This window comes from Oncorhynchus masou, chromosome 20, assembly GCF_036934945.1.
Source record: "Oncorhynchus masou masou isolate Uvic2021 chromosome 20, UVic_Omas_1.1, whole genome shotgun sequence".
NCBI classification, from domain to species: domain Eukaryota; kingdom Metazoa; phylum Chordata; class Actinopteri; order Salmoniformes; family Salmonidae; genus Oncorhynchus; species Oncorhynchus masou.
The window spans coordinates 16402569-16546747 of NC_088231.1; the positions used below are offsets into that span (position 1 = coordinate 16402569).

The 144179-nt window shown below is 46.2% G+C and overlaps 3 protein-coding genes across 12 annotated transcripts in view; all 3 read right to left on the reverse strand.

The window, feature by feature from the left end:
* Positions 1 to 3863: 3863 nt before the first annotated feature.
* Positions 3864 to 64548, reverse strand: sh3gl2a (SH3 domain containing GRB2 like 2a, endophilin A1). Of its 9 annotated transcripts, XM_064926560.1 has the most exons (13): positions 64291 to 64546; positions 24393 to 24461; positions 21126 to 21198; positions 20714 to 20857; positions 19919 to 20052; positions 13488 to 13646; positions 9660 to 9763; positions 9061 to 9173; positions 8669 to 8683; positions 8450 to 8461; positions 8204 to 8215; positions 7285 to 7296; positions 3864 to 6912 (listed from the first exon to the last, which is right to left on the reverse strand). In XM_064926560.1, exons 1-13 carry the CDS (start codon positions 64333 to 64335, stop codon positions 6719 to 6721), a joined length of 1086 nt encoding a protein of 361 aa, XP_064782632.1. In that variant the 5' UTR covers positions 64336 to 64546; the 3' UTR covers positions 3864 to 6718. The 9 variants fall into 9 exon arrangements, 5 of the variants coding, with proteins under 5 accessions (XP_064782632.1, XP_064782633.1, XP_064782635.1 ...); XM_064926561.1 differs by lacking the exon at positions 8669 to 8683 and having other exon boundaries at positions 9660 to 9766; XR_010450594.1 differs by having other exon boundaries at positions 6825 to 6912; positions 7285 to 8215; positions 64291 to 64548.
* On the reverse strand, positions 51618 to 52610 carry LOC135506430 (uncharacterized protein YqbO-like). Its single transcript, XM_064925824.1, has 2 exons — positions 52302 to 52610; positions 51618 to 52254 (listed from the first exon to the last, which is right to left on the reverse strand). Exons 1-2 carry the CDS (start codon positions 52608 to 52610, stop codon positions 51658 to 51660), a joined length of 906 nt encoding a protein of 301 aa, XP_064781896.1. The 3' UTR covers positions 51618 to 51657.
* A 16440-nt stretch (positions 64549 to 80988) lies between the features above and the next one.
* Positions 80989 to 144179, reverse strand: part of cntln (centlein, centrosomal protein) — a 155972-nt gene continuing 92781 nt past the window's right edge. Inside the window, exons 17-27 of one of the 2 annotated variants that reach the window (XM_064926566.1) lie at positions 135340 to 135382; positions 134372 to 134447; positions 133791 to 134044; positions 125996 to 126169; positions 124480 to 124577; positions 119164 to 119290; positions 118650 to 118787; positions 118049 to 118234; positions 113936 to 114133; positions 104115 to 104192; positions 80989 to 82105 (exon numbers count right to left, since the gene is read on the reverse strand). In XM_064926566.1, coding sequence (XP_064782638.1) covers positions 81995 to 82105; positions 104115 to 104192; positions 113936 to 114133; positions 118049 to 118234; positions 118650 to 118787; positions 119164 to 119290; positions 124480 to 124577; positions 125996 to 126169; positions 133791 to 134044; positions 134372 to 134447; positions 135340 to 135382 — 1483 coding nt within the window. In that variant the 3' untranslated portion in view covers positions 80989 to 81994. Of the gene's footprint in view, positions 82106 to 104114; positions 104193 to 113935; positions 114134 to 118048; positions 118235 to 118649; positions 118788 to 119163; positions 119291 to 124479; positions 124578 to 125995; positions 126173 to 133790; positions 134045 to 134371; positions 134448 to 135339; positions 135383 to 144179 lie in introns of both variants that reach the window. The other variant, XM_064926565.1, reaches the window with a different exon arrangement.

A 144179-nucleotide genomic window follows, 5' to 3' on the forward strand; every position in this document is an offset into this window, starting at 1 on the left:
TCAAGGTTTTAATTGCTGACCTATTAAGCATTACATGGTCCTGCTCCTACCTATCTTTCCGATTTGGTCCTGCCGTACATACCTACACGTACGCTACGGTCACAAGATGCAGGCCTGCTTTTTGACCCTTGAATTTCTAAGCAAACAGCTGGAGGCAGGGCTTTCTCCTATAGAGCTCCATTTTTATGGAATGGTCTGCCTATCCACGTGAGAGAAGCAGACTTGAAGATCTTCGTGGGCTATACTCTGCCTTGTCTCAGCGTAGTAGGTTGGTGGTTGAAGATATCCCTCTAGTGGTGTGGGGACTGTGCTTTGGCAAAGTGGGTGGGATTATATCCTGCCTGTTTGGCCCTGTCCGGGGGTATCGGACAGGGCCACAGTGTCTCCCGACCCCTCCGGTTTCAGCCTCCTGTATTTATGCTGCAATAGTTTATGTGTCTGGGGGCTAGGGTAGGTCTGTTATATCTGGAGTATTTATCCTGTCTTATCCAGTGTCCTGTGTGAATTTAAGTATGCTTCCCTCTAATTCTCTCTCTTTCTCTCTCTCTTTTCTCAGAGGACCTGAGCCATCGGACCATGGCTCAGGACTACCTGTCCTGATGACTCCTTGCTGTCCCCAGTCCACCTGGTCATGCTGCTGCTCCAGTTTCAATTGTTCTGTCTGCAGCTATGGAACCCTGACCTGTTCACTGGATGTGCTACCTTGTCCCGGACCTGCTGTTTGGACTCTCTCTCTCTACCGAACCTGCTGTCTCTAACTCTGAATGAGAGGCTGAAAAGCCAACTGACATTTACTTCTGAGGTGCTGACCTGTTGCACCGTCTACAACCACTGTGCTTATTATTATCTGATCCTGCTGGTCATCTATGAACATTTGAACATCTTGGCCATGTTCTGTTATCTCCACCCTGCACAGCCAGAAGAGGACTGACCAGAGCCTGGACTCGGAGCCTGGTTCCTCTCTACGGTTCTTCCTAAGTTCTGGACTTTCTAGGGAGTTTTTCCTAGCCACCATGCTTCAACATCTGCAGTGCTTGCTGTTTGGGGTTTTAGGCTGGGTTTCTGTACAGCACGTTGTGACATCAGCTGATGTAAAAAAAAAGGGCTTTATAAATACATTTGATTGATTGTTCAAAGTTAGAAAAGGGACGTTTTCAACCAGATTTATGCAGTTTTCTCTCTATGCCTATTCTGACCTTGAACTATGCGGGTTTCTGCTATCGTCAGTCAACGTTTGACCGGATTGAATCTAGGCCTTAATTCCACCACCGTTAGATGTGAGGAAACCATGAATAAGGTCGGGCGATCCTGCCGGTTCCAAATGGAAAAAGCATCTACTTTCTTCTTCCCTATAGAAATAACAGCATTCTCCATGCACTGTCATTTATACATGTATAAATTATACATTTATAAATTAATACACATAGCAATTGTTTTAGAGAAATTTTCCTTATGATCCCTGGAGACTAATGCGAAACCTGTCATATGGAAGCAAATTGAAAATCATATCAACATGACATGTATGGCGGCACCTTTTCCACAGTGAAGTAGGCTATGAATAGCTGTGCTGATATTCCGAATTTTTATCAAAATTTGCGTGTATGATATTTGGAGACCCTAGGTAAAGGTTTCTGTAGGGCTGAACCTGCTGAGTTGATGTATGTGCTTGAGAATTGTTTTATTATATGCCCGGGATCTTCTCCGTTTTATCTTACAATTTGTATCATGTTAAATATTAGCCACTATCGGGAGCCACCATCAGTAATACCCACGTACAATTATAACTGTCATTTTAGTGCTGGTTTTCTTCAATTTGTAGCCTACATTTTGCATCATTCCATTTCGTTTACCTTTCTTTTCTCAAGCCCCTGTAGTTGTTCCTGAGGGTCGTTAGCATTAGTGGATCATATTAGGATAACATTGTGCGATAACTTGGGACAAGTAGCCTATTTGAATCATTATGAAACTCAGACCACACGTAGAACGTTTAACCTGGAATCTGGCGCACGGTTCACGACGACTGGACTGTTCTCGTAGAATTCCATGATTAGTAAGGATTAGAGTAGATTTATAGATGTATTGTTCAAACCTGATTGTACACTTTCCACCTTCCAATATTTCAGGGTTTGAACTTGAATATGACAACTTTCAGGATGAATCAAACCACTGTATTTTTGATTTATCAATATATTTAGTGCGTAAAGTCTCTCCAAAACGTTACGTTGTATGATTAATAGGTCCATTCCAAACCATAAAATGTGCCTAAATAATCAACAAGACCAGAGTATTTGTAAATCTACCAGTTGGTGCTGAAGCAACATATATATTTAGATGGCTTTCTTTTATTGATCCGTATATTCTGAACCCGTCCTCTCAAAGTATTCTCGTGAGTCTGTCAACAAAATTCTAATTAAAGGTACACCGTGTTTAAAGGGATTGCTTAAGATAAATGTACTGAAAACCCTATTGAATGAAAGCACCAATAGAAAATGTTTTGGCCAGCAAGTGGGAGGCTTTTCAGCGGTTTAATTAAATGTATTCAGCGCCCGCAAGGGAACCACACCCCCAAAGCCCTAATCATCTGCATTAGATCAATCTGAACACTAACTACTGAGAAGTGCGGTAGAAAGACGTACATTTCCTAAATCGGAATTGGCCCCAAAGTTAATACATTACAAGTTGGGTAAGGTTGGAAAACAAGTTGCAATCGGGATTCAAACTGGCATCCGTGCGGGTCGCAACCCATGTGTAACGCCCACCTCCAACCTACCACCTCTAAGCAGTGATGTGCCGTATTTAAATTCTGAGTATTTACTCATTTGTATTATACTGGTCAGAACGCAAATATATTTTGTAACAAAATACTTTTCTATACCATTTTGAGGCCCCCTTTCACCCTGCATTGGTATCAGAAGTCTGACGGCACTATGGTGTGATAAGAGCGTCTGCTAAATCAACTACATATACATGTGTATGGAAAATGGACAAATCAGTATTATAATGGCTACGGCCCCAAAACAATGTTTTGTCTAGACATGATACAGCTTTTGTCAAAATGGACTAATTCGTAGCAGGTTTAGGAAACTTTGTACAACAGGTTAGGATAATTAACTAGCAGGTTGGGAGAATTCGGTTAAACTGTATCCCTTTTAGACATGACCCTGAAACAAGGCCAATAATAATACCCAGTGTGCTTTGTTGTTCATTTTCACATATACATTTAGGTAATTGAGCAGACACTCTTATCCAGAGGGACTTACAGTCAGTGCATTAAGGTAGATAACATCACAGTCATAGTGAGTTAAACGTTTCTGTGACCGTTACTGAGACTGTTGATGCTGTTCGGGCCAGCTACTTGCAAATGTATTTCTGTATTTTAAAATATGTATTTTAATTAAATAGATATCAAAATACAAGTATTTTGTAGTTTATGTTGATACATTGACCTTTATGGTATTTTGTATTTTTTTGCCCATCCCTGCCTTTACTCCACCATGTCGCCACCCACTCTTTACGCTCACACACGCACAATAACGCCATAAGTCAAATCTGTGCATCATTTTGATGGTTGTCTGCACCATCTAGTGGTAATCAGCTGTTAAAGTATGTGTGAGGCCTTGGCCACAGCTATATCCTCTTCCTGACGCTTTCCCCAGGACTGGACCATCACCGCACCACCTGGCGGCACTGGTGGAGATTGCAATTGTTATTGATCTTTCTCAAGGTCTTTCTTACATTGATCCTCTCTCCTTGCCGCCTTCTCAAAACGCATTGGAGGAGAATATCCTTCAGATCTTCTATAGAAAGAGACGTTCCTTCCAGACCAACTTCTCCATCTCAACAGAGAGACAACAACAACAAACAACTCTAACCTTGTTGTTTATTTGAATAAATTACATTGAGATATTTCAGTCATTTTTAACATCAAGCATATTGTCTTGTAATCCGGTGCAAGGGATGAAACCAAAACAAACAAAGAATCCAAAAACGACAATTGTGTGCAGCACAAACAATCCCTCGAATCACAATAGTTCTATATAATACTGTATATATATGCATATACTTTATCACAGTTACAAAAATAAAATACGATACCGTAGATGCGCTACTACACACACACACGGTGAAAACAAATCACTGAAAAGCTGTACAGTCCTCATTGAGGGCAAAGATACACACGATAATTGTTTTAAAAAAGATAGAGAAAAGAAAATGAAGGAAATATGTAGCCTTTTAAAACACTTGAACGCACAGCCAGTTCCAATCTGAATCTGCTTATTCTGCCAACAAACGAGACCGTTTCAAGTTGCGCTTCCCTTTAAAAAAAAAAGAACGCTATAGATGGGTTTTCGGTCGGTTCAGCTTCATCAATAGTATCATTGCGCTATACTGTATCGGTCCTTTATCAAATAGACATCCAGGAGGATTTCAATGAAGGAAAAATAATACTGACAGAAAAAAATAGAAAATGTACACTTCATAGATACAAACCACAGTAGACCAAACCACCTGTGGCGCATACAACCCCTTCTCCCTTCACAAAACACATACCAACCTCGGCCCAACCAAACCACACCCACCCAGTCACACTACAATGATAAATGGGTGAAACACTTATTGCCCTGTCTGTTACACACATACAGTTTCACATTGGATTTGCAGAAGGGAAAACCACTAAGAATGAAGTCCTCAAAATGCTGGAGAAAACCTAGATAGATCCAGAGGCCAGAATTTGGAGTGTACAGTAGTATCCAATTGCTTTAGTAGACTGGCCCTGACCCCACTCTCCCAGGGCGTTTCAGGGAGAGTGGGATATGTAAAAACACATTTCCAACTCACACATGCATATTAATACACACTTGTTTCCACCAAATGATGCTTATTGTTATATGCAACAGTCTGTTGCTTTGGTACCTTATATTGTGTATTGTTACATGTGCGGCCATTCATTCCTGGGATATGACAAGGGAAGGACAATCGACAAGGGACAGGGACTAAGGATCCCCAGAACCTCCAGTAAACAGAAATACAGTATGGCCCAGTAAGAGCAACACATACCGTATTAATGGGTTATTTCAGACCGAGACTCCTGACAGAGAGAAGTTGCCTAGATTGCCTGACAACATTTAGACAAAGTGTAAGATACAAAGAGGGGTAGGTGAATTTGCATCTGGTTATTGATGTTAGTATCCTTGAATTAAATATGCTGCCGTGTTCACTTTTTATAAAATGTTCCCTTTTCTGATTGAGACAGCATTGCTTGTGTATTCCATTGGCCTCGTAATACAGTATTTGTCTGTGAGCATGATCAGCTAAAGCTAGTCAGATTCCATGACTTATAGTCTTCAATATAGTGTTATTTGTTTATCTGACTAAAGGACATTCTGATACAGTGAAAACAACTTCGCCAACGGTTGAAGAAAATAAGGCTAAATCCGATAAGCGGTAAACTCCTATATGAAATAGCACAATACAGCAACCATTTTCACAAATATTTCCACGTCATTGGTAAAATACACACTGAGAAGATTTTTTTAAACATTATTTCATATTATGGAAACGGTTCCAGTTTTTGCTTATACGCCACTTAGAAAACAATTGAACTACACAATTTAGTATTTTGTTTCCGTAAATATTCATCGCCAATTTATAACCATTGACTCAAATACACTAGATGTAATCATGAGGCATACCTAAATCACACAGAGGACTTGTGTGATATAGAATGCCAACAAAACAATGTAGATCGCAAACGAACTACACCCTCGGATAGAAAAGCGAGTAGATCTGCCAATGACACCACTCAGCCCTGCTGTAGGTCTACCCTCCTGCATAGGTGGCCAGTTTGGTCTAACTATGGTGCCTTGATTAAATCACACTGAATCCTTGCATACCTCACTCTCAGTTTAGGTCTGTATGAAAAGACACATCAAACGATATCCCCTCCGTCATAAACATAAATCTGTTGTTTAGCATGAAATGGACTCGGTCTCTCTAGGAAACAATCCATGCATGCAAACAGAAGGCTACCCTTTTCAAAACGGGAAAAACATATATTTAGCTTGAACGTACTTAGAAGAAGTAAATCTGATAAGATAAAACACTAAAACATGCCTGAACTACAGTGTCTAACAAAGTGTGAAACATGACCTAAACGTGTTCTAACGGACCAGATAACCGCCCATAAATAGTAGCCTACAATATGTGACGATGATGAAATGATGCTAGTCTAGAAGTTTCCACAGTACAGAGAAGGATAGTAACGGCCATTTTGAAAGACACACAGCCAATGTAAACCTAGATGAAGCCAGGAAAGACAAGGATTGAGGAACTGCAGAAGCTCCTGAAGGAAAAAAAAAACTTGGGACAAAACCGAGAAACACTTTTTGGAAACAAGAAAAAACAACCATAGCATTTTATTGGTTTGATGGTAAATGTCCACGATGGCATTCAAAACGGCATCATTGCTTATTTTTCGTATTTTTTTTTCAAAAGTCTGTTTCATTAGCACTCGTTTGCGTGACACCATGCTGTTGTTGATCTCGCCACAGCCGATTTCGTCGTCATATCTTCATTGTAGTTAGATCTCCTTTTTAGCGGAGTGAAAGGGAGGGTTTCCGGGAATGTTTGGGGGTGGCGGGAGCTGGGGATGCAGGGATTAAGATTTGTCGCCTGGGAAAACTGCTGATGCTGATTCGCCGTTGCCTTGGCAACGACTTTAGGGCAGGGGCACCAGGATATCCACGTAGTTGACGGGGAAGAATCCAGAGCTGCCGTGGATCATGCCCTCGTACCAGTTGTCGTCGATCTTGTTGGTGAGAGTGATAATGTCCCCCTCCTTGAAGCCCAGCTCGCCCTCGTTCTCGGGGTCGAAGTCATACAGCGCCCTGCAGGATGGCTGGTCTAGGGGAGCTGGAATGAGAGAGAGAGAGTGCGATGGATGGAGAGATGGTGAGAGAGAGAGAAAGAAAGGAGGAGGGATGGGGAGAGTGTGAAAGAGAGAGAGAGAGATTGAGCGGTGGACCGATGGAAAGGGATAGATGGAGAGAAGAGAAGAGAAAGCAGAGTTATAATGTATGGCTGGAGAGTTCTATGGTATAGACAGAAAGATGGGGGTGAATCCTAACTTCCACAAGGTCAAATCTTCACTTAGACTCCAATCGACATTAATGGATGAGCGAAAATGAAGTTAATTCAACTAAGCGAAAATTAGACTTAAATAGAAGTTAGGGTTATTCCTATAGTAAAAGAAAGATAAGATTATCTCTGGAGTAAAGCGCTTACCTGGAGACCTTGCTGAAAGGGGGGATGGAAGGCAGATGGAGGAGGAAGAAAGAGAGGGAGGGGGAGACAAGGTAAAGAAGAGAGGAATGCATAAAAATTAATGTGTATTTAGGTGATCGATTGATAGACATATTGAACAGTAGTGTTGTCACGATACCAGAATTTTGACAACGATACCAGGTTTAGTACTGTATCACGAAAACTCAATACCATCACAATACTTGATATCAAAATGATACCATGGCAAAAAAAGAAGGCATATTAGCCAAAGCCACAGAATGGACCTTGATCCAAACAGATAAACTTAGCTACTGATCTGTTCAATTGTTGGGCATCTTTTGAGTTCAATATCATTACATTCTAACTTTTTTAAGTTAACAATTTTCAGAGACAGCCATGTATCCATTAATGGATCAATTATACAATCAATTTGACTTAGTTGTTTTGCCTGGTGAACGACATCATTACTGGTTAAAGAGAGAGCACATTTTTATTAAAGAGGCCACTTCTATGCAAATATCGAACCGTTTTTCATGTTCTAGTATGGATAAAGTATTGAAGTTTCGGTATATCGTGCAACACTAACAGACAGAAAGACAGACAAAGGGAGACAAGGCCAATCAGAGGAGAGAAAGACGTACAAATGTTGCTTTGTGTTGTCGATTGATTGATAAACAAATCGAAAAGACAAACGCACAGACAGAAAGGCAGAGAGAGAGAAACAAAGACCGGAATACTGACAACAAAACCTTGGAATACAAACAGAGAGAGAGAGACAGGAGAGAAATCAGGAAACAGACTGGAGCCAGAAAGACAGTCCAAGAAAGAGCAAGAGACAGACCGTTCATATGGACACACAGACAGAGTGATAAAGTAGAGATATTCTGTCGTATCTCTCCAGAATTCACTCTAGGCTCACCTGGAGACCTTGCTGCAAAGAGGAAGAAAGAGAGAGAGCAAATGTGGGAGAAAGAGAAGAGGTATTTATGTTTAACTGCAATTGACATAGTTGTATAAATGGATGGATGGGTGGGTTATGGCAGTGAACAGATGGACAATCACAAGACAGATGGACGGAGACGGACGGACAGATAGATAGAAAGACAGTGATAGAAATAGACAGAGTAATATTATGGTCCCTCTCTAGGGTTCACTCTTGGTTTACCTGGAGACCTTGCTGCAAAGAGGAGAGAAATCCAAACCCAAAGCAAGCCACACAGGTAGAACAAATACATTTGTGATTTATAGCATTTGGAAGTGGATGGATGGAGAGATGGAGAAATGAAACTATGGAGAGATGACGAGATTGAGAAATGAAGAGATATGAAGATATGATGATCAGCCAGCCAGCCAGATAGATGGACAGACAGATGACTTAGCTCACCTGGAGACCTTGTTGCTGGATGGAATAACAGAAAGGAAAAGAGAAGAAAGAGTAGACAGGTATACATTTCCATTTGCCTGATAAGTGGATGAACGTAGAGACGGGAAGATAGATAGACGATGGGAAGACAGACAGAGAGACAGAAATAGACATAAGGAAAAGAGAGAGAAGAGAGAGACATTGATAGTGATGGAGAGAGAGAGGGATGGATTGTATTTATTATGGATCCCCCATTAGTTTCTGCCAAGGCAGCAGCTACTCTTCCTGGGGTCCAGCAACATAAGACAGTTACATACAGTTTAAAATACTACATAACATTACATTTCATAACACCTAGTGATGTAGAGAGAGAGAGAGATGTCGGGGTTCATGGTAGGAGTGGAGAGTCTCACCTGGGGACCTGGATCCTTGGATGGCTCCATTGTGGTTTTCACTAGAGAGGTCCAAGGACTGACGCGGCTTAGGTATGAACTCTTTCTTGGGCTTGTTGGAGGAATCCCTTATCCTATGGATAATACATTGCAGAAACAAGCCCATATAGTGAAGAGGGTGCTGATCCCAATCCCCCACCCTCCCCCACCCCCTGCCGCATCGCTCGTTGAAAGAATTAATAGAATCTATTCATTCTATTTCTGCGGCATACCTAAGGTTTGGGGTCAAGGGTTATTGGGATCAATTCCATCTCACTTCTGACGAATTCAGAGAATTCAGGAAAGGTATAATCAGGCGGTTTCAATTCTTGATCCGAAGACGATTGGCATGGTATGGTATCGCCCCCGTACTCTCTACTAGGGTTGCGAAAATTACGGAAACTTTCTCAACATTCCCAGGTTTTTCTCCAACCAGGTTTTCAAAATAAAAAACCTGTGAACTTTGGGTAAATTTCAGTAATTTCGCAAAAATCCTCCGTACCTCCAGCCGGTACTGACCGGTCATGGGGACACAGATTATAATGATATATAATGATATATATATTATTATAAATACTGACCGGTCCTCCATCTTGGACTGCAGCTGGGTGAGGATCTCAGCACACTGACGATGGTACTCCACCTGGGCTTGGACCAGCGCGGCTAGCTGGCTCACCTGTTCAATCTGCTGACGCAAACACAAAAGGCCCAACGGGACGACTGTTACATATGGGCGGCGTGGCCCAAGTCCTACCGTATACATCCGGACTCACTGGTCTGGCGAACATACAGAAACTACAGTGTGATACTGCGAGGTCAACACAGAACACCTTACTGTGTGACGACCCTCCCACTCGGTCTGCCGAATTCTCTCTCTTTGCTCTTGTTTTCCTTATTAGGATGTCGGTGGGCTCCGGTGTGTCCTGGGATAAATACACCTTTCCCACATTCATTGGGGAGACTCTCCCCATGCAGACACACTGTTGGGTGTGCTATTTTTGTGGCTGTTTTGTTTGTTTGCTTTGGCACCTTTCAACACCCCTCATTATCACATTTATGCACACAACCACACTCACACTACTGACTACACACACCATTGTTACTTGTTTAGTTTACTTTAGTTCATCAACATATTTTTGCTATTCCTTGATCTCCATGTTCTCTCCCTTTTTGTTACGGGCTACTCGTCGGTTCGGGACAACTGGTTAACGTACAGACACTTTGATATGACAACACAAGGTCAAGAAAGACTGGATGGATCGATAGATGGGTGGAGGAGCCATTATAGAACATAGAGCTCAACTGTTATTATAATTATTTATATCTCTATAGAAGTCATGTTCATCTGATATCTGAGGCTCTAGGTTCCCTGATACTGCCTTGATGAGAACCTCCAGTCCAACATTACATGCAGACAATACACAGTGAGTCAAAGTCAGCCTGTGATGCTCTTCCACTGACAGAGGTAGAACACGAGCTTTGAATCATGACCCCCTCTGTTGCCGTGGTTGCAGCTGGCCAGAGGGGGAGGTGACTTGGACTAGAGACTGGGAGAGAGAGAAGAGGACAGAGACTAGAGAAGAGAGACACAGTTTGCTGAGAAAAAATAAAACTATTGAACATCATTGAACATGTGCTCAGTGATGGACAGAAGATGCAGTATAAAGACATGATGACTACTACTACCACTGCTGCTACTACCACTGCTGCTACTACCACTGCTGCTACTATTACCTGCTGCTACTATTACCTGCTGCTACTATTACCTGCTGCTGCTATTACCTGCTGCTGCTATTACCTGCTGCTGCTACTACTATTACCTGCTGCTGCTACTACTACCTGCTGCTGCTACTATTACCTGCTGCTACTACCACTGCTGCTACTACCACTGCTGCTACTATTACCTGCTGCTACTATTACCTGCTGCTACTATTACCTGCTGCTGCTACTACTACTACCTGCTGCTGCTATTACCTGCTGCTGCTACTACTACCTGCTGCTACTACTACCTGCTGCTACTACTACCTGCTGCTACTACTACCTGCTGCTACTATTACCTGCTGCTACTACCACTGCTGCTACTATTACCTGCTGCTACTACTATTACCTGCTGCTACTACTATTACCTGCTGCTACTACCACTGCTGCTACTATTACCTGCTGCTACTACCACTGCTGCTACTATTACCTGCTGCTACTACCCGCTGCTGCTACTATTACCTGCTGCTACTACTACCTGCTGCTACTATTACCTGCTGCTACTACCACTGCTGCTACTACTACTACTACTACTACCTGCTACTGCTACTATTACCTGCTGCTAATACCACTGCTGCTGCTATTACCTGCTGCTACTATTACCGCTGCTACTATTGCTACTATTACTACTATTACTACTATTACCTGCTGCTAATACCACTGCTGCTACTATTACCTGCTGCTACTACCACTGCTGCTACTATTACCTGCTGCTACTACTACTACCTGCTGCTACTACTACCTGCTGCTACTACTACCTGCTGCTACTACCACTGCTGCTACTACTACTACTACTACCTGCTACTGCTACTATTACCTGCTGCTAATACCACTGCTGCTGCTAATACCACTGCTGCTACTATTACCTGCTGCTACTATTACCCGCTGCTACTATTACCACTGCTGCTACTATTACCTGCTACTATTACTATTACCTGCAGCTACTATTACCTGCAGCTACTATTACCTGCTGCTACTATTACCTGCTGCTGCTACTACCACTGCTGCTACTATTATCTGCTACTACTACCTGCTGCTACTATAACCTGCTGCTACTACTACTACTACTACCTGCTGCTATTACCTGCTGCTGCTACTACTACTACTACCTGCTGCTGCTACTATTACCTGCTGCTACTACCACTGCTGCTACTACTATTACCTGCTGCTACAACCACTGCTGCTACTACTATTACCTGCTGCTACAACCACTGCTGCTACTACTATTACCTGCTGCTACTACCACTGCTGCTACTATCACTGCTGCTACTACCACTGCTGCTTCTACCACTGCTACTACTACTACTACTATTACTACCACTGCTACTACCACTGCTGCTACTATTACCCGCTGCTACCTATTACCCGCTGCTATTACCACTGCTGCTACTACCACTGCTGCTACTATTACCCGCTGCTACAACCACTGCTGCTACTATTACCTGCTGCTACTATTAACTACCACTGCTACTACTACTACCCTGCTGCTACTACCACTGCTACTACTACTATTACCTGCTACTACTACCTGCTACATTACCTGCTGCTACTACCACTGCTGCTACTATTACCTGCTGCTGCTACTATTACCTGCTGCTACTATTACCGCTGCTACTACCTGCTACTATTACCCGCTGCTATTACCCTGCTGCTACTATTACCCGCTGCTGCTACTACCACTGCTGCTACTATTACCTGCTGCTTACCTGCTGCTACTATTACCTGCTGCTACTACCACCTGCTGCTACTATTACCTGCTGCTACTACCATTACCTGCTGCTACATTACACTGCTACTACTATTACCCGCCGCTACCATTACCTGCTGCTTGCTGCTATTACCCTGCCGCTGCTACTATTACCTGCTGCTACTACCACTGCTGCTACTACTACTACTACTACTGCTACTACTACCCGCTACTACCACCTGCTGCTACTACTACTACCACCACTACCACTGCTGCTACTATTACCTGCTGCTACTACCACTGCTGCTACTACTATTACCACTGCTGCTACTACCACTGCTGCTACTACCACGCTATTACCCTGCTGCTACTATTACCGCTGCTGCTACTACTATTACCTGCTGCTACTACCACTGCTGCTACTATTATTACTATTGCTGCTACTACCACCACTGCTACTACTATTACCCGCTGCTACTACCACCTGCTGCTACTACCACTGCTGCTACTATTACCTGCTGCTACTACCACTGCTGCTACTATTACCTGCTGCTACTACCACTGCTGCTACTACCACTGCTGCTACTATTACCTGCTGCTACTACCACTGCTGCTACTATTACCTGCTGCTACTACCACTGCTGCTACTACCACTGCTGCTACTACCACTGCTGCTACTACCACTGCTGCTTCTACCACTGCTGCTACTACCACTGCTGCTACTACCACTGCTGCTACTACCACTGCTGCTTCTACCACTGCTGCTACTACCACTGCTGCTACTACCACTGCTGCTACTACCACCTGCTGCTACTACCACTGCTGCTACTACCACTGCTGCTACTACCCTGCTGCTACTACCACTGCTGCTACTACCACTGCTGCTACTACTACCTGCTGCTACTACCACTGCTGCTACTATTACCTGCTGTAGTAGGAGTAACGGTAGAAACATATTCCTTACATCACTCTCCAACAGGTTGAACATGCTGAGCTCAGCGATCTCCTTGGTATCGTCAAACTTCTCCAGAGCCTGTTTGATCTCGTCGTCCGTCACCTTGCCCTGACGCTTCTTCTTGTAGTCGAAGTCCAGACGGCGGCCTTCCAGTTTCTTCAGGTGATGCTGCGAGGAGAGGAGAGGAAGGAAGAAAGGGTGATAAGAGTGACAGGTTAGACAGGGATCACTCCAAATGGTTAGACAACTTCATCCTTTTCGTACCAACCCAAACTGTACTGTGCTGGTCCAGCTCAGCTTGGCCCAGTTCAACTCATGGCCCAGTCCTGAAACAACCCCTGACCTCAGATTGGACAGGCATATGCCAGCAACATGACCGGAGCTCCCGGCCACATCAGATCAAATTTTATTTGTCACATACACATGGTTAGCAGATGTTAATGCGAGTGTAGTGAAATGCTTGTGCTTCGAGTTCCGACAATGCAGTAATAACCAACGAGTAATCTAACTTAACAATTTCACAACAACTACCTTATACACCTAAGTGTAAAGGAATGAAGAATATGTACATAAAAATATATGAATGAGTGATGGTACAGAACGGCATAGGCAAGATGCAGTAGATGGTATCGAGTACAGTATATACATATGAGATGAGTAATATAGGCTATGTAAACATATAAAAGGGCCATTGTTTAAAGTGGCTAGTGATACATTGTGCATCTGTAAAAGTTTGTGAGTGCTTTTGGTGACAAGCCGAATTTCTTCAGCCTCCTGAGGTTGAAGAGGCGCTGTTGCACCTTCTTCACCACGCTGTCTGTGTGAGTGGACCAATTCAGTCTGTCCATGATGTGTACGCAGAGGAACTTAAAACTTACTACCCTCTCCACTCCTGTCCCGTCGATGTGGATGGGGGGGGGGGGGGGGTGTTTCCTGAAGTCCACAATCATCTCCTTTGTTTAGTTGACATTGAGTGTGAGGTTATTTTCCTGACACCACACTCAGAGGGCCCTCACCTCCTCCCTGTAGGCTGTCACGTCGTTGTTGGTAATCAAGCCTACCACTGTAGTATCATCTGCAAACTTGATGATTTAGTTGGAGGCGTGCATGGTCACGCAGTCGTGGGTGAACAGGGAGTACAGGAGAGGGCTCAGAGCGCACCCTTGTGGGGCCCCAGTGTTGAGGATCAGCGGGGTGGAGATGTTGTTACCTACCCTCACTACCTGGGGGAGGCCCGTCAGGAAGTCCAGTACCCAGTTGCACAGGGCGGGGTCGGGACCCAGGGTCTCGAGCTTGATGACGAGTTTGGAGGGTACTACGGTGTTGAATGCTGAGCTGTAGTCGATGAACAGCATTCTCACATAGGTATTCTTCTTGTCCAGATGGGTTAGGGCAGTGTGGTTGCGATTGCGTTGTCTGTGGACCTATTGGGGTGGTAAGCAAATTGGAGTGGGTCTAGGATGTCAGGTAGGGTGGAGGTGATATGGTCCTTGACTAGTCTCTCAAAGCACTTCATTATGACGGAAGTGAGTGCTACGGGGCGGTAGTTGTTCAGCTCAGTTACCTTAGCTTTCTTGGGAACAGGAACAATGGTGGCCCTCTTGAAGCATGTGGGAACAGCAGACTGGGATAAGGATTGATTGAATATGTCCGTAAACATACCAGCCAGCTGGTCTGCGCATGCTCTGAGAACGCGGCTGGGGATGCCGTCTGAGCCTGCAGACTTGCGAGGTTTAACACGTTTAAATGTTTTACTCACGTCGACTGCAGTGAAGGACAGTCCGCCGGTTTTGGTAGCGGTCCGTGTCAGTGGCACTGTATTGTCCTCAAAGCGAGCAAAGAAGTTGTTTAGTCTGTCTGGGAGCAAGACATCCTGGTCTGCGACGGGGCTGGTTTTATTTTTGTAATCTGTGATTGACTGTAGACCCTGCCACATACCTTGTGTCTGAGCCGTTGAATTGCGACTCCACTTTGTCTCTATACTGACGCTTAGCTTGTTTGATTGCCTTCCGTAAGGAATAGCTACACTGTTTGTATTCGGTCATGTTTCCGGTCACCTTGCCCTGATTAAAAGCAGTGGTTCGCGTTTTCAGTTTCGCGCGAATATTGCCATCAATCCATGGTTTCTGGTTTGTGAATGTTTTAATAGTTGCTTTGGGTACGACATCGTCGATGCACTTTCTAATGAACTCGTTCAGCGAATCAGCGTATTCGTCAATGTTGTTGTTTGAAGCAATGCGGAACATGTCCCAATCCACGTGACCGACGCAATCTTGAAGTGTGGAATCATATTGGTCGGACCAGCGTTGAAAAGATCTGATCGAGGGAGCTTCTTGTTTTAGTTTCTGTCTATAGGCTGGGAGCAACAAAATTGAGTCGTGGTCAGATTTTCCAAAATAATCTGAAGGTGGTGCCATCACCAATGCTTACCTGTATCAGACACCTTCAGGCATATGATTATTCAGAGTTAATTATAAACTTTTAGTATGCCAGAGTTGATTTCCCCTCTGCCCTTAGAACAAAAAAGTCTAAATGAAGCTCTCCGAGAATGTAAACTTTACCAGCTGAGTATTGATTCTGTGGTCTGGCAGGGAGACGGATGTAATTGTATTGGGCAACTCCAACGAGAGAGTAAACATGCTGCTTCTCCCTCCAGGGCAGTAAACATTGACTGAGCATTAGGAGGTATCCAACTGATGTCAATGTCTAGATGAAGTGATTGTTACTCCACTTATTTATGTGCATATAAAAGGTGCAACGTTGGCATTAACGTTACATTTTTTAAATTAACATTTTCCTGGTCTGCTTTCAACGTGACTAGGATTTGAGTTGTATGTTGTAATGTATGCAATGACTTTCAATGTGTCTCATTAAGGACATAGACAATTAACGGTACATCGGTCTAGCTTACCATGTTATGTCTAGCTTGCCATGTTGTTATTACGGTGGTGTCTAGCTTGCCGTTTTGTTATTAGGGTGGTGTGTCTAGCTTGCCGTGTTGTTATTAGGGTGGTGTGTCTAGCTTGCCGTGTTGTTACTATGGTGTTGTGTCTAGCTTGCCGTGTTGTTACTATGGTGTTGTGTCTAGCTTGCCGTGTTGTTACTATGGTGTTGTGTCTAGCTTGCCGTGTTGTTATTAAGGTGGTGTGTCTAGCTTGCCGTGTTGTTACTATGGTGTTGTGTCTAGCTTGCCGTGTTGTTACTATGGTGTTGTGTCTAGCTTGCCGTGTTGTTACTATGGTGTTGTGTCTAGCTTGCCGTGTTGTTACTATGGTGTGTAGCTTGCTGTGTTGTTATTGGTGTTGTGTCTAGCTTGCCGTGTTGTTATTATGGTGTGTGTCTAGCTTGCCGTGTTGTTACTATGGTGTTGTGTCTAGCTTGCCGTGTTGTTATTGGTGTGTGTCTAGCTTGCCGTGTTGTTACTATGGTGGTGTGTCTAGCTTGCCGTGTTGTTACTATGGTGGTGTGTCTAGCTTGCCGTGTTGTTACTATGGTGTGTGTCTAGCTTCGTGTTGTTACTATGGTGTTGTGTCTAGCTTGCCGTGTTGTTATTAGGGTGGTGTGTCTAGCTTGCCGTGTTGTTACTATGGTGGTGTGTCTAGCTTGCCGTGTTGTTACTATGGTGGTGTGTCTAGCTTGCCGTGTTGTTATTAGGGTGGTGTGTCTAGCTTGCCGTGTTGTTACTATGGTGTGTGTCTAGCTTGCCGTGTTGTTACTATGGTGGTGTGTCTAGCTTGCCGTGTTGTTACTATGGTGTTGTGTTAGCTTGCCGTGTTGTTATTAGGGTGGTGTGTCTAGCTTGCCGTGTTGTTACTATGGTGTTGTGTCTAGCTTGCCGTGTTGTTATTATGGTGGTGTGTCTAGCTTGCCGTGTTGTTACTATGGTGGTGTGTCTAGCTTGCCGTGTTGTTATTAGGTGGTGTGTCTAGCTTGTCGTGTTGTTACTATGGTGGTGTGTCTAGCTTGCCGTGTTGTTACTATGGTGTTGTGTCTAGCTTGCCGTGTTGTTACTATGGTGTTGTGTCTAGCTTGCCGTGTTGTTACTATGGTGTTGTGTCTAGCTTGCCGTGTTGTTACTATGGTGGTGTGTCTAGCTTGCCGTGTTGTTATTAGGGTGGTGTGTCTAGCTTGCCGTGTTGTTACTATGGTGTTGTGTCTAGCTTGCCGTGTTGTTACTATGGTGGTGTGTCTAGCTTGCCGTGTTGTTACTATGGTGGTGTGTCTAGCTTGCCGTGTTGTTATTAGGGTGGTGTGTCTAGCTTACCATGTTGTTACTATGGTGGTGTGTCTAGCTTGCCGTGTTGTTACTATGGTGGTGTGTCTAGCTTGCCGTGTTGTTACTATGGTGGTGTGTCTAGCGTGTTGTTACTATGGTGGTGTGTCTAGCTTGCCGTGTTGTTATTAGGGTGGTGTGTCTAGCTTGCCGTGTTGTTACTATGGTGTTGTGTCTAGCTTGCCGTGTTGTTATTAGGGTGGTGTGTCTAGCTTGCCGTGTTGTTACTATGGTGTTGTGTCTAGCTTGCCGTGTTGTTATTAGGGTGGTGTGTCTAGCTTGCCGTGTTGTTACTATGGTGTTGTGTCTAGCTTGCCGTGTTGTTACTATGGTGTTGTGTCTAGCTTGCCGTGTTGTTACTATGGTGTTGTGTCTAGCTTGCCGTGTTGTTATTAGGGTGGTGTGTCTAGCTTGCCGTGTTGTTACTATGGTGTTGTGTCTAGCTTGCCGTGTTGTTATTAGGGTGGTGTGTCTAGCTTGCCGTGTTGTTACTATGGTGTTGTGTCTAGCTTGCCGTGTTGTTACTATGGTGTTGTGTCTAGCTTGCCGTGTTGTTACTATGGTGTTGTGTCTAGCTTGCCGTGTTGTTTATTGGTGGTGTGTCTAGCTTGCCGTGTTGTTACTATGGTGTTGTGTCTAGCTTGCTGTGTTGTTATTAGGGTGGTGTGTCTAGCTTGCCGTGTTGTTACTATGGTGGTGTGTCTAGCTTGCCGTGTTGTTATTAGGGTGGTGTGTCTAGCTTGCCGTGTTGTTACTATGGTGTTGTGTCTAGCTTGCCGTGTTGTTACTATGGTGTTGTGTCTAGCTTGCCGTGTTGTTACTATGGTGTTGTGTCTAGCTTGCCGTGTTGTTACTATGGTGGTGTGTCTAGCTTGCCGTGTTGTTACTATGGTGTTGTGTCTGCTTGCTATGCTGTTATTGTGTTTTAAGTCTGTTTTGCAGTTTTGTTATTATGTCTGTCTTGTGATGTCATGCGAGTGCACTGTTCTTGTTATCCTTGTATTTTGTATGTAGGGCTTTTTTTCAATGCAGTACTCACTCAAAAAAGAGACCTGGGTCCAGGGGTGAAAGTAGACTTAATTTCTTACCGGTACGAGACACCTATACTACAAAAATTGCAGGGTAGCCTACTCTGCTGACACTGACAAACATATCAATAAAAACGATGTTGTCTGATCCATCTAATCGGCCTATGGGAAGGGGAGACACAAATACAACCTGAAGGCGGAAATGTTTGTCCAAAAACAACAAAAAAGTGGTACTGACCTAATGACAAAGACTGTGAATATGCACATTCACCAGGGATGTGGCTGATGTTCTCGCTACTGTTCACTCAATTAAGTTAGGAATTTTGATAACTAAAAGACAGGTGAGTATTTTCATTGTCATCTCTTTACAGCAATAGCCATCTGCTTTCCAAACAGTTTTTCTGCAATTGTATTTTTAAATATTGCGATATGCCTGGCTGGGTCTCTCTTCTTCTCACTGATAGTCGCAACTCAACAATCATCTATTTGGTATTTGCCCAAATTGCGGGCCCTTCGACTGTGGGCTCTGCGATTTCAAACAATCTAGTTAAAAAAAAAGGAAAAAGAAGCTACTTCAAATGTACTTTAGGGAAAGCTTAGATTCCCCAGCCTTATGGACATGCCACATATGCCTTCTAATTGTGGCAGAAACACAACCAGTCATGATGTTTTCATCTGATTGTCAAAGAATCACTTAACCAAGGCGCTCCTGTAGCCTACCTGCACACATTCGTCCAAATCCCAACAGTGCTCTGTGCACCTGCAATTTGATGAATTGAAAGAGACATCTGTTACAAAAACACCTGTGTGTATTGTAAAGACATTCTGACATTGTCATTTGGCCTTCACTTGTAGCCTGAATTGATTAATCCACTGTTGCCCATGCGCACCTCGGTTTCGGCCACTCATCTCCGTCTTGACAAAATGTAAGTAAGTGTTCTCCTCAAACCACAAAGCAATTTGGAGGATAAACCACCCGGTTTCCAGTCAATTCGCTGCTGACATGCAGCAATGTTAAATAGTGGTGTAGTAGCCTATAGTTTCTGGGCATGTTGTATTACCAGACAGCCTTACTTTCCCCCAGTCTGGGTCTCAATGTTGCATAAAATATCAAATAAAATTAATAAATCCAGTCTCACCGCAATCTCCTTGAGGTCTTTGTCGTGGAGGGTCTGCAGCGGGTCCAGGAAGTTCTGCTTGACCTCCATGTCTAGAGCGTCCTTCACCTCCCCCAGCTCACGCATGGACTCCCCAGCATCAATCAGAGCCAGGCCTGGAACACACAGGGGCATAATATAACATGTACTCCTCCATCTCCTTCAGACAAGTTGAGGAGTTTGCACATCAATGTTGTTTATGAGCGCTAAGCTAGCCCGCTCCGTTGTTTGTTTGGGCTTATGAGTCGGCAAGGCCGCACAGACAAATCTGGGGGAAGTCTAGCAATCAGCACCATTATAAATAGACAATGGCGGTGATCGAAATCGGTCTTGCCTACTACTAACTAAAACTACATACTGGGTACTAATAGTACTACATACTGTTTAGAACATACTGTTTAGTAGAAAGGTACGCAGTAAGCAACCATTATCATTTCAACATAGTACTCATCCATACTGAGAAGGCATCATCAAATGCGCAATCGCATTTGTTCCCCGTCATTCGTACATTTTTGTAGAGCGAGTCCCCTATTCTGATTATGAGCTGTTGTCAAACATGTTCAAACAAGTGCAAAAAGATGATTCTCTTCAATAGTGTGCAGCGAATTCTACTTGATGAAAAGACTACATGAGTATAACATCCTGGCATTTAAAACATACAACATTTTAGAAATGTTACATCCTATACAACGTTATATTTCCGTATACCCAAAAACCTACTATTTAGAATATTTAGAAGGCAAGTATGGATATTCTGACACGGCCATAGTGACTTACCAAAGTTGGACTCTTCCCCGAGCTCCCTGCCAAACTTCTGCATGGACTCTCCCAGGACGGTCTCGGTCTGGATGTAGCCCAGACCCTTCTCCTGGCCACGCATCTTAGACATGGAGTTGATCATGGTCATCTTGGCTCTGGAGGCTGTACACGCAAACAATTCATTCATGAATCACTCAATCAATTAAATCAAATCAAACTTGCCGTACAAGTTTACTTTTTAAACATGTGCTTGATTATGGTGTATTGTCATGCGTATCATTTATTCAATTAAATAAAAATCTATCAAAAAGGGTTGACCAAAACACGGTGCATTTATTTTCAGCAGGGTCCATAGGGCTCAGGTCAAATGTAGTGCACTCTATAGGGGATAGGGTGCCATTTGAGACCAGCCATGGCATGTGTCTCTCACCTGGGTTGGGCTGCAGATACTCAGTGGTCTTGGTCATAATGTCCATCACCGCCCTACTGGTGGTGTCCACCTTCTACAACCCACACAGAGAGAGATATATTTAAAAAAGGAGAGAGAGATTATGACAGAGACAGGGGTAAGAGAGAAGAAAGAGATTAAGACAGAAAAGAGAGATAGAGGTGAGGGAGGAGGAGAGAGAAGCAGGAGATTGAGGCAGAAAGACAGAAGAGAGAGCTGGGGTGTAGGGGAGGAAGAGAGAAGAAGGAGAAAAGATGGAGAGAATGAGAGAAAACACAGAAGGAGGAGGAAGGCTTTGGTTCCTGTAGTGTGGAGCGAGAGATAACACGCCTGGACAGAACATGAAGGGGCTTTACTCTGTAGTGTGGAGGTGGAGGGAGAGACTACATGCCTGGACAGAACATGAAGGGGCTTTACTCTGTAGTGTGGAGGGAGAGACAACATGCCTGGACAGAACATGAAGGGGCTTTACTCTGTAGTGTGGAGGTGGAGGGAGAGACAACATGCCTGGACAGAACATGAAGGGGCTTTACTCTGTAGTGTGGAGGTGGAGGGAGAGACAACATGCCTGGACAGAACATGAAGGGGCTTTACTCTGTAGTGTGGAGGGAGAGACAACATGCCTGGACAGAACATGAAGGGGCTTTACTCTGTAGTGTGGAGGTGGAGGGAGAGACTACATGCCTGGACAGAACATGAAGGGCTTTACTCAGTGTGGAAGGGAGAGACAACATGCCTGGACAGAACATGAAGGGGCTGTACTCTGTGTGTGGAGGTGGAGGGAGAGACAACATGCCTGGACACAGAACATGGAAGGGAGACAACATGCCTGGACAGAACATGAAGGGGCTTTACTCTGTAGTGTGGAGGGAGAGACAACATGCCTGGACAGAACATGAAGGGGCTTTACTCTGTAGTGTGGAGGTGGAGGGAGAGACAACATGCCTGGACAGAACATGAAGGGACTTTACTCTTGGAGGGAGAGACAACATGCCTGGACAGAACATCTACTCTAGTGTGGAGGTGGAGGGAGAGACAACATGCCTGGACAGAACATGAAGAACTGAAGGGTACTCTGTAGTGTGGAGGTGGAGGGAGAGACAACATGCCTGGACAGAACATGACTCTGTAGTGTGTGGACAGAACATGAAGGGACTGTACTCTGATGTGTGGAGGGAGAGACAACATGCCTGGACAGAACATGAAGGGACTGTACTCTGAGTGTGGAGGTGGAGAGACAACATGCCTGGACAGAACATGAAGGGACTGTACTCTGTGGAGGGAGAGACAACATGCCTGTGGAGGTGGAGGGAGAGACAACATGCCTGGACAGAACATGAGGGACTGTACTCTGATGTGTGGAGGTGGAGGGAGAGACAACATGCCTGGACAGAACATGAAGGGACTGTACTCTGATGTGTGGAGGTGGAGGGAGAGACAACATGCCTGGACAGAACATGAAGGGACTGTACTCTGATGTGTGGAGGTGGAGGGAGAGACAACATGCCTGGACAGAACATGAAGGGGCTTTACTCTGTAGTGTGGAGGTGGAGGGAGAGACAACATGCCTGGACAGAACATGATGGGACTGTACTCTGATGTGTGGAGGTGGAGGGAGAGACAACATGCCTGGACAGAACATGATGGGACTGTACTCTGTAGTGTGGAGGTGGAGGGAGAGACAACATGCCTGGACAGAACATGAAGGGACTGTACTCTGATGTGTGGAGGTGGAGGGAGAGACAACATGCCTGGACAGAACATGAAGGGACTGTACTCTGATGTGTGGAGGTGGAGGGAGAGACACATGCCTGGACAGAACATGAAGGGACTGTACTCTGATGTGTGGAGGTGGAGGGAGAGACAACATGCCTGGACAGAACATGAAGGGACTGTACTCTGATGTGTGGAGGTGGAGGGAGAGACAACATGCCTGGACAGAACATGAAGGGACTGTGGAGGGAGAGACAACATGCCTGGACATGAAGGGACTCTGATGTGTGGAGGTGGAGGGAGAGACAACATGCCTGGACAGAACATGAAGGGACTGTACTCTGATGTGTGGAGGTGGAGGGAGAGACAACATGCCTGGACAGAACATGAAGGGACTGTACTCTGATGTGTGGAGGTGGAGGGAGAGACAACATGCCTGGACAGAACATGAAGGGACTGTACTCTGATGTGTGGAGGTGGAGGGAGAGACAACATACAAAGCTGACAGCTGGTGAAGATTGCTTTTGTGTTCCCACTTGACGCTGGTCAGATATGCCAGCTCTCTGCCTTCTTCAACACAGACCTCACACTACTATTCGCCAGAGCCCTATATTTAAATACATGGCTCTGCTATGCACTCCTCAGCCTCCCCAGCTGTCTAGAATAAGACACTACACTACAGAATGATGGTTTTGGCTTGGTCTCTCCCCAATCACAACGCACACACACTTCATTTTCCCATTTTCTAGAAGCAATTTCATAAGAATTTTTCCAAGACATTTAAATTGAGATAAATGTCTCTCTTTTATGGAAAAAAAGTACATGTACAGTGCACCGCACAATGTAATACAATAGGACTATGGGGATAACCCCTTGGAGTGAATAGAAAATGGAGTGGTGAGGATATAGTTTCTAACACAAATTAACAAGGCTTGGGAGAATGGGCTCATTCATGACAAGATTGTAATATTGAAGAAGAGAGAGAGGATTCTTAGAGAAATAGAAGAGAGGATTCTTAGAGAAATAGAAAGAGAGGATTCTTAGGGAAATAGAAAGAGAGGATTCTTAGGGAAATAGAAAGAGGATTCTTAGGGAAATAGAAAGAGGATTCTTAGGGAAATAGAAAGAGAGGATTCTTAGGGAAATAGAAAGAGAGGATTCTTAGGGAAATAGAAAGAGAGGATTCTTAGGGAAATAGAAAGAGAGGATTCTTAGGGAAATAGAAAGAGAGGATTCTTAGGGAAATAGAAAGAGAGGATTCTTAGGGAAATAGAAAGAGAGGATTCTTAGGGAAATAGAAAGAGGATTCTTAGGGAAATAGAAAGAGAGGATTCTTAGAAATAGGGAAAAAGAGGATTCTTAGGGAAATAGAAAGAGGATTCTTAGGGAAATAGAAAGAGAGGATTCTTAGAGAAATAGAAAGAGAAGATTCTTAGAGAAATAGAAAGAGAAGATTCTTAGAGAAATAGAAAGAGAAGATTCTTAGAGAAATAGAAAGAGAGGATTCTTAGAGAAATAGAAAGACAGAATTCTTGCCTTCTCCATTTCAGTGAAGTCATCATCATGTTTAGTCCCCTCTGCTCCGCCAACCTTCTCACTCACCCTCTGCAAGAAGACACAAACATGTCAAGGTTAATATCATTTAAAAGCTTTCTGCACCTCAAGAAAGACGATAGGTGAATGTAACAAAGGTGGAATCAAATGTCAAAGATACCAAAACCAGAATATACGGCAAATTCATTTTCTATTTCAGTCAATATAGCTTCCACGTTGGACCCTGAAATGGAAAACTCCCCAGGGTGTACAATTCAATTCACAACTAATTTAATTATTAATCAAGTCTTACTATTCAAGTGCTGGACAAAAGCACATTCGTTTCATTTTCAGCTACCTTTGTAATCAGCCAGTCTCTCAAAACATGCAGTGAATAAATTCCAGACATTGAACTATTTGAACAGAAATTGTTCTCCTAGCTACAGTTATTTACCCTCCTGGTTACCCCCCTCCTGTTGTTTTGTGTTGCGTCTATATGAGCCAGTGTCTTGCATGTTGTTGCTGTCTCATGTCTGCTCTGTCATCAGTGTACACTAACACTAAGGTTGTGACCCCTGTTCATATTCTAATTAAGATGACACCACGAAGAGAGACATATCAGATTAACCTGGTCAGTTTACAGTTCCACACACACACACACACACACACACACACCAAAAAGACTCGTTAGAGGAGGTGTCTTATTCAAGGCTTTGTGATATAAAGTCAATCACCACAACCACAGCCTGTGACATAACCTGGTGCCCAGGAGGCCTACAATCTGACACATCCAGGCCAGACGAGCAGCTCACAGAGGGCAGGATGAGAGATGAGAGGGAATTAAGGAGAAGTACATTTTGTGACTGAAGGATCAATTGCTGTGAGCAAGCTTGTTTAGGGAGAGTGGGAATTTGCAGTGCTCCTACGAGACTGTAACATACCAGATGAAAAATGACTAACAAGATAGAAAGATTACTAGAGAGAGACGGTAATATGACTTGTATTAAGAGAGGAACTAATTCATTGAAGGCACAAGGGCTCTAAAAATCAGCTTTTATCCTACTCATGAGGAGATGGTGAAAACGACACAAAATTCCTCCTGCTATGCAGAGAACACGCACAGAGACAGAGGAAGTGAGCAAAGACCTTCTCCTGTCATCAGTTTCTGCTTAACATCACTCAGAAATCTTTAAGTCCTCCGTGATACAGTTGCCGGTTGTTGCCATGGAGACAGGCACCTGCCTGGTTCGGCTCGTTGGCTATGTGTCTCCTGCTCCCAAATCTCTCCCCCTTCCTCACTCCTTCCCCCACTCCCGTTTCCTCTCCCGCTGCTACTTCCTGGAATACCAGACACATCCACAACGATCAAAGGCCAAACCCAGGAGAGACAGGGAGGGAGGAAGAGAGAAAGAAAGAGAGAGAGCCTCTGACTCTTTCGCAGTGCGGTTGTGTCATTATCATCTCTGGATAGAGGACCGTGATGCTGACAGTGATGCTGACAGTGATGCTGACAGTGATGCCAGCCCAGTGACGCTGTGAGTCCTAAAATGGAGGTCAATGATATGTAATAATATGTGGCAGTGTGTCACATCACGGAGGCTGAGAGCAGGGTACAGACAGGGCGGGCATCAGAACATTAAGCCCTCCATAACAGGGCATGTGTGTGTGTGTGTGTGCGCGTCAGGCCAGACAGACATCATGTACCAATCTCATATTTCATTACTACAAGGACAATCCTACAGCACGATTCACAGAACATCACCAATTCAATCATGGTCAGAACAACATTTGCCGACCCTTGTCATAGATTTTGCAAATCTATTGGAGTTTAAGGGCTTTTAAGATAGAAAAGTTGGTTTCGGCAGAGAGCGAGAGCGAGAAAGAAAGGAGAGAAAGTGAGAGACAGAAAGAGAGCGAGAGAGACGCCACTTGCATTTCTCCACAGGACTATAAATAGGTGAAGTAACTCTGTACCTTAATGCATTCCTCCTTAACTACGTCATGTACCGTATTGAGAGGCATCACAAGACGGGATACAGATATGGTGTGTGTATGGATTGTCTGCCACCCCAGTGCTGTGACTACCCATGACTGCACATTGCAGCCTTCATCGCTTCCCCTGCTGGACACACACACAAAAAAAGCAGATAATCAAATGTTCCCCTCGATAGAAACATCCCGTTGATTGAAATATCAGTTAAGCACACATTGGGAGCACACTTTGGGAGCACACATTGGGAGCACACGTTGGGAGCACACGTTGGGAGCACACGTTGGGAGCACACGTTGGGAGCACACGTTGGGAGCACACGTTGGGAGCACACGTTGGGAGCACACGTTGGGAGCACACATTGGGAGCACACATTGACAGATGGTTAATAGAGATAGGCATACGACGATGATGTGTGTCCAAACCCAACTCATGAAGTGTTTATGATTAAGATGCAGGGGAGAGGAGACACGGGAAATGGAGCATAGCTTTAGCTAACAGTGACTGGCACAATAGGGGCTCTGCCCGGCAAAGCAGGAAGTCTGGCCGTTAGAACCTAATTAGATGAAAAGCGACTAGATCACGCAGAACCAATGGGGACCCATTGCTTCTCTGAGGAGACACAGGATGAGTCGCTTTGAGTGTAATGTTTCAGTGGGCTGGAGAAACTGTGTATACTGTCTGCTTGTGTCCCCGTCACTGCAGCACTTTCCTGATCTACACTGTAGAATGGAGTGTCTGCTGCAGGACAGAGCCAAAATGGAGGATGGTGTGCAAGTGGCCCTGACCCAAGATAGCACTTGGCAAGGATAGGGGACGGCTGGAGTGCCCCTGAGAGCAGAGATGCATGAGAGAGAGAGAGGGAGAGTGAGAGGAAGAGAAAGACAGGATAATTAGAGAGATGGGAGAAAGAGGGAGAGACAAAACAAAAATAGGTAGTGTTATCAGTACAGAAAGAGATCCAGAGATGGAGAACAGAGAAAAAAGAGAAACAGAGAATTAGAGGAAACGAAAGTGCATGTTGGGGTGAGGGACATACAGTAACAACACCAGGACATGGAATGAAGTGGAGCTGGTCGACGCAGATTTGAAAAATCTGATTTTAAACCGACCTCTAACCTTAATTTAGGGTTAGCAGTGCGTTAAGACTAAAATGCATTTCTTGTTTTCAGGAATTTTTACAATATAGACAATTTTGACATTGCAGCTGGCCTATCTGAGGGGAAATCGCTCAGTTCTACCCCCTGGACAAGATCATGACAGTAAACGTGAAAAAAGCCTGAAATGAAGACGAGAGCCAATGACTTGAAGTGGCCTTGAAGCAGTCACCTGGAGGTGCAAGCAGTGACGTCACTAGTGACGGCAGTGTTGTGGATAGGACTTCACACAGTGAGCACACAGAATAGGTAAAAGTACACAACTGACTCACAGCACCCCAGGGCATAGCAGCATGACATACTGTAGAATAGCTTCCACAGGAATCTCTGGGTGTTCAAGACACACAATATTCACCTGGAGGGTGAATCCTAACATCCACTTAAGTATATATATATATATATATATATATATATATTTTACTTCGTCGCCCATTCATCTCAATACATGACTAAGTGAAAGAGGAAGTTAGGATTTAACCCGATATTTATAGAAACTCTGCCAAGTCAAGTATGTTTGGTTCAATGGAGGACACCTCGGCTCATATGTCACCTGATATATCCTCCTCATTCGTGTTACATCATCACTGTGGGTCAAACAGACTGGCATGACCTTGTTTACCTTCTGACCAGAGCAGGGACATCCGATGCTTAATTAGATGAGTGTCCAGATTCTCAGACACCGCCTCGTCCTCGACTAAAAAGCTACAATATTTCAATTGAGAGTTTCCATTGAAAATGCTTTTTAGTCCAGGCTTACTGTGTGTCCGGGAAACTAGCCCCTAGGGGTGCATCTCGATCGTCTAAAGTTGCTTCCTCTCCCTCACCTGTATTGATCTGACAACACAGGCACGGTAGACGCCACTTAGGAATGGGTGCTGGCTGGGAATTTATTTACACCAGTCCAATTCTGTAACATCAGCTGCAGATGAAGAAAAGGAGCATTTTCATTCACTTGAATCACCTACACGAATGAAATGGATTTGATTCCCGGTTGCAGTTGATGAATATGGTACTGGGTAGTGTGTAGGCCCTACTATGCTGTTGGGGATATATCGTCTTGTTCTCATAGTCACTCACTGCTGTAGATCTTGGGACAGCTGCACTGTACTGTCCCACATGAGTGAGCAGCCACAGTAACCTAATCACTGAAAGCTCAGGGACAAAACCCATATCAATACATCTCCCGTCACAAATGAGTAAAACCCCTTTCTCCTCAACAGTCCATTTCATCTGACTGTGCGCCCAGGTGGTGAAAGGCAGGGAGGTTGTTTTTCTAGCAGGGATTTTTAGTTGAAGCTCCATTCTGGGCTTTGGGTTCTTCGTAGTTATTAAATGATGGTTGAAGTTATGAATGAAGTAGAATTATTATTATGATTCGTTCATATGAATTGCTGCTTTTCTTAACGTGAAAAAGAGATGTCAATCTCACTGTGACTTACCTGGTTAAAAAAGGTTGAAAAAAACAATATGAATGATGGTTAGATACAACAAGCGCTTATAACCTAAACAATTAAAGAGTATTTACCTGAATGTCAGCACCATTAGTCTATTAGAGGTTAGAGGGACTCATTCCCCCCCCCAATAAACTAAATACCTCGGAGGCTCAAAACAGCCGATAGTAATTAGCCCACAGAGTGGTGACATCGCATTCCCCCTCCTGTGACCTTTATAACTGTCACCCGCTCCAATGGGTGACAGAGTGAGGGAGGGAGGGACCTTTCCTTCAGGCATCAACACCCTTTTTCCCCTACACCACCCTCTCTTTCTTTTCAAGGTGAAACAACATTCCAACAACAAAATCCCATTTAGTTGTTTCACAAGAGTTTTCTTCAACAAAGCTCAGGGCCAGATGTTAATCCAACACGCTTGTGTCTTTCTCCGAGAAATGACGCACTCTCATTTAAAACTATACTGATACAATAGACCCAGAAGATCCTTTGTTTCATTTTAAAAGCATCTTTGAGACCCTTCGTGTAATGAAAAGCGCTATATAAATTAAACTTATGATTATGATTATTATTAACACCCAAAGAAACCAAAACAACTGTTAACCCCTCCAGAGTGGATCAAGCTCCATTGTTCCACTGTGTGAATTAAATAACAGATGAGAGAGCGAGAGAGCGAGAGAGAGAGAGAGAGAGAGAGAGAGAGAGAGAGAGAGAGCACTCAGCCAATTCATTCTACTGTGTGCCCACAAACGGTCTCCCTTCTGCAGCGCTCTAGCACATCCACTTCCTCCTCTATAAATACACATCCAGCCAGTCAGATTACTAGAAAGGCTGCTGGCCTGGCCACCATGTGAGAGTGTTAAGCTCAAGGCCCAGTGTCCTGCCTAAAAGTCCATCAACAGGTGTGGCGAGACAAACGTCCTGGATGAAATCCTCATACACAGTAAGATCTTAAGAGAGGAGAGGATGCTTGGTGCTCTCACACTACCAGTCAATCCAACAGCAGTGGTGGAAGCTACCCTTAACCACAGATCTAGGATCAGATTCCCTACTCCCAATTCTAACCATTACACACTAACCAATTGTTAGGTTCTGAACAAGTAGAGTAAAAAATCAGATTCCCTACTCCCAATATTCAACCTTAACCATTAGACACTAACCTAACCACAGATCTAGAAAAAGCTCAAAGCAAGTTTATTCAACCCACTGGGTGCTTCAGCTGCAAACACAACATACAAGTCACACAAACACATCTTTCTACCTCCCTACTAGGAGTCGTCATCTCCTTGTATGACTAAGATAGACACTCCTTCTGTTGTTAGGCAGAAACACAGTAGGTTCCTCTTACTGATATTGTCATGGCCCTGCTTAAGTCTAGGACCCTCATGGGTGTGGAAGTGTGTGTGTGTGTGTGTGTGTGAGAGACAGGACGGTAATCAGATGTTCTTCTAGTTCCTCTTTACCCCTTTTATACAGTAATTACTAAGTTCTGGTAACATGAATAAGTATATTTCAAGCTGGAATCCAACACTACCCACAGATCTAGGATCAGATTCCATACTCCCAATAATCAACCTTAACCTGCCCATAGACATTCCACATGTATGGACAGTTTGAAGATGTGTAGATATATCACTGAATGTAGGATATGGTGTGTGTGTGTGTGTGTTCTATTATCTAATTGGAATATGTGGTGTAATTACTTTGGCTCGTGCTCTGGTTAGCAGCTCTGCCTGAAATAACCTCCTCTCCTATCTTTCCACTCTCTCTCTCTCCATTGGTGTAAATCTCTGGGCAGGGTGACAGGGATCAATGACAATCCTCAAAGATAGCCCCCACTGTACCCAAACTCCCTCTAGCCATCCATCCATCCCCTCTGTCCTCTCAGCAGTGTTCCAAAATAACATGCTACGGATCATTAGTGGGTGTTACTGTACTATACAACATTAGCTTTAGTGCTAGGTAGCATCAGGGCCGGCAGCGTCACATGGAGCCCCATGTGAGACACACATGGAGAGGCTACTGCTGTTGCTCCACACTCCCTTCCATCTCTCCTCCCCTCTCCTCTTCTTCCTCCCTCCATCCATCCCAGCAGATCCTCTCCTCCCTGGTTCTAATCCGGCCTGGGCACATTGAGGCCCCTGCTTTAAATACGTGTGTCAGTGGGCAGGGATTAAAAACTACAGTAGGCCAGATTAGGAGGTTATAAAGAGACTGGAGCGTCCCGGCCAGGCGCTGGGCTGGACACAGACCTAACTGTCACTTCCTCTCAGATTTACTGCTCCTTTTCATCCCTCCTCCCTTTGTGGGGGAGAATAGAGGGGGCAGGGGATCTCCCGATGTGCAATCATGGAGTAGGAGGAGGTTATTCCTCCCTTCCTCTGACTACTCTTTCATTCCACTGTCGAGCAGCATAAGCTTCAAAATATTCCCCTCTTTCCTCCCGCTCTCCCTCAGTCTCTCCTAGTCCCTCTCTACCCCACGCTCGCTCTCTCCCTCAGTCTCTCGCTCTCTGTCCAGATGGTTGAGTGGGAGGGTGGATGGGGAGATGGGAGAGGGGTGTGACTATGCCAAATGTTGTGGTTAGGAAAACACTTGCGTAACAAATGCCCAGAAGAGCTTCTTTCTTTCTTTCTCCCCCCACCCACTGTATCGGTCTCTGTCCCTTTCCCTCTCCCTCCCTCTCCCTCTCTGACTCCTCCCTCACTTACTCCCTTCGCTCCCTCCCTCTCGCTCTCTCCTTCTCCCCCCCAAAGTCCTTGGGGGTCTGTGTGTCCTCATCAACACTTTGGTGGGGAGAGCAGGCAGCTCTCTTCTCATGCTACGATTCAGCTCTCCTCTCTGCTGGACCGGACGGCACTGTGACTCAGCAGAAACCAAAGTACATTAATTTAGGATGCGTCCCAAATGGCACCCTATTCCCTATGGGCTCTGGTCAAAAGTAGTGCACTATAGAAGGGAATAGAGTGTCAGTTTGGATGCACACTTAGATGCGTGTCAAGAATCTACTAACACAGATATACACTGAATCGAGAGAACGCGACAAGTAATTACAATTTAAAAAGAGCTTCATCTAAATTTAGACTGATATTAATGCAATTTCAATGCAGCGGAAAAACAAATCTATACCCTCATTGTCTTTCCTTCGTTTCGACCACAGACGCTCTCGCTCCAGGAAAATCATGATTGTGGTGATCCTCAAATCCCGAAGAGCACATGGGTGGTGGTCGGCCCCCTCTTCCACTTTACAGTAGTAATGATCCCAATAGCAGCAGAGACAACACAGCGGCATTGAAAGCCTGTGACGTGGACAAGACCACAGAGACAACGGATCAACACGCATCAACAGCCTCCCACCCGATGGATGACATCATCAACTCTGCATCCTAAATGGCACCATATATGGTGTGGTACTGTTGACCAGGGAACATAGGGTCCAGGCCAAAAGTAGTACACTATATAGGGAACAGGGTGTCATTTAAGTCAGCCTACAAAAACAAGTCTTCAGCCGCTAGAGTCTAGATCCCTAATCCCAAGACAAACCTTGATATACCTCTCGATGAAGCAGTGCCTTCCAGCACAGGAGTAGAGCATCCATCTTTCTATAGATCTGAGTGAGAGAGACTCCATACATAATGTTGAATGGAGCATCCACACAGAGGAGGTCAAGCCTCATGTCCAAACCCATGTCTGGGCCTCAGGCTTTGGCAGGCTGTGCTGCGTCACCAACCCGTGTGTGTGTGTGTGTTGTGTTGTGTATAGGGCCCCTGGCTGCTCTAATCTGATCTGTAAGCCTTTGCATGGCTCTTACGTAACAGTGGGAGGATGACGGCGTGCGAGGCGAGATGTGTCCATTCCTCCCCATCCATGTGCTGCTGGAGAGACAGGGGAGGGAAAGAGCACCAGCTGGCGCTGTTCGTGTGTGAGTTTGAGTACAAAAGATATTGTGCTTTTGTACTCATAAGTGTGCAAATGTGCGTGAGTGATGACAGTACACCGACTGAGAATGTCTATGCTGTGTGCATGTCAAGGTGAGTCATGCGAATGAGACGGATTCATTCTTATTACATTTGTGATTTCATGCTTTTGACTATTATTTGTGTACTTGTTTGACATTTTTGCTGCACTGCTAAGAGCTGGTAACACAAGCACATCGCTGCACCCACTATGACATCTGCTAAACTGTTTTATTGTGTGTGTCTCAGCCTCCAGTATTTATGCTGCAGTAGTTTATGTGTCGGGGGGCTGGGGTCAGTTTGTTATATCTGGAGTACTTCTCCTGTCCAATTCAGTGTTCTGTGTGAATCTAAGTGTGCGTTCTCTAATTCTCTCCTTCTCTCTCTCGGAGGACCTGAGCCCTAGGACCATGCCCCAGGACTACCTGACATGACTCCTCCTTGCTGTCCCCAGTCCACCTGGCCGTGCTGCTGCTCCAGTTTCAACTGTTCTGCCTTATTATTATTCGACCATGCTTAAACTAATAACACACATTATTGTATTTTTCTTGTCTATATTGAATACATCATTTAAACATTCACAGTGTTGGTTGGAAAAAGTATGTGAACCCCAAGGCTAATGACTTCTCCAAAAGCTAATTGGAGTCAGGAGTCAGCTAACCTGGAGTCCAATCAATGAGACGAGATTGGAGACGTTGTTTAGAGCTGCACATTGCCCAATGTGAACCATGCCTCAAACAAAAGAGATCTCAGAACATTAAGAAGTGTTAACTTTCATAAAGATGGAAAGGGTTACAAAAGTATTTCTAAAAGCCTTGATGTTCATCAGTCCATGGGTAGACAAATTGTCTATAAATGGAGAAAGTTCAGCACCGTTGCTACTCTCCCTAGGAGTGGCCATCCTGCAACAATGACTGCAAGAGCACAGCGCAGAATGCTCAATGAGGTTAAGAAGAATCCTAGAGTTTCAGCTAAAGACTTACAGAAATCTCTGGAACATGCTAACATCTCTATTGACGAGTCTACGATACGTAAAACACTAAACAAGAATGGTGGTCATGGGAGGACAACAGGGAAGAAGACACTGCTGTACAAAAAAAACATTGCTGCACGTCTGAAGTTCTCAAAAGATCCCCTGGATGTTCCACAGCGCTACTGGCAAAATATTCTGTGGAGATGAAACTAAGTTGAGTTGTTTGGAAGGAACACACACCTCTGTGTGGAGAAAAAAGGCCCAGTACACCAACATCAAAACCTCATCCCAACTGTAAAGTATGGTGGAGGGAGCACCATGATTTGGGGCTGCTTTGCTGCCTCAGGGCCTGGACAGCTTGCTATCGTTGGCGGAAAAATGAATTCCCAACTTTATCAAGACATTTTGCAGGAGAATGTAAGGCTATCTGTCCTTCTGGAGTGGCCCAGTCGGAGTCATGACCTCAACCCGATTGAGATGCTGTGGCATGACCTCGAGAGAGCAGTTCACACCAGACATCAAGAATATTGCTGAACTGAAACAGTTTTGTAAAGACGAATGGTCCAAAACATCTCCTGACCATTGTGCAGAAAACTACCGAAAACGTTTGGTTGAGGTTATTGCTGCCAAAGGAGGTTCAACCAGTTATTAAATTCAAGGATTCACATACTTTTCCCACCCTGCACTGTGAATGTTTACACAGTGTGTTCAATAAAGACATGAAAACGCATAAATGTTTGTGCATTAGTGTAAACAGACTGTGTCTATTGTTGAGATGAAGATCAGATCAAATTGTATGACCAATTAATGCAGAAATCCAGGTAATTTACAAAGGGTTCACATGCTTTTTCTTGCCACTGTATATGAAGAGAATGAAAATGGAGGTATTGTCATTCCACAGCCACACATCTCATTAGAACATGTTCTCTCCATTTTCAGTCACCGTTCAAGGAGAAATTAGCTAAATGTGTGAATAACAGAACAATCTACTCCCTGCCTTTCTCGACTTCTCTACCTGTCATTTTCTCTCCAACTTCCACGCTTTTCTCCTCCTCTCTCAACAGCTACATGGCAGTAGGCATCTCTCCCTCTCTTTACCTCTCCCTCTCTCATACGGCAGAAGGCGTCTTAGCCCCAGAAGGGCCCTTGGGAGTTATGTAAATGAACGGCTCTGGGTGACGACTATTCTGCCAGCGCCGGATTTAGTGAGGAGGGTCCAAGGCTTTCATCCTGGTTAGAAAGCCTCGCATCATGAGTTTGAAGAGAGAGAGAGAGAGAGAGAGAGAGAGAGAGAAAGCGAGAGATATGAGGGTGGAGAGAAATTTGTCACGACTCGGAGGAGTGCAGAGGCTCCATCATCCACACTACTGCTGCTGCCACGACGACCAGTGACTCACCCCTTCTCTTTTCCAGCATCGTAGTCATGCCAACAATGCATCACGAGCCCGAGCCCCAGCCTGAGCCGGAATCTCCATTTCAAAGGGGACGAGGAATGAGAGGGATAATGACATGGAATAATAAGAGGGATTTGACTGTAGATGGCCTTGACTTCCTACAACATGACACCACGCAGGGAGATGGATTGCCCTTGAGGGGTTGTCTAATGTTATTATAATGTTGTGAGGATGTGATTAGGGTGTTAACACAGTGACTAACAGCTTGTCAGTGGTGATTCTGCTTATTACTCGGGGGCTTCAGGCATGGCGTACTGGACAGAGTGTAGATACCAGCATCCGCCATCTTGTTGGTATGAATACCATAAGATCATTGGCATTAGTACTCTGCTGGGAAAAATGCTTTTCTACGAATGCGTCTATACAGATCTCACAATATGTAGCCTAATTCTGTTACCATCTGGTTGATATCTCAATGATATGTTTGAATTAAACAGTAAATGCTCTCGGTCTGTTTTGATGTGACTTGACATTCAAAACCAATTCCTTTGACACAGACATTTCTGACAGCTTAAGATGCCTTTAGTGACGTATGTGTGGGTCCTCATCCTTGGATCCATGAGGCCCATTTATCCGAAAGATCCGTGAAAAGCCTCTCCTACAACTCACTAGCTCACCGTCAGAGCGCTCCTGAATGCCCCATCTAAATACATTCAGCCGGAGCTCCAACAAGAAGGTGCATCCTCAGCGACATCAAAAATAATAAACCAATCATTATTTATCTAAACGGAAGACAGCAAAACAATATTATTTTTTTAAATAAATGTGATGAATTACTTTACAAACATAATCAAGACTATAATATATTTGCTCTTGAGGCACACTTCATTTCCTCATTACAAACAGACAGACACGACATGGCAGACTAAAACAGATTCGGTACAACTAAACTGTATTGACTGAATAGGGTTGTAAAACATCAAACTGTTGCTGGCCACATAAGAATCGAGGATTGTACTGTAGACACTGGGAATGTAAAGAGACCATGGTGTCTCCAGAGGTCATGAAGTCCTATGACATCTGGAACCTGATCAAACCTGACACTGTCCAGATAAAACATGGGTCTGGAGCAATTTCTGTCTCGGGTGAAAGAGCTCAGATTATATGGAGTCTTTGGAGGGTGTGTGTGTAGACATAAACTGTAAACACACACACCATCCAGCATCTCCGTCTCCAGTGGTTGTGGAGGCAGTAATGGCCTTTCTGGTAGGTGAAGCCATCGCCAGTCCTCTCTGTGTCAGTATGGTCTGGACGACTGGTGTCCATGTCAAGGGAGAAATCCCCTACCCTAACACAGTCAAAGATCCACCACATCAATGGTGGGCCATTAGAATCCCAGCCTAGAATCCCAACGGATACGTTCCGTTTCACCTAGTAACACCAAACAGAACCTATCAGTTGTGGATTCCAGGCTATTAGAAGCCCTCACCCAGACTACACAGTCACGACAAACTGACAGGATGAACTGCTAGAACACGCAAAGTCAAGAGGTCAGAGCCCCAGGTCAACGGCACCACTTGGAATCACCATTTTCACTAAGTACTTTTAATCTGCTATAGTAGAAGGTGAAACTGCTCTGTGGTGGTTTAACGACGCATGAACACTACACCACGTTGAAAATATGTCAATCTGGGAGAGAATATGTGAAGCAGAGGCCACGTAGCCGCAGTCGCTAACGTCGCTTCAGGGAAGAGTAGCGGCAGGGGACATACAAGAACCTGACTGTTACTGACAGCTTCCTATAGGGTGCTAGTATGTGGTGGGCTGTATTTATGGTGCTATAATGTATAGCTCCGGGAGGTAATACAAGGAAATATAGAGGCTATTCATTACATTCTGGAAGCAGAGAAGAGGAGGAGTGACTGTATGGCAGTTCATTCTCAGGGTCTCTCTCAGGAGCTGGTGATAAACCACCTCGGGTCTGTAGGTATAGAGGGGGGGGGGGGGGCAGGGATGAAAGTGAAAAAATTGATAAAATATGCTAAAAGAGAAGAAGGAGCAGGAAGGGCTGGGTGAGAGAGGGAGGGAGAGAAAAGCGTGGGAGGAGAGAGGAAAAGTCATGGAAAGGTAGAACGAGAGGTATGTGACAGATGCTATGACAGCATGTCAATGAGGGTGGGGTAGTCAGGAGGGCTGGGGCCCAGCCAGAGGACCATGGGTTACCTCCTACCTAGGGGCTTCTGAATCACTACAGCCTGCAGCAGGTGTCAGGTTTCACCGAGTCATGGGGTGTATTCACTAGGAACCAAACGGAACAAAAACGGGGAGGGACCTACCTGAATGTGTCCAATAGAAACATGTTTGCACTAATGATTACACTCATGGTCAATGGTTTCTGTTTCTTACAACTCACTATACATGACATACAGTCTTTATCCTTAGCCACTTTCTTACTGCACAGTATTCACACTGCACATTAACTTAGTGATATCCTATACCACCTCTACTCTGTACATTGATACGGCCATTTCTAATATTCATGGCATAAATAAAAAAGGTGTTTATAAATTTGGTCTACGTTACTTGAAAAACTGTACCTTCCAGATGAATCTTATAAAACAAGATGAAAATAAATGGAGACGAGCTCAAATGAACATTCGCTACATTTCAGTCTGATAAAGACAAATGTGAGTGGTTCCCTCTCCGTCTCACGACAGCGACAAACCAACGAGGGCAGTAGTGTTATTCACGGCTTGCCTGGGAGCTGGGAAAGACAAGCAGTCGGCTGTGGACGCCTAAATCAATACTGCAGTAGAAACCCATTCCTCATCCTCACAGACCTAAGCAAACGCTCCTGCAGACCGTCAATCAGACAGCACCGGCCGAGCCCAGAAATATATTTTTTTCTAAACACACAAAAAAACAGATATGCCTAATATTGACATTGGTGACTCGCTGTGAGTAATTACAAAGCCCCTTTAAAGACTCACATGTCGTTCCATTACATTGAGCACAGGGTTTATTTGATTGAATTTCCTCTGTGTTGATAAGGTCGTGACTGGGAGGGAAAGGAGATCCAGGATTGTAACGATATATCCAGACCTCAGGGCTCAGACTGTCATCAAGCCAACTGAATACAGAGTAGGAGAGACAAGGGCTGCATCTCAATAAGACAGTGGTTCCCCCCCTTTCCTCTCCTTCACCTGGGCAGTTCTGAGAACACAGCACAGGCGACAGCCATATGGAGACCCTCTACCATACATGTTCTTTCACCTGTCCCGTCCCTTCCACTCAGTGCAACTGAAGGAGAGACGAAGAGAGGAAGCCCCCGTAGACTATGAAGACAGCACAACCTTTCTCTATACTGTAGGGCTGAGATAGAGGCTACATTACATCAGTGGAGGCTGCTGAGGGAAGGACGGCTCATAATAATGGCTGGAACGGAGTCATCGGAATGGAATCAAAGACATGGAAACAACGTGTTTGATCTGATTGATTCCATTCCATTGACTCCATTCCAGCCATTATTATGAGCTGTCCTCCCCTCAGCAGCCTCCACTGCATTACAGTGCCTTGCAAAAGTATTCGGCCCCCTTGAACTTTGCGAACTTTTGCCACATTTCAGGCTTCAAACATAAAGATATAAAACTGTATTTTTTTGTGAAGAATCAACAACAAGTGGGACACAATCATGAAGTGGAACAACATTTATTGGATATTTCAAACTTTTTTAACAAATCAAAAACTGAAAAATTGGGCGTGCAAAATTATTCAGCCCCTTTACATTCAGTGCAGCAAACTCTCTCCAGAAGTTCAGTGAGGATCTCTGAATGATCCAATGTTGACCTAAATGACTAATGATGATAAATACAATCCACCTGTGTGTAATCAAGTCTCCGTATAAATGCACCTGCACTTTGATAGTCTCAGAGGTCCGTTAAAAGCGCAGAGAGCATCATGAAGAACAAGGAACACACCAGGCAGGTCCGAGATACTGTCGTGAAGAAGTTTAAAGCTGGATTTGGATACAAAAAGATTTCCCAAGCTTTAAACATCCCAAGGAGCACTGTGCAAGCGATAATATTGAAATGGAAGGAGTATCAGACCACTGCAAATCTACCAAGACCTGGCCGTCCCTCTAAACTTTCAGCTCATACAAGGAGAAGACTGATCAGAGATGCAGCCAAGAGGCTCATGATCACTCTGGATGAACTGCAGAGATCTACAGCTGAGGTGGGAGACTCTGTCCATAGGACAACAATCAGTCATATATTGCACAAATCTGGCCTTTATGGAAGAGTGGCAAGAAGAAAGCCATTTCATAAAGATATCCATAAAAAGTATTGTTTAAAGTTTGCCACAAGCCACCTGGGAGACACACCAAACATGTGGAAGAAGGTGCTCTGGTCAGATGAAACCAAAATTGAACTTTTTGGCAACAATGCAAAACGTTATGTTTGGCGTAAAAGCAACACAGCTCATCACCCTGAACACACCATCCCCACTGTCAAACATGGTGGTGGCAGCATCATGGTTTGGGTCTGCTTTTCTTCAGCAGGGACAGGGAAGATGGTTAAAATTGATGGGAAGATGGATGGAGCCAAATACAGGATCATTCTGGAAGAAAACCTGATGGAGTCTGCAAAAGACCTGAGACTGGGACGGAGATTTGTCTTCCAACAAGACAATGATCCAAAACATAAAGCAAAATCTACAATGGAATGGTTCAAAAATAAACATATCCAGGTGGCCAAGTCAAAGTCCAGACCTGAATCCAATTGAGAATCTGTGGAAAGAACTGAAAACTGCTGTTCACAAATGCTCTCCATCCAACCTCACTGAGCTCGAGCTGTTTTGCAAGGAGGAATGGGAAAAGTCTCTCAATGTGCAAAACTGATAGAGACATACCCCAAGCGACTTACAGCTGTAATCGCAGCAAAAGGTGGCGCTACAAAGTCTTAATTTAAGGGGGCTGAATAATTTTGCACGCCCAATTTTTCAGTTTTTGATTTGTTAAAAAAGTTTGAAATATCCAATAAATGTCGTTCCACTTCATGATTGTGTCCCACTTGTTGTTGATTCTTCACAAAAAAATACAGTTTTATATCTTTGTTTGAAGCCTGAAATGTGGCAAAAGGTCGCAAAGTTCAAGGGGGCCGAATACTTTCGCAAGGCACTGTATATTATATTAGCATTCCAGTGGTCTATTCCTAGCTGAATCCCTTCAGGGCTCAACACATGAACAGTGATGATACCACACATGATATCATTATCATCAATGCACAGCAGGAGAATCAATTCCATGCTTATTTCCACACGAACATCCATTACACGGTGTATTCTCTTGGTATTCTGAACATCATCGGGTCTCAATATTGTCCCACAGATAAACTATAAACAAGCAAGTCTGAACAGATATCAACCAGCTTCAGACAGCACTGAGACAGCTTCAGATGAGACGGCCCATAGGGAGGAGACACGGCCTATAGGGAGGAGACACGGCCTATAGGGAGGAGACACGGCCTATAGGGAGGAGACACGGCCTATAGGGAGGAGACACGGCCTAAAGGGGGGAGAGACGACCTATAGGGAGGAGAGACTACCTAAAGGGAGGTGGCTTTCAGAATTGGCAGTGTGGTGCCAGAACAACAACCTCTCCCTCAATGTGAGCAAGACAAAGGAGCTGATCGTGGACTACAGGAAAAGGAGGGCCGAACAGGCTCCCATTAACATGGGGCTGTAGTGGGGTGGGTCGAGAGTTTCAAGTTCCTTGGTGTCCACATCACCAACAAACTATCATGGTCCAAACACACCAAGACAGTCATGAAGAGGCACGACAACGCCTTTTTCTCTTCAGGAGACCCCAGATCCTCAAAAGGTTCTACAGCTGCACCATCAAGAGCATCCTGACCGGTTGCATCACCGCCTGGTATGGCAACTGCTCGGCATCTGAACGTAAGGTGCTACAGAGGGTAGTGTGTACAGCCCAATACATCCCTGGGCCAAACTTCCTGTCATCCAGGACCTATTTACTAGGCGCTGTCAGAGGAAAGCCCATAAAATTGTCAGAGACTCCAGTCACCCAAGTCATAGACTGTTTTCTCTGCTCCCACACGACAAGCGGTACAGGAGCATCAAGTCTAGGACCAAAAAGCTTCTTTAACAGCTTCTACCTCCAAGCCATATGACCGCTGAACAATTAATAAAATCTCCATCAGACAATTTACATTGACCCCCCCCCCTTTTGTACACTGCTGCTACTCACTGTTTATTATGTATACATAGTCACTTCACCCCCACCTACATGTACAGATTACCTCAACTAACCTGGACCCCCGCACACCGACTCAGTACCACCTGTATATAGCCTCGTTATTGTGTTACTTTTTATTATTATTTTTTACTTTAGTCTACTTGGTAAATATTTTCTGCCCTCGCCTCTCCTACTGCCCTCGCCTCTCCTACTGCCCTCGCCTCTCCTACTGCCCTCGCCTCTCCTACTGCCCTCGCCTCTCCTACTGCCCCGCCTCCTACTCGCCTCTCCTACTGCCCTCGCCTCTCCTACTGCCCTCGCCTCTCCTACTGCCCTCGCCTCTCCTACTGCCCCCGCCTCTCCTACTGCCCCCGCCTCTCCTACTGCCCCCGCCTCTCCTACTGCCCCCGCCTCTCCTACTGCCCCCTCTCCTACTGCCCCCGCCTCTCCTACTGCCCCCGCCTCTCCTACTGCCCCTGCTCCTACTGCCCGCCTCTCCTACTGCCCCCGCCTCTCCTACTGCCCCCGCCTCTCCTACTGCCCTCGCCTCTCCTACTGCCCCCGCCTCTCCTACTGCCCTCGCCTCTCCTACTGCCCTCGCCTCTCCCTCGCCTCTCCTACTGCCCTCCTCCTACTGCCCTCGCCTCTCCTCTCCTCCTACTGCCCTCGCCTCTCCTACTGCCCCCTCTCCTACTGCCCCCGCCTCTCCTACTGCCCCCGCCTCTCCTACTGCCCCCGCCTCTCCTACCGCCCTACTGCCCTCTCCTACTGCCCTCGCCTCTCCTACTGCCCTCCTACTGCCCCCTGCCCTACTGCCCTCGCCTCTCCTACTGCCCTCGCCTCTCCTACTGCCCTCGCCTCCTACTGCCCTCGCCTCTCCTACTGCCCTCTCTCCTACTGCCCTCGCCTCTCCTACTGCCCTCGCCTCTCCTACTGCCCTCGCCTCTCCTACTGCCCTCGCCTCTCCTACTGACCTCGCCTCTCCTACTGCCCTCGCCTCTCCTACTGTATTCAGTTGGCTTGATGACAGTCTGAGCCCTGAGGTCTGGGTATATCGTTACAATCCTGGATCTACTACACCAACCACACTGTTGGTTAAGGGCTTTTAAGTAAGTATTTCACGGTAAAGTCTACGCTTGTTGTATTCGGCACGTGACAAATAAAGTTTGATTTGAGAAAGCACTGAGACAGCTTCCCCCATTGACATAATACACATCCAGGCTTTGGTTATAAAGCTAAGATAGCACAGGGGGAGGGAGGGAGGGGAGAAAAACACAAAACCGCATGTGTGTGCACGACGTGTGTGTGCACGACGTGTGTGTGCACGACGTGTATATGTGTGTGTGTGTGGGTATGTACTGTGTGTGTAAGTGTGTGTATGTATGAATGAATGAAGCATACGTGGGTGGTGTGTGTGTGTGTGTGTGATGTGTGTGTGTGTGTACTCATCCATATTTAACGACTACTGCATGCGATAACGGGAATAAGCAATTGCTGGTTCTCAAAGCCTTTCTAAGGCAAACAATTCAGGGTGACGGGGCTGATGGGAATTGGAATTGTGCTCAAGGAGTCATTCAGAAACACACAACTGGGGAATCCCTAGGAATGACTGGAGAAAGGCCCTTTGAGGATTTCATATATTAACATATCCAAAGGTGTTTCTGTACAAGTTGGGAGACTGTGGACACACACACACACACACACAACCAAGGCTGCCGGAACCGCAGTCAACTTCCTCCTCTTAGCGTTGCCATACCAACCAACTCTCAAGTCTCTGACCTCTTCCCCCTTTTCTCTGTCTTTGTTCTACCTCTCTCAATCATTCATTTCTTTTTCCACAAGTGTTCTCCACAGTCCCCCCCCCCCCACACACACACACACACACACACGATTCAGTGAGGGGGAAACACAGTCGTGACACAACGGCATTATCCACAGGTATTAACCAGGTGTCTAACATGTCCAACAGATGACCAATGTGAAACCAACACTTCCAGCTAAGTGACTCACACAGTAATTACAAATACCTAAATCCTTTCTTTATTTTCTCGTTTAATCTAAACTCTCTAATCCCTCGTTCATTGGGGTGATTGTCACAGCCACAGGGAAGCACAACATTAGATAGTGTTTACCCATAATGCACAGATGTTTGTTTCTGCAGGTGCATTTTGGATAATAAATAGTCTTTATGTGTGTACACAATTCAAAGCATGGAGCTAATTTAGGAAGATGGGATTTAAACTGCTGGATAACTAGTATGGAATAGCAAATACACATAATGGGAGACTAATGTGAAGAGATCTCAACTGGCTTGCCATAACACAAGATAATGTGGTTGCTAGATTGCAATGATGATTTCAGGAGTGGGTCAAACATCTAACAGACAACAAGTTGCTTTCTTTCCTTGAGCCAGCATTTATAATTAGTGACATCAGAGATTAGCGCTAGCCACATGGCTTTCACCTATTAAGTCACGTCAGATCTGTGACGTACTTCAAGGAAGATAGGAAGGAAGGAAAAAAATAATTATTAGTATTTTAAAAGTATTAGGGTTAGGGGTTAGGTTTATGGCTACAATTAGGGTTAGGGGTTAGGGTAAGGAGTTAAGTTTGGGAAAATATAATTTTGAATGGGAATCAATTGTTTGGTCCCCTCAAGGATAGTAAAACAAATGTGTGGTGGGGGGGATCCTGTTCTGGTAATAAAGCTGGATGATCTGGATGTGCCACATGCGTAAAAACACAGTGGAATGTGTGTGTGTGTGTGTGTGTGCGTGCGTATGTATGTACAGTGGGGCAAAAAAGTATTTAGTCAGCCACCAATTGTGCAAGTTCTCCCACTTAAAGATGAGAGAGGCCTGTAATTGTCATCATAGGTACACTTCAACTATGACAGACAAAATGAGAAAACAAAATCCAGAAAATCACATTGTAGGATTTTTTATGAATTTATTTGCAAATTATGGTGGAAAATAAGTATTTGGTCAATAACAAAAGTTTCTCAATACTTTGTTATATACCCTTTGTTGGCAATGACAGAGGTCAAACGTTTTCTGTAAGTCCTCACGAGGTTCTCACACACTGTTGCTGGTATTTTGGCCCATTCCTCCATGCAGATCTCCTCTAGAGCAGTGATGTTTTGGGACTGTTGCTGGGCAACACGGACTTTCAACTCCCTCCAAAGATTTTCTATGGGGTTGAGATCTGGAGACTGGCTAGGCCACTCCAGGACTTTGAAATGCTTCTTACGAAGCCACTTCTTCATTGCCCGGGCAGTGTGTTTGGGATCATTGTCATGCTGAAAGACCCAGCCACGTTTCATCTTCAATGCCCTTGCTGATGGAAGGAGGTTTTCACTCAAAATCTCACGATACATGGCCCCATTCATTCTTTCCTTTGCACGGATCAGTTGTCCTGGTCCCTTTGGAGAAAAACAGCCCCAAAGCATGATGTTTCCACCCCCATGCTTCACAGTAGGTATGGTGTTCTTTGGCTGCAACTCAGCATTCTTTGTCCTCCAAACACGACGAGTTGAGTTTTTACCAAAAAGTTATATTTTGGTTTCATCTGACCATATGACATTCTCCCAATCTTCTTCTGGATCATCCAAATGCTCTCTAGCAAACTTCAGACGGGCCTGGACATGTACTGGCTTAAGCAGGGGGACACGTCTGGCACTGCAGGATTTGAGTCCCTGGCGGCGTAGTGTGTTACTGATGGTAGGCTTTGTTACTTTGGTCCCAGCTCTCTGCAGGTCATTCACTAGGTCCCCCGTGTGGTTCTGGGATTTTTGCTCACCGTTCTTGTGATCATTTTGACCCCACGGTGTGAGATCTTGCGTGGAGCCCCAGATCGAGGGAGATTATCAGTGGTCTTGTATGTCTTCCATTTCCTAATAATTGCTCCCACAGTTGATTTCTTCAAACCAAGCTGCTTACCTATTGCAGATTCAGTCTTCCCAGCCTGGTGTAGGTCTACAATTTTGTTTCTGGTGTCCTTTGACAGCTCTTTGGTCTTGGCCATAGTGGAGTTTGGAGTGTGACTGTTTGAGGTTGTGGACAGGTGTCTTTTATACTGATAAGTTCAAACAGGTGCCATTAATACAGGTAACGAGTGGAGGACAGAGGAGCCTCTTAAAGAAGAAGTTACAGGTCTGTGAGAGCCAGAAATCTTGCTTGTTTGTAGGTGACCAAATACTTATTTTCCACCATAATTAGATTTTTTTTTTTTTCTGTATGTGTATTCTGTATTGTATGTGTTACCATACAATGACCTTCTCCTCCAAGGAGAGAGAAAAGAGGACGTGAGGAGTATGCAATTGAGATCTGGAACACCCAGATGAGGACTGGCCACGCCTCAGAGCCTGGCTCCTCTCAAGGTTTCCTCCTAGCCACTGTGCTTCTTCATCTGCATTGTTTGCTGTTTGGGGTTTGAGGCTGGGTTTCTGTATAAGCACTTTGTGACAACTGCTGTGTAAAAAGGGCTTTATAAATACATTTGATTTATTGATTGATCTTCCCCAAGACCTTAAAGGAATCAAGCGTAGGGACACACAAAACACACTTCAAGCACACAGCCCACACCCACAATCACACTCCAATACTGCATACACACATGAATACCACACACACCTCTCTGGTTTCTCAAGGGGGGTTTGTGCGGTGGAGCACTTGTTAGTGCTAAGGCCAGCTGGTGAATTAATGACACGCTCCACTGTGGCGTCTATGAGTCATCGGTCGACCCGATTGGTCCATGGGAATGAACGGATGCTCACCGACACACACACACACACACACACACACACACACACACACACACACACACACACACACACACACACACACACACACACACACACACACACAGTGCCCCAGAGTTGGGCCCCTGTCTCTGTAGTCACCATTAAATTGCATTAAGGCAGTTTGAAAGCATTCACACCCCTTGACTTATTCCACATTTTGTTGTGTTACAACCTGAATTTAAAATGGATTAAATTGCGATGTTTTTATCAATGGCCTACACAAAATACCCCATCATGTGAAAGTGGAATTATGTTTTTCGTAATGTTTACAAATTGATCAAAAATGAAAAGTTTAAATGTCTTAGTCAATAAGTATTCAACCCCTTTGTTATGGCAAATTACGTTCAGGAGTAAAAATGTGATTAACAAGTCCCATGAAAGGTTGCATGAACTCGCTGTGTGCAATAATAGTGTTAAACATGATTTTTGAATGACTACCTCATCTCTGTACCCCACACATACAGATAATTGTAAGGTCCCTCAGTCGAACAGTGAATTCCAAACACAGATTCAACCACAAAGACCACAGAGGTTTTCCAATGCCTCACAAAGAAGGGCACCTATTGCTAGATAGGTATAAATAAAAAACAAACAGATATTGAATATCCGTTTGAGCATAATGCAGTCATTAATTACACTTTGGACGGTGTTTCAAAATGCCCAGTCACTACAAAGATACAGGCGTCCTTCCTAACTCAGTTGCCGGAGAGGAAGGAAACCGCTCAGAGATTTCACCTTGAGGCCAATGGGGACAGTTCAATAGCTGTGATAGGAGAAACCTGAGGATGGATCAACAACATTGTAGTTACTCCACAATACGAACCTAAATGACAGAGTGAAAAGAAGGAAGCCCGTACAGAATACATGCAGCCTGTTTGCAACAAGGCACTGAAGTAAAACTGCAAAAAATGTGGCAAAGCAATTAACTTTTTGTCCTGAATACACAGTGTTAAGTATGAGGAGAAATCCATTACAACACATTACTGAGTACCACTCAGTTTAAAGCATAGTGGTCACTGCATCCCTTACATTTGAGTCATTTGCAAGCACCATGCTCTACCACCTGAGCCAGACGTGACCACCATGTTATGGGTATGCATGAAATTGTTAAACACCTAGAAAAATCCTAGAAGAAAACCTGGTCCAGTCTGGTTTCCCCCAGACACTGGGAGATGAATTCACCTTTCAGCAGGACAACCTAAAACACAAGCCCAAATCTACACTGGTGTTGCTTAACAAGAAGACAGTGAATGTTCCTGAATGGCCGAGTTACAGTTTGGTAAGACTTGAAAGTGGTTTTCTAGCAATGATCAACAACACATTTGACAGAGCTTGAAGAATTTAGAAAATAACAAAATGGGTAAATATTGTACAATCCAGGTGTGTAAAGCTCTTAGAGACTTGCCCAGAAAAACTTACAGCTGTAATCTCTGCCAATGGTGATTCTAACATGTATTGACTCAGGGATGTAAATACGTCCATTTCTACATTTCATTTTCAACAAAGTGCCAACATTTTTTTAAATATATGTTTTCACTTTGTCAGTATGGGGTATTGTGTGTAGATGGGTGAGAAACAAAATCGATTTATTTCATTTTAAATTCAGGCTGGAACAAAATGTGGAACAAGTCAAGGTGAATGAATACTTTCTGAAGGTCCTGTATGTACCTACATGTTAAGGGAATTTTTATCAAGGATGACTAATTATGTATACATTTCAATCAGGACTGACTAGTCCAAATGCTTATGTACTGTACATGTATGGATTTTCTCTCTTGCTCCCATTCCCAATTGTATATAATATAGTCAGGAGTTTAGAACAGCGCCTTGGTACAAATGAATGAACTATCTCCAGATGGCAGGGACGGACTATCTCTACACTGACTGACTGACCTTGGCTTCAGGCGAGGAGGGAAGGCTCGAGAACTATAGGGCCTCTCTACCAGTGTCATGAAGAGATAGAACATTTAGAAAACGCTGACATCATTTTCAGTTTATAACCTGTGGAAAAATGTGTATGTACCAGTACTCTCTTGAATTAAACGCTGTTACCTGACTTTTAAGACCGGGGCTCTGTCCATTATTATAAAAATATAGGGTCTTACAAACCCTTCGAATGCATTGACAGAGTATTTAATTCTGATTGGGAAACAATACAGAGGAATTTAGAATTCCTTCAACACTACAGCAATCTATAATCACCATCCATAACTCAGGTGTGTGTGGTCTGGTCTCCAGACACGCTGTGTGTGTGTGTGTGTGTGTGTGTGTGTGTGTGTGTGTGTGTGTGTGAGAGGTAGGGGGAATCCTATCTCTAATAGGATTCTGGTAATAAAGCTGTGTGGCCTGGATGCTCCGCATGTTTAAACACAGAGAAAGTGTATGTGTGTTTGTGAGTGTGCATGTGTGTGTTCTCCTGGGCCGTGTCACCATGTGTGTGTTCTCCTGGGCCGTGTCAACATGTGCATGTGTGTGTTCTCCTGGGCCGTGTCACCATGTGCATGTGTGTGTTCTCCTGGGCCGTGTCACCATGTGTGTGTTCTCCTGGGCCGTGTCAACATGTGCATGTGTGTGTGTCTGCCTGGGCCGTGTCAACATGTGCATGTGTGTGTTCTCCTGGGCCGTGTCAACATGTGCATGTGTGTGTTCTCCTGGGCCGTGTCAACATGTGCATGTGTGTGTTCTCCTGGGCCGTGTCACCATGTGCATGTGTGTGTTCTCCTGGGCCGTGTCACCATGTGCATGTGTGTGTTCTCCTGGGCCGTGTCACCATGTGCATGTGTGTGTTCTCCTGGGCCGTGTCAACATGTGTGTGTTCTCCTGGGCCGTGTCAACATGTGCATGTGTGTGTTCTCCTGGGCCGTGTCACCATGTGCATGTGTGTGTTCTCCTGGGCCGTGTCACCATGTGCATGTGTGTGTTCTCCTGTGCATGTGTGTGTTCTCCTGGGCCGTGTTCTCCTGGGCCGTGTCACCATGTGTGTGTGTTCTCCTGGGCCGTGTCAACATGTGTGTGTGTTCTCCTGGGCCGTGCATGTGTGTGTTCTCCTGGGCCGTGTCACCATGTGTGTGTTCTCCTGGGCCGTGTCACCATGTGTGTGTTCTCCTGGGCCGTGTCAACATGTGTGTGTTCTCCTGGGCCGTGTCAACATGTGTGTGTTCTCCTGGGCCGTGTCAACATGTGCATGTGTGTGTTCTCCTGGGCCGTGTCAACATGTGCATGTGTGTGTTCTCCTGGGCCGTGTCAACATGTGCATGTGTGTGTTCTCCTGGGCCGTGTCAACATATGTGTGTGTTCTCCTGGGCCGTGTCAACATATGTGTGTGTTCTCCTGGGCCGTGTCAACATATGTGTGTGTTCTCCTGGGCCGTGTCAACATGTTCTCCTGCATGTGTGTGTTCTCCTGGGCCGTGTCATGTTCTCCCATGTGTGTGTGTTCTCCTGGGCCGTGTCAACATATGTGTGTTCTCCTGGGCCGTGTCAACATATGTGTGTTCTCCTGGGCCGTGTCCATGTGCATGTGTGTGTTCTCCTGGGCCGTGTCAACATATGTGTGTGTCTCCTGGGCCGTGTCAACATATGTGTGTTCTCCTGGGCCGTGTCACCATGTGTGTGTTCTCCTGGGCCGTGTCAACATGTGCATGTGTGTGTTCTCCTGGGCCGTGTGTCACCATGTGCATGTGTGTGTTCTCCTGGGCCGTGTCAACATGTGCATGTGTGTGTTCTCCTGGGCCGTGTCACCATGTTCTCCTGGGCCGTGTCAACATGTGTGTGTTCTCCTGGGCCGTGTCAACATGTGCATGTGTGTGTTCTCCTGGGCCGTGTCAACATGTGTGTGTTCTCCTGGGCCGTGTCAACATGTGTGTGTTCTCCTGGGCCGTGTCAACATGTGCATGTGTGTGTTCTCCTGGGCCGTGTCAACATGTGCATGTGTGTGTTCTCCTGGGCCGTGTCAACATGTGCATGTGTGTGTTCTCCTGGGCCGTGTCAACATGTGCATGTGTGTGTTCTCCTGGGCCGTGTCACATGTGCATGTGTGTGTTCTCCTGGGCCGTGCATGTGTGTGTTCTCCTGGGCCGTGTCACCATGTGTGTGTTCTCCTGGGCCGTGTCAACATGTGCATGTGTGTGTTCTCCTGGGCCGTGTCAACATGTGCAGGTATGTGTTCTCCTGGGCCGTGTCAACATGTGCAGGTGTGCCTTACTAGCCACAGATGTAGCACTGACGACACCTATTGAATCCATCCGATTTGTGACGCCCCTAATACTGCCTCCATCTTGGACCGGGCCAATGCTGAACATGAAACAGCCCATCATCAACACATAACACCAATAACAATATTTAGATTTTAGAATACCATTGTGTTAAGGAACCCCTCACCTGTCTTCCTTCTGGAGGCTTCTGGAACTTCCCCTCCCAGTCCATCCTCTCAGCCCCAGCCTTCCTGTGTTTCCCAGCCGCAGTAGGTGATGCCCAGAATATGTAATATCTCCTGAATAAAACATCTTTCATGGCCTGAATACTGATGTTATGGGGGAGGTAAGGAGGGAGAGACGGAGGAGAAAGAGAGAGCTGCTATATCTGCCTCCGACCAAACTGCCTAGTTTATTGTCCAGGCGTCATCACTCTCCAAGACAGGGACGGGGAAATACAAACGCTGAGATAGGAATGAATGAGTGATGACTGGCCGTGACTGTGCCGTTAGCACATAGAACTACACTCTCCGGTAACATTTTCAGCCTACAGTCATTATGACGAGAGAGGATAGTTAAAAAAAAAAAATCTCCTCAATGCATTGCCTCTCGAGAGTCCCTTTCAATGGTCAATCATTCACAAACACAGAGACTTTAGAACGGTAGGCTAATTAGTGAAATAATCAGTGTCCATGTCACCATTCATTGTCTCTCTCTAGGCATTAGTTGCCTAGCTACGGGGCGTTCTAACCCAGGGCAAAGGGATTAGGATTATCGGGAGTGGTTCTGTGGATGTCATCTATTAACCTCTATAATACTGATCCAGAGTCAGCCCAGCGCACTACCCGTTCTCTGTATTTGACAAGCTCAGCTCACTCAATACCCTAATGGACTGGGCCCGTACTCACAAAGCGTTTCAGAGTACGAGTGCTGATCCAGGATCTAGGCTGATTTCTGGGATGTCTCCTGATCTGACAAACAGTGCTGTAGCTCTGCTACTTTCCAATCGGAGGATGCAGTGGATTGAGACGCAGCCAATTAAGAAAAAAACATATATCTAGCTAAACTGACAGATTCATTTTTATTAGGTTACTTAGGATGTACTCTAGGGGGTTTTAAACAGATCATTACACAGCTGCACATTGTGTTGGGACAATAAAAGGCTGCTTCCAACGTTGTTTTGGAGAATTTGGCAGTACATCCAACTGGCCTCACAACCCCAGACCATATAATCACGCCAGTCCAGGACCTCCACAACTGGCTTCTTCACCTCAGACCATGTGTAACCACGCCAGTCCAGGACCTCCACATCTGGCTTCTTCACCTCAGACCATGTGTAACCACGCCAGTCCAGGACCTCCACATCTGGCTTCTTCACCTCAGACCACGTGTAACCACGCCAGTCCAGGACCTCCACATCTGGCTTCTTCACCTCAGACCATGTGTAACCACGCCAGCCCAGGACCTCCACATCTGGCTTCTTCACCTCAGACCATGTGTAACCACGCCAGTCCAGGACCTCCACATCTGGCTTCTTCACCTCAGACCATGTGTAACCACGCCAGTCCAGGACCTCCACATCTGGCTTCTTCACCTCAGACCACGTGTAACCACGCCAGTCCAGGACCTCCACAACTGGCTTCTTCACCTCAGACCACGTGTAACCACGCCAGTCCAGGACCTCCACATCTGGCTTCTTCACCTCAGACCCGTGTAACCACGCCAGCCCAGGACATCCGGCTTCTTCACCTCAGACCACGTGTAACCACGCCAGTCCAGGACCTCCACATCTGGCTTCTTCACCCCAGACCACGTGTAACCACGCCAGTCCAGGACCTCCACATCTGGCTTCTTCACCTCAGACCATGTGTAACCACGCCAGTCCAGGACCTCCACATCTGGCTTCTTCACCCCAGACCATGTGTAACCACGCCAGTCCAGGACCTCCACATCTGGCTTCTTCACCTCAGACCATGTGTAACCACGCCAGTCCAGGACCTCCACATCTGGCTTCTTCACCAGACCACGTGTAACCACGCCAGCCCAGGACCTCCACATCTGGCTTCTTCACCCCAGACCACGTGTCCAGGACCTCCACATCTGGCTTCTTCACCCCAGACCATGTGTAACCACGCCAGTCCAGGACCTCCACAGCTTCTTCCAGGACCTCCACATCTGGCTTCTTCACCTCAGACCATGTGTAACCACGCCAGTCCAGGACCTCCACATCTGGCTTCTTCACCTCAGACCATGTGTAACCACGCCAGTCCAGGACCTCCACATCTGGCTTCTTCACCTCAGACCCCATGTAACCACGCCAGTCCAGGACCTCCACATCTGGCTTCTTCACCTCAGACCCCATGTAACCATGCCAGCCCAGGACATCCGGCTTCTTCACCTCAGACCACGTGTAACCACGCCAGCCCAGGACCTCCACATCTGGCTTCTTCACCTCAGACCCCATGTAACCACGCCAGCCCAGGACATCCGGCTTCTTCACCTGCGGGATCGTCTGAGACCAGCCACCCGGACAGCTGATGAAACTGTGGGTTTGCACAACCAAAGAATTTCTGCACACAAACATCTCAGGGAAGCTCATCTGTGCACCCGTCAACAACCAAAGTACTTTGAGAAAATACACTCCAAGAAGTGGTACTGTAAGTAAAAACACTACATCCTGAGGGGAGGATAGCAGGCAAATATCCAGAGTAATACAGAGGTACTTAGAAGAAGAAAATAAAGCTCAGATGAAAAGGAGGGGTAAGAAATATGTTCAGGTACTAGAATGATGAGAGGATCCAGTGTACAGCACCACTTCTGCTGCACTGCAGAACTACATTTAAATTGGCCAGGACTACCCTCACACACACCCACGCACCAAGGAACGAACACACACACCAAGGAACGAACACACACACATTTGTCGGCTAGTCCATTCTAAGACAATTCAATTAACAAATCTACCATTCTCCACTCCTAACAGAACAAGATCCATGCATCCTTGGTCTTCGGGTGCTTTAGCCCAAGAGTATTCACAGAAGCGCAGTACAGGAAGTAAAGGCAGCATTGGAGATTCATAGCTACTCGCCACCATCTCTCACTATAACAGTCTTTTCCCAAATCAATACAACCGCTGTAAAGGCATTTACTCCACCCATCAATAACTGAGTAATGGACTTTTGCCAGTGGTGCAAATAAACAATATCTTCCTTTGAGCTCAGAAGAAAAACAAAATCAACCAGGAAATAGACCAAGATTGATGGGTGAGAAAGTGTTAGTCGTTGCGTAACGTCTCATTGATGAAGGTATATTGAACTGGTTACAGGAGCAATACAGATTTCTTCATGAGGCAGTTCTAGTGTAAGACTATTAGGCAGTGTGTGTGTGTGTGTGTGTGTGTGTGTGTGTGTGTGTGTGTGTGTGTGTGCGCGCGTTAGCTTATTAGGGCAGCGCTGAAGTGAGAATCCAGTCAGTGAAAGATGACTGTAGAGATTGTGCTGTGTGTGTAGGTACATTGGGTGTTTGGGACTTGATCCTCTCAGCTACTGTTCTCTTCTTTGTTCCCCTGCCTACAGTATTTTGGCATGAGTCCTGCCTTTCCCACCATCTCCCTTTATTTCTCTCTCTCCACCCCTCTCGCCCTATCCCTCCCTCCTCTCTTATCTCCCAGATGGATCGGTTCTCCCCTGCACTGCAGTATACATGACTAGGAGCAGCAGAATGAGAAAGAGGAAGGAGAGGCAGACCAGATGACTCACCCTCTCCTCTCACAATCTGCGGCCCTACAGGCCCCTAGGCAGGCTGCAGCCACATCCAGGGAGTCAAACGCTGCTGCCCCATACACACAACTACTAAATCAGCCATCACAATGGATGCACACATGAACATGTATTGACCAAGCACACAGCACACAGAACACTACTAAATCCATCACAACGGATGCACCATTCCTGAAGTAGACATATCCTAATGCCTCTCCCCACAACGCCTCTCTCTCCTCAACACAAAGACTCCAACTACATCCATCCCAAAGACACCCTGCTAAATGTTATACGTTGATGCATTACTATGGTCAGGTGGATTATACCATGGTCCTGAATACATACTAAATATTACACATGAAATCTCTAAAAAACATGATTTCCATGAGAACAAAAGGGCAGAAGGTATCCAATGGCATCCTGGGAATCCACAGCTGCATCTTCCTGAGCTGAAAGGGATTCCCATGTACTGAGTGACCCTGGTCTGCAGTGCTAGAGGCAGCCTCTGGACTGTTCTAATGATGACAGCTAATGACGCGTGTCCTCCAGACACTGTTGATGTACATGGTGTTGTACCCTCTTCCAACTCGGCACAGACACCGCAAACACACGCAGGCTGAATATGATTGTGTTTGTTTGTGTGTGGCCTTGCTGCAGGGACTGCTTGCTACTACAGTGGATGGATTCTCTCCCTCTCCAACAAGCCATGGAAAGGGGATTTTCAAGTGAACCGAAGTAAAGAGCAGTCGCGGATGTTTTGTCTCGCTGGCCTCTTGGAGACGGGCCCTTTATACTCTAATCAGACGGCACCAAACGTTCTGGAAACACCAGCCTGAGAGGCTGAGAGGAAGACAACAGCTGCTACAGAGTCACAATGTCAGAGACATTATCAGTGTGCCCTCCGCTCAGGGTGGCGTCTACCTGTCGCCATAACATTCCACACTGGCAGACGCTTGATACGGGCAGTTCAACAGGTCAAAGGTAGAACATCAGTACTTTGTTTCCCTTGTATTTGATTTACTGTAACAATCATTCAATTACAATCATGCCTTTTTCATCTCTCCCATCTATGGTAAACAGCACTCAGATTCATCTTCTTCCTTTAAATAACCACTTTACACCAATCAGCAAGAGATCAATGACACTACCAATCTTCTGATTGGCAGGGAAATGTGAGTGACAGGAGGCAGAGCAAATGCCTTTAAGGGACACCTGTCACAATGCCCAACGTTATAAGCGCTGCAAGTGTCTATATGCCGGGGAGCGAGGGTCATTCTGTTATCTGGTGGAATTCTCCCGTCTTATCTGGTGTCCTGTGTGAATTTAAGTAAGCCCCCTCTAATTCTCTCTCTCTCCCCCTCCCCTCCCGGCAGGACCATGCCTCAGGACTACCTGGCCTGATGACTCCTTGCTGTCCCCAGTCAACCTGGTCATGCTGCTGCTCCAGTTTCAACTGTTCTGCCTGCGGCGATAGAACCCTGAACTGTTCACCGGAAGCCCTACCTTGTTCCGCACCGGCTGTTTAGGACTCGCTCTCTACCGCACCTGCTCTTTAGGACTCGCTCTCTACCGCACCTGCTGTTTAGGACTCGCTCTCTACCGCACCTGCTGTTTAGGACTCGCTCTCTGTTTAGGACTCGCTCTCTACCGCACCTGCTGTCTTGACCTCTGAATGCTCGGGTATGAAAAGCCAACTGACATTTACTCCTGAGGTGCTGACCTGTTACACCCTCTACAACCACTGTGATTATTATTTGACCCTGCTGGTCATCTTTGAACATCTTGAAGAACAATCTGGCCTAAATGGTCATGTACTCTTATAATCTCCACCTGGCACAGCCAGAAGAGGACTGGCTACCCCTCATGGTCTGGTTCCTCTCTAGGTTTCTTCCTAGGTTCAGACCTTTCTAGGGAGTTTTTCCTAACCACCGTGCTTCTACATCTACTTCATTATTAAAGATTAGTGCAGAGGTAATCTTAAGTGTACAAAAGTCATGCAAGACCGAAAAGTTTTAAAAATGCTGCACACACTTCAGAAAGAAAGAGAGAGGAGGCAGAGAGAGAGAGAGAGAGAGAGAGGAGGCAGAGAGAGAGAGAGGAGGCAGAGAGAGAGAGAAAGGAGACAGAGAGAGAGAGGAGACTTCTCTTCTAATAGACTACTGTCCATCTCTAATTAGGAGAATAGCGGCTAGATGGGACCGACTTATTATTTTCTCCTGAAGGGGGAACTACTGTACAACACAAAAGAGACAGAAGAAGAAGATGAAGTAGGAAAGAACCACTGCTGTAGTTTCTCAATTCCTCTTGCACTTGTGATGTGCACATAACCTTGCCTCATGTGTTCATGCTGTTCTGATACCATATCTGCATGATGATGACAGCTGTAGTCTAGAACAGATAGTATTCAGTTATACAGCCCTTCCCACGCTGGACTGACCGAGATAAGAGGTTGAATGCACCTCCACGTATTATGGAGAGATGTCTCTGTCTCGGTCACACACACACACACACCAACCTTTCCAAAACAAAACCCCCACACGTTGCTTCATGCTGGTACCACAGCTGTTGCGGAACAAAGCAGAGCAGTGGAAACCCTGTTCTCCACCCTGGGATAAACACGGCCATGTTTTACACCTGTCCATAGGAGTTACAGAAACACCACCCATCGGGCCTTTATTTGGAGATGTGGAGTTAGTCATTTTGATGATGGCTTTTTACTATCAATCTCTCTACTCATCATCATTGTCTTGAAGTTGTCGTCTATGCTATTCTGATAACTACCATGTGATGGGGGAGCATAGAAATAGAACCTGTCATAGATATGAATTCTGTCATTCAATTTCTATGTGGGGAAACATGTCTGATGTCTTCCACTGACCTGGTTTAGTAGCTCTTAGTGCCACCTGATATCCATAGAGAAACTGCAGAATCATATCTCAGGAATACACACACACACAGACCAGACAGACACATCTGCTCGCTCGCTGTCTTGCTGCGGTCTATCTGTGCCACAGTAGCTGTCAGAAGAAGAAAGCACAAGAGGACTGAATCATTTATCAGACACAGCAGTGGAGTGAAAAAAACGCTGCTTCATTAAGAAGAGTGACTTAACACACAACGTTCACAGCGCTCCACTTTAACCTCTACTGAACAGAGACCTCCATGTTATTTTACTCCTGTTCTCACCCATGTATCTCAGCCAACCATATCAGCCAGTGGAATAACCTGGCATGTAATAGGGCATAAGAAGATTACAGGAGCCATATAGCTTAGAATCACCAATCGACAGCATTAAAATCAACTCAACGTGTCGGCGGCCCGACTTTCCCTTCTGACATTTATCTAAAACATCCATTTCTGTACAGTCAAAGACCCTGCAGACACTTTCTGAAGCTCCCTATTTCCTCTCCTCCTTCCCCCTCTCTCTTTCTCCCTCCCCCAGCAGTAGATGTTTCTGAAGGTATTTTTAGTCACCTGTCGGCAGACTGTTAGTCTGGCTAAGACCTAACTCTCAAAGTCCTCCTTCGGATGTTAGAGCTTGGAGTGGCTCTTTGATGTTGTCAGCACGATGTGTTTATAATGAAGGAGGTCTGTGATTTTACTGGTTGGTTCTCCTCCATGTCTTTCTGACTTATGGACAACAACACAGGCCCCGAGCTCCGCCCCCTTCCATTACTACTGTTGGATTTTCATATCCATACATTTGAGAGAACCAATCAAACACATCACTCAAATTCTGAGACAAAATTGCATTAACAAACGGCCTCTAGACCAGTGTGTCACAGCTCTCCCCATGCTGTGATTCACGTGGGTCGCATCAGCCAGGCTAGTGTCAGACAGGCTAGCGTCAGCCAGGCTAGTGTCAGCCAGGCTAATGTCAGCCAGGCTAGCAGACTATTACCATTAGATGCAATGTACTACGGAGCTACCCTGGGCTAAAAACAGAACGTCACAACCAATGTTCTGAGGAGGCATGTTCTGGTGAAGAAGAGGGTTTCCCCTCTAGCATAACAGAACATGGGGTAGATCAGGGGCTCCCCTTGCAGCATTGGGGAACATCCAGCATGCGCCACATCTATTTCTATGGGTACAAGCACTGGTCATGACACAAACTGTTCACACTCTTCTTGGTGGTGGAGAGAATTTTGCAAGTTTAAAGCTAATTTTCTTGCAATTCTATACATTTTGCCATGTCCAATGTGTATTCATGTGATATTTGAGTGACTAAAAAATGACAACAATATCTACGGGCTAAAAACCTAAATAAAAAAAACAGCTGATATGGTGGACTTGATCTGGACATTTCTGACATTTATAAATAGCTCTCGAAGTAATGACATGACTGACATGACAAGAGGAAGTGATGATGCACTACCCAATTTAGAAATTGCACCTTGTGCATTCTACTAATCTACTAGCCTAGTTCATGTGTTTTCCCCACAACAAACGTTAGCCTAGTTCATGTGTTTTCCCACAACAAACGTTAGCCTAGTTCATGTGTTTTCCCCACAACAAACGTTAGCCTAGTTCATGTGTTTGCCCATAACAAACGTTAGCCTAGTTCATGTGTTTGCCCCACAACAAACGTTAGCCTAGTTCATGTGTTTGCCCCACAACAAACGTTAGCCTAGTTCATGTGTTTGCCCATAACAAACGTTAGCCTAGTTCATGTGTTTGCCCCACAACAAACGTTAGCCTAGTTCATGTGTTTGCCCCACAACCAACGTTAGCCTAGTTCATGTGGGTAGCTGTGGATCAGCAGTAGTCTATGACGTGTGAGAGTCAATCATGCCATGGCTAACATTCAGTATGGGGCCTCTCATCCTACCATGGGAATATAAGCCTGGCATTTGGAGAGCATCTGTTCTCCTCCACACTAACTGATGCTTCTGACTCATGGCTCTCTTTCTCTGTCCCTCTATCCCTCTCTCCATTTCCTTCTTCCTCTTTCACTAAGGGCAAAGTCAGCGGATGACGTAACACACACACACACACACACACACACTTTACTCTAGAAATACTCTAAATAACACAACCAATTCAGAGAAAAACATCCTAGGCGTTAGTCATCCTAATTGCTTCCCAAATCAAAGACATAATACAGTCATGTTTCCCAGTGAGCAGGAGAGACCATTCCTCATTGCACCTTATTAAACTTCTATAGAGAAATGTCTCATTTCAATTTATAAAGCTTCTCTAGGAAGAGATCATGGATGGATTCGTGTCCAGTGAAGGGATGGAGGGAGACTTGGTTGCTTTAACCTTCATGCCCCGTGCTTCCCTCTCCTCTCTCACCAATATTAAATGGACTGCATTGCAGTTGCCCTTGTACAGTGCGTGCGAGAGAGATTGTATAAGAGAGTGAACAGTGTGTGTGAGAACACAACTGTTTAAGTGTGTGTACTAAATCCCTCAGTGAAACCAGCAGCTTTTTATGGCCAGCTGTTCCCCACAGAGCCCTGGCCCATAAAGCCTGAGTGAAGAAGGGATAATGCACAGCGTGCAGGAGGGAAATGGAACATAAAATATACACCGCAAAGCATCTGCTACATAATCACACAGGCAAGGCAGGGTCTGATGGGTAATTAGCCATTAGCATTAGCTCTGGTCAATGTCGGGTCAGTTGAGATTCTCGGGACATTCAGTACAATAATGTTCTGGATCATTGCATCTGTTAGAACTGATTTCCGATCAGGTCACTGGACCTTAACCACTATGAGCCAAAGCCACAAAAGGTGACACTGGATCAGATGTAAACCTTCAAAGGAACAACATACACTTTTGACCTTTTAGAGATGGATGCTTTGTCTTGTAACCAGAACGACCACATATTAAAAACTTATACCAAATCAAATGACATCTTATTGGTGACATACACATGGTTAGCAGGTGGTGATGCAAGTGTAGCGAAATGCTTCTAGTTCCGACAGTGCAGTAATAACTAACAAGTAATCTAACAATTCCACAACAACTACCTAATACACACATATGTAAAGGGGTGAATGAGAATATTTACATATAAATATATGGATGAGCGATGGCTGAGCGGCATAGGCAAGGTGCAATAGATGGTAGAAAGTAGCAGTGTGAATAGGCAGTGGCTCGGGTGGTTGTTGTCCTTGATGATCTTTTTGGCCTTCCTGTGACATCGGGTGCTGTAGGTGTCCTGGAGGGCAGGTAGTTTGCCCCCGGTGATGCGTTGTACAGACCTCACTACCCTCTGGAGAGCCTTACAGTTGTGGGCGGAGCAGTTGCCGTACCAGGCTGTGATAGCAGTTGCTGTACCAGGCTGTGATACAGCCCGACAGGATGTTCTCGATTGTGCATCTAAAAGTTTGTAAGGGTTTTGGGTGACAAGCCAAATTTATTCAGCCTCCGAGGTTGAAGAGGTGCTGTTGTGTCTTCTTCACCACGCTGTCTGTGGGGGTGGAACATTTCAGTTTGTCTGTGATGTGTATGCCGAGGAACTTTAAAAAAAACTTTCCACCTTCTCCACTGCTGTCCCATTGATGTGGATAGGGTGATGCTCCCTCTGCTGTTTCCTGAAGTCCACGATAATCTCCTTTGTTTTGTTGTTGTTGAGTGAGAGGTTGTTTTCCTGACACCACACTCCGAGTGCCCTCACCTCCTCCCTGTCGGCCGTCTCATCGTTATTGGTAATCAAGCCCTGCTGTTGTGTCGTCTGCAAACTTGATGAATGAGTTGGAGGCGTGAGTGGCCACGTAGTCGTGGGTGAACAGGGACTACAGGAGGGGTTCTGAGCACGCACCCTTGTGGGGTCCCAGTGTTAAGGGTCAGCCAAGTGGAGACCCCACCCATAAGCCCCTCCCCCCTCCTTAGGCCTGTTCATCCACCCATCTTCCCCACTGATCTCCTCTGTCAGGGGACAGGCATAACATTTGCTCTCAGATGAATAGAGGAAGCCCTGCTGTCACTGCATGGGAGACTGAGTGCAGCATGCAGAGTGTGTGTGTGTGTAAAGGCAGATAGCAGGAGAGAGCTCCTCCTATACATCCTGGGGTTTATACACTCATACACTTATACACTCATATTGGCCAGCAGCATACCACCCTGCATCCCACTGCTGGCTTGCTTCTGAAGCTAAGCAGGGTTGGTCCCTGGATGGGAGAACAGATGCTGCTGGAAGTGGTGTTGGAGGGCCAGTAGGAGGCACTCTTTCCTCAGGTCTAAGAAATATCCCAATGCCCCAGGGCAGTGATTGGGGACATTGCCCTGTGTAGGGTGCCATCTTTTGGATGGGATATTAAACTTCTGTCCTGACTCTCTGTGGTCACTAAAGATCTCCGGTGTCCTGGCTACAATCCCAATCTGTCCCTCATACCATCATGGCCATCTAATCATCCCCAGCTTTCAATTGGCTCATTCATCCCCCTCCTCTCCCCTGTAACTATTCTCCAGTTCGTTGCTGTAAATGAGAATGTGTTCTCAGGCAACTTAGTAGTCAACTCAGTAGAACATATACTCTGACAGGTTGAAACGGCCTTATGATACATTAGAAACCATTAACTTGCATCATTCATCGGTAACACATTGCATGTGGCGTAACAGTTATGGGACACAATGTTCAAAGTGTATTGAACATGAACTGAATGTTGAGATCGAAGCAGCTGACATTCAATGACCTGTTGCTGTGCATTTGGCAGTATGAGTTGACTGTATGATTCAGTCATTGTCTTTGCTTGTCTCTTAACAAGTGACTGCACATACAATAACTGAATTGACTGTCAGCTGATAACTAATGTCATGGGGTGTGTGTAGTGTACTAAACCAGTGTGAGAGGACAGAGGCCTTGTTTAGACTTGACAGTTCATGCCGTTTTCGTGTTCTGATCATAGAGTTCTGATCATGGAGTTCAGAACGCGTCATGTCTACCGTGTCCACAGTGTGTCTGGATTCCCTTTTCCAGCGCTATATTCAAATGCCACTATTCACTCTACAAAACGGTGGAATAGGCTAAATATGATAACACAACAACTGATGTCAGTAGCTAACTACCGCAGCAAACTAGCCAGCTAACCTCTGTAGCTAGCCTGCAAGCTAGCAAACAAACACTACAGGGATTGCAAACAAGTTAGCAGAACTACCAAACAAAAAATAGTTTTTAGCTGGCTAGCATTTATAAGGCCAGCAAACATGTTCCTCACATGCTAGAAACGCATTTCCTCCAATGTTATAACGAAAAGGTGCCTCTCGGTCCCAAAACACAAGTTTTCTGGAGACTTGTGGAAGAAGTGCTGATGACGCCGCCCGCTGTGTGCGCTTTCGGTAGCCTGACTGTGTCCAGACTGAGGAGAAATCCACACACAATGCAGCCCTGACCACCTCCTGAAGTGGTCAGCCAGATCTGAACACAATCAGACAACAAAGACACTTGTGTGTGTCTAGGCCCGTCTTTTCAATGCGACCTTCGCATTCTGATAGCAGATGCTTGTTCTGATCATGGAGTTCAGAGTTCCCCTTTCGCGTCAAAACAAGTGATAGCCAGCTAACCTCTGTTAGCCTGCAAGCTGCACATACAATAGTTTTTACTAGCATTTATAAGGCCAGAAGTAACATGCAAGTGTCAAGTGTAGACATGGCCAGAGTGACAGGGTGACTCAGCCCTGTTCTAGGTCCTCCTGCTGCGTGTGGCCCAGAGCGCATGTCAGCCTGCATTCCAACACAACACCCCCGCGAACTCTCCAGGGAGGTTAAACCCAACTTGAAGATAAAATGTAAGCCCTTCAGTTAGAGACACTCAGGGCTGGTGCAGAACACGTCTTTGGACTGGGGACAGGCCAATGGGGTGCACAGACACTTCCCAAAGGTGTCTTAAATCCGTCCAAAGTGATTAAAACAGCATTAGCTATAGTCTATTTTTAAACCAGTAAAAACACTAAACATAGATTGTGATGGCCCTAAACCATGTTGCAGTGTGTAGATGCGTCCACCGGGATGCATTACAATTATACTTAAATGACGGATCATTTCACACATTGTACGGTTTTCTGCATCGTCAGCAAGTTGGAGAAAGCACCCTGGGAGGAATTAGATTCAGTAGGCCGAACTCTAGACAGTTTGTCAGGACAGTTAGAGGCCGGTCGTGAGATGCCCGGTTTTAGAGGGCGGCGAGGTCAACCTGCGCAACCGCGTTGGGAGGATTTCAACCAGGACGCATTTAACGGTTACATAAAGGCGATTTAATAACGTACTGGTCTAGCCCTTATGGTAGAAAAACCAGATAATAACATTATTCGTTGTTCCAAGCTGGAGTCTTTCTCCGGTACAGGCGGAACGTCATGTGAAGTGGAGAAGGTGTACCCGTCATCACATTTTGAGACCATCTGTCCTGTACCGACGGTCTGTGATGTAGACGGTCAGTGCTATCCGGTATCCTTGGGACGTCCCTACACTAAACCCTAATCTTAACCATTTAAAACATGGCATTTTCCAATCCGCTAGGGACATCCCAAGGATCCCGGATAGCACGGACCGTAGAGCAAAGGGATTATCGTGAAAACAATCCCCATTTTGTTCTTTTGACCTGAAATCACTCTCTGCATAGAATGTCAAAGGTTAATTTATCATTCTCTCTGCACGTTTCAGAGGGATAAGAATGATGCGGCCCGTGGCGCATTGCTGCGTCGCGCCAGTCCTTTTAATGTCATTCATTTAGGGGATTTGAGCGCCATTGAAGGGATACATGCAGTGCAGTTGGGATAGGAAGATCAATTTCCTCACAATAAACCGTATTAGCCATGATGCAACCGCGAATATGCAAACCGTCTACCACGGAAAAACGCTGCGCATAACTAATGAGGCAGATACCGTTATGTTATCCTTTCAACACCAACCCCACACAGCATTAACCAGCAATCACGAAACCCCGTGACATTCAATGCATCTATACGATTAGGCTACTATATCCAAAAGGCACGACAATGTCCTGTATTATTTGAATTAACAATGCGGCTTACCTGAGTAGCTTTGTGGAACTGCTTCTTAAACCCAGCTACAGACATGGCTCCTACTGCTGCTATACACGACGATTCGAGATGGATTACGAGCTGATGTGGGATTGTTTTGCAGGAATCTCGGCTCCTAATTGCGTGGGATGATATTGCTTCCGAGGAAAACCCCTCTGTATTGCTCTTAACTATTGGGAATCTCCTTTGAGCGGGGGCCGTGATCAGTGATCAGCATAGTCTACCGAATGTCAAACCCACATGTACGACACGCCAGTGACGTCAGCGCTCCGCAACCAGGCTCTTTTTTTAAAGCAGCAGCGTCGGCTACAGAGTTGGCCAGTCTATCTACCACTGCACGACACGGCATGTTTAAACGGCCATACGCTGTAATCACGCCATTTTAGAGGAGAGTGTGGCGAATAAGGGGATATAAGCGCTAAATCGGGACGTGACATGGCAGACAAGTATGAAAAAACAAATTGGCACGAAGGGAATTACATCACTTGAAGCTAGAATCAAGAATCGGCCTTTCATTCCTATTTTAATAGTCTACGAAATCCAAATAGAACAATGTGCATTACAACCTTGTCAAGACATTGATATACACCACAGATTAAAAAGGCATATGGGGAGGCAGGGTAGCCTAGTGGTTAGAGCGTTGGACCGAAAGGTTGCAAGTTCAAATCCCCGAGCTGACAAGGTACAAATCTGTCGTTCTGCCCCTGAATAGGCAATTAACCTACTGTTCCTAGGCCGTCATTGAAAATAAGAATTCGTTCTTAACTGACTTGCCTAGTTAAATAAAGGTTTAAAAAAGGAGCCTACCAGACATTGTATCCGCGGTAGCTATGAGTTGGGAGTTTCAGCACCACGTACGTAGCCGGTTCTAGCACCATGGACAGCAACCAGCATGGGCGCTCGAGCAGGAACGATTGGGCACACAGAGCTAAAGGTTCTTTCCTGGTTAACACATTAAATAGATTCGACACTTATGACTACAATCCAACTGAAGTCGTAAAGGTCCAGATTAAGAACAACAATGAATACACATAAAACATACATGAGCTCAAAAGTTGAGCCTATTCAATCTAAACTTAATTCCAATAATTATACGACTAAAACATCAAATGTGTTCACACATATTGAATAGCCTAACACACCTAGCCTACACACCATCCGGCCATCACATTATTCTTGGCCTGCTTACTATCAAAAAGTAGCCTAGCTATGGTCCTTAAATTAACACTGAGCTGAAGAAGCTTCACTTTTTTGCAGCTCAGCCCTTAGGCGCCAGACAGCAGGCCGATAGTTTCATTTTGGCAAACAGTTTGAGATGCATCCAATATGGACACTATTACAGCCATGGAAGAGGGCCCAAGCTAAATGTCGATATCTAGCTATACAATTACACACGGTGTGGCTGGAGGCCCTGTGATAGGTAACTTCTGAAATATATATTGGTGGAAATTAAAGACTTGGCTTATATGCCTGCCCTGGAAATGAGTAGCCTTCATTATTGTGTAACTATATAACGTCAGTTCAATTTACTCATTACTATAGGCTACATGTGTACCACCCTGTTCATTGACTATCCCTAATACAGAACTCAAGTAGATCTATGGTTGTTGGTGAACAGCCTCAATGTGCAACAATAACATTGTATTACTGATTAATTGCTCATTTCTTTGCAAGCTGAAGCCATATGATGTATTTTCTGGGTCGGTGGTGGGAGGTCGAGGATATGATCGCAGTGTGTGTGTGTGTGTGTGTGTGTGTGTGTGTGTGTGTGTGAGAGAGAGAGAGAGTCATATTGAGTGTGATAAACACTATTACTCACACATATGGTTAACACTAATAAACAACATGGGGTATGATTCATGGTGATACGTGTGAATAATGCAGAAGCAGGTAATTAGTGCATTATGGTGATATGGCATGGAGGCGGCGGTGTGACTCAAATCAATTTAATTCGTCCAGCAAATGTGAACACAACATTCGACTCGCTTGTAGGTTTAGGCCCAAACCGGCATACAAAGTAGTTTGTCAATGCCAGTGCAGGCAGGCCAGTCGTTCATATGGGAAATAGGGCCATCATGTGGACAACAACCCAAAGTGCATCTATTAAAAAAACATGACTGTCTGGCACTATGTATTTCTTTCAGAACTACTGTATAACACTGTAATGCCGCCACCTTGTGGTCAAATGGTATACGCAGCACGTAAGGCCCAAACGCTAAAATACATGTTTGCCTGAATGATAAAGTACATTGTCTTGGCGACACCTTGTGGTCAAATAGTAGACCTAGGCGCACAGCGAATGAACAATGGACAGAAGAAGCATCTACGCTTTAATTAACATGCCACTGGGGCAGTGGCGATTTTAGCATGTAAATCTTGTTGGGGCAAACTCAACATATATTTTTTAGATGTATGCCAGCAAAGCCACTATACAATACAACACTAAACAATGCATTAATGGTGACAAAGGTGCCCACAAACTGTTAAGGCCAACAGAAATCTGTCCCAACAGCAGAGCTTTCTTTTCAACACAATGGAGTGAATACTTACCATGCTACACCTGGCTATCAACAGAGCCATGTTTGGCCTCGAAACAGTTTATTCAGCCTCATTTACTGGCTTAAAAATAAATAAATACATAGCTGATATGGCTGACTTGCTTAAACAAATGTGGTTTCTACTGACAATTGAGATGTACAAACTGTGGCGTAAGGGAACAATGAGCGGATAAGAGGCAATCCGTAACTTTGATTAAGACATTAAGGAGCGAGCTACGACGGACGTAGTCAACATAACTATTTGTTCAGCACTTTTGAAGTGTACAGTGCCAGAATTCAGAACATGGGCCGTTCTTACAGTATTGTCCCTATACACCAAGTCAGAACCGTATGATAAATAAAGGGGGCATATAAGGAGACAATGAAAGCTCCTACAATATTCAATGATGACATTTCTCTAAAACAGGCTATAGGCTACATGTGTACCACCAAGTCAGAACAGTAGGCTAAGTTATGAGGGGGAAAGGGACCAAACTATTAGGTTGGGGCACATGGGCTACTAACAGCTTACTACACAACATACACTAAGTATTACTTTCTTAGCCTCAGTATACATATTTCCCTGACATATTACATAATTTATTCATCAGCATACCATACATATTTGGACTCGACGTGCTGTGCCAACTTGAACAGGAAGGTGGTGCGGCGGTCCTTCTTGTGGGAAAATTTGGCAGTCTGGCATTCTATGGATTTATGGTGCTTTCAAGACTACTGGGAACCCAGAAAAAAACAAGATCAAATCATGACATCAATGACCTTCAGGTCGAAACTCTAGGAAGTGGCTGAGTTCCCAACTTGAAATTCCGAGATGGATGACTGTTCAAAACTTATTTTCCTAGTCGGAGTTCCCAGTTGTCTTGAACTCACTGAAGTCTGAGATTTCCCAGTTCCGAGTTTCCAGTTGTTTTGAACAGGGCAGAAGTCATGATGGATTGACAGCATGGCCAATGTATTCAACCTTTTCTGGCCCAGGGTGTTGCGTGTGAATATTTATCCTTTTAAGCTTGGAAAAGAGACCCTGAAACCCAGACTTGGACCACACACCCTCTCCACCCAATAGCAGGGAGGGGAAGCAAAATAGTGATTACTTTGCAATGCTTGCAATTAGCCACCGATTCCTTCCAAACCACTCATTGTTGAATTTGCGATTTACAACTTGTGTAGTGTTTATGTCCAATGGCCGATGAGCACCGATACGCTTTATCTACAATTTTTCTTCAAATGACAAGGATTGAAAATAATTTGCCAGTAGACTGTTGACATGATTCATGATGATGACTGTTAGCTAAGACTTTGAAACTAAGGTGTTGACGTGATCAGTCCAAAGAAAGCTACTGTAGATATAACGTGATTTGACGTCATTTTATCTGTGGCCAATGACCTTGAGCCTTCTTGGATGGGCGCTTCTAATGTAAATCTATGGCAGCACCTAAGGGGGCTTTAACTTTCTGCTCTCCCTGTAGACTGAGGTTGCGGTGACGTAGCGTTCCCATGAGTGACAGAACACTGAGCCAATTACGGCGCAATCAGAGAAGATTACCAACACCTACACTCTGTATTTTTTGGGCTGTCCCACCGCTGCAGAAAGCACTGAGCTAGGCTGAAACAACTGCATTTGGAGCTGCCTTACTCCAGAAAGCCAAAAAGAGACCATGTTTGTATGCGGGTTTATTAACTCAAAATTATATATTTTAAATTGTTTGAAAATTGATATGTGACACGTATTAATGCCAAAATAATATGCAAAACAGGCAAAAAAATAAATATAATAATAAATATACACTGCTCAAAAAAATAAAGGGAACACGAAAACAACACAATGTAACTCCAAGTCAATCACACTTCTGTGAAATGAAACTGTCCACTGAGGAAGCAACACTGATTGACAATACATTTCACATGCTGTTGTGCAAATGGAATAGACAACAGGTGGAAATTATAGGCAATTAGCAAGACACCCCCAATAAAGGAGTGGTTCTGCAGGTGGTGACCACAGACCACTTCTCAGTTCCTATGCTTCCTGGCTGATGTTTTGGTCACTTTTGAATGCTGGCGGTGCTTTCACTCTAGTGGTAGCATGAGACAGAGTCTACAACCCACACAGGTAGTGCAGCTCATCCAGGATGGAACATCAATGCGAGCTGTGGCAAGAAGGTTTGCTGTGTCTGTCAGCGTAGTGTCCAGAGCAAGGAGGCGCTACCAGGAGACAGGCCAGTACATCAGGAGATGTGGAGGAGACCGTAGGAGGGCAACAACCCAGCAGCAGGACCGCTACCTCCGCCTTTGTGCAAGGAGGAGCAGGAGGAGCACTGCCAGAGCCCTGCAAAATGACCTCCAGCAGGCCACAAATTTGCATGTGTCTGCTCAAACGGTCAGAAACAGACTCCATGAGGGTGGTATGAGGGCCCGACGTCCACAGGTGGGGGTTGTACTTACAGCCCAACACGTGCAGGATGTTTGGCATTTGCCAGAGAACACCAAGATTGGCAAATTCACCACTGGAGCCCTCTGCTCTTCACAGATGAAAGCAGGTTCACACTGAGCACGTGACAGACGTGACAGAGTCTGGAGACGCTGTGGAGAACATTCTGCTGCCTGCAACATCCTCCAGCATGACCGGTTTGGCGGTGGGTCAGTCATGGTGTGGGGTGGCATTTCTTTGGGGGCCGCAGAGCCCTCCATGTGCTCGCCAGAGGTAGCCTGACCTTTATTTATTTTTTAGGTACCGAGATGAGATCCTCAGACCCCTTGTGAGACCATATGCTGGTGCGGTTGGCCCTGGGTTCCTCCTAATGCAAGACAATGCTAGACCTCATGTGGCTGGAGTGTGTCAGCAGTTCCTGCAAGAGGAAGGCATTGATGCTATGGACTGGCCCGCCCGCTCCCCAGACCTGAATCCAATTGAGTACATCTGGGACATCATGTCTCACTCCATCCACCAATGCCACGTTGCACCACAGACTGTCCAGGACCTCCATGGGTTGATAAATTTGTCTATTGATCTATTTTCTATTGATCATTTTTCTGTGATTTTGTTGTCAGCACATTCAACTATGTAAAGAAAAAAGTATTTAATAAGAATATTTCATTCATTCAGATCTAGGATGTGTTATTTTAGTGTTCCCTTTATTTTTTTGAGCAGTATGTATATATATATTTTTTTTATCTAAACGTGTGGGGCTCAAAACAGGTGGGGCTCTGCCCTGAATGACAGGTCACCACTGCACTGGAGTATAAACTCAGATCCAGTCACCTCTGCCCTGAACGACGGGTCACCACTGCACTGGCAGATCCTGAACGACGGGTCACCACTGCACTGGAATATAAACTCAGATCCAGTCACCTCTGCCCTGAACGACGGGTCACCACTGCACTGGAGTATAAACTCAGATCCAGTGACCTCTGCCCTGAACGACGGGTCACCACTGCACTGGAGTATAAACTCAGATCCAGTGACCTCTGCCCTGAACGACGGGTCACCACTGCACTGGAGTATAAACTCAGATCCAGTCACCTCTGCCCTGAACGACGGGTCACCACTGCACTGGACTCAGATCCAGTGACCTCTGCCCTGAACGACGGGTCACCACTGCACTGGAGTATAAACTCAGATCCAGTGACCTCTGCCCTGAACGACGGGTCACCACTGCACTGGAGTATAAACTCAGATCCAGTGACCTCTGCCCTGAACGACGGGTCACCACTGCACTGGAGTATAAACTCAGATCCAGTGACCTCTGCCCTGAACGACGGGTCACCACTGCACTGGAGTATAAACTCAGATCCAGTGACCTCTGCCCTGAACGACGGGTCACCACTGCACTGGAGTATAAACTCAGATCCAGTGACCTCTGCCCTGAACGACGGGTCACCACTGCACTGGAGTATAAACTCAGAAACCTCTGCCCAGACGGGTCACCACTGCACTGACCAGATCCAGTGACGGGTCACCACTGCCCTGAACGACGGGTCACCACTGCACTGGAGTATAAATTCAGATCCAGTGACCTCTGCCCTGAACGACGGGTCACCACTGCACTGGAGTATAAACTCAGATCCAGTGACCTCTGCCCTGAACGACGGGTCACCACTGCACTGGAGTATAAACTCAGATCCAGTGACCTCTGCCCTGACCTCTGCCCTGAACGACGGGTCACCACTGCACTGGAGTATAAACTCAGATCCAGGTCACCACTGCACTGGAGTATAAACTCAGATCCAGTGACCTCTGCCCTGAACGACGGGTCACCACTGCACTGGAGTATAAACTCAGATCCAGTGACCTCTGCCCTGAACGACGGGTCACCACTGCACTGGAGTATAAACTCAGATCCAGTCACCTCTGCCCTGAACGACGGGTCACCACTGCACTGGAGTATAAACTCAGATCCAGTGAACGACGGGTCACCTCTGCCCTGAACCTCTGCCCTGAATGACGGCTCACCACTGCACTGGAGTATAAACTCAGATCCAGTGACCTCTGCCCTGAACGACGGGTCACCACTGCACTGGAGTATAAACTCAGATCCAGGCAAAGTAGTTACTAATCCTTCAATAGAAAAGCATACTATACTACATCACTACATTACAGCTGAAAATGACATCACAGAACTAAACAACAGCTCAAAGAGAGACAGTATCAGTGATATATCAACCTCATCTGTCAGCCACCTGAATGTAGTTGTCCTGAATGAGTAGTACTGGTCAGTGGCTTCAGCTCTGATAAAGTGCTGTATCCCACGGCTGAGTGAGCAGTGTGTGTGTGTGTGTGTGTGTGTGTGTGTGTGTGTGTGTGTGTGTGTCTCCCAGACCTCCAGTGGAGGTCTCTTTCCGTTTGTCATCTCGAGCCCATAAATCTTACCTGCACCATGGAGACAGATGGAGAGAGGCCAGGCCAAAGTGAAAAGGTTGATACTTTCTTCTCTCCACACAACTGACCAATTGCAGTGGCTATAACTCTATCATCTAAGAGAGGAAAAGGTGGAAATAAACGACAGAGACAAAAACATCTCCTTTAATAACAGGAGGGACCAGCTGTGGGTGTGTTTAGTCTGTATGGAGCAGTGATCAGCAGTCACACTCACCTTATCGGGAAAAAACTTTCTTAAAACATCCAACACACCACATGGAGAGGTTATACCACTCTAAGAGGTTAATCATTGCACACCTTAATGTTCCACCCCTCTCAAACATGCTGATGTACCTTGGTCAAGACAAGAGGGTGTGGTTTATCATGAGCATACACATCTTACCCCTCCCCCTCTATCCCACTCAAACATGCTAATGTACCTTGAGGTTAATTATTAAGCCTTACACACCTTACACCCCTTCTCCCCTCCCCTCCCCTCTCCTCACCCCCCACCCCACTCAAACATGCTAATGTACCTGTGCTCATCTAATTGGTCCCACAGATGCTTGGCTGCTCCACCTGTGTTCACGGGAAGCCTCCAGTCAGTCCTGCGGTCGGCCCTGCCATTGTGTGTACGCACCCCCTAATGTTATGCAAACAAACAATCCTTTGTTGTTTGGGCTCCTCGTGCTCTTTGCCCACCACTGAGCGAAACAGGGGGAGCGAGAGAGAACGAAAGAAAGATGGAGAGAGAGATGGGGGCCTGAATTCATTACCATGATTACCTGAGGTGTGTGTGTGTGAGTGTGTGTGTGGGCACCGTTACCCCCTGTAACAATAACTTCAGCCATTCGCTAATGAGGGCTAGGGAAAGTTAGTGAAGGTGGAGGGATGCTTTGAGGTGCTTCAGCCCCAGACCAAAGTGTACGCTGCACAAGAGACAGGAGAAAACAAAGGAAAATATGTATATATATGCTTATATTTGTGCTGGAAATGTGTTGTTTGCATATCCCAACTCCCCCTGAGACACCTACAGGGCCCCCGGAGCAATTGGGGTTAAGTGCCTTGCTCAAGCGCACAGCGGCAAATTTCACCAGGATTCGAACCAGCGACCTTTAGGTTCCAATGATCTAACCTGGAGATTATACCTGCTGCCCCAAGCAGCTATGATCAATGAAGAACCAAGTAGCAAGAATGTTATTATGTGTGTGGGCCATCACCCGCAAGAAAGAAAGACAATAGACAAAGTTAGGTTAGGGGTCTTATAGCCTGGTTAAACCAGACTGAATCTTGCACTTACCACTGAAGTGAAACAATGAGCACAGTGTTCAATATGATTTAACCAGGCTAGGAATGTTAGGCTTAGTCAGACAGAAATACAGTACAGTGCATTTGGAAAGTATTCAGACCCCTTGACTTTTTCCACGTTACAGCCTTACTCTAAAATTGATTAAATAGTTTTCCACCCCCAGTTACCAATCTACACACATTACCCCATAATGACAAAGCAAAAACAGTTAACATTTTTTTGTGCAAAATTTATAGTAAAATAAACAGAAAATAAGTAATTACAAGTATTCAGATCCTTTACTCAGTACTTTGTTGAAGCACCTTTAGCAGCGATTTGTCGTGGTAATTTCCTGTATTACTAAATGAGGAGAGTTTACAAACCACAGATCAGTCAGAGTTATACTTAAACTTCATCTGTAATTATATGAGCTTCACCATAGCCCTTTGACTCTCAGATCAATTCAGTGTCTGTAAATGAATTCTGAGAGTGCTTACAAAAGAATACTAGTATCTTTTATAGCCAAGATACACCCCTCTCAACTCACATGATGAACCACAGATCTCAGGAACTTTACAAAGGGCCTTTTACTTGAGAGAGGAGTATCCCATAGCCAGATAGCATTCGCTATAAACTATCATTCAGTTTGGTCTCTAAGACGAGGTTCTAATCTCATTCTTGGTATTTCATAGTACCAAAACATTACCCCATCCAATGGCATATATCAATTGTCAACTCTAGATACGCCCATCTCAAATACACCCCCTCTTCTCCCCACTCCTGGACAAGCTCACTGAGGAGAGTGACTTGTGCACAGACATTGTGGAGCCAAGAGATAATTGGTTCCCCCTTAATCATCCCTTCACATGGTTTAACAGATACATTCACATATGAAGACAAGCCTGACCTCTCCCCTCTCTGGGCCCCAAGTGACTTTTCCCTAGCTGAGAAGGGAAAAGTGCAACTGCCGACAGTATAGTCCAAAAGGAGACATTCTAATGACAAGTATGTCACATAAGCATATTATGAAAGTAAATAAAACATCTTATTTATATGTTACCCAACTAATTCTGATTCATCCCCAACAGATGAATCTGTCGAGGCAGCTGAGGCATGGGAACTTGTCGAGGCAGCTGAGGCATGGGAACCTGTCGAGGCAGCTGAGGCATGGGAGCCCGACGAGCCGGCTGAGGCATGGGATCCCGACGAGCCAGCTGAGGCATGGAAGCCTAACGAGCAAGCGGAGGCATCCCCTGTTGCTTCGGCAGCCGCCCTTGGACCTGACTTTACCAGTAAAAAAGCTTTTAAAAATCCCTGTTGCTTCCCTTGGTGAGGCTTTATTCTGTAACGTGTAAACTAATAATAAGGAAGCAAGTACAGGGAGTGAATTTAATAAATAAATTAACATGGAACAAAACAAGATACACAAATCCTCCAAACATGACTCTTGGCATTCAGGCCAAAGAGTTCAATCTTGATTTCATCAGACAAGAGAATCTTGATTCTCATGGTCTGAGAGTCTTTAGATGCCTTTTGGTAAACTCCCAGCAGGCTGTCATTTGCCTTTTATTGAGGAGTGGCTTCCGTCTGGCCACTCTACCATAAAGGCCTGATTGGTGAAGTGCTGCAGAGATGGTTGTCCTTCTGGAAGGTTTTCCCCATCTCCACAGAGGAACTCTGGAGCTCTGTCTGAGTGACCCTCGGGTTCTTGGTCATGTCCCTGACCAACGCCCTTCTCCTCTGATTGTTCAGTTTGGTGGCCAGCTCTAGGAACAGTCTTGGTTGTTCCAAACTTCTTCCATTTAAGCTTGTTACACACATTGGAACCTTGTTACGCAAAAGAAAAGGGCTGGGTTTGAGTGAAAGAGTGGGAAGACTGAGGAACAAAGGGCGAAGCTGTGCTATCGTAAATACAGTATCTTATGCATTCTACATTACCGCCCATTTGGAAAAGGAAAATGCAATAAATATTTACTCTGAGCTGCGCTTCGGTAGGTTGGTGGTAGATGGAAGGCCGTGTTGCCCAACCCAGTCCTTTGAAGAATGTCTCTGGTTGTCAATTGGATACGTTGTAGTGACGTCGTTGTGTGATAGACAAGATACTCTGTCTGTTCCTTCCATACCCTCGTTTGCAGCGGCTGTTGCTTACTCAACGGCTAGGAGGTATCACTTCTGTAGTGAATAAGAGTTCAAAGTTCATACCATTCGCAACCAAAGCTCACGCTGATGTTGGCTTCGTTCTGTAGTTATTATCTGAAACATTCTGACATCGGACCGTCGTCCTCACATACTCGGAACAGGAGGTTATATTGTCGTCAAGGCTTTATATAGGAAGGGAGAGGAGGGCGTGTTTGAAAAGTTTTATAGCCCATGTCCCTTCACAGGGACGGGCCAATAATTGAGCAGAGCCCTACCTTATGAAAACCCAAATCTCACATTTTAGAAGCTAAAATCACATTTCATCCCATCACGAATAATTTTATATTCAAAAATTTAAATTGAACAACAATTCCATGTGAATCCGATAACTCTGATGTGTAGATTTTCCACTGTAGAGTTTATGTCAATGTATGTCATCTTATCATTGATGAGAATGTCTCAGATGACAACCGAGCTGACATCATATTCATTAAATATGTTCAATTGGTCGAATTACCCCCCACCTTCTGATGTTCCCAGAATCTATATGTTAACTAAAGGTTTTGCAAATGTAACATCAGTAGGGTAGAGAGAGGAAAAGGGGGGAAGAGGTATTTATGTCTGTCATAACCCTACCCCCAGGCCAACGTCATGACACAGGTGTGTGCCTTTCCAAATCATGTCCAATCAATTGAATTTACCAAAGGTGGACTCCAATCAAGTTGTAGAAACATCTCAAGGATGATAAATGGAAACAGGATGCACCTGAGCTCAATTTCGAGTATCATAGCAAAGGGTCTGCATACTTAAGTAAATAAGGTATTTCAGGTTTTATTTTTAATAAATTAGAATAAAACAAATAAAAAAACATATTGTGTAGATTGATGAGTAAAAACATTTATTTAATCAATTTTAGAATAAGGCTGTAACATAACAAAATGTGGAAAAAGTCAAGGGGTCTGAATACATTCCGAATGCACTGTACATGGTACTATATACAAATATTGCTCAATAATCAATCATACTTAAACAAAACATCAGCAATATATTTCCATTGTACAGATATCATAACGAAAGACTGGTGAAGTAGCTATCAGAGTCACTCACTAAGATGAGACCCACGGAGAATGTCTCCAGCCAAACCAAGACCAGTCCAGGGGTGCATCTCATTCTCAACAGTTCCTCTCCTCCTCTCCTCTCTTTCATCTACAGCAATCTAGAACCCCACAGAGCCAATAAAATGAAAGGAAACCAGTTTTGGAAGCCAAGTTGGCCTTCTGATATCTCTCCAATAGGAGGAAACCCCAAGAGGGATTTGATCGTGCTCTCCAGATGAAACATCATGATCAGTATCTCTTCTAGTAGAGAGGTCATATAAACTCATTACTGATCTAATAGTTGAGTCTATCCACTCCACAGACAACAGACAACATAAAAAGCGTTAGATTATCTGTGGATGTGGTCCTTTTCAAAAAACAAAAAAGCAAAAGACAGGCGAGCAGACTGTTTCTGGGGAGAGTTCCACGGCCTTATCCTCTAAGGATTCCTAGTACAGCCACTGGAGCCTCTGGGCCACTCTCGTTCACTCTGCATCTCCGGTTAGTCTTCCTCTCAGTCTCTACTACTCTCTTTCTTTCTCTGCTCCTCCTTTCTCTCTCATCCCTCTCTCTTCCCAGGCTGGACTAAGCCCTGCTCAGCGCTGCCCTGCCTCTGATGTCCTGGGCTGCCTTTGTTGACTGAGCTCCCGGGGAGAAAAGAGAAGAGACAGTAGAGAGCTGATCTGGCCATCTAATCCACCTCCTCAGAGGACCAGAGGGAAGCTGCAGTCCTCCTGTCCTCCTCTTCACCATAGAGAGAGAAAGAGAGGTGACATTGAACATGACTTGATACTGTGGAGCCTGGTCCTAATATGAGCTGGGGTGCATCTCAATAGTTTTAAAATGGCTCCCTCCCTCTTGACGGTCAGTGTAGTGTTGACGGTCAGTGTACATCTTTATCGTACGGTAGCAATTATTTTCATTGGATCGCGATCTAAATCCAAAAAGTAGAAAAAGAAAACCCAACGCGACACTTCCTTTTCTCCAAGGTAGAATCAACAGTACAGTAAACATGCTGCATTATACATTTGACAATGCATTTGGCTGAGAGTCACAGACACACCTATTACTTTAAACAGTGAGCCAAGTCTGTCTGGTTGTCTGTCATATCAAAGCCAGACCATCTCCTGGTGCTGAGAGAAGCAGGGAGAGAAACTGTGTCAGGGAGAAAAGGGGAAGTCAGTCAACTCACCGGAGGCTGTTTCTCTCAGGCTCCTGGTTCCTGTTACACTAGTGTCGAAATGAGAAGGAGAGGGAGGCAGAGAGGAGGAGAGGGAGGCAGAGAGGAGGAGAGGGAGGGAGGCAGAGAAGAGGCAGAGAGGGGGAGAGGGAGGGAGGCAGAGAGGGGGAGAGGGAGGGAGGCAGAGAGGAGGAGAGGGAGGGAGGCAGAGGCAGAGGAGAGAGGGAGGGAGGAGGCAGAGAGGAGGGAGGAGGGAGGAGAGGGAGGCAGAGAGAGAGAGAGGAGGGAGGCAGAGAGGAGGAGAGGGAGGGAGGGAGGAGAGGGAGGGAGGCAGAGAGGGGGGAGGGAGGGAGGAGGGAGGGAGGCAGGAGGAGATGGAGGGGAGGCAGAGAGGAGGAGAGGGAGGAAGGCAGAGAGGAGGAGAGGGGGAGGCAGAGAGGAGGAGAGGGAGGCAGAGAGGAGAGGGAGGGAGGCAGAGGAGAGGGAGGGAGGCAGAGAGGGAGGGAGGAGGCAGAGAGGAGGAGAGGGAGGAGAGAGGAGGGAGGGAGGAAGGCAGAGGAGGAGAGAGGAAGGGAGGAGGAGGAGGGAGGCAGAGAGGAGGAGGGAGGGAGGCGGAGAGGGAGGGAGGCAGAGAGGAGGAGAGGGAGGGAGGCAGAGAGGAGAGAGGGAGGGAGGCAGAGAGGAGAGGGAGGCAGAGAGGAGGAGAGGGAGGCAGAGAGGAGGAGTAGGGAGGCAGAGAGGAGGAGAGGGAGGCAGAGAGGAGGAAGAGAGGAGGGGAGTGAGGCAGAGAGGAGGAGTAGGGAGGCAGAGAGGAGGAGAGTGAGCAGAGAGGAGGAGAGTGAGGCAGTGAGGAGTAGGGAGGCAGAGAGGAGGACGAGAGGAGGGGAGTGAGGCAGATAGGAGGAGTAGGGAGGCAGAGAGGAGGAGAGTGAGCAGAGAGGAAGAGAGTGAGGCAGTGAGGAGTAGGGAGGCAGAGAGGAGGAGTAGGGAGGCAGTGAGGAGGAGAGGGAGGCAGTGAGGAGGAGAGGGAGGCAGTGAGGAGGAGAGGGAGGCAGTGAGGAGGAGTAGGGAGGCAGAGAGGAGGAGTAAGGAGGCAGAGAGGAGAGTGAGGCAGTGAGGAGTAGGGAGGCAGAGAGGAGGAGTAGGGAGGCAGAGAGGAGGAGAGTGAGGCAGTGAGGAGTAGGGAGGCAGAGAGGAGGAGTAGGGAGGCAGTGAGGAGGAGAGGGAGGCAGTGAGGAGGAGAGGGAGGCAGTGAGGAGGAGAGGGAGGCAGTGAGGAGGAGAGGAGGCAGTGAGGAGGAGAGGGAGGAGGAGGGCTAATTGTGATGGGCTGGAGGCTGCAGCGATTGGCAGCTGAGATCCACCTCTGTCTTTGTACTCCTTGGCCCCCCTGCTCTCTCCCAGCGCTCCCCACCCAAGTGACATAGGGGGGCTTTCGTAATCACACCAGGGGTGCCCCGAGACACTACCACACCCCTCAACCCCTATCATTGATCGGCCTCCCAGTCAACTCCTGACCCTGGCCCCCTCTTACCCCATCCAGGAGAGGAGCAACCCCAGAGGAAAGCTCTGCAGAAAAAATAACTGTGACAGGTGGATTAAATAAAGAAAGGGCAAAGAAAAAGAAATGCCACAGAGTTGATCACGTGGGGAGGAATAAAAGACAGAGGAAGGAGATGGAAAACTTCGCAACTGGAACTAGTGATCAAAGTAATTCCCCTCGGAGACCTGCCCTTAATGAGAGTTGTACAAGAGAGAGAAAGAGGGGAGGAAGACAGAGAAAGCGAGAGAGGGAGGGGAAAAACGACAAGTGGATGGCTCTAATTCTCCATTCCTATAGAGCGAAGGATGGGGGGAGCGTGTGGACGTGGTACGGGGACTAGCACAGGGGAAGGCAGGAGTGTGAAGGGTGCGTTCAGGATCTGTTAACGTCTTCACGGGAGGGGGGGGGGGCACAGAGAGCCAAGGCCAGGTTAATTAAACCCAAGAGGTTTCTGGGTAGTCATTTGAATATGTCACATAAATAGAGGCTGAGTGTCAAGCAGACAGGGCCGGATGGTGCGGGTATAAGCAAACATGTTGACTATGCATTAAAACACAGAGAGAGAGAAAGGGAGAGAGAATAAAAGGGGGCTCCATGCTAATTTGTGCGACTCTACACTACACGCGCCCCCCCCCCTCCCTCCTCCTTCCTCTGTTCTTGTATCATCCCCACAGCACGCGGGATTTCTCAGTTATTAATGTTTGTCATTAGCAGCATTATGCCAGAGGACAGTGACTAGGGAGAGAAACCAAGCACAAATTTATATGGGACAAATATTGACAATAGCTCGCTCCTGGGTATTCGACGGAGAATAAAAGATGCAAACTATGTTAATGAATGGTAATTAACCACTGGGGCATAGTGCTCCCCGGGATCACAGCTAAATTGGTCCCTGTGTTGCTGGAGAGACAGTCCTGGGCTAATCCACCCTTTATTACAGAAAGATAAAGGAAAAAACACATCATTAGCATATATTTGAAAGGGGGGTGGGATAAAAAGTTGAATTATTTCTTGTTAATTCCTGAATGGATGATTTTACATAAGGTTGTTAATTGTACTTTAAAAAAAAGAGGGAGAAGGAATAATTTAAAACAAAGGGATGAGAAAGGAGAGGAAGACATGATCAGAGAGAGAAGTGTGGTGGTCTCGGGTGTGGGACTCCTGCTCAAGGACAGAGGAGACCCAGATCACGGTTTGATATTCACTATGAATAATGAAAGAAGAGAAAGAGAGAGGGAAGAGAAACATAAAAGGGCTGGTGAGGTACGTCAAGGGTGAGACTGCTCCCTCTCTCTACCACTGGGCTGCTTGTGTGTGTGGCCCACTGAAGACCCTCGTTAATGAAGTCAACAGTGGGGGTCGCTCATTACCGTCGGAAACCATGCTGATGGTCTACCAGTCGCCTGTCAATCATCTGGGAGACAGGGAGCCCCGCCTCCGCCCGTCCAATGGAGGAACTGAATCAGGGTCCATCACTGTCAACAAGGCAGGACAGAGTCTGGATACACTACTGTCTTTCCAATAGCCTCAGTTCTAATGAGACGAGCCTGGATATAAAAATGATTTGGTCTTAACTTTAACCACTGACCCAACAGTACATTCTGGCCATGAAAACATTGCAGCACATGATGCATCAAGAAAATAATCATTGTTTTAAAGTGGCAATAGGTAACTTTTCGTGCAATAGAAATGTGAGTTATAGATCTATCATTCCACTTGAAAGCAAGTCTAGTGGTAAATCCGTTCTGTGTGCTGTTCTATGCTTCCCGTTCTTAAGTTTTGTTTTTGTGTATTTTACTTTCGGTTTTGTACATTAGCTTTAAACAGCTGAAAAAACAATATTTTTGGTTATGGAAAATATATTTCATGGCAGTTTAGATGGTACAATGATTCTCTACACTATATTATCTTATTTTGTTACATAAACTGACATTTAGGAAAACAATTTGAGTTTTAGCAACCAGGAAATGGTGGAGAGATTTCTGCATAGTGCAACTTTAATGTGACAAATCCATAATCTTGACTCCATAGTGTAAAAATAAAACAATTGGCAACGCACTTTTATTTAAATTCCGTTTCAATCAATTAATAACATAACATAATTACCTATTGCAAAATACAGTATGAAGTGAACACACAAATGTCTCGTAGTATCCTGAAATAAAACACATTTCAGAATATACCTAGACATAACAAACAAAACACACAACATGTATATTTTATGATATCATTCACATTGAGAGCATTTGGTCACTGAAACGTGAATGGAACAATGGAATCCAACCGGTCCAAATGGGACATGGAATCCAACCGGTCCAAATGGGACATGGAATCCAACCGGTCCAAATGGGACATGGAATGCATGTGTCGTTTAAGTCCAGTATATCCTAAGAGGAGAGAGAGAATGTCTGCTTCTTACTTTAAGAGGATACTTTTTCTTTCGTTGAGTCTGCACTGTTGGGTCAGGTCCCACTCCGAGCACCCTGGGGGGTCCTTGAGATCCACAATAAATTACTGAAAATATCAAAATAAAAAAAACACAACAAATCATGTCTAACTTGAAGTAAAAACGTAAGCATAATGTTATCATCACCTCAGGATGGCGTTTGGAGTAGGGAGAGAAAGAGAGACAGAGCGTTTGTCTCTGTACTGTAAATTAGCCTGACGCTAAAGGGCCCTGTCTCGCAGATGGAGCGCGCTAACCACTAACGCAGATGTTGGGGGCTCATTTACAAAGGCTGGGCCCCGGCACGGCACTAGACCGCTGCGTGAGCGAGTGGCTCGGAGTGAGTCGACAGCGCTTTTCTCGTAAATATTGGTTCTGGAAGCGCGGCGTGGAGGCAACTTCATACACGTGCGCGCTCACGCACACACACACACACACACACACAGAGAGCAACTTCAGGTTGACTTGGCCAACTCAGCCCCCGCTGAGAAAGAAAGGCCTGGGCACGACGGAGGGATGGAGAGAGAAGAGGAGGAGGAGAGTGAGAGGATGACAGCGTTTCCCAGCCGCAGCCCTCAGCCCCGGAGTGGGAGTCAGGCGATTTCGCTGACTGGTGTTGTGAGCGCGGCCAGCGCTTCTGTCAGCACTTTCCTCTCCTTCATCTTCACACACAGCACCTCCATTAGGAGAGCAGCAGAGGGGATCTGTGGAGGGGGAGGGGAGAGGGGGGGGGAGAGGGGAGAGAAAGAAGACAGAAAAAACACACAACAGTTCAAGTGTGCTTTTTGACACTGGGCATCTTTTCAGAGGGCAGGTTTGTTGTTATTGTGGTACAGTATTGAGAGGAGAGAGAGGTTGGGCCTGAGAGGGGCAGTAGAGAGACAGGTTGGGCCTGAGAGGGGCAGTAGAGAGGTTGGGCCTGAGAGGGGCAGTTGGGCCTGAGAGGGGCAGTAGAGAGAGAGGTTGGGCCTGAGAGGGGCAGTAGAGAGAGAGGTTGGGCTTGAGAGGGGCAGTAGAGAGAGAGGTTGGGCCTGAGAGGGGCAGTAGAGAGAGGTTGGGCCTGAGAGGGGCAGTAGAGAGAGAGGTTGGGCCTGAGAGGGGCAGTAGAGAGAGAGGTTGGGCCTGAGAGGGGCAGTAGAGAGACAGGTTGGGCCTGAGAGGGGCAGTAGAGAGAGAGGTTGGGCCTGAGAGGGGCAGTAGAGAGAGGTTGGGCCTGAGAGGGGCAGTAGAGAGAGAGGTTGGGCCTGAGAGGGGCAGTAGAGAGAGGTTGGGCCTGAGAGGGGCAGTAGAGAGAGGGGTTGGGCCTGAGAGGGGCAGTAGAGAGAGGTTGGGCCTGAGAGGGGCAGTAGAGAGAGAGGTTGGGCCTGAGAGGGGCAGTGAGAGGGGCAGAGAGAGGTTGGGCCTGAGAGGGGCAGTAGAGAGAGAGGTTGGGCTGAGAGGGGCAGTAGAGAGAGAGGTTGGGCTGAGAGGGGCTGGGCCTGAGAGGGGCAGTAGAGAGAGAGGTTGGGCCTGAGAGGGGCAGTAGAGAGAGAGGTTGGGCCTGAGAGGGGCAGTAGAGAGAGGTTGGGCCTGAGAGGGGCAGTAGAGAGAGGTTGGGCCTGAGAGGGGCAGTAGAGAGAGGTTGGGCCTGAGAGGGGCAGTAGAGAGAGGTTGGGCCTGAGAGGGGCAGTAGAGAGAGAGGTTGGGCCTGAGAGGGGCAGTAGAGAGAGGTTGGGCCTGAGAGGGGCAGTAGAGAGAGAGGTTGGGCTTGAGAGGGGCAGTAGAGAGAGAGGTTGGGCCTGAGAGGGGCAGTAGAGAGAGAGGTTGGGCCTGAGAGGGGCAGTAGAGAGAGGTGGGCCTTGAGAGGGGCAGTAGAGAGACAGGTTGGGCCTGAGAGGGGCAGTAGAGAGAGAGGTTGGGCTTGAGAGAGAGAGAGGTTGGGCCTTGAGAGGGGCAGTAGAGAGAGGTTGGGCCTGAGAGGGGCAGTAGAGAGAGGTTGGGCCTGAGAGGGGCAGTAGAGAGAGGTGGGCCTTGAGAGGGGCAGTAGAGAGAGAGGTTGGGCCTGAGAGGGGCAGTAGAGAGAGAGGTTGGGCCTGAGAGGGGCAGTAGAGAGGTTGGGCCTGAGAGGGGCAGTAGAGAGAGAGAGGTTGGGCCTGAGAGGGGCAGTAGAGAGAGAGGTTGGGCCTGAGAGGGGCAGTAGAGAGAGAGGTTGGGCCTGAGAGGGGCAGTAGAGAGAGAGGTTGGGCCTGAGAGGGGCAGTAGAGAGAGAGGTTGGGCCATGAGAGGGCAGTAGAAAGGTTTCTTAAAAAGAGATTGGGCTTGAGAATAATGAAAAAGGTTGGGCTGAGCACAGTAGGTTTTTAGGATGTCCTGGGCCTGAGAGGGGCAGTAGAGAGAGGTTGGGCCTGAGAGGGGCAGTAGAGAGAGAGGTTGGGCCTGAGAGGGGCAGAGAGAGAGGTTGGGCCTGAGAGGGGCAGTAGAGAGAGGTTGGGCCTGAGAGGGGCAGTAGAAAGGTTGGGCACAGAGCCATGCAGTCTCCAGAGAGACAAACACTGGCAGTAAAATGGGCCTGAGCTCTGGGCAGTAGAGAGACAGGTTGGCCACCTTTGCAAGGGGCAAGGAAGGTTGGGCCTGAGAGGGGCAATAATGGTCTGGGGGGGCATGGTTCAGGTTGGGCCTTGAGAGGGGCAGTAGAGAGAAGGTTGGGCCTACAGCAGTACAGAGACAGGTTGGGCGATTCTGAGGGGCTTGAGACTTTGGGCAACAGAGAGAGAGGTTGGGCCTGAGAGGGGCAGTAGAGACAATGAGGTTGGGCCTGAGAGGGGCAGTAGAGAGGAGGTTGGGCCTGAGAGGGGCAGTAGAGAGAGAGGTTGGGCCTGAGAGGGGCAGTAGAGAGAGGGGTTGGTCCATGTTTAGTGTTTTCCACAAAGCATTTCTTAAAAACAGATTACTTCGCAATAATGAAAAAGGAACAGCTGAGCACTTTGTTATTTTAGGATGTCCTGAGGTACAATATACATACAAAAGTATGTGGACACCTCTTCAAATTAGTGGATTTGGCTATTCCAGCCACACCACACGGGTGTATAAAATCGAGCACACAGCCATGCAATCTCCATAGACAAACACTGGCAGTAAAATAGCCTGTACTGAAGAGCTCTGTGACTTTCACCGTGGCAACGTCATATGATGCCACCTTTGCAACAAGGAAATAATAAAAGGAATAATGGTCTGGGGCTGTTTTTCATGGTTCAGGCCCCTTAGTTCCAGTGAAGGGAAATCTATACGCTACAGCATACAATGACATTCTAGGCGATTCTGTGCTTCCAACTTTGTGGCAACAGTTTGGGGGAGGCCCTTTCCTGTTTCAGCATGACAATGCCCCCGTGCACAAAGCAAGTTCCATACGGAAATGGTTTGTCGAGATCGGTGTGGAAGAACTTGACTGGCCTGCACAGAGCCCTGACCTCAACCCCATTGGCCTAATCACCCAAAATCAGCACACATCCTCACTGATGCGCTTGTGGCTGAATGGAAGCAAGTCCCCGCAGCAATGTTCCAACATCTAGTGGAAAGCCTTCACACTCAAGAAGAGTGGAGGCTGTTATAGCAGCAAAAAGGGGGAGGGGTTAAACTCCATATTAATGCCCATGATTTTGGAATGAGATGTTGGATGAGCAGGTGTCCACATACTTATGGTTCTGTAATGTACATACTGGCTGTTCTGCTAGTCAGCATGCTCTCTGAGTGAACGTTCAGTGTTGTATAAGAAAGGAGAGGAGGACACTCTAGACTAATGAGAGTTGCACTCAGTGTTAAAGTTGAGAGGAATAGTTTGGGTTTCTCTCACTGTGTATGTGTGTGTGGTTTCCTTGCTGCAGGCGAGGGAGACCTCTCTGAGGGGGCAGTCTTAACCTCTGCCACTGCGGCTAATTTTGTTTTTCCTCTTGCCTCTCAAAACCGACACAAGGACTTTATGGAAATCAGGCGATCAAAGGCAGATATACCACACATAAATATTCACATTAACTCCGTGCATCCGCTCTGAAACGCTGGGAAACCTATTCATTCCTGTAGTGGGGTTTTAAAGTCTCGCTGTGGCCAGGTTTGAGTAGTAGTGGACTGAAGCTGGCTTAGCTCTGAAACTCATAAAAAGTTGTATTATGCTTTAATCATAGAACATATCTCCATAACATATGTAAACCAGATCAGCACTAAGTACTGGTGCTTAAAGGTTCTCTTCACACAGATCTTGAAAGTGAATTGAAGTGGCTTACTGGAGGAATTGTACAGAAGTTAAACATTCAGGATGTTTATTTTGCTCTTTCTTTAGTCTTCTCTACCACTGCTGTCTGTCTGTTCTCTGAGTCTCCTCTACCACTGCTGAGACACCTCTCTGTTCCTCTGAGTCTCCTCTACCACTGCTGAGACACCTCTCTGTTCCTCTGAGTCTCCTCTACCACTGCTGAGACACCTCTCTGTTCCTCTGAGTCTCCTCTACCACTGCTGAGACACCTCTCTGTTCCTCTGAGTCTCCTCTACCACTGCTGAGACACCTCTCTGTTCCTCTTAGTCTCCTCTACCACTGCTGAGACACCTCTCTGTTCCTCTGAGTCTCCTCTACCACTGCTGAGACACCTCTCTGTTCCTCTGAGTCTCCTCTACCACTGCTGAGACACCTCTCTGTTCCTCTGAGTCTCCTCTACCACTGCTGAGACACCTCTCTGTTCCGCTGAGTCTCCTCTACCACTGCTGAGACACCTCTCTGTTCCTCTGAGTCTCCTCTACCACTGCTGAGACACCTCTCTGTTCCGCTGAGTCTCCTCTACCACTGCTGAGACACCTCTCTGTTCCTCTGAGTCTCCTCTACCACTGCTGAGACACCTCTCTGTTCCTCTGAGTCTCCTCTACCACTGCTGAGACACCTCTCTGTTCCTCTGAGTCTCCTCTACCACTGCTGAGACACCTCTCTGTTCCGCTGAGTCTCCTCTACCACTGCTGAGACACTACCACTGCTGAGACACCTCTCTGTTGCTGAGTCTCCTCTACCACTGCTGAGACACCTCTCTGTTCCTCTGAGTCTCCTCTACCACTGCTGAGACACCTCTCTGTTCCTCTGAGTCTCCTCTACCACTGCTGAGACACTCTGTTCCTCTGAGTCTCCTCTACCACTGCTGAGACACCTCTCTGTTCCTCTGAGTCTCCTCTACCACTGCTGAGACACCTCTCTGTTCCTCTGAGTCTCCTCTACCACTGCTGAGACACCTCTCTATTCCTCTGAGTCTCCTCTACCACTGCTGAGACACCTCTCTGTTCCTCTGAGTCTCCTCTACCACTGCTGAGACACCTCTCTGTTCCTCTGAGTCTCCTCTACCACTGCTGAGACACCTCTCTGTTCCTCTGAGTCTCCTCTACCACTGCTGAGACACCTCTCTGTTCCGCTGAGTCTCCTCTACCACTGCTGAGACACCTCTCTGTTCCTCTGAGTCTCCTCTACCACTGCTGAGTCTGTTCCTCTGAGTCTCCTCTACCACTGCTGAGACACCTCTCTGTTCCTCTGAGTCTCCTCTACCACTGCTGAGACACCTCTCTGTTCCTCTGAGTCTCCTCTACCACTGCTGAGACACCTCTCTGTTCCGCTGAGTCTCCTCTACCACTGCTGAGACACCTCTCTGTTCCGCTGAGTCTCCTCTACCACTGCTGAGACACCTCTCTGTTCCTCTGAGTCTCCTCTACCACTGCTGAGACACCTCTCTGTTCCTCTCTGCAGAGACAACACTACACACACAATCACAGCTCAGCTCCTCACCACTGCTCTAATCAGCTAACTACAGTACACGTACAGCCACTAACTAAGCAAACAAACAACTACACAGTCAAATACAGTATAAAGAGATGCCACAGCACAGGGCTATGGGAGAGGAGACCGACAGGGTCATAATGATGATAATAATAATATATGTTATTTAGGAGATGCTTTTTATCCAAAGAGACTTACAGTCATGAGTGTTTACATTTGATGTATGGGTGGTCCTGGAATTCTGGCATTGCAAGGACCATGCTCTACCAACTGAGTTACAGAGGACCACATAATGATAATTATGATTGATATGGCTAAATCAAGGTAAACATACTGATTGAGAAGTGTACCTCAGTCTATTCTGGTTTAAGTGTAACTCATAGTGTACATAAACACAACCTTGGTTGTTCACAGAGGTGACCTATCTGGTTTGTATGCTGTGTGTATTCTGACAAAAGGGCCTCTGTACTTCTGCACGGAGCGATTTCTTTCAGTAGCCATATGGGTTACATTTGTGACAGTCAGTGAGATCAAACACAGAGCTTGCTACCTGGGGCAGGTGAACACACAGGCCCTGGAGCGACACACACACTGTACCCATGTCTCTGTCTGCTCTCTCTAATGGCACCAGAGGGACCGCTAGGACCTGTCTTTACTATGTAACCGCTGCTTTACAGGGGCCCCGGGCCCCTAGGGCAGATCGCACCTTTTCAGTGGACTCCCCCATGAATGTCTTTCAGAACCCCTCCGGGAACCTGTTTTGTTCCTTGTCAGTGACTCTTTGTTAGTTCCACCTTCTGTTTGAGTGGCAATTTTTGGTTTCTTGCTGGGGAACGTACCAAATTGTTAACGAGCAACTAACAACTGGGCCCTAAAAGACACCCACCAGAAGAGGCAAACAAAATAAAACCCAAACCAAACAAAGTCAGGAAGCAAACCAAAAAGTGGAGCAAAACGAAAATAGGGAAGATCAGATACATTACATTTTTTTTTAGATATCAACATGGGCCAGCACAGGTGAAACACCTTCTGACTAACGAGGTGACACCAATCGGTGCGCCCAACAGGCTAACGTCCAACCCCAAATATAAATGGAAACACCAAAGCCTGTAACACCTTCCCCCTAGCCCCCATCACTATCCAATAGGCCCCGCGGACCAGAGCGATTGTCTGGATATGTTCTCATTAACATGGCCCGGTGTGTTAGCGTTGACGTGCTAAGCTACCCGCGTTGAGTGTGTTGAGATACTGACAAGAGACAATATAAGGTGGCCGGGGGCGCGACATAAAGGTGGTTTTACCAGACCAATTAAATGACACTGTTACTCCAGTGCCTGGGGCGCCGCTGGAGGCGGGGAGCCGTTTGCGGTACAACACCGGGGCTCCCGTTGTGCGTTAGACGCCATTACGTGAAACAACACCTCCCTTAACCGATCGATCATTCACACGCTTTCTGTTCTCCCTCGGAACAGGTTAGCAGGTTTCGAGGGCCTAATTTGTGTGAGGAGAGGTAGACATGCATGGAAGTCTAGATAGAAATGGAAAGAGGGAGGGGGATGACAGAGACAAAGGAGCGGGAACAACACATTTTTTATTTGTTGTATTGCAGCAAAGTTCTCTTGCAACGGGGTGATCAAATGAAGATCCTGCATCTGCACCTCTTAGAAATGTGATTGACTGATTTATTGATTTAAAAATGCTTTAGATTCAATGCTTGTTCTCCAGTGCCCTTGCATACACCACTGAAATGGTACAATATGTTTTACCGTCATCTATAAAGCGTCGATAAGACACCTCCAATCTAGGCCACCGCGGGGAAGGGAAGGAGATACTTTACATGATCACAGGGAAATACTTTATGATCTTTGATCTGCTCACTTTTGTTTGAAATAAAAGTTATCAAACAGGGAATAAACAACAAGGAACAAAACAAAAGCACCCAAGACCTACTAAAAAAAGTCTGCATTTGATTATCCCGATAATGAATATGTCACATGCAGATTAAAAAAGACGAAAAAAAACTCAGGTGAGTAAAAGGAAAAAAATCCCCAAAGTCTATTCTTCTTCTCCTTCTTTCTCCTTGGTAATTACGGTTCTCTCTCGTTCTCTCTCTCGTTGCCGTGTTCCTTTCTATTCTCCCCTTTAGGGCCCCGGGAGACTGATATGAAAGGGAATTGGACACTTGGGGCCATAGATACTGTAATTAAAAATCTTTGCCTTATTTTGGAGTTGATATTTAGTTGGGAAACATCATCAGGTCTGTGCAACCTGTGTTATTAGAGCTGACCTAAATACAACCCAGATTAAACGCTTCAGCAATGCTACGGCAGGCCTTTGTTTTTCACTCATTAGGAGTGGAAATGAGGTGATCATCACAGACACAATTCAGGTATAAATACATTAAGGTTATATCCACACAAAAGGATACTGCAACGCTGCTGAAACCCTTTTGTACCTGTTGGCAGAAACATACCGTACTGTACAGTATACTGAAGTGTGTAATCCTATCACAAACATACCATACTGTACAGTATACTGAAGTGTGTAATCCTATGACAAACATACCATACTGTACAGTATACTGAAGTGTGTAATCCTATCACAAACATACCATACTGTACAGTATACTGAAGTGTGACAAACATAATCCTATCACAAACATACCATACTGTACAGTATACTGAAGTGTGTAATCCTATCACAAATCAGAAACATACCATACTGTACAGTATACTGAAGTGTGTAATCCTATCACAAATCAGAAACATACCATACTGTACAGTATACTGAAGTGTGTAATTCTATCACAAATCATGATGACTTGACTGTTATGGTGCTGTTTCACAGTAGTTTGACTTTCTTCAGCAATGAGCCCTCATAACAGGCTAACTGCTCAATGAACCATAATAACAGGCAAACATTACTCAATGAGACATAATAACAGGCTAACATTACTCAATGAGACATTATAACAGGCTAACATTACTCAATGAAACATTATAACAGGCTAACATTACTCAATGAACCATAATAACAGGCTAACGTTACTCAATGAGACATTATAACAGGCTAACATTACTCAATGAACCATAATAACAGGCTAACGTTACTCAATGAGACATAATAACAGGCTAACATTACTCAATGAACCATAATAACAGGCTAACATTACTCAATGAGACATTATAACAGGCTAACGTTACTCAATGAGACATAATAACAGGCTAACATTACTCAATGAACCATAATAACAGGCTAACATTACTCAATGAGACATTATAACAGGCTAACATTACTCAATGAGACATTATAACAGGCTAACATTACTCAATGAACCATAATAACAGGCTAACATTATTCAATGAGACATTATAACAGGCTAACGTTACTCAATGAGCCATAATAACAGGCTAACATTATTCAATGAGACATTATAACAGGTTAACGTTAATCAATGAGCCCTCATAACAGGCTAAAATTACTCAATGAGACATTATAACAGGCTAACGTTACTCAATGAGACATTATAACAGGCTAACGTTAAGCAATGAGCCCTCATAACAGGCTAACATTACTCAATGAGACATTATAACAGGCTAACATTACTCAATGAGACATTATAACAGGTTAACGTTAATCAATGAGCCCTCATAACAGGCTAACATTACTCAATGAGACATTATAACAGGCTAACATTACTCAATGAGACATTATAACAGGTTAACGTTAATCAATGAAACATAATAACAGGCTAACATTACTCAATGAGACATTATAACAGGCTAACATTACTCAATGAACCATAATAACAGGCTAACGTTACTCAATGAGACATTATAACAGGCTAACATTACTCAATGAGACATTATAACAGGCTAACATTATTCAATGAGACATTATAACAGGCTAACGTTACTCAATGAACCATAATAACAGGCTAACATTATTCAATGAGACATTATAACAGGTTAACGTTAATCAATGAGCCCTCATAACAGGCTAACATTACTCAATGAGACATTATAACAGGCTAACGTTACTCAATGAGACATTATAACAGGCTAACATTACTCAATGAGACATTATAACAGGCTAACGTTAAGCAATGAGCCCTCATAACAGGCTAACATTACTCAATGAGACATTATAACAGGCTAACGTTACTCAATGAGACATTATAACAGGCTAACATTACTCAATAAGACATTATAACAGGCTAACGTTAATCAGTGAGCCATAATAACAAGCTAACCACAGGAGGTTGGTGGCAATTTAAGTGGGGAGGATGGGCACGTAGTAATGGCTGGAGCAGAATAGGTGGAAAGGTATCAACAACATCAAACACATGGTTTGATGCCATTCCATTCGCTCCGTTCCAGCCATTATTATGAGCCGTCCTCCACTCAGCAGCCTCCTCTGAGGCTAACATTATCCAATGAGCCATTATAACAGGCTAACATTATCCAATGGGCCATTATAACAGGCTAACATTATCCAATGAGACATAATATCAGACTAATGTTATCCAATGAGCCATTAGAACAGGCTAACATTATCCAATGAGCCATTATAACAGGCTAACATTGTCCAATGAGCCATTATAACAGGCTAACATTATCCAATGAGCCATCTTAACAGGCTAACATTATCCAATGGGCCATTATAACAGGCTAACATTATCCAATGAGACATAATATCAGACTAATGTTATCCAATGAGCCATTATAACAGGCTAACATTATCCAATGAGCCATCTTAACAGACTAACGTTATCCAATGAGCCATCATAACAGACTAACGTTATCCAATGAGCCATCATAACAGACTAACGTTATCCAATGAGCCATCATAACAGACTAACGTTATCCAATGAGCCATCATAACAGGCTAACATTACTCAATGAGGCCCAAACCCTGTCCAACAGCCAAGCTATATGCTAACTCACTTTAGAATGTCCACTATCAGCATCAATTCACTTCTGTGTGCCTACTTCAACAAAGTCAGCCAGTGTAGAGGAGCATTGAGGAAAATAATGAATGAATGCAGTTCCAGAATAATCTTGACTGGCCAACTTAAACCAAACTCTATTAGTGTACAGCGTCTTTGTCTGAATAAATTATGTAGCTTGTGATCACAGTAAACACAGAGAGGAAGGTTATAGTCTACTTTGGTCTCTACTCGTCACACAAACCCAGTTGCCCACCTCCCCTAGGGCCCCTAGTCCCCACAATCTCTGCCTTGGCACATTTACAGTACAAAGTCTGAGAATAACCCCCCCTTCACACAGCACAGTCACTGCTGATTTAATTAGCCCAATCATTAAACAAGGCTTAATTAGAGTCCCTTCTTTCTGAAGGAACAACACTAGCTGGAGCTCATCGCTGTTCCTTGTCATTACTGCAGAATAATTACCAACTGCAGAATAATTGCAGATGATATCCGCCATCACTATGCCAGCGTTGACAACAAACAAACACGTTTGAGAAGTTGGTAATATTGTTGTTTGGACATGGTGGTGCTTGACTCAAAAGTTACAATGGTTTTGGTTGAGTATGTAAGTAAGTAGCCTTGTACATGCCTTGGCTTGGGTGAGCTGGAACTGTTCACAGGAGCAGGAGCCTGTCTGCTGTATCTGTAGCATGAGGCAGCTTGATGTACAAGTACACACTCTGGACAGGACGCTAGTCTATCTGCTGTATCTGTAGCATGAGGCAGCTTGATGTACAAGCCATACACACTCTGGACAGGACGCTAGTCTATCTCCTGTTTCTGTAGCATGAGGCAGCTTGATGTACAAGTAACACACTCTGGACAGGACGCTAGTCTATCTCCTGTATCTGTAGCATGAGGCAGCTTGATGTACAAGTAACACACTCTGGACAGGACGCTAACAGTCTATCTCCTGTTTCTGTAGCATGAGGCAGCTTGATGTACAAGTACACACTCTGGACAGGACGCTAGTCTATCTCCTGTATCTGTTAGCATGAGGCAGATTGATGTACAAGTACACACTCTGGACAGGACGCTAGTCTATCTCCTGTATCTGTAGCATGAGGCAGCTTGATGTACAAGTACACACTCTGGACAGGACGCTAGTCTATCTCCTGTTTCTGTAGCATGAGGCAGCTTGATGTACAAGTACACACTCTGGACAGGACGCTAGTCTATCTCCTGTATCTGTAGCATGAGGCAGCTTGATGTACAAGTACACACTCTGGACAGGACGCTAGTCTATCTCCTGTTTCTGTAGCATGAGGCAGCTTGATGTACAAGTACAACACTCTGGACAGGACGCTAGTCTATCTCCTGTATCTGTAGCATGAGGCAGCTTGATGTACAAGTACAAACACTCTGGACAGGACATGCTAGTCTATCTCCTGTTTCTGTAGCATGAGGCAGCTTGATGCCTTACAAGTACACACTCTGGACAGGACAGCTAGTCTATCTCCTGTATCTGTAGCATGAGGCAGCTTGATGTACAAGTACACACTCTGGACAGGACGCTAGTCTATCTCCTGTTTCTGTAGCATGAGGCAGCTTGATGTACAAGTACACACTCTGGACAGGACGCTAGTCTATCTCCTGTTTCTGTAGCATGAGGCAGATTGATGTACAAGTACACCCCCTGGACAGGACGCTAGTCTATCTCCTGTTTCTGTAGCATGAGGCAGCTTGATGTACAAGTACACACTCTGGACAGGACGCTAGTCTATCTCCTGTATCTGTAGCATGAGGCAGCTTGATGTACAAGTACACACTCTGGACAGGACGCTAGTCTATCTCCTGTTTCTGTAGCATGAGGCAGCTTGATGTACAAGTACACACTCTGGACAGGACGCTAGTCTATCTCCTGTTTCTGTAGCATGAGGCAGCTTGATGTACAAGTACACACCCTGGACAGGACGCTAGTCTATCTGCTCTGTCTGTAGCATGAGGCAGCTTGATGTACAAGTACACACTCTGGACAGGACGCTAGTCTATCTCCTGTTTCTGTAGCATGAGGCAGCTTGATGTACAAGTACACACCCTGGACAGGACGCTAGTCTATCTGCTCTGTCTGTAGCATGAGGCAGATTGATGTACAAGTACACACTCTGGACAGGACGCTAGTCTATCTGCTGTGTCTGTAGCATGAGGCAGCTTGATGTACAAGTACACACCCTGGACAGGACGCTAGTCTATCTGCTCTGTCTGTAGCATGAGGCAGCTTGATGTACAAGTACACACCCTGGACAGGACGCTAGTCTGCTGTTTCTGTAGCATGAGGCAGCTTGATGTACAAGTACACACCCTGGACAGGACGCTAGTCTATCTCCTGTTTCTGTAGCATGAGGCAGCTTGATGTACAAGTACACACCCTGGACAGGACGCTAGTCTATCTCCTGTTTCTGTAGCATGAGGCAGCTTGATGTACAAGTACACACCCTGGACAGGACGCTAGTCTATCTCTCTGTTTCTGTAGCATGAGGCAGCTTGATGTACAAGTACACACCCTGGACAGGACGCTAGTCTATCTCCTGTTTCTGTAGCATGAGGCAGCTTGATGTACAAGTACACACCCTGGACAGGACGCTAGTCTATCTCCTGTTTCTGTAGCATGAGGCAGCTTGATGTACAAGTACACACCCTGGACAGGACGCTAGTCTATCTCCTGTCTGTAGCATGAGGCAGCTTGATGTACAAGTACACACCCTGGACAGGACGCTAGTCTATCTCCTGTTTCTGTAGCATGAGGCAGCTTGATGTACAAGTACACACCCTGGACAGGACACTATCTGCTGTATCTGGACATTGATGACAAGTACACACTCTGGACAGGTCTAGTCTATCTGCTTTCTGTAGCATGAGGCAGCTTGATGTACAAGTACACACTCTGGACAGGACGCTAGTCTATCTGCTGTTTCTGTAGCATGAGGCAGCTTGATGTACAAGTACACACCCTGGACAGGACGCTAGTCTATCTCCTGTTTCTGTAGCATGAGGCAGCTTGATGTACAAGTACACACCCTGGACAGGACGCTAGTCTATCTCCTGTTTCTGTAGCATGAGGCAGCTTGATGTACAAGTACACACCCTGGACAGGACGCTAGTCTATCTCCTGTTTCTGTAGCATGAGGCAGCTTGATGTACAAGTACACACCCTGGACAGGACGCTAGTCTATCTCCTGTTTCTGTAGCATGAGGCAGCTTGATGTACAAGTACACACCCTGGACAGGACGCTAGTCTATCTCCTGTTTCTGTAGCATGAGGCAGCTTGATGTACAAGTACACACCCTGGACAGGACACTAGTCTATCTCCTGTTTCTGCATGAGGCAGCTTGATGTACAAGTACACACCCTATCTCCTGTTTCTGTAGCATGAGGCAGCTTGATGTACAAGTACACACCCTGGACAGGACACTAGTCTATCTCCTGTTTCTGTAGCATGAGGCAGCTTGATGTACAAGTACACACCCTGGACAGGACACTAGTCTATCTCCTGTTTCTGTAGCATGAGGCAGCTTGATGTACAAGTACACACCCTGGACAGGACACTAGTCTATCTCCTGTTTCTGTAGCATGAGGCAGCTTGATGTACAAGTACATACCCTGGACAGGACGCTAGTCTATCTCCTGTTTCTGTAGCATGAGGCAGCTTGATGTACAAGTACATACCCTGGACAGGACGCTAGTCTATCTCCTGTTTCTGTAGCATGAGGCAGCTTGATGTACAAGTACACACCCTGGACAGGACACTAGTCTATCTCCTGTTTCTGTAGCATGAGGCAGCTTGATGTACAAGTACACACCCTGGACAGGACGCTAGTCTATCTCCTGTTTCTGTAGCATGAGGCAGCTTGATGTACAAGTACATACCCTGGACAGGACGCTAGTCTATCTCCTGTTTCTGTAGCATGAGGCAACTTGATGTACAAGTACATACCCTGGACAGGATGCTAGTCTATCTCCTGTTTCTGTAGCATGAGGCAACTTGATGTACAAGTACACACCCTGGACAGGACACTAGTCTATCTCCTGTTTCTGTAGCATGAGGCAGCTTGATGTACAAGTACACACCCTGGACAGGACGCTAGTCTATCTCCTGTTTCTGTAGCATGAGGCAGCTTGATGTACAAGTACATACCCTGGACAGGACGCTAGTCTATCTCCTGTTTCTGTAGCATGAGGCAACTTGATGTACAAGTACACACCCTGGACAGGATGCTAGTCTATCTCCTGTTTCTGTAGCATGAGGCAACTTGATGTACAAGTACACACCCTGGACAGGACACTAGTCTATCTCCTGTTTCTGTAGCGTGAGGCAGCTCGATGTAGAAGTACCTACCCTGGACAGGACACTAGTCTGGGTCACATGACAACCTCCACAAACAGCCATGTTTACAGGTAGACTCAGCCATGCACAAGTAAACAGGAATATCGGGTCGAATACCGCAACAACTAGGAGCGTTGAAACGCGAGGCTAAACTTCTCCCCTGTTTTGGTCCCGTAGCGATCACCTTGTAGCAATGTGTGGCGCCCCCACACATTGGGCCAGTAACCGAAAGGTTGCTACATCGAATCCCCGAGCTGACAAGGTTAAAAATCTGTCGTTCTGCCCCTGAACAAGGCGGTATACCCACTGTTCCTAGGCTGTCATTGTAAATAAGAATTTGTTCTTAACTGACTTGCCTAGTTAAATAAAGGTTAAATAAAAAATAAAATGCTCAGATACACTGTGTGAGAGCAGTCTTGCATCACGCTCATCTGAGGTGCTGCTCGTGGCAACGTCATATCGCTGAGTCTCAGTTAAAGTAGTGTTGTCTAAGGGCTCTTGATTGAAATACAGGCCCAGATATGTAGAGTACACTACAGTAAAGATATTAAGTTAATCTTCTCTTAATGGACCCTGGGTTGACACAGTGCAGTGCCTATAGCAACCAAACTCCTCCCCCGAGGGTACTGAAGGGTAAATATTACCGCTCAATATCACACCAGCTTCCTCCATCCTCTAGTAAAACTGGAGCGTCCTCCCAATCGGCGGTCGTAAAGGGCAGTGCGCCGACGACTTTTCAAATGCTTTTTTTTGGGGGGGGGGGGCTGTCAGTAGGGTTGAGTAGAAGGTTAAAGCTACAGTCTGTGATCTGGGACTCTGTTCAATGGTCATTTCAATTCAACAGGGCTTCTGTTGTGTTGTTTTTCAAATCCCAGAATGTAGCTTTAAAATGAGTGTGAAAGAGGATCTAGGGAGGGACGGGGAGCAGTTCATTATGGGCCAAACAAACTGCAGATTGAAGGCCATATGCGTGTCCCAAATCACACCCTATTCTCTATTTTCAATAGGGCAGTGGCCAAAAGTAGTGCACTAAATAGAGCATAGGGTGCTATTTGGGAGGAAGAAGACCATATATGCAGTCATTTCCCCGTGTTCATAAAGCCAGGCCCATTAAACTCAGCTCCAGTCAATAATTAGGATGCCACAAATAAACCAAGGCAATTAAATCAATATGGGCCTGGGCCATTTCAACCCCATTCTCCCTGGGCTGGTGATTGGCTAGACACCCTGTGGCACAGGGCACGTCTTCAGACACTACATCTTGGTGCTGTGTTATTCATGGTGGGGTGTAGTGGCTGGTGTGGGTCCGGGGCCCCTGGCTAGTAAATTATTATGAGAGGAGGGGAACACCAGTGGAGCTGGGTAGGTGTGTGTGTATACAGTAGGAGCCTAAGACGCTGTTCTACTGAGAGATATTGGGCTTTATTTCATTAAAAGCCACCGGGTGGAGAGCAGAGGAGTGAGAGAGAGCGAGAGAGAGAGCGGGAGAGAGAAGGAAAGGGAGTGAGAGAGGGGGAAAGAGAGAGAGGGAGAGAGGGGGAAAGAGAGAGGGAAAGAGGGGGAGAGAAAGAGAGCAGCAAATAAAGAGAGAGAGAGGAGGAAATGAGAAGCAATGTTTTATTTGTCTGTGAGAGGATGTTTACAGTCGTGGCCAAAAGTATTGAGAATGACACGAATATACATTTTCACAAAGTCTGCTGCCTCAGTTTGTATGATGACAATTTGCATATACTCCAGAATGTTATGAAGAGTGATCAGATGAATTGCAATTAATTGCAAAGTCCCTCTTTGCCATGCAAATCAACTGAATCCCCAAAAACATTTCCACTGCATTTCAGCCCTGCCACAAAATGACCAGCTGACATCATTGCAGTGATTCTTTCGTTAACACAGGTGTGAGTGTTGATGAGGACAAGGCTGGAGATCACTCTGTCATGCTGATTGAGTTTGAATAACAGACTGGAAGCTTCAAAAGGAGGGTGGTGCTTGGAATCATTGTTCTTCCTCTGTCAACCACTTGCTGCCAGTAAGATTGCACCTAATTCAACCATTTATCGGATCATCAAGAACTTCAAGGAGAGCGGTTCAATTGTTGTGAAGAAGGCTTCAGGCCACCCAAGAAAGTTCAGCAAGAGCCAGGACCGTCTCCTGAAGTTGATTCAGCTGCGGGATCGGGGCACCACCAGTACAGAGCTTGCTCAGGAATGGCAGCAGGCAGGTGTGAGAGCATCTGCACGCACAGTGAGGCGAAGACTTTTGGAGGATGGCCTGGTTGTCTAGAAGGGCAGCAAAGAAGCCACTTCTCTCCGGGAAAAAAATCAGGGACAGACTGATATTCTGCAAAAGGTCCAGGGATTGGACTGCTGAGGACTGGGGTAAAGTCATTTTCTCTGATGAATCCCCTTTCCGATTGTTTGGGGCATCCGGAAAAAAGCTTGTCCGGAGAAGACAAGGTGAGTGCTACCATCAGTCCTGTGTCATGCCAACTGTAAAGCATCCTGAGACCATTCATGTGTGGGGTTGCTTCTCGGCCAAGGGAGTGGGCTCACTCACAATTTTGCCTAAGAACACAGCTATGAATAAAGAATGGTACCAATACATCCTCCGAGAGCAACTTCTCCCAACCATCCAGGAACAGTCTGGTGACAAACAATGCCTTTTCCAGCATGATGGAGCACCTTGCCATAAGGCAAAAGTGATAACTAAGTGGCTCGGGGAACAAAACATCTATATTTTGGGTCCATGGCCAGGAAACTCCTCAGACCTTAATCCCATTGAGAATTTGTGGTCAATCCTCAAGAGGCGGGTGAACAAACAAAAACCCACAAATTCTGACAAACTCCAAGCATTGATTATACAAGAATGGGGCACCATCATTCAGGATGTGGCTCAAAAGTGAATTGACAGCATGCCAGGGCAGATTGCAGAGGTCTTGAAAAAGAAGGCTCAACACTGCAAATATTGACTCTTTGCATCAACTTCATGTAATTGTCAATAAAAGCCTTTGACACTTATGAAATGCTTGTAATTATACTTCAGTATTCCATAGTAACATCTGACAGAAATATCTAAAGACACTGAAGCAGCAACGTTGTGGAAATTAATATTTGTGTCATTCTCAATACTTTTGGCCACAACTGTAGGGCAGTAGCGAGGGGTGACAAGATAATAAAGATCACTTTTCCTAAAAATAACTAAGTGTGCTTGTACTGTAGCTACCAGTAGAGAGATGTCTTATTAAAATATTCACATGAACACACTACCAGTAGAGACTAGTCTTATTAAAGTATTCACATGAACACACTACCAGTAGAGAGATGTCTTATTAAAGTATTCACATGAACACACTACCAGTAGGATGGTCTTATTAAAGTATTCACATGAACACACTACCAGTAGAGAGATGTCTTATTAAATTATTCACATGAACACACTACCAGTAGAGAGATGTCTTATTAAAGTATTCACATGAACACACTACCAGTAGAGATGGTCTTATTAAAGTATTCACATGAACACACTACCAGTAGAGAGATGTCTTATTAAAGTATTCACATGAACACACTACCTTATTAAAGTACCAGTAGAGATGTCTTATTAAGATGTCTTATTAAAGTATTCACATGAACACACTACCAGTAGAGAGTGGTCTTATTAAAGTATTCACATGAACACACTACCAGTAGAGAGATGTCTTATTAAAGTATTCACAGCTTTCAAACACCATCACCCATACACAGTACATCAACACTGAAAATACAATAGTTCCACACTCAAAACACACACCTCTTCAATCAATTCCTCACTCTCTGTCACACACACACTAAAGTAGCCACTGTGTCAGGGCCTCTCCCTCTGTCCTTGTTATGTTGACGTGTGGCTGGCTGGTGTGGTGTTGACAGTGAGCCTGGCGGGGCAGTGGGTGGTGGTGGCTGTGGTCCAGAGCCAGACACAGTAGACAGACGGACAGCCCGGTGACTGATGGTTCTGCTATTGACAGTGCCACTGAGATAATAAAGTGCTGTCCCACAGGCAGCTCCATTAGGGCCTGACAGTGACAGGACTGGGCTGCTGCAGGAGTCAGGACACACACACACACACACACACACACACACACACACACACACACACACACACACACACACACACACACACACACACACACAACACACACACACACACACACACACACCACACCACACACACACACACACACACACACACACACACACACACACACACACACACACACACACACACACACACACACCAAGTGACAGCCAGCCAGCTAAGGACATGGATCTCTCTTTCCTGCCCTCTTTCTCTCTCTCTGTCTATTTCTGTCTCTTCTCCTTTTTAACTGTGGTGACAGGGCAGTGTGGAGGAACAGGGCAGATCATATCCCTGTTAAGGAAGCCTTGTTATTAGTGCGACTGCCACAGGCAGCAGGGTGACAGACAGGCCATAGTGTTCACTGTTTCACATTCTCCTGCTCACTGAGCAACTCAAATGGATGACAGGAAGACAGAACAGTTGTACTGTGGAGACGAGTGCTGCCTGCTTTCTAGAAAATTGTCATTTCTATTGATGTACAGTTCAATCGGAAGTTTACATACACCTTCACCAAATACATTTAATCTCAGTTTTTCACAATTCCTGACATTTAATCCTAATAAAAATACCCTGTCTTAGGTCAGTTAGGATCATCACCTTATTTTAAGAATGTGAAATGTCAGAGTAATAGTAGAGAGAATGATTTATTTCAGCTTTTATTTCTTTCATCACATTCCCAGTGGGTCAGAAGTTTACATACACTCAATTAGTATTTGGTAGCATTGCCTTTAAATAGTTTAACTTGGGTCAAACGTTTCGGGTAGGTTCCCACAATAAGTAGGGTGAATTTTGGCCCATTCCTCCTGACAGCTGGTGTAACTGAGTTAGGTTTGTAGGCCTCCTTGATCGCACACGCTTTTTCAGTTCTGCCCACACATTTTCTATAGGATCAGGGCTTTGTGATGGCCTTGACTTTGTTGTCCTTAATCCATTTTTCACAACTTTGGAAGTATGCTTGGGGTCATTGTCCATTTGGAAGACCCATTTTTGACCAAGCTTTAACTTCCTGACTGATGTCTTGAGATGTTGCTTCAATATAGCCCCATAATTTTCTTTCCTCATGATGCCATCTATTTTGTGAAGTGTACAAGTCCCTCCTGCAGCAAAGCAACACCACAACATGATGCTGCTACCCCCGTGCTTCACGGTTGGGATGGTGTTCTTCGGCATGCAAGCCTCCCCCTTTTTCCTCCAAACATAACAATGGTTATTAAGGCCAAACAGTTCTATTTTCTTCAGAAAGTACGATCTTTGTCCCCATGTGCAGTTGCAAACCGTAGTCTGGCATTTTTATGGCGGTTTTGGAGCAGTGGCTTCTTCCTTGCTGAGCGGCATTTCAGGTTATGTCGATATAGGTTTTCCTGTGGATATAGATACTTTTGTACCTGTTTCCTCCACCAAAGTATGTTAATCTCTAGGAGACAGAACGCGTCTCCTTCCTGAGCGGTATGACGGCTGCGTGGTCCCATGGTGTTAATACTTGTGTACTATTGTTTGTACAGATGAACGTGGTACCTTCAGGCGTTTGGAAATTGCTCCCAAGGATGAACCAGACTTGTGGAGGTCTAGAATTTTTTTTCTGAGGTCTTGGCTGATTTATTTTGATTTTCCCATGATGTCAAGCAAAGAGGCACTGAATGTGAACGTAGGCCTTGAAATACATCCACAGGTACACCTCCAATTGTCTCAAAATGATGTCAATTAGCCTATCAGAATCTTCTAAAGCCATGATATAATTTTCTGGAATTTTCCAAGCTGTTTAAAGGCACTGTCAACCTAGTGTATGTAAACTTCTGACCCACTGGATTTGTGATACAGTGAATTATAAGTGAAATAATCTGTCTGTAAACAATTGTTGGAAACATGACTTGTGTCATGCACAAAGTAGATGTCCTAACCAACTTGACAAAACTATAGTTTGTTAACAAGAAATTTGTGGAGTGGTTGAAAAACTACTTTTAATGACTCCAACCTAAGTTTATGTAAACCTCCGACTTCAACTATATCTATTATGTCTTCTTAGTTCTCTAAAGACAACGTGTCAGTGTGTGAAGATAGGATGCACACTGACAAGGAACAACTGCCTGTGGTCTCCACTGTCTGTCTCCACCTTACGAAAATGACATGCACCTGCAGTCACACAGAGAGACAGAGACACAGAAACAAAGACACACAGGCATAGACACAGAGACATATATAGAGACAAAGAGACATATACACAGAAATAGAGACACAAAGACAGAAACACAGACACGTAGATACAGATAGAGACAAAGAGACAGACACAGAGACAGAAACAGAGAGAAAGACACAGAGACACAGAGATAGGGAAACTGAGATAGAGACACAGAGACACACAGAAACAGAGACAGAGACATATGCTGTAGAGTACAGTACACACCACTAGCACAACTAAGCACAGTCACAGTCGGCTTCCTTTTTCTAAAAGCTCACCTGCCAACAAACTCCCCTTGATGTTTGTGTGTCCCTCTAGAGTTACTGTGAGTTTATTAAGCCAGGCACAGAGAGAGAGAGAGAGAGAGAGAGAGAGAGAGAGAGAGAGCGAGAAGACTTGAAAGGGGATGGATATAAAAAGTCTGGCGTGAGAGAGCGAGGGATAGAAAAAAAAGAGATAGAGAGAGAGGGGGGTCACCACGGCAGTGTCTGAGGCCCCCTCCGGGACCCGGGGGCTAGTCTCAGCTTTGTCATCCCCCTCTCCTCCCTCTCTCTCTCCTCTGCCCGCGGAAAACGTCGATAGCAGCCTGCCGGTGGACCGTCTCTGGTGGACGCTCGCTCATTCTCCCGGCATCGACAGCAACGCCAAATCAATATTTAGTTCCCCACTAACAAGCTGCCTTGGGGTCTGAGCCAGAGAGAGCGAGAGAGAGAAAAAGAGAGAGAGAGAGTGAAAGAAAGCGAGAGTGCGAGAGAGACAATGAGAGAACAAGAGAGAAAGGAAGGGGAGGAATGCAGGAGGACAGTGGTGGAGTGGGGGCCTGAGAGCAGTCCGACTGGAGGGGAAAACATGGATTGAGTGGAGCCAGTGTGTGTCTGTGAGGGGAGGTGAAAAGGTCAGAGGAAGAGCCGGTGTGTGTCGTGGTGAGGAGGCGACGCATGAGTGCCTGCAGCGCGAATTGACATGGACATGGACACGGACACACACACTCAATCTGAACCGGATCACACAGAGCTGACGGCACATACACACAGACAAGTGTTTGTACACAACTCACAATCTGCTATCCTCAGTCTTTTCTTCTCTCTATTGTAACTAGTTCATTCTTGATTTAGACAAACATTTGTTGGTTCATCTCTATGCGAGACCACAATGGCTGAACTCTATCAGTACCAGTGATGTGGTGGTAAATCAAATCGGTGGGTAAGCTCTGATCTCCGTTCGCGGTGAGTAAAGTAACACTCTTCATACCCTGAAGGGGTGTGTTTACCCTCCACTACTGATCCTAACTACTGTAGATTATACTAAAAACACAGACTTGAAACCAGACCTGCTGTTGGAGGATCTTCATGACCTGGTCCAGCCACTCCTGGTCTCTCCTGCTGTCTGCTGCCACATCATCCTCCTCCTGCAGAGACACACACAACAACCACCAAAGATGAACAAATAATAATAATAATAATGATATATGCCATTTAGTAGAAGCTTTTATCCAAAGCAATTTACAGTCATGCGTGCATACAATTTAAGTATGGGTGGGTCCGCGGGAATCAACCCACAACCATTTGGCCATGCTCTACCAACTGAGCCTCACAGGGCGACTCGTCTCTGTACAACCAGAAAATCACTCAATTTAAGGCAATTTCACTTCAACGCAGATACAAAAATAAAGGCTGAGGTGAGATCAGAAAATGAAGCTTCCATGAAAAATAAGAGAAAGAAGGAGTCACTACAGCGTGATGAACCAAGCAAAGCCCCCTGCCAAACCCTCCCCTAACCGTATGGGTGAACCCCAGGCTGTAGCGGCGCCTCAGCACTGCGATGCCTTAGACCGCTGCTCCACTCAGGGTCAGTCTTTATTAAAGAGACACCATCAGCAGCATGCAGATAGTGCAACCTTGTTACTGCTAATGAACCCTCTCGTATGCATACATACACCAGTGCCAGTTCCCTATGTATATACAGCTTGTCCCAGTTAACAGAACCCTGCAAGGCTTTTAACCTCAGGTGCTGTCTCTCAAAGAGGTAGAGGGGTCGGTGAATGGAGGATAAGGTGTGTGGGGCTGAGGAACCAATTGCACTCGTCTCCCCCCCGAAGGTCCTCCCTGGCTCTCCTATCCTCTAAGCGGATAGGGATGGTGGGCCTCCCTGGCTCTCCTATCCTCTAAGCGGATAGGGATGGTGGGCCTCCCTGGCTCTCCTATCCTCTAAACGGATGGGGATGGTGAGCCACTTTGGGCCTCCCTGAAAGATGGGGGCTCTCCTATCCTCTAAACGGATGGGGATGGTGGGCCCCTGGCTCTCCTCTAAACGGATGGGGATGGTCCTCCCTGGCTCTCCTATCCTCTAGACGGATGGGGATGGTGGGCCTCCCTGGCTCTCCTATCCTCTAGACGGATGGGGATGGTGGGCCTCCAAATGGAGCTGACCTCCTATCCTCTAATGACGGATGGGGATGCGGGTGGGCTCCCTGGCTCTCCTATCCCTACAACGGATGGGGATGGTGGGCCTTCCTGTTTCTCCTATCCTCTACAACGGATGGGGATGGTGGGCAAAACTCCCTGGCTCTCCTATCCTCTAGACGGATGGGGATTGGGCTTCCCTGGCTCTCCTATCCTCAGCTCAGAGCTACCCCTATCCTCTGATGAGACGGATGGAAAAGATGGGCCTCCCTGGCTCTCCTATCCTCTAGACGGATGGGGATGGTGGGCCTCCATATTTAGAGCTCTCCTATCCTCTAGACGGATGGGGATGGTTGTTTTCACTGGCTCTCCTATCCTCTAAACGGATGGGGATAGATTTGGGCACTTTATTTTATTGTATTTCTCCTATCCTCTAAAAATATTTCAGATGGGGATGATAGGGCCTTATTGTTTTTTTCTTTATCCTTTAGCCCACGCTAAAATGGGGATATAGGGTGGGCCCCTGAATACCGGTTTCTTTCATTTAATGTTCATGGATGGGGATGGAAATGGGTCTTTTGTGCTCTGTTGAAAATCCTACTGACAGAGATAAGAAAATATGGGCTTTATTTATCTGATCATATTGGGGATTTGTTGGTTTTCAGTAGGTTCAATTATTCACTAGACGGATGGGGATTTGGTTTTCAATGAACATTGAACAGTCTCCTATCCTTCTAGACGGATTTTTATTTGGGCCTCCGTGGCATTTCTTTATCCTCTAGACGGATGGGGATGGTGGGCCTCCCTGGCTCCCCATCCGTCTAGACGGATGGGGAGGTGGGCCTCCCTGGCTGAGGAAATCCTCTAGACGGATGGGGATGGTGGGCCTCAGCCTAAGCTCTCTGTGTGATGTTTTGTTCAGGTTCTTCATACAAATCATGCCCCTAGACGGATGGGGATGGTGGGCAAAAACTCCTCTGGCTTAGGCTGGATCCTCTAGACGGATGAAAATGGTGGGCAATGTCAGAAATGTCTGCCTCATCCACAGAAGGATGGGGATGGTCTTTTCCCTTTTTCACTATCCTTTAGACGGATGGACAATGGTCTACTGGCTCTCGGCAATGGTGTTTCTGCTCAGACTCACGGATGGGGAAAAAGAGTTGCCTTTTTTCTGGGCAAACTCTCCAAACTTTAATCATGCAGTTTTTGATGAAATCCCCCTCCGTAAATGGCCGGGCTGAAGATCTCTTCTGGGGGGGCCTTGAGCAATTGTGATATTGTAAAGACTTCGAGATTTGAGGCCTCGTTTTAATTTCTGCCACTCCACTTGTTCCATGTCCATATTCTTGTTTTTGCGTCATCGTTTCATACAGCTACCAACACATCTTGAGTCACCAGTCCATTTGATGTCACCAAGGTCCAGCTACTTTGAAAATATCCGACTCCCACCTTGTTTGTCCTGGTTCTCAGTGTCCACCTTCCGTTTTGCCACGGACAGTACTGTTTGATGGGTATCTGAAAGTTAATTTTACGTTGATGCTGACGACTGCTTGCCAATAAATATTGAAATGAAGCAGCCTACCTCGGTGCGTCACCGTTGCATTGTGGGAAATGTAGTATTGGTTCGTGTAGAAAGATCTGCGGGCTGCCGGCTTGGGAATGCCTGCGGGCCGGTCCTAGACGGATAAATGGTGGGCCTCCCATCCCAGGGATGGGGTGGTGGGCCTCCCTCTCCCCTAGACGAATGGGGATGGTGGGCCTCCCTGGCTTCTCTGACATATGTGCTCTAGACGGATGGGGATGGTGGGCCTCCCTGGCTCTCCTATCCTCTAGACGGATGGGGATGGTGGGCCTCCCTGGCTCTCCTATCCTCTAGACGGATGGGGATGGTGGGCCTCCCTGGCTCTCCTATCCTCTAGACGGATGGGGATGGTGGGCCTCCCTGGCTCTCCTATCCTCTAGACGGATGGGGATGGTGGGCCTCCCTGGCTCTCCTATCCTCTAGACGGATGGGGATGGTGGGCCTCCCTGGCTCTCCTATCCTCTAGACGGATGGGGATGGTGGGCCTCCCTGGCTCTCCTATCCTCTAGACGGATGGGGATGGTGGGCCTCCCTGGCTCTCCTATCCTCTAGACGGATGGGGATTGGCCAGGGAAGACCTCGGGGGGGAGACTGGCCTGTATATTCTAGACGGATGGGGATGGTGTTACCACTCCACTATGGCTCTCCTATCATCTAGACGGATCATGGTGGGCTACCAACTCATCTTATCCCAGTCGGATGGGGATGGTCACCTCTGGTCTCACTACTCTAAAAATATCCTCTCCTGTTGTCCTGGTTTCCAGAAGACGGATGTCTTCCTTAATTGGGCCCCCCATGAACTCTCCTAGTACTGTTTGAAAATGTGAAGATGAAAATTATTTTTCCCTGAATTATCATTTTATTTGGACGGATGGGGATGGTGGGCCTCCCTAGCTTTGGGAATCCTCCTAGACGGATGGGGGTGGTGGGCCTCCCTGGCTCTATCCCTAGACGGATGGGGATGGTGGGCCTCCCTGGCTTCCCTCTAGACGGATGGGGATGGTGGGCCTCCCCTCCCCTGGACGAATGGGGATGGTGGGCCTCCTATCCTCTAGACGGATGGGGATGGTGGGCCTCCCTGGCTCTCCTATCCTCTAGACGGATGGGGATGGTGGGGGCCCTGGCTCTCCTATCCTCTAGACGGATGGGGATGGTGGGCCTCCCTGGCTCTCCTATCCTCTAGACGGATGGGGATGGTGGGCCTCCCTGGCTCTCCTATCCTCTAGACGGATGGGGATGGTGGGCCTCCCTGGCTCTCCTATCCTCTAGACGGATGGGGATGGTGGGCCTCCCTGGCTCTCCTATCCTCTAGACGGATGGGGATGGTGGGCCTCCCTGGCTCTCCTATCCTCTAGACGGATGGGGATTGCAGGCCTCCCTTTCGGGGGGGGCGAGCTCCTATATTGTAAGACGCTTGGGGATGGTGGGCCTCCACTATGTCTCCTGTCATCCTTTAGACGGATGGGGATGGTACCTGGCTCTCCTATCACCAGACGGATGGGGATGGTGGGCCTCCTGGCTCCCTATCCTCTAGACGGATGGGGATGGTGGGCCTACTTTGGCTCTCCTATCCTGTTGACGGATGGGGATGGTGGGCCTAATTGGCTCTCCTATGAACTAACGGACAGGATGTTTGAAAATGTGAAGAATGCCTTATTTTTAATTAAATTAAGACGGATGGGGATTGGGCCTAGTTTGGGAATACCTGTCCTAGACGGATGGGGGTGGTGGGCCTCCCTGGCTCCCCTAGACGGATGGGGGTGGTGGGCCTCCCTGGTTCCCCTAGACGAATGGGGATGGTGGGCCTCATCTGGCTCCCCTAGACATTTGATGGGATGGTGGGCCTCCCTGGCTCCCCTAGAAATGGGGATGGTGGGCCTCCCCGGCTCCCCTAGACGGATGGGGGTGGTGGGCCTCCCTGGCTCCCCTAGACGAATGGGGATGGTGGGCCTCCCCGGCTCCCCTAGACGAATTGGGATGGTGGGCCTCCCTGGCTCCCCTAGACGGATGGGGATGGTGGGCCTCCCTGGCTCCCCTAGACGGATGGGGATGGTGGGCCTCCCTGGCTTCCCTAGACGGATGGGGATGTTGGACCTCCCTGGCTCCCCTAGATGGATGGGGATGGTGGGCCTCCCTGGCTCCCCTAGACGGATGGGGATGGTGGGCCTCCCTGGTTCCCCTAGATGGATGGGGATGGTGGGCCTCCCTGGCTCCCCTAGACGGATGGGGATGGTGGGCCCCCTGGTTCCCCTAGACGGATGGGGATGGTGGGCCTCCCTGGCTCCCCTAGACGGATGGGGATGGTGGGCCTCCCTGGCTCCCCTAGACAGATGGGGATGGTGGGCCCCCCTGGTTCCCCTAGACGGATGGGGGGCCTCCCTGGCTCCCCTAGACGGATGGGGATGGTGGGCCTCCCTGGCTCCCCTAGACGGATGGGGATGGTGGGCCTCCCTGGCTCCCCTAGACAGATGGGGATGGTGGGCCTCCCTGGCTCCCCTAGACGGATGGGGATGGTGGGCCTCCCTGGCTCCCCTAGACGGATGGGGATGGTGGGCCTCCCTGGTTCCCCTAGACGGATGGGGATGGTGGGCCTCCCTGGCTCCCCTAGACGGATGGGGATGGTGGGCCCCCTGGTTCCCCTAGACGGATGGGGATGGTGGGCCTCCCTGGCTCCCCTAGACGGATGGGGATGGTGGGCCTCCCTGGCTCCCCTAGACGGATGGGGATGGTGGGCCTCCCTGGCTCCCCTAGACGGATGGGGATGGTGGGCCTCCCTGGCTCCCCTAGACGGATGGGGATGGTGGGCCCCCTGGTTCCCCTAGACGGATGGGATGGGGGCCTCCCTGGCTCCCCTAGACGGATGGGGATGGTGGGCCTCCCTGGCTCCCCTAGACGGATGGGGATGGTGGGCCTCCCTGGCTCCCCTAGACAGATGGGGGTGGTGGGCCTCCCCGGCTCCCCGAGACGAATGGGGATGGTGGGCCTCCCTGGCTCCCCTAGACGGATGGGGATGGTGGGCCTCCCTGGCTCCCCTAGACGGATGGGGATGGTGGGCCTCCCTGGCTCCCCTAGACGGATGGGGATGTTGGACCTCCCTGGCTCCTCTAGACGGATGGGGATGGTGGGTCTCCCTGGCTCCCCTAGACGGATGGGGAAGGTGGGCCTCCCTGGCTCCCCTAGATGGATGGGGATGTTGGACCTCCCTGGCTCCCCTAGACGGATGGGGATGGTGGGCCTCCCTGGCTCCCCTAGATGGATGGGGATGGTTGGGCCTGGTGGTAGCGTTAGCGCACAGCTAATTTCCATGTCTTCAGAGACCCTCATTAGTGTGACTGGAGAGGGAGGGAGGGAGGGAGGGAGGGAGGGAGGGAGGGAGGGAGGGAGGGAGGGAGGGAGGGAGGGAGGGAGGGAGGGAAAAGGGACTAGGTAGAGGCCGAGATAGGTAGTGAGACAGGCAGAGAGAAAGAGAGTGATAGAATGAGAGAGAGCGATAGAATGAGAGAGAGCGATAGAATGAGAGAGAGCGATAGAATGAGAGAGAGCAATAGAATGAGAGAGAGCGATAGAATGGGAGAGAGCGATAGAATGAGAGAGAGATAGAATGAGAGAGAGCGATAGAATGAGAGAGTGATAGAATGAGAGAGCGATAGAATGAGAGCGAGGTGAGGTGTGGGCTTGCTTGGTGGTGGGCTCCTCATCACCCCTGCCTCCTGTGCCTCCCACGGAGGTGAGAAGGGTGTGTGTGTATGCGTGTGGCCCCTCAGAGGATGCATAACAATACACTGACCCTTCGTCTCTCATTAGGGGCCTTGTTGGAAAACAAACTGGCCTGGCAATTATGTCCTTATTACAGACGCATCATTAAGGCCACAACAAGCTGCTGCTGCCAAAGGAGAAGGAGCTGATCACTACTGTCACTCTCTTACTGCCTGTCTACCGCTGGATGGAGTGGCAGGGAGAGAGTATGCTGAGGCTGAGAGTGTGCTAGTGTGTGTGTATTACTTTTATTTCTAATTCTTTTTGTTCTATTTTGGTATATTATTTCTTTAGTAACTTGGATATATTTTTTTCTTAATTTTTGTATGTTATTTGTCCATTTTATGTATTCTTTTTTTATAGTTCAAAAAATACAAATATATTTTTTAATTTTTTAATAGTCCTTAAAAACAATGTTTTAACTGCATTATTGGTTAGTAAGAATTTCACTGTTGTATTTGGAGCATGTGGCAAATAGCATTTGATTTGTGTGTGTTTGAGTGTGTAGGGCCGTGGCAACACAAAGGGCTTTTCCCACAACCACCCTCAGTAACAGCAGAAAATAAATACAAGGTACAGTATAGCAGAACAACTCCTCCTCTCAAACTGAGAGAACCACACTGCTGCCCCTATTCCTCTCTGTCTGAATCTTTCAGTCGCAGAAACAAAACATTTCAACATCAACATTTGACACGGTAAAATACCTGGTGGAAAACTCTCTGTTACTAAGTAAGCAGTAGGTGGATTCTAACCTGGACAGATTAAAACACGTCTGGTTTCCTGGTAACTTCCAGTTGCATAAAGATCTACACAGACACACAATTACTGTTCCCCCCTTGTCCTTCCATGGTTCCTGGGGGATTTTCAATTAGCAAGACACAGTGACTGGCTCCTCTCCGCCCCACACACACACGCACACGCACACGCACACACACACACACACACCCACACACACACACACACACACACACACACACACACACACACCACACACACACACACAACCACCCACCCACCCACCCACCCACCCACACCCTTCCAGTGACAGACCACTTACCCGTTCTCCAGTGGGTCCCTGAGCACCCGACAGCGCCGTGATCCACGGACGAGCAATTAACACCAACAGACACACACACGCCGTTGACCGGGCGGAATGCCATTAGCCGCCATTAACACACACCCTGAGCAATGCTCACCTCACACACACTTCACGGTCATTAAGCTCTGATAAGTTGGAACATTTCTTCAAACGTATCTAGGCCCTGTCATTCCAGGGTAGGTGGTGCCTGATTCCTGGCTGGCATACACTCTCACATCCTGTGATGAAGACGGGAAGTTGATGGTAACGCTGTGTCGGTTAATTGACGACAAGGGAGAAGAGCGAGAGAAGGAGTGATCTATGGGGAGGAAGTGGGGACGTACTGTAGTTAGAGCTTGTGGTCATGAAAGAAAGGGTCCTTCCTGAACGAGAAAAGCCATGAGCCAAATCATTTTGGGAGATTTTCAATATTGTGGCGTTTTTCTTCTTCTCTTGAATAAGAGATAGTTGTATCCCAGCCTGGTTCCATTCTGTTAAGTACGTAGCCATGTTTTCTAGAATTGTCTTCCTATACATAAAGCTAGTGTTTCCCCTATATGCATTTAGGCGATCGTCGTCGCCACTGCAAAACAATTTGAATATACTGTATATATAATGTAGATGTATATCAGATGTTTGGCCCAGGAAGACCCCAGAAAGAACAAGCCCCCCCACCCCCCATACCCTAACTCTGCCCCCGCTGCTACAAAAAAATCCCAGGGGAAACACTGATAAATCCCAAACACACTAGACCACCACGTTATGTTACAGCCTTATTCTAAAATTGATTAAATTGTTTTTTTCTCTCCCCCTCATCAATCTACACACAATACCCCACAAAGCAAAAACAGATTTTTCGAAATGTTTGCAAATGTATTAAATATAAGAAATATCACATTTACATAAGTATTCAGACCCTTTGCTCAGTACTTTGTTGAAGCACCTTTGGCAGCGAATACAGCCTTGAGTCTTCTTGGGTATGACGCTACAAGGTTGGCACACCTGTATTTGTCAAGTTTCACCCATTCTTCTCTACTTCACCATAGGGATGGTGCCAGGTTTCCTCCAGGCCAAAGAGTCCAATCTTGGTTTCATCAGACCAGAGAATCTTGATTCTCATGGTCTGAGAGTCTTTAGGCAAACTTCAAGCGGGCTGTCATGTGCCTTTTACTGAGGAGTGGCTTCCGTCTGGCCACTCTACCATAAAGGCCTGATTGGTGGAGTGCTGCAGAGATGGTTGACCTTCTGTAAGGTTCTCCCATCTCCACAGAGGAACTCTGTCAGAGTGACCATCGGATTCTTGGTCACCTCCCTGACCAAGGCCCTTCTCCCCCGATTGCTCAGTTTGAACGGGCGGCCAGATCGAGGAAGAGTCTTGGTGGTTCCAAACTTCTTCCATTTAGGAATGATGGAGGCCATTGTGTTTTTGGGGACCTTCAATGCTGCTGAAATTTTGGGGTACACTTCCCCAGATCTGTGCCTCGACACAATCCTGTGTCGGAGCTCTACGGACAATTCCTTCGACCTCATGACTTGGTTTTTGATCTGACATGCACTGTCAACTATGGGACCTTATATAGACAGATGTGTGCCTTTCCGAATCATGTCCAATCAATTGAATTTACCACAGGTGAACTCCAAATCAAGTTGTAGAAACATCTCAAGGATGATCAATGGAAACAGGATGCACCTGAGCTAAATCTTGAGGGTCTGAATACTTATGTAAATAAAAACCTGTTTTGGCTTTGTCATTATGGGGTATTGTGTGTAGAGCGATGAGGAAAATGTTTAATTTCATCCATTTTAGAATAAGGCTGTAATATAACAAAATGTGGAAAAGGTCAAGGGGTCTGAATACTTTCCGAATGCACTGTATCACCTCCCTAAGTGTCCATGATGCCTACTCACCCATACTTATCCAGTCAACGACTAGAAAGGTCATATAGCTACATTTACCATAGCACTCTGTTACATGAGACTGAAATATTTTTAAAATCTGAGCTCCTAGAGTGTGCGGTTCTCCTTCATTTGTAAAAAGTGTTCCACTGCGCTAGCCAGCACCTCGCCTAAATAGGTGTGCGTTTCTTTCGCCTCTACATGAGACTGAACCGCCACAGAGGCCAAGTGCCAGTTAGATTCTTCTGACTGAACTGGGACTTCAATACAAGTCAACTGTCTTTCCATGTTTTCCTATCAGTGACGGTAACCTATACTTGTATCTGTTCCCACTGGGTCATTGTGAAGGTGGTAGAATATGTCTCTTAACAACTGATACAGGGTCAGATATTACATCTATCCCGCAGTGACTATTTCATGGATTCATGATCCTGTACCTCATCGGTGTCCAGCATTTCAGCCAGGTCCATCTCGGTCATGTTGAGGATGGACGCAGCAATGGACTGGGCCTTGACCATGGACTGCTTGGACAGCCCTCCGGCACCTACTGCCTTCTGCTTCTCCGCCATCTTCCTGTTCTTCCTCAGCTGCGATTTGGCGTCCTGCACCTCACGGAGAGTTTCGCTTGCCAGAGCCTGAGAGGAAGAACATGAAGATAGGGTGATGAAACTAGAGAAAGCGAGAGAGACGGATACAGATGTAGGATCTAAATTTGAGCCAGTTTTCTACAGCAGGGAAAAAAGTCCTGCAGCAACAGGAAATGTGACTTATTATGTGTATTATAATTTATGGACATTTTTTGTAGGGGTTTATACATTTTTTGTAAGTGAAAAGTGGAAATTACAGACTTCAGAAACCTTTTAAAACTTTAAATACACCACAAGTTCAACATTTCCTGCATTGTTGGAAAGTTCTCCTGCAACAGGTTGATCAAATTAAGACCCTACACCTGTATAAATGATGAATAAATTAAACCTATCAAGACAAGAGCCGAGGGCGTCAGCAGCAATATTGAGTTTGACACTGAAATTCTCTGGTTCGTTCGCTCATTCTCCGTATAGGAGTTTAGTACCTGAGAAGGTTTCCGAGTTATCCGACCAATTGAATGGCGCCGGGATGACAGACACAGAGGGTATCTACGCATCTTGGATATCAACAATAGGTTTTTTCTCCGTTAAATCTCCTCAGAATTGACGCGGACCGAATCACGCATGGGAAAGATGCTACCTTTTATTTATTTGCGTTTGAATGGGCTCACCATACAACAAGCCAATACAACGGCATAACAGTGTAAATAATTGAGCAATGAGGTGCATTTAAAATGTTGCCCGAGATAGTGTGTGTGTGTGTGTGTGTGAAACCTCATTGGTCTTCGGGCACCTCAGAGGCCTGAATCCACTAAATGGCAGTTGGCTCTAAATACAAAGAGAGCGAGACAATTAAATGTCAAAGCTGCCACTGTACATGAGAAAGTCAATAACCCAAAACTCCCCTTTGCTTCATTTTGTGCTTATTGATCGATGCAATAATCTTCTGTATCATTCCCCTGTAAGCTCGCCTGGAAAGCTGACCTTGGAATGGACGGTCAGCCGAGAGATGGGCTAGGTAGCATGAGACCGCTTTTCAAGCACACACACACAAAGCATACACAAGGGAAGCTGCACACATACAGAAACAGACGTGTACACACACACACACACACACACACACACACACACACACACACACACACACACACACACACACACACACACACACACACACACACACACACGTACCCCCCCTCATATTCTGTGTACATAACCCAGGCTAATCATAAACAGACATACAGTAGTCTCCATTGCTTTAGTTTCCTTCACATGGGCGTGTGAAATAAAAGTACTTTAAGAAGTACTTAGCTGAGGCTCTGCTAGATTTCATAAGGGAGAGCTCTGAGAGTTGGTGGGGAGAGTTATCGTTGACAGGCAGTTCGTGGACGGAGCCGATGGATGGCATTAGATAGACTATTAGTAAATGAAATCAAATGTAAATGCATTGAAGCTCAGACAAAAACACAAATGCGCTGATTCTGAAACCCAAAATAATATGACTAAACAGACTAGGATATTCTGTAGGGTTTCTCTGTACATTCTATAAAGTATTTATACTTTTCTTACACAGCCCTTAGCCGTGGTATATTGGCCATATACCACACACCCCGAGGTGCCTTATTGCTATTATAAACTGGTTACCCACGTAATTAGAGCAGTAAAAATAAATGTTTTGTCATACCCATGGTATACGGTCTGATATACCACAGCTATCTTCATTTTCCTGATAGACCAAACTGGCTTTAGTCTCCTTAAGTGTGCCGAGACTGTGTCCTGGAGGAATACACAGCTCATTAAGAAACTGCCAGAGATCCTATTCTTTTATTTACAGCCCTAATAGATATTTACTGTCGCTAGTCAAGGGTTACAATCAATTGACCCAAACCCTGAATGTGTGAAATAATCCGGAAAGAGATTAAGGGGTGAATTCATCACTCATTTTGAGCCCTGGGAGAGAGGGAGAGAGAAATAATGAAAGAGAGAGAGAGAGAGAGAGAGAGAGAGAGAGAGAGAGAGAGAGAGAGAGAGAGAGAATCAGTGTGTGTGTGTATATATGAAAGTGAGACCAATTGTATCTCACACTATTTTGTGTGTGTGTGTACATCGAGTCAGTCGCACACAGATCTTACCCTGACAAACCTAGTATCACAATCACCGTAGCCAGAGGGCCAATTTAGACAACAGAGGCTTACAACATGGAGATCAACTGAGCAGGGAAGCACTGTCCTTCTCTAATAACTACCCCCATTCGTTTAGATCACTCTCACTAGACACACACTCAAAAGAACTGTCTGGAAGGACTGACTGAGAAAATGGCCATTTGAAAACACACAGACAGGAATGGTAAAGGACAGTAGACCACAATATGTGGTTGAGTGAATTCAGACACATCTCTAGTGTGAACATGGCACCTTCATAGATATATACTGCCATAGGCTATTACTGTTCTATTTAACTGAGTCCAGTACCAATACTTTACAAGTATATTTCCAAATACATTCCAATATTCAACTACTTGTATTTCCAAATCAAACTTTGCTGAATACTTACTTCTAAAGTATGCGGAAGTACTTTAAATAATTGAAATAGTATTTGAACCCAAATCTGGTGTCCACCTTTGTGTCTGAGCCTAAGCCGGTGAGTGTAGGCAGCCAGTCCAGGGCCACTGTTTAGTGTTTAGCACATGAACAGAGGTGGAACATGGCCTGAGGCTGGTAGAGAGGTGTAGAGGAGCCCGGGGTCCAACCAAACAGAGTACACAACAGAAGAAGGCCCCAGAAGCCCTGGACACTGATCAATACATGGTAGCAGTAAATCTCCTCTGGATGGCAGGTCAGCCAATCAAAAGGCCTCCTGGTCTTATCAGGGATCATAAAAATGATTGGAGAAACATAGAATGATGGGAATGATTTGAATGATGTGAATGCTCAACAACAGTGGCCCAGACATTCAGACAACTCAGCCCTAGTGTTCTGGGAACAAGGAAGGAAAGGGCTCACTAGTAAAGATAGGATACAGTATGATGTTGCTAGGGGAGAAAAGAGGGAGTGGGGGTAGAGAAGAGGGCAGGACAGGAAGGTAGAGAGGGAGAGAGAGAGATGGAACAACCTCTTATTAAAAACTTCCTGACAACAGTTTGCTCAGTTTATTTTGACCAGTGAAACAAATGTCTTGAGGGAGAACAAAGAGCTGGTGATGACCACAATGGTATCCATGTTGTCTCCTGGACTAGTTCAGAGGGAGGGGATACCATTGCAGTCTCTCTCAAGCCCCTCCCCCTCAACACTGCAGTCAGAAATGATGGGCAGGTGTCACGGCGACGGTGTGATTGACAGGTTCTTTATCAGGCCCTGGCAGACACACCACCAGAAAGGCAGTTGGATTAGAACTGGGACCAGGCCAGACCTGGCCTCCAATCCCACTGGGCAGACACACACTGGCAGGGCCTTCACCCCCCATTATGCCCTCCACAGGCACAGACTAAGCACTCAGCCCTCGCGTCACCCAATGTCACGACTCAATTTGATGGTCGGATTAAAGACTGATTCAGAGGCAATTATGTTAATGAATTTAGAATAAGAGACGTCATATTACAATGGTTATTAGGTCTTTGTGTGAAGAGAACATGCCATGGCAGCAAGGCTAATCAGCAGTCCCTCGTCTGACTGGCATATCACAACCCTAATACGGTTATATTAGGAATAACTAGGCTAATCTCAGACCGGTATTGTCAAAGTGGGTCATGTTCATTAGTCACCAAACGGAAGAAAACTGACTGAAACGCGGAGGGGGCTGGTTATTTCAATTTTATTTGAAATCTACGGTGTGCCCCGACTGAACACGACCCTGGTATGTCCATGTCTTTGACAGTGACCACCGATCCCTGTGCTGTGCTGTGTCTGCCCCCCCAGTACATTTGACCTCTGCCCTCTAACCCATGCCCTGTCCCCAATCCAGTACCTTAGTGAAAGCTTGTAGCTGCTCCAGCTGTGTGTGTGCCAGGCCCAGTCGTCTGTGCAGGGCCTCCAGGGCCACGGTGCTCTGCTGGGCCAGACCCTCCATCTGACGGGATGCTGTCTGCTCCAGCTCAGCCTGGGCCCGCTCACTGGCCCTCACACGGGCCTGCAGGGCCTCCACACACTGCTCCTACAAGGAGGGAGAGAGAAGGATATCAGATTTCCATTCATGCTGTTCACTCTTACACTGAAAATTGAACAGCGATTGTCTATCAATGTTTCATGACGTACAATAATAATGTAGAGATGATGTATGTATTCATTATGGTTTGATGACAACCCAGGGAGATTATATCGTAATACATGGGGTTGGAAAGGACGCTATAAGAAGGCGTTGTGGAGTCACTTCCGTTAGTGTTCTTCTCCCAGCTTGTCGATGGGAAGGAAAACTGTATAAAATCCACCTTAACAAATAGCTTGATGCTGATATTTTTTACCAAGTCAAAATAGAACGATCCCAGTCTGTGTGTAAGCAACATTACCACTGCTACCACACATTACCACACACTACTAGAATGGTGAGCCTGAACCGCTATCGCTGCTACCTTCTTGTCCAGGCCCTCCTTGAGATCCTGACAGCTCGTCTCATACTGACTCTTCTCTTTAGAGGCTACACTCAGCCTCCTCTTCAGAGAGTCTATAAAGGCCTTCCTGTTAGTGGCCTCCTCTGTCAAGGTCTTCACCTGGACGTCACACACAGAGGGCGAGAGGAGGAAGAACTTGAGATGACCTTATAAATAACAAAGATGTTTGAAGTGTTTTTCTTTAGCCCATGCTACAGTATTGTGTAAATGAAATCAAGGCTCGATGTATGTGTCGGTTAGTGGTGTTTTCATGAAATATAGTACATGCGTAGCCGATTCATTGTTAAATTTGCCAGCAGATGAAGTCATGTGATGAAAACGTGCCATCTGAAATGTTGCTGTGACTACAGGAAAACCATCAAGTCAAGTGGGACTGTAAACGTGCCAGTTAAATGCATTTTATGCCACCTGACTCTGCTAAGCCATTCTTGCGTGTGATGAAACCATGTGGTGTGAGATGTTAACTGGGACCTACTTTCTTCTCCAGCTCCTCCACCAGTCCTCTGTGTGTCTTCTCAGTCTCCAGGAGGAACTTCATCCTGGTCTTCACATCCTCCACCAGCTGCCTCTTCATGTGCACGTCTCTCTCTGTGTGGATCACCCTGGGAATGAGACGCGCGCGCACACACACACACAGGTCATTAACACGCACGCAACGATGCAGACGCAAACACACGCAGAAGCAGACACACACACACCGTGTCCTCATGCTCCCCTTCCATCACATCTCATTATGACAACTAAATATATTGACAATCCCATGCTGACAGGGGAAGCTGCAGTAAATATGAATGGCTGTATAATATCCCTTCTGTAGACTGCATACATTCCTGATTCCTAGACTAGTGGGGAATATCTCTGCATGTTGTGATGCATCAGTTGGGGAACATTTCTGACAAATGACCTTCGAGATCCTCTGATCTACACTAACGTCCAGACTGCAGTAACAGTCTGATCTACACTAACGTCCAGACTGCAGTAACAGTCTGATCTACACTAACGTCCAGACTGCAGTAACAGTCTGATCTACACTAACGTCCAGACTGCAGTAACAGTCTGATCTACACTAACGTCCAGACTGCAGTAACAGTCTGATCTACACTAACGTCCAGACTGCAGTAACAGTCTGATCTACACTAACGTCCAGACTGCAGTAACAGTCTGATCTACACTAACGTCCAGACTGCAGTAACAGTCTGATCTACACTAACGTCCAGACTGCAGTAACAGTCTGATCTACACTAACGTCCAGACTGCAGTAACAGTCTGATCTACACTAACGTCCAGACTGCAGTAACAGTCTGATCTACACTAACGTCCAGACTGCAGTAACAGTCTGATCTACACTAACGTCCAGACTGCAGTAACAGTCTGATCTACACTAACGTCCAGACTGCAGTAACGTCCAGACTGCAGTAACGTCCAGACTGCAGTAACAGTCTGATCTACACTAACGTCCAGACTGCAGTAACAGTCTGATCTACACTAACGTCCAGACTGCAGTAACAGTCTGATCTACTAACAGACTGCAGTAACGTCCAGACTGCAGTAAGACTGCAGTAACGTCCAGACTGCAGTAACAGTCTGATCTACACTAACGTCCAGACTGCAGTAACGTCCAGACTGCAGTAACAGTCTGATCTACACTAACGTCCAGACTGCAGTAACAGTCTGATCTACACTAACGTCCAGACTGCAGTAACAGTCTAATCCAGACTGCAGTAACAGTCTGATCTGAAATGTTCCAGACTGCTGTCCTCGTCCAGACTGCAGTAAACCCATTCCAGACTGCAGTAACAGTCTGAGGGGCCAGACTGCAGTAACAGTCTGATCTACACTAACGTCCAGACTGCAGTAACAGTCTGATCTACATAACGTCCAGACTGCAGTAACAGTCTGAACTCCAGACTGCAGTAACAGTCTGATCTACACTAACGTCCAGACTGCAGTAACAGTCTGATCTTGACTAACGTCCAGACTGCAGTAACAGTCTGACTAACGTCCAGACTAACTCCAGACTGCAGTAACAGTCTGATCTACACTAACGCCCAGACTGCAGTAACAGTCTGATCTACACTAACGTCCAGACTGCAGAGTAACAGTCTGATCTACACTAACGTCCAGACTGCAGTAACAGTCTGATCACATTTCAAAACCTAACGTCCCAGACTGCAGTAACGTCCAGACTGCAGTAACAGTCTGATCCACACTAACGTCCAGACTGCAGTAACGTCCAGACTGCAGTAACAGTCTGATCTACACTAACATCCAGACTGCAGTAACAGTCTGATTACTAACGTCCAGACTGCAGTAACAGTCTGATTTAATTCCAGACTTAACAGTCTGATCTTTTGCTCAGACTGCAGTAACAGTCTGATCTACACATAAACATCCAGACTGCAGTAACAGTCTGATCTACATAACGTCCAGACTGTAACAGTCTGTCCAGAACAGTCTGATCTACATAACGTCCAGACTGCAGTAACAGTCTGATCTACATTAAAGATCAGACTGCAGTAACAGTCTGATCTAATTAATCAGACTGCAGTAACAGTCTGAAAATAATGTCAGACTGCAGTAACAGTTGATCTCACTAACTCCAGACTGCAGTAACAGTCTGATCTACACTAACGTCCAGACTGCAGTAACAGTCTGATCTACACTAACGTCCAGACTGCAGTAACAGTCTGATCTACACTAACGTCCAGACTGCAGTAACGTCCAGACTGCAGTAACAGTCTGATCTACACTAACGTCCAGACTGCAGTAACAGTCTGATCTACACTAACGTCCAGACTGCAGTAACGTCCAGACTGCAGTAACAGTCTGATCTACACTAACATAGATGCAATTCAACACATCCAAATAGCATGAAAAGAGACAGTTCTTGATGAAATGTTCCACTGCTGTCTCGCCACATGAAAACCCATTCGACTGGGGAGGGGCCGACTAGGGAGAGGGACGTGGTTCTGTAGATAACGATCCAGAGGGGAACTCCAAAAGAGCTTGTTTACTTGACTAGTTGACTATTCTGACAGTAACTAGATAGAGAGACACTGGGGGCCCGCTGTTGAAACGGCATGGCTGTGTGTGTGTGTGTCGAAAATGTACGACGTGTCACTTCACATTTCAAAACCTCTCCCCGACACGCTTAATATTCCCGTAACTCTTTGGAGCCTAATCTTAAGAGACTCTTTCAGTTAAACGTCTTAGCGTGTTGTTTATTCTGTTTACATGTTTTGCTCCGGGTTTTTTTCTCCACATAAAGGCAAATATTACCGACTTCATGTCCTTCTGGGGTCCCGCTGGGGGGGAATCGGAAGAACAAATGGAATGATATAATTAAAGATCAGATGTGTTTCCTTTTAATTAATCAAGTTTAAATTGGAAAATATGTCTTGTTTTTTCTCCTCTCGGCCTGCGCATGTTACGGACTGGGCTTTGATTCTAAATAAACAGATGACGCAATCGAGGGGCAAGTGCCTTTCATATTTTTGTGTAAGTAAATGTCCCTGTCTCCCTCGATAGAGCCGTTAGCCTGGGGGCAGACCGGCCCAAATAAATGAGAGCTTGTCTTATTGGAGTGACATTAAATGAAATGAGAGAGAAGAGAGGAGAGTCTGGCCGGGGGGACCTGCTGCATAAGGTCCCTGGTTACCCCAATGGATTTAACCATTAATGAGAAAAGCCATATTGAACCGTAAGGACGTCTGTCTCTGTTGACTTTAAGAGCAGCAGCATTAGAGAGAAGCCCAGCCACATCACACAGCTCCCTCTGTTCCTCCCCAACACTAATAATGCTAATTAGAGCAGGAACATGTATTTTAGATGAACAGAGGATGAACAAAGGATGAAAAAGAATGGGGGATAGATACTATAGTAGTAGTTATTCTTCTGCCAGAGAGAGAGAGAGAGAGAGAGAGAGGGAGAGGGAGAGGGAGAGGGAGAGGGAGAGGGGAGAGAGAGAGAGGGAGAGAGAGAGAGAGAGAGGGAGAGGGAGAGAGAGACAGAGAGAGAGAGAGAGAGGGAGGGAGGGAGACAGAGAGAGAGAGAGAGAGAGAGAGAGAGAGAGAGAGAGAGAGAGAGAGAGAGAGAGAGAGAGATCTGTATTTATGAAGTCTCAGAGACTCGACTCGGAGCCTATATCCTGATCACTAACATTTTCACCCCACTGCTAGTTTCTTTTATCTCCTGCTTTTCCACTTTATCACTCGTCAAACATGCGTCCATGATAATCACACTTTAAAGTGTTCGACAGACAGCAGTATGTGTTGTTAAAAAACAAAAGAGGAGTCGAAACATAGATGTGTCTCTGCTAGACAGACAGACAACAGGATCGCTGGAGATGAAAGAAGTAGGTTCATAAATAAAGCAGGGGCCTGGATGACAGATATTGACTGAGGACATGCGCTCTTACTTTGAAATTCACTTTTTTTTTTGCCGAGGAGCAGCCTGCCTGGCCCCTTGGTGTGTACTGAGATGTATATTTCAGAGATGTCTGGTAGAGACATGTCTTTCATTCTGAGAGAAGCACACCCCGTCGAGGATGTGGCGAGGTGCTAGGGTAGCGCCATGGCGATAGAAGAAGAAGAAGAAGGGACCAATGGATGTGAGGGACGTTGTCGCGGAAACCGGCTGAGGGATCTTCGCTCCGTCTCGGCTGTGATCTGCCCGCGCTTTGGTCACACACACAACACCACTGTGATCGCTGTACACACTGAACACACATGTTGGATGTATTATAGAAGATGAAAGGAAAAGAGGGGACTACAGTATCCTATTGGGCCGAGAGAGAGAGAGAGAGAGAGAGAGAGAGAGAGAGAGAGAGAGAGAGAGAGAGAGATACAGAGAGATACAGAGAGATACAGAGAGATACAGAGAGAGAGACAGAGAGAGAGGCAGAGAGAGAGAGAGACACAGAGAGAGAGAGACAGAGAGAGACAGAGAGAGAGACAGAGAGAGAGACAGAGAGATACAGAGAGAGACAGAGAGAGAGACAGAGAGAGAGGCAGAGAGACAGAGAGAGACACAGAGAGAGAGAGAGAGAGAGAGACAGAGAGACAGAGAGAGAGAGAGAGAAAGAGAGAGAGAAAAAAACTAACAGGTCAGTCCATTCTGCCTTTGAGAAGAAAAATGTAAAGTTTGATAAGTTGATAATTGCTGAGACCTCTTAACATGTTACATGCTCATCGATCACAGCTTGGTAGTTTCACTTCTTTCAACTATGTAAGTCATTAACAGAGGGCCCGGGGGCCACTGTGGTGTTGTGTGGGTTTTTTGTGTCACGAGGAGCAGAGTTGATCCTTCCTGCGGCACACACACTGGATCAATACCCTTCTCTTTGATCAAAACCCTCCATCTTATCTCAACACACAATGAACGACAGGGCACACACACACACAACATACATGGCATTAACACAAACACAGAAAAATAAATCACACACACACACACACACACAGATAAACACGCACGAATGCACCAACAAACAGAAAAACACAAACAGAAAAACCTCCAGTGACTATTCAGAGCTGAGCTGGAGAGCAGGGCAGCAGTCAGAGAGCTGCCACACGGTGGAATCAAACACTGCAAATGACACAGAGAGGAGGAAGAGAGAAACAGAGAAAGAGAAACAGACATACAGAGAATGAGAGTGAGAGAAACAGAGAGAAACAGAGAGACCAACAAAGTGAGAAAGAAAGAGTGAGATAGGTAGAGAGACAGAGAGAGAGAGAGAGAGAGAGAGAGAGAGAGAGAGAGAGAGAGAGAGAGCGCTGGTCTCTGTACTGACTTCTCCTGCAGTTCTCTGAGCTTCTCGTCTCTCTCCAGCAGCTGGGCTCGCAGGGCTTTGTTAGCCGATGTGTGGCTCGTCACCTCCGCCTTGGAGCTCTGAGAAGGGGAGACAGAGAGACAGTGTGTGAGCCACAGAGACAAAGAGACAGGGGTGTTGTGACACTAGCGGTGACAGGTCAGATGTAGCAGCATGTGTTCTCATTAGAAGTGCAGACACTAGGATGACAGGAAGTGACAGAAAAATATTTATAATACATTTACACAGTTGAGGAGAAGTAGGAGGAGATTGTGATTGTGTATGGATCCATGTTTAAACCTCTTGTCTGTCTTTTTCATGTGAGAATATGTGGTGTATAAATATATTTCTGTAAATTCTTTAAATTAAATTAAATACAAATGGAATAGAAGTGAAATGGTATGACATCATAGCTTATATGTAGAGGAATGATGGGAAAGGAGAGCCCTGTCAAGTAAAAAAGCTACAAATATATATTTGTTGTTCTGTGTATGTTTCTGGTTCTAGGTATCAGTATGCCTCTACTGCAGGATCAAAGAGAGAGAGGACACCTTTGTGTCAAAGCCTCTCTGGTGCACGTCACACACACATACACACACACAACCCTTGTGGCCCGTGACTACAGGTGTGCTTGTGATCATGAGAATGATGGATATTTGTGTGTGCATCTTCCCTTTGGTTTAAAGGAGCTCTGGTCTCCAGCGGAAACTCGTAGGATCACACACACACACCCTCCCCCCAACACACTGTTCTCTCTGCTCCCCCTCCTCACACTCCACCATCACCTCAGCTGACTCGTCAGCCTTTGGTAACGACAGTAGCAATATGGCGGCTGACACTGATGAGTGAGCTAACGAAGGGCAGATAACGGTGTCGTACTGACACCTCGGAGGGTCCAGCCACTCAGAGGACACGCTTTTGTTTCCCATTTCTCACCTCACTGACAGGTGTTCCCTGGCATATCAAGTAATACGAAACCACTGGGTAATTGTCATTGGTAAATCTAATACAATTTTGAAAAGACGTGATGTATAAATCATCGGTTAAAAATAAAATGCTCTGTGGACATTTTATTTTAGATTGAGACAAAAAAATATGAAAATAAAATGAAGATACTTTTGGGTTTTAACATTCAGATGAAAGGAGTGTTCAATTGAAGCTTGTTTCTGACATTGTCAACCCTGCTGGAACTGTCAGCATTGATAACTAACGTCAGAGCCCTTGCTTCTACGTGTAGTATAGTTTTATCTATCTGCCCAGGGAACTACAGATGAAAACTAGCCAGCTGGCTAAATCTGGCACATTTACAGCAATGTGTGCATTGTCCCTGTCAAATAAATAAATACATGTAAATTAAATTGCTGCTGTGCTCTCTACTTGACAGGCCACCATTAGTTGTTCATTGACTCAACTGTATGAATACAGGTTGAATGATACAAATAAATACTGTATACCTATTGCAGTGACCTCCTGCTTCCTCTATCGTCTGACCACTAACCTTCAGTTTAGTGTGGAGATGTTTGACCTCTGCCTCCAGGGCTTTAAGGACAGGAGGGCTGGGGGTCTCCAGGGGCTGCTGGGGGGTGTTGGTCCTGTGGATCTGCCTCCACTGCTCCAGCTCCATCTCCAGCACCTTCTTCTGCTGCTCTACACCCGCCAGGTCAGAGGTCAGCTTCTGGGAACACCATTAAACACACCGGGAGCAGAGAGAGAGGTAGTCAGAAAGTACTGCAGGATATAAGGTTCGATACCTGCACCTGTAGTATGAAGGAAGTGAAGGGAAAAGTCACGGAAGCTAGAATTCCTGGACCTGCAACATACATATAAAGACAAAAATAGTTGTTTTGTGATTGAAACACTAAAGCGGGTCAGAACGTACACGAGGTTGTCAGAGCAGCACTCATAGATTGAGAAGACTTAAAGAATATGTGACTGAAAGGATAACGAGAGTCTGAAAGTGTACCTGCTACTACTGTAGTGGCATCATGTAAAAATCTAAGTTTGACCACGACTTCTGTTGTTATTCTGTCTGTGTATTTTTTTTTATTTTACTAGGAAAGTCAGTTAAGAACAAATTGTTATTTTCAATGACGGCCTAGAAATAGTGGGTTAACTGCCAGTTCAGGGGTAGAACGACAGATTTGTACCTTGTCAGCTCAGGGATTTGAACTTGTAACCTTCCGGTTACTAGTCCAAAGCTCTAACCACTAGGCTACCCTGCCGTCCCGGTATCCAGTGAGAGGTGGTGAGAAAGCTGGACCAGACCTGAGACATGAGTATTGGACTCCCTGAGAGGAACAATCTAACAGAGCACCAACCACGTCCTCAGTTAAAATCAGACCACAGATCCACGAAGAGTCAGAGTAGGAGTGCTGATCCAGGATCAGTTTAGCCTTTTAGATCATCCTAGATAAGATTGTATGGACAGATCCTAGATCATCACTCCTACTCTGAGATGCTTTGTGTCTACAAACAAGTACACTACACTACAGTAGGCATGTACAGATGAAGCAGTGAAACAAGTGAACACATATTGAACCCGTTGGTGGATTAAAAAAATCCCTCTCAATGGAGATTTATTGAACATGTTTTTAAATCCAGGATTAGGTTTAATCTATGTCCAGGAAACCAGCCCCTTATGATGGACAAACTGAAAGTCCTTTTGAAAGTTACTGTATATTCTTCTACAGCGTAACGTACTGAACAGTAACTGTGATTAAATCCTGTTTCTATCTTAATGAAGACGAGGATGACTCTGACGCGCGGCCAGCCGAAGGGCCCTAATTCTCTAACCCTGATTGGCAGGCGTAATAGAGCCATCCAGTAGAATCAGAGTGCACCCTGGGACGGAGGGAGTTGAGCTGGGTTTGGTTTAGAAGCGGAGCGAGCGAGCGAGTGAGCAAGAGAGAGTTAGTAAGAGCGAGGGAGGAATTGTAGGATAATACTGCTCGGTAATCATCTACCCTTCTGTACCAGCGTATCAGACATGGTAAACATTTGCTTTGGGGCTAAACGGTTTAAACCGCATGCATATTATCAACCTCAATGTACTCAATGCTTTTCTGTCGTCTAATTTATCATTGCCACAATAATACGATCTGGTATCATATCAAACATAATGCTCACTTTGTAGCGCAAATAAGGAGAAGGTGATATGTGTGGTACACACACCCTCTCAACCCCCCCACACCCTCCCAACCATCCTGGAAACCACAGTAGTCCCAGGGGTGGCCTCTCTGCTCTGCATACATGGAGGTTATTGATATCTGGTTGCCTGCTGACACCTCTTAGTAGAATCCCTCTTGTTTTAGGTTTCCTCCTCTTTGAAGGCTCACAGGCCATATCCCCACTGAGAGAGACAGAGAGAGGGGGGCTGCTTCTGCTGCTGGGTCGTGTGTGTGTGTGTGTGTGTGTATGGGTGTGTTAAGAGTGGCATTGATGACACTTCCCGTAAGACAGGCTTTGATTTCAGAGGGGCCATTTTCAGCCCTGGGTCTGGTGAGAGATGACACTGACACTGACTCTGATGCATGGTGGGACCATTAGGCTGCCCAGCTGAAGTCTCTCTCTCTCTCTCTCTTTATCTCTCACCACCCCCTCTCTTTCTCGTTCTTCCTCTCTCCCCCACTCTCGCTCACTACTCTCCCTCTCTTGCGCTTTCTCCTCTCCCTCCCGTTCTGTCTATTTCTGTTCCTCTCTCTCTTTTCCGCTCTCTCTCCCTCTACCACACTTGCACTCTCTCCCCTCCTGCTCTCTCCATTTCGGTTCCTCTCCCCCCTCTCTCGCCTCTCTAGGGCAGTGGTCTCCCTGGTGCCATTCCAAGTGATACCGAATCATTAGCAGGATAAATAATGAGGCCGGTGGCTCCGAAAATAGCGAAGGAACCACATAGTCACAGACACACACAGTGGTACAGTTCACATCCCTCATTTTGGCCTGGCTCAGTTCCTCAACCACAACAAGCGAACGCTAGCCTAACATGACCTAGACCCAGACATACGTACAACACCTTGAAAATGGACACGAGACAACACCAGTATCATCCTTCTAGAATAACACCAGAGAAACATCAAGCCACGGCAGAGTGACGACACAGTACTTATCCAGGGTTCTAAACGAGAGATACTCATACTAACATCATAGAACTCAAGGACCAACAGCCACGACCTTCTAGACTTTAGATGAACCAGAGATTCCTGGAAAGACAACTGAAGGCAGCAGTGGACCCATCTTTATTATGTTGTACCTTTATAGTGTCCGTCACCAGGATTTAAGTGCCAGGCTCTGTCATGTGCCTGGGCATAAAACGCCTACACCCAGAAAACCCCCCTTCTCCCTGTCAGCCAAGTCTGTTTTACCCCTCTAATCCTGTGGTAATCCCAGCCTCTTCCGGGCAGGATGGGAGCTGGGCCGATCCACGCCTGGAGATTACGGGGTCGGGTTCGTGTCGAAGAGACGTTCAATTGTAGAACGAGGTAGAGGGGGAGGTTTAGGAGGGGTGCGAGGTACCCGATTCCAGACCCAAATTATCCCCTGTTCGGTTAATATGCGTGACCGACGTTTCTTTACAGCGGGAGGAACATTTTTGGAAATTACCGTAGGACATCTCACCTGTCACCCAGAGGAGGTTCCTCTAAGCTTCTGTCGCTTCCCTCGTTCCTCAAACGAGAGGAGAGGAGAGGAGAGGAAGAAGAAAAGAGTGTGAGAGGACAACGTCCCCCCCCCGTAGCCTAATTATCCTTCATTTTCCTAACAGACTCTCTCTTTCTCATGCCTTTCCTTCCCACCTTGTTGAATAGAAAGTACAAAGACAGAAGTCAAGGAACAGAGAGCACCATTAAGAGGGTCACGTTTTACAGACTGACGGCAATTATGGAGAGGAACAGGGTGGAAATACCTCACAAAGCACTCTGCCGTGTGTGTGTGTGTGTGTGTCTGTGAGTGTGTGTGTCTCTCTCTGTGTGTGTGTGTCTCTGACAGCTATTGCCGTCTGGTTCCTGACAGAGAGGTCTGTGGGGATGAGGTGGCTGGCGTGGTGTGATTGACTGATGAAAGTGTCACTGTGCTGTAGAGACACATGTTCCACTTAGGCTGAAAGGGTACGCCACTTCTCTCGCTTTGTCTCTCTACCTCCCCCTCTCGCTCGCTACCTCTCCCCCTCTATCTCGCTCTCTCCCTCACAGACACATACAGCCTGATTCACATTTCAATAACACACAACTTGAAGTAACAGGAAACTACAGGACACCACTAAGGAGCCAAACAAACGAGGTAGCTCTACTTCTCGGTCTCTGACACTGTCATCATACCTTTTCACATGACAGCCCCCGAGGCGCCGGGCTAAGCCAATTAGAGCCAGAGTTTTGGACTCTGAGTCAGAGAGCTAGCAGGCAGGCAGGGGCCAGCCGGATACCAGCCAACAGCACAGGACCTTGTGCCCTTTATAGGGGGAATGATCCCTGTTTTCTAGCTGAGAGCTCAGAGTCTTGGACAACTTCTGCTGCAGTGGCATTAATACTGCAGGAGTAAAAGACAACTACTGCTGTTTCTTTCTGGTCAGCCCAAGCAGAGAAAAGTGTGTGTGTCTAGGTGTTTGTGCATGTGTGTAAGAGTGTGTGTGTGTGTGCATTTGTATGTGTGTGTCATTAATGCCGCAGAGCCAGTGTCTTAGGTCTCCTCGGGGCCCTGGTTGTTCTATTCTATGATAGCTAGGTAGGGGCCGGAACCCGGAGGCCACTTCCAGAGCAGCGGGGCTCCTGCGCTCTTTGACCTGTGTGTATCACACACACCCCTAATCAGGCCTCCAGTGGGTTGGGGCTGGTCGGGGCTCTGCCTGCTCCTACCCAACAGGGGCCTCCTGCCAGTCCCACTAACTACCATACGGCCTGGTGTGTGTGTGAGAGAGAGAACGTGTGTGAATGTGTATGAGGCCGTGAGAGAGAGAGCGAAAGAGGAGGTCAGGTCATGGAAAAATTTGCCTGGCTACACAAACTCTACACCACGCCGCGGATGTTAGTTTCTTCTCCGCAATGAGTCTGCATTTGAGTACCTCCCCAACGATTTTTAGAACGGAAATCAATTTTAAACTGTCTGATTGGTCCCAGAAACTAATGGGCTGGGCCAGAGCCAGAACACATGTGGGTAAAGCGCCTTTTTGAAAATTGGTCATTGGCTTTGACATTCTGAATGGTGAGATATGATTCAACAACCTTCATTTTGATGTCCCCACAAACAACATCAACGATGGCAGTCTCAGACAGAAGTACTGTACATAGTGTCGTGTCTTTGGCATCATTAAACTGAAGATTCATCTTTATCAAATGACTCTCTGTAATTATTATTACGCAATTAAACTGATTAATCATGTAACTGTAATTAACTAGGAAGTCGGGGCACCAAGGAAAATATTCAGATTACAAAGTTATAATTTTCCTAATATAACTTTACAGATATTTTCATATCTGATCAATAGTCTTCTGATTAATGAATTCTTCTTTATCTCATGTTAGTCTCATTCCAAACGTCGTAAATTGTTGGTTATCTGCACGAACCCAGTCTTCACTATGAGTCATCCATTCATCAATTGTCTTAAAATCATTTATTTACTAACTAAGTAATTCACAGAAAAGCATAAACAAACAGTAGATAGTTACCAGGAAATGATAACGGAGTTTCCCTAGTGGGATAAACCGGCATCGTGGCTTGGTGGACAAAAGGGAAGTGGGGGTCAACTGAGATAACACAACACACAGTTGATAATTATAACAATTGAAATGCTAATCCTTTGCACATGAACGCTCACTCATTCAGGAAAAATTGCAATCAATATATATATTTACGCTCAGTGTGTCGTCGGGGTCTCTGTTGAAAAGTTAGTTTCTGTTGGAGAGTTTGTCCGCCCTCTCTGTCTGTCTGGTCTCAAACCTTGGCCCTCTCGTTATCGAGGTAAGCTGGTCTACAACCTTTGTCCTCTCGTAATTGAGAGCAACATGGTCTGTTGAAAAAATTCTCAAAGTTGGGGTTTAATTCGGAATTGCAGAAAAGGGCCTGTACCAGGATGCCCGAACATAACTGTGCTCATGGGCGGTCCTCTGATTTAGTTAAACTCCAAAGGGAATTGGAGTTTCCTTCATTAAACAGTCCAAAATCACATTACATAATTTCACAAACAGTATCATCCACACTCATTCATCTTATACAACAATTAGATGTAAACCTCATATCTGAGGCTATTATATAAACAGCGTTATGGTAATGTGGACACATTTTCTCCCACGAGTTTCACAAAATTGTACCAAACAGACCAGTTCGTAGCTGGATTCTTCACCGATCTGTTATACCATCTCCAGAACATAAATGTTGTTCGGACCTCAAGTTCTGTGAGGTGGAAGAAATTCCTTTGTTCTCTTCTATGAAAACTCTACTCTCTCTCTATACTGTGGCTATGAGGAGATAATCTCCTCCAGGAATTTACGACCTCTCTGACCACAGCAGCCTGGATGTAGGAGACAGGGAGAGGGGGATGGGGCTTGCTGTACCCAAAGAGGGCAACGTCATGACAGTAGCAAACAAAGAATTCAGTTTGAGAAATATCACTAGGACACTGTTTCAGAGACTAGCTGGTTGAGTCAGTACAGTATAGTATAATAATATAGTAGTCAGTAGAGTATAGTATAGTGGTCAGTACATTACTGCATAATATAGTAGTCAGTAAGGCATAGTATAGTGGTCAGTACATTATAGTATAATATAGTAGTCAGTATGGTATAGTATAATATAGTATTCAGTAGGATATAGTATAGTATTCAGTACATTACAGTATAATATAGTAGTCAGAAGGGTATAGTATAGTAGTCAGTAGGGGATAGTATAATAATATAGTAGTCAGTACAGTATAGTTTAATATAGTAGTCAGTAGGGTATAGTATAAAAATATAGTAATCAGTAGGGTATAGTACAGTAGTCAGTACATTATATTATAACATAGTAGTCAGTAGGGTATAGTATAATAATATAGTAGTCAGTACAGTACATTCAAGTATAATACAGTAGACAGTAGGGTATAGTATAATAATATAGTAGTCAGTAGGGTATAGTATAATAATATAGTAGTAAGTATAGTACATTATAGTATAGAAGTCAATAGAGTATAATATAGTATAGCAGTCCGCAGGGTATCGTATAGTTTAATATAGCAGTCAGTAGGGTATAGTATAGTACATTATAGGATAGTAGTCAGTGGGGTATAGTATAGCAGTCCGTAGGGTATATTATAGTAGTCAGTAGGGTATAGTATAGTAGTCAGGAGGTTATAGTATAATATAGCAGTCAGTAGGGTATAGTATAGTAGTCAGCAGGGTATAGTATAGTAGTCAGTAGGGTATAGTATAGAATAGTAGTCAGTAGGATATAGTATAGTATAGTGGTCAGTAGGGTATAGAATAGTATAGAAGTCAGTAGCGTATAATATAATAGTCAGTGGGGTATAGTAGTTAGTAGGGTATAGTATAGTAGTCAATATGGTATTGTAGTCGGTAGGGTAGAGTATAGTAGCCAGTAGGGTATAGTAGTCAGTTGGGTATAGTATAGTTGTCAGTTCGGTATAGTATAGTAGTCGGTAGGGTATACTATAGTAGTCAGTAGGGTATAGTATAGTAGTCAGTAGGGTATAGTATAGCATAGTAGTCAGTAGGGTATAGTAGCCAGTAGGGTATAGTATAGTAGTCAGTAGGGTATAGTAGTCAGTAGGGTATAGTATAGTAGTCAGTAGGGTATAGTATAGTAGTCAGTAGGGTATAGTATCGGAGTCAGTAGGGTATAGTAGTCAGTAGGGTATAGTATAGTAGTCAGTAGGGTATAGTATAGTAGTCAGTAGGGTATAGTATAGTAGTCAGTAGGGTATAGTATAGTAGTCAGTAGGGTATAGTATCGGAGTCAGTAGGGTATAGTATAGCATTGCAGGAGACTGCAGCAGTGTGTTCAGTGCTCTGTGGCTCTTCCTCTGCTCCTCTGTGGTGCTGACCTCCTCAGGCGAGGGCAGGCCTGTCAGACACACACTTATTAAGCATGATAAGGGCAAAGGAGCTGCTCCCACTGCAGCCAGGGATAGGGCCCCCAGAAACACACCGAAAGACAAAAGAAAAGACAGGAAGAAACAAAAGAGGAAAGAAAAAGAACAACTTCCTTGTTCCCAGTTACTGTACCAGACCCTGCTTATCTTTCCCTACCCCTCCTTCTCTTCTGTTTGTTCCACTTTCTCTGTGCCTGTCCTCCCCTCTTCTGGTCTGTGGTACCTGTGATAACTGCTTGCTGACGTTCAGTCTCTGGGCGAGCTGCGACGTGATCTTCTCGTTGGCGTCTCGCAGTTCCTGGGAGGAGCGCTGGGCATCACACCGGGCGGTCTGTAGAACGGCGAGATGGCGCTGGAGCGCCAGAACGCGCCCGCGCAATGCGGCGGGGGCACAGCAGCCGCACCTTTGGGCCTTCCTCCTCTTTCTCTCACTCCGTCTCTTCCCTCCTTCCTCCCTCGGCTCCCTCTGTTTATATCCTAACAAGAGGAGAACACAGTACGTTCCTCAGAGTGTTCATGTACAGGAGAGCGGTGAACACACTTACAATCCCCATTTAGATTTCTGCTGCTGAGAGTTATCAAACGTGTGTGTGTGTGTGTATGGGATATTCTATCATCAGACTGACTAAGCCATTCCATATATAACCGATACAACAGTGTAGAGGACAGAATCTTGTTTTGTATCAGGTGTTGCTTCTGATAGCGTGTGTGTTTTGGTGTGTGTGTCCCCCCCCCTAAATAGTTGAAAATCTGAGTGAATCTGAGTGAAAATCTGAGTGAAACATGAAAACGTGTTGTTGCTACCTTGGTTCGGAACATCGGGCTGCGTTCTGGAGAATTCTTCTGCTGGCTGTTCTGAGGCGGCTGCGTACCTGTGTGACTGGAAAAAGACAAACCAAAATGTTTTGAAACTCTTTTAAACGCTGCCGTTTAATGCAGCACAACAGGTTGACGTCCGCGTCGTGTCACACAGGAATCACAGCATGTGGCATTTAACGCGATGTGACAAATCACACCGAGCCGTAAAGTGGCGCAACGTGTTTAATACAACACACGTCGACTCGAAAGCAACTCTATACAGCCGCAACTCTCTTGACAGGTGCCTGTTGAAATACCCCCGCGTTCCCTCACCCCCTTGCCCCACGGTGTGTGTGAGTGTGTGACACCGCCTGAGAGCGTTTGTAGTCACATCAAAGCCCTCCCCCCCGGAGCACCGGTACGGTTTAATCACGAGCTGGTTTGATCACATGGAGCCTTCCGGAAGCCCTTTGATTTGTGACACAGCGCGCGTGGCTCCACTGTCATGGTGATGAGGCTGGGCGGAGCTGATGGGCAGGGCGGGCGGAGGGGCATGTGGAGTGGCTGACTGAGGGATCTGATTTGACAGATAGAAGAGCCTACAGAACATCCCTTTGGTGAATAGCTACCAGGTATTACAGTGAAGGAGTTGAGAATGGACAAAAACAAGTACAGAAAAACCTGGACTATTGATTTCATTGGGTGGAGGAGGAAGGAAGAACAGAGGAGGCAGAGCCTAAAGCCAGGTAGAACACAGAGTAGCAACTGCACTGTGTAATATAGGCTACACATGGCTAGGCCAAACCCAGGCAACATCCTGACTGACTCACCGATTACAAATAAACACTCCAGTAATGAAATCAACAATTCAATGAACTACTTCAATTCCACATTATGCGTAAAGACTTGTTAGTCGATTGAATGGAGGTTATAGCGAATGGAAGAATAGATAAGACTTCTCCAAATGGACCCACCTTGATTGGGTGACTGTCCAGGCTGTCAGAGTACTCCTCTCCACTGTCACGAGAGAGACAGAGAGAGAGAGAGAGAGAGAGAGAGAGAGAGAGAGAGAGAGAGAGAGAGAGAGAGAGAGAGAGAGAGAGAGACAGAGAGAGAGAGAGAGAGAGAGAGAGAGAGAGAGAGAGACAGAGAGAGAGAGAGACAGAGAGAGAGAAACAGAGAGACAGAGAGAGAGAGAGAGACCGAGAGACAGAGAGAGAGAGACCGAGAGACAGAGAGACAGAGAGAGAGAGAGAGAGAGAGAGAGAGAGAGGGAGAGAGAGAGACAGCGAGAGAGAGACAAGAGAGAGAGACAAGAGAGAGAGACAGAGAGAGAGAGAGAGAGAGAGAGAGAGAGAGCAACAGAGAGAGAGAGACAAGAGAGAGAGAGAGAGAGAGAGAGAGAGAGAGAGAGAGAGAGAGAGAGAGACAGAGAGAGAGAGAGAGAGAGAGAGGGGTGGGAAAAAGAGAGAGAATGTGAATATGTATTAGCACAGTAATATTTCAAATTTGCATGTATGGAAGTTCAATAACAATTTCTATATCCAATGTTCCATTTACCATCAAGCAGAGTATTGTTTTCTCCATCTCATTCCATGTGCAATTTCATTCCTGATTTATTTCCCGAATTCCTGGAAATGACCTGAATGAATTCCACCTCATCAGTTGTGCTACGATGTGTATCAACATGTATGCAGACTGCTGTGGCCTTCATTAGTGCGATCTGTGTGACAGACGTGTGTGAGTGGCATGGCTGAGCACCGACGAGACGAGCCCATCTGATGGACGGATGTGCGGTAAGGGTTTCGGAGACACGCACACCTCCACTCCCTACCCACCCACCTCCCCCGTTATCGACAGTGACCTTTGACGTGGAAGTCAGTGACATTTACGCTGTGGGTTTTATTAACGTGGGGCGGATGAGAGCAGCAGAGGTAAAGACCTCCACATCACCATCAGCCTTCCCACATGACAGACCCGAGGCCCCTGGGCTGGGGGGCGCAGGCTGGGGGTGGAGGCTAGAGCTGGGGTCTGGGGCTGGAGGGAGAAAGGACTGGACCCAGCCACTAAGGCCCAAGACTGACCTACTGACAGACTGTGCTGAGCACTGAACATTCCAGCATACCACACACCTGCACCAGAGAGGCATTTAGCCTACAATACCATACCAAAGTAATAGTTTGAATACTGTATGTAATCAATGCAACAGGAAGGGGAATAAATAACTACTTCAATACAAATCAACCATGTGGATACAAGTCAAGACCTCACTATAACAGTATGCTGGATGTATTGGATAGACTGTATTTACATGATATGCTGTTGTAATTGACAGGTACTTTAGATAGCCTGTCTTTACTTTCAATTCTCGGGGCCCTCTCTTCAACCTTGCTAGCTAGCCAGCTAGCCTCCGAATAGCACCACTGTAGAAACTATTACACTCGACGGAACGACTTGATTAGTGTAGTGTCAACATCGCAGCCACTACCAGCTAGCCTACTCCAGCAGTACTGTTTCATTTCAATCATTTTAGTCAATAAGATTCTTGCTACGTAAGCTTAACTTTCTGAACATTCGAGACGTGTAGTCCACTTGTCATTCCAATCTCCTTTGCATTAGCGTAGCCTCTTCTGTACCCTGTTAACTATGTGTCTATCTATCCCTGTTCTCTCCTCTCTGCACAGACCATACAAACGCTCCAACCAGCCACCCTAATCTGGTGGTCCCAGCACGACCCACGTGGAGTTCCTGGTCTCCGGTAGCCTCTGGAACTGCCGATCTGCGGCCAACAAGGCAGAGTTCATCTCAGCCTATGCCTCCCTCCAGTCCCTCGACTTCCTGGCACTGACGGAAACATGGATCACCACAGATAACACTGCTACTCCTACTGCTCTCTCTTCGTCCACCCACGTGTTCTCGCACACCCCGAGAGCTTCTGGTCAGCGGGGTGGTGGCACCGGGATCCTCATCTCTCCCAAGTGGTCATTCTCTCTCTCTCCCCTTACCCATCTATCTATCGCCTCCTTTGAATTCCATGCTGTCACAGTTACCAGCCCTTTCAAGCTTAACATTCTTATCATTTATCGCCCTCCAGGTTCCCTCGGAGAGTTCATCAATGAGCTTGATGCCTTGATAAGCTCCTTTCCTGAGGACGGCTCTCACAGTCCTGACTTTAACCTCCCCACGTCTACCTTTGACTCATTCCTCTCTGCCTCCTTCTTTCCACTCCTCTCCTCTTTTGACCTCACCCTTCATACTCACAAGGCAGGCAATACGCCGACCTCATCTTTACTAGATGCTGTTCTTCCACTAACCTCACTGCAACTCCCCTCCAAGTCTCCGACCACTACCTTGTATCCTTTTCCCTCTCGCTCTCATCCAACACTTCCCACACTGCCCCTACTCGGATGGTAGTCCCAACCTTCGCTCTCTCTCCCCGCTACTCTTTCCTCTTCCATCCTTTCATCTCTTCCCTCTGCTCATACCTTCTCCAACCTTTCTCCTGACTCTGCCTCCTCAACCCTCCTCTCTTCCCTTTCTGCATCCTTTGACTCTCTATGTCCCCTATCCTCCAGGCCGGCTCGGTCCTCCCCTCCCGCTCCGTGGCTCGATGACTCATTGCGAGCTCACAGAACAGAGCTCCGGGCAGCCGAGCGGAAATGGAGGAAAACCCGCCTCCCTGCGGACCTGGCATCCTTTCACTCCCTCCTCTCTACATTTTCCTCCTCTGTCTCTGCTGCTAAAGCCACCTTCTACCACTCTAAATTCCAAGCATCTGCCTCTAACCCTAGGAAGCTCTTTGCCACCTTCTCCTCCCTTCTGAATCCTCCTCCCCCTCCCCCCCCTCCTCCCTCTCTGCAGATGACTTGTCAACCATTTTGAAAAGAAGGTACGACATCCGATCCTCGTTTGCTAAGTCGACACCGCTGGTTCTGCTCACACTGCCCTACCCTGTGCTCTGACCTCTTTCTCCCTCTCTCTCCAGATGAAATCTGCTTCTTGTGACGGCCGGAACAACCTGCCCGCTCGACCCTATCCCCTCCTCTCTCCACCAGACCATTTCCGGGGACCTTCTCCCTTACCTCACCTCGCTCATCAACTCAGACCGCTGGAGTCCCTTCCATCTTCAAGACTGAAGTTGCAGCTCGATCCCTCCGATGTCAACAACTACAGACCAGTATCCCTTCTTTCTTTTCTCTCCAAAACTCTTGGTGCCTGGCCAGCTCTCCCTCTATCTCTCTCAGAATGACCTTCTTGATCCAAATCAGTCAGGTTTCAAGACTAGTCATTCAACTGAAGCTCTTCTCTGCATCACGGAGGCGCTCCGCACTGCTAAAGCTAACTCTCTCTCCTCTGCTCTCATCCTTCTAGACCTATCGGCTGCCTTCGACACTGTGAACCATCAGATCCTCCTCTCCAAGAGTTGGGCATCTCCGGCGCGGCCCACGCTTGGATTGCGTCCTACCTGACAGGTCGCTCCTACCAGGTGGCGTGGCGAGAATCTGTCTCCTCGCCACGCGCTCTCACCACTGGTGTCCCCCAGGGCTCTGTTCTAGGCCCTCTCCTATTCTCGCTATACACCAAGTCACTTGGCTCTGTCATAAACATGGTCTCTCCTATGACACACAATTAATCTTCTCCTTTCCCCCTTCTGATGACCAGAAGCATCTCTGCATGTCTGGCAGACATATCAAGCTGAACCTCGGCAAACGGAGCTGCTCTTCCTCCCGGGGAAGGACTGCCCGTTCCATGATCTCGCCATCACGGTTGACAAATCTCCCAGAGCGCTAAGAACCTTGGCGTGATCCTGGATACACCCTGTCGTTCTCAACCAACATCATGGCGGTGGCCCGTTCCTGTAGGTTCATGCTCTACAACATAGAGTACGACCCTGCCTCACCCAGGAAGCGGCGCAGGTCCTAATCCAGGCACTTGTCATCTCCCGTCTGGATTACTGCAACTCGCTGTTGGCTGGGCTCCCTGCCTGTGCCATTAAACCCCTACAACTCATAGAGCCCGTCTGGTGTTCAACCTTCCCAACATGCTCCTCCGCTCTCTCCACTGGCTTCCAGTTGAAGCTCGCATCCGCTACAAGACCATGGTGCTTGCCTACGGAGCTGTGAGGGGAACGGCACCGCAGTACCTCCAGGCTCTGATACACCCAAGCAAGGGCACTGCGTTCATCCTCCTCTGGCCTGCTCGCCTCCCTGCCATTGAGGAAGTACAGTTCCCGCTCAGCCCAGTCAAAACTGTTCGCTGCTCTGGCCCCCCAATGGTGGAACAAACTCCCTCACGACGCCAGGACAGCGGAGTCAATCACCACCTTCCGGAGACACCTGAAACCCCACCTCTTCAAGGAATACCTAGGATAGGATAAGTAATCCTTCTCACCCCCCCCCCCCTTAATGACTTAGATGCACTATTGTAAAGTGGCTGTTCCACTGGAAAAATTCACCAATTTGTAAGTCGCTCCGTCCTAAATGACTTAAATGTAAATGTAAATGTATATACAGTGCCTTGCGAAAGTATTCAGCCCCCTTGAACTTTGCGAACTTTTGCCACATTTCAGGCTTCAAACATAAAGATGTAAAACTGTATTTTTTTGTGAAGAATCAACAACAAGTGGGACACAATCATGAAGTGGAACAACATTTATTGGATATTTCAAACTTTTTTAACAAATCAAAAACTGAAAAATTGGGCGTGCAAAATTATTCAGCCCCTTTACTTTCAGTGCAGCAAACTCCAGAAGTTCAGTGAGGATCTCTGAATGATCCAATGTTGACCTAAATGACTAATGATGATAAATACAATCCACCTGTGTGTAATCAAGTCTCCGTATAAATGCACCTGCACTGTGATAGTCTCAGAGGTCCGTTAAAAGCGCAGAGAGCATCATGAAGAACAAGGAACACACCAGGCAGGTCCGTGATACTGTTGTGAAGAAGTTTAAAGCTGGATTTGGATACAAAAAGATTTCCCAAGCTTTAAACATCCCAAGGAGCACTGTGCAAGCGATAATATTGAAATGGAAGGAGTATCAGACCACTGCAAATCTACCAAGACCTGGCCGTCCCTCTAAACTTTCAGCTCATACAAGGAGAAGACTGATCAGAGATGCAGCCAAGAGGCCCATGATCACTCTGGATGAACTGCAGAGATCTACAGCTGAGGTGGGAGACTCTGTCCATAGGACAACAATCAGTCGTATATTGCACAAATCTGGCCTTTATGGAAGAGTGGCAAGAAGAAAGCCATTTCTTAAAGATATCCATAAAAAGTGTCATTTAAAGTTTGCCACAAGCCACCTGGGAGACACACCAAACATGTGGAAGAAGGTGCTCTGGTCAGATGAAACCAAAATGTAACTTTTTGGCAACAATGCAAAACGTTATGTTTGAATGAGCTTCAATGAGCAAACGAGCTTCAATGCCACACAACACTGCTTCCGTGGCCTCCAACTGCTCTTAAATGCAAGTAAAACTAAATGCATGCTCTTCAAACGATCGCTGCCCGCACCTGCCCGCCCGTCCAGCATCACTACTCTGGACGGTTCTGACTTAGAATATGTGGACTACTATAAGTACTTAGGTGTCTGGCTAGACTGTAAACTCTCCTTCCAGACTCACATTATGCATCTCCAATCCAAAATTAAATCTGGAATCGCCTTTCTATTTCGCAACAAAGCATCCTTCACTCATGCTGCCAAACATACCCTCGTAAAACTGACCATCCTACTGATCCTCGACTTCGGCGATGTCATTTACAAAATAGCTTCCAACACTCTACTCAACAAATTGGATGCAGTCTATCACAGTGCCATCCGTTTTGTCACCAAAGCCCCATATACTTCCCACCACTGTGACCTGTATGCTCTTGTTGGCTGGCCCTTGCTTCATACTCGTCGCCAAACCCACTGGCTCCAGGTCATCTACAAGTCTTTGCGAGGTAAAGCCCCACCTTATCTCAGCTCACTGGTCACCATAGCAGCATCCACCCGTAGCACGCGTCCAGCAGGTATATCTCACTGGTCACCCCCAAAGTCAATTCCTCCTTTGGCCACCTTTCCTTCCAGTTCTCTGCTGCCAATGACTGGAACGAACTGCAAAAATCACTGAAGCTGGTAGACTCATATCTCCCTCATTATCTTTAAGCAGCAGTTGTCAGAGAAACTCACAGATCACTGCACCTGGTACATAGCCCATCTGTAAATAGCCCATCCAACTACCTCATCCCCATACTGTATTTATTTATTGATCTTGCTCTTTTGCACCCCAGCATCTCTACTTGCACATTCATCTTTTGCACATCTATCACTCCAGTGTTTAATTGTTATATTGTAATTATTTTGCCACCATGGCCCATTTATTGCCTTACCTCCCTTATCTTACCTCATTGCACACACTTTTTCTACTGTATTATTGACTGTATTTTTGTTTATTCCATGTGTAACTCTGTGTTGTTGTATGTGTCGAACTGCTTTGCTTTATCTTGGCCAGGTCACAGTTGTAATTGAGAACTTGTTCTCAACTAGCCAACCTAGTTAAATAAAGGTGAAATAAATAAATAAAAATGAAAACCTGCCTGCTCACTGCCTTTGGGCTGAAGCACACACTCAGCCAGGGTGGGGGTGATTGCCTTATCAGTTACTGAGCTGTATCACTGTATCTTATACCCTGTGGCAGGGCACTTCTACTATTCCATCAGTCTCAGATGTGCTGAGTGGACAGGACAGTGTGCTGGTCGTGTCATAGCTGCCTATGCTTCGGGAGACAGGCTGTGTGTGTATGCTGGTGTACTATATATTGTATACCAGATACCTCCTGCTAGCCCCTACAGTACTCTCCCAGAGGCCCCTGCCTCAGCCCTGCTCTGCTCTCCAAACAAACTGCTGATGTGGTCAAAATTCAAAATGTCTGCCAGCCTTAAGGTACTTCTTCCTGAAACTTTCTAACCACAAGTCGAGCCAGAGGCAGTGAGAAGAACAGTAAGAAACCAAGACGGAGAAAGGCGCTTGTTACACTTCTTTAACGAGTCTGATATCTTCATTTTGTTGGTATTTAACTAATTCTCTGCAGGATGAAAAGCCACATTTATCCAAGCACCTATAGGCATAATAATATTGAGACATGAGCGACACAGAAGGCTTTAACAGCACTGCACCTCAACTGACAGGTAACTTAACTAAGACATCTGTATTTAAGTCCCTCTTTTAGGTTAAGACTGTATCTTACGGCTGCTTATTAGACACATTAGGGACAAGGGAGAAACATGCCATAGGTTTATACAGCCACTGTTAGGTTTCAACTTCCCCATGTGAGTAACCAAGGTTTCAGTGAGATGAATTAGTCATGGGAGAGGCGAGGTGTGTGTGTGTGTGTGTGTGTGTGTGTGTGTGTGTGTGTGTGTGTGTGTGTGTGTGTGTGTGTGTGTGTGTGTGTGTGAAGTGAAGCTAGGCTACTGCTAGAGGGGGGGGAAGAGAGTCTGTGAGAAATGAACATAAGCCAGCGGTGCGGGTAGCCGGTGTTTGAAATCAAATCATCCCAACCATCACTCAATAAACATTAGCTCAGTGGCTTTTTAGCATAAAACATACATGAAATAATTACTGTAGATGGTTCTTCATTTGGAGAGTGTTAAACAGCTTGTAGACATCTGGTAGCGAGCCGAGGAGGGTCATTCAAAATGTATCTAACTAAATGAAGGCGAGGAGAGGAATAAGAGGGGGTTCGTGTGGGGAGCAAAAAATGTCTGCGCACATCCTAAATCGACATGTCACAAGATAACGGAACTGACTGGGGTTGGGGTGGGGGGGGACCTGTGCCTGGGAATGTCTTAGGTTGCTGTCAAGAGAGGGGTGAATATGCAAAGGACCGGAAAATTAAATCAAGCTGCCAAACTGTCAATTCTCAGGCCTCATGACTGCATCACAGGAAGATATCAAGAGTTGGGCCCTTATCATATCAAGTGTGGGCCCTTATCATATCAAGTGTTGGGCCCTTATCATATCAAGTGTTGGGCCCTTATCATATCAAGTGTTGGGCCCTTATCATATCAAGTGTCGGGCCCTTATCATATCAAGTGTCGGGCCCTTATCATATCAAGAGTTGGGCCCTTATCATATCAAGTGTTGGGCCCTTATCATATCAAGTGTCGGGCCCTTATCATATCAAGTGTCGGGCCCTTATCATATCAAGTGTCGGGCCCTTATCAAGTGTCGGGCCCTTATCATATCAAGAGTTGGGCCCTTATCATATCAAGTGTCGGGCCCTTATCATATCAAGTGTCGGGCCCTTATCATATCAAGTGTCGGGCCCTTATCATATCAAGTGTCGGGCCCTTATCATAAGTGTCGGGCCCTTATCATATCAGGTGTCGGGCCCTTATCATATCAAGTGTCGGGCCCTTATCATATCAGGTGTCGGGCCCTTATCATATCAAGTGTCGGGCCCTTATCATATCAAGTGTCGGGCCCTTATCATATCAAGTGTCGGGCCCTTATCATATCAAGTGTCGGGCCCTTATCATATCAAGTGTCGGGCCCTTATCATATCAAGTGTCGGGCTCTTATCATATCAGGAGTCAGGCCCTTATCATATCAAGAGTTGGGCCCTTATCATATCAAGTGTCGGGCCCTTATCATATCAGGAGTCAGGCCCTTATCATATCAAGTGTCGTGCTCTTATCATATCAAGTGTCGGGCTCTTATCATATCAGGTGTCAGGCTTTCTTGGCACCAGTTCAACTCTGTGTGCAGAGGTGGCTAATTTTGCATGCAAATTTCAGTCAATAAGCTCCGAGCAAGACGTCCCAG

Coding starts and splice junctions, on each gene's coding strand:
- LOC135506430 (XM_064925824.1), bottom strand. CDS start 52,610: ATGTGGAGGTCCTGGGCTGGCGTGGTTACACGTGGTCTGGTGAAGAAG. Junction 52,255..52,301: donor GTGGTTACACGTGGTCTGAG/GTGAAGAAGCCG, acceptor CACGGGTCTGAG/GTGAAGAAGCCAGATGTGGA.
- sh3gl2a (XM_064926560.1), bottom strand. CDS start 64,335: ATGTCTGTAGCTGGGTTTAAGAAGCAGTTCCACAAAGCTACTCAG. Junction 21,199..24,392: donor ACTTCACTGAAATGGAGAAG/GCAAGAATTCTG, acceptor TGTGGGTTGTAG/AAGGTGGACACCACCAGTAG. Junction 9,764..13,487: donor TCAACCTGTTGGAGAGTGAT/GTAAGGAATATG, acceptor TTGCGTCAGCAG/ATTGAACAGGTGAGCCAGCT.